Source organism: Lissotriton helveticus, chromosome 1_2 (genome assembly GCF_964261635.1).
Source record: "Lissotriton helveticus chromosome 1_2, aLisHel1.1, whole genome shotgun sequence".
Classification (NCBI taxonomy): Eukaryota; Metazoa; Chordata; class Amphibia; order Caudata; family Salamandridae; genus Lissotriton; species Lissotriton helveticus.
Genome location: NC_136058.1, coordinates 65489660 through 65633838, shown reverse-complemented (window position 1 = coordinate 65633838; position 144179 = coordinate 65489660).

The window sequence follows — 144179 nt, the reverse complement described above, 5'->3', positions numbered from 1 at the left end:
TACCCCTTACCTACTGGAGGTGTATGCTGAGGCACATGATTCTGGTGTGCTACCCCCCTCGCTCTGGCAGGTGCTGATTATAACACTGCTCAAAAAAGATAAGCCCCTAGATCGGTGCGACTCGTACAGGCCGCTATCACTGATCAATTTAGGCGCGAAGATTCTTGCCAAAATTCTAGTCGTTAAATTACAGCCTCTGATGCCAGGGGCCTTCCTCGAGATTTATGGAAGAACTCCTTGAGACATCTCATGCTCTAATTATTGGTTCAGCGAATTTTACCATTTTAGGGGACCTTAATCTCCATCTAGACAATACCACGGATATCAACATCAGCAACTTTTTAGCGGACCTAGCAGCCCTGCAACTGACCCCACTCGTTCAAACTCCTACACATATAGCTGGTCACCTACTTGACCCGGTGTTTACTAACATCTCAGAAGCCAGAGCTGATGAACCCAAACCCATGGTCTGGACAGACCACTCTCTAGTCACGGTCCATATTCCTAACGTCTCCCGTCCAGTTAAAATGACTTCCACCTCATGCATGAAGCGGCCCTGGCACAAACTCCAACACCTCAACCTTGCGGACAGCCTTGGTGAGCTTAACTTGGAGGGCAGTAACGACATTGAAACGTCGTATGCAGCCTTCCAGGACTGGCTCATCAAGGGACTGGACGCGATCATACCGGCTAAGTGGACGAAAGGACGTAACACTCCCTCCAACCCTTGGTACGATGACAATCTGAAAAATCTGAGGAAAGCATGTAAGAGGGCGGAACGTCAATGGAGGAAGGATTACACTTTGGAGGACAAAAATGCTTATTTAGACCAGATCAAATCGTATCATAAAGCCATACGCACAGCCCGCGCAGACTTTTTCGCGAATGAGATCAAAATAAGCCCCAATCCTACAAAAACTATCTTTAAAATCGTAAAAAAATTACAGAATGGAGACAAACCCGCTTCTCACATCACTTCTACTCAATAATGTGAAGAGCTAGCCACCTTTTTCACGGAAAAAGTAAAGAAAATTTATAATTCCTTCAACTACAACCTTCCAGAGGACATTAATGTTCCCAAGGTAATTCTAGACGGCTCTAGGCTCTCCTGCATACCAGCTATCTTTTGCGAGGATCTAACTAAAATATGCAGGAAAGTAAAATCAGGCGCCCCCGCAGATCCTATGAGGCCAGTATACTTTCAGAGAGAACTGGAATTTTTCCTCCCTTATTTAACCTCACTCCTTAATCTCTCTTTTGCCACGGCCACGGTACCCATCTGCTGGAAGCAGGCTTGGATTACTCCGATTATAAAGAAACCCACCCTAGACCCCTCCAAACCGGAGAATTACCGGCCGGTATCATTGATACCATGGGTAGCGAAACTAGCGGAGGCCCATGCAAACAAAGTGCTTAATAACCACATGGCGGCAAACAACATCCTGGACCCTTCCCAACACGGGTTCAGACCGGGTCACAGTACGGAGTCAGCCCTTCTTACCTCTACAGAACACCTGCGGAAAATCATGGATGCCGGTAAAAGTGCCGCGCTGATATTGCTCGACCTCAGCGCGGCCTTTGATACGGTATCCCATGATATCCTACTTCTACGCCTGGAAAACATCGGAATCACAGATTCGGCACTAGAATGGTTCCGGTCGTTTCTCTCGAACAGATCCTTCCAGGTATCTGCCCCCCCATTCATTTCCCAACCCCAAGACATAGGACAAGGGGTGCCACAAGGCTCGGCCCTTAGCCCATCACTTTTTAACTTGTATATGCAACCTCTGGCGGAAGTTGCCAAAAAATGGGACCTCACAATGACATCGTATGCTGATGACACTCAGTTGGTCATCAGCCTTAACGAAGCCCCGTCCCCCGATGCCACTAGATTTAGGGATGGACTGACAGCAGTGGCCAATTGGATGACCGCGAATTGCCTCCAACTTAATGGAGGAAAAACTGAGGTGCTGCTCATGGGTAAAAACACCAACAACTGGAGTGACCTCTGGTGGCCCAGCTCATTGGGTCCGGCCCCCCTCCCTAAAACTTTGGTAAAAAATCTAGGAGTATGGATGGACTCGACACTCAAGTTCCAGGCTCATACTATGAAAGTCGCCGCAACTTGCACTGGATTATTGAGAAGCCTTAATCCCATTTTAGGCTTCTTCGACTCAAAAACGAGGCAATTGATTGTTCAATCGACCATCCTAGCCAGGCTGGACTATGCCAGTGTGCTGCTATTAGGAGCCAATAAAGCTGAAATTAAGAGATTCCAACGGATTCAGAATTCCGCCGCCAGGGCAATAGTTGGCCTACCCAGAAAGTGCTCCGTAAAAGCTACCATCCATAAACTGCATTGGCTGCCTATGGAAGCTCGCATCCAATTCAAGGCCCTCATTTTTGCTTTTAAAATTCTGAATTTTGAAGGACCAGAGCCCCTGCGCCCGCTGCTCACACCCTATAACCTCCAACGCAACCTTCGCTCTAAAGGGCAAGGTTTAGTCGAGGTCCCCTATACCAAGTTCTGTCGCATAGGAGGTCGTTCCTTCAGACTGCTAGGAGCCAAGTTATGGAATTCCCTCCCCCCCCATATCCGCTGCATCGACAACCTCCTAGCTTTCCGCAAAGCTATTAAAACTCATCTTTTCCCCCCCCTGTAGGTCTTCTTCTTCCTCCTAGTTGGTTATGTTGGTTCTAGCGCCGGGACGCCCTGTTGCCTGGGCAGCTGTTGCGCTTTACAAAATGCTTAACATAACATAACATAACATGCTTGGTTCTACTGGACCAGTCGGGATTTATACCCGAACAATCTACATCACACAACCTGCGGACCATCTTCGCAATGCTCCATGTGCTGGAGCCGAGTCTATCAGCGGCGGCAGTGATGTTGGACGCTGCTAAGGCCTTTAACTCGATCAAATGGAAGTACATTTTTTTGTATTAAAGCGTATGGAGTTCCCGTTACTTTTTGTAAAGTGGGTTATGTTACTTTACGCAGATCTATCGGATCGGGTGCGGGTGTGCGGTCTGACGTCAGAACCATTTGTTATTAAGCAAGGCACCAGACAGGGGTGTCCTCTATCCCCACTGCTTTTCACTCTTGAGATAGAACCACTGGCATGTGTTATACGGTAAAGACATAGGGAAACGGCTCTGAATTTTAATTATCGACCAGTCGCCATATCGTTATATGCGGACGACATAGCGCTATTTGTCCGTGAGCCCCCCTGTCATTTGACGCAGATACTACGAGAATATGTGCGATTTGACTTGATGTAGGTACTGACTGTAAATTGGGAAAAATCCACCATTATCCCTCTGACGGAATCCATGACTCAACCTGATGTGGAGTTCCCACTAGTATGGTCTGCAGAACCAGTCAAATACCTTGGGGTGTGGATCCATCGGGATCCAGAAGTGGTTAATCGTGAAAATTACGGCTGGGCCTGAAGCACTTTAGATCAGCAAGTTGATAACTAGGTAACTTTGCCTTTGTCTCTGGCGAATCGTATTGCGCTCGTGGAAATGGTGGTTTTGCAGCGGTTTTTTAATCTGTGTACGAACATTCCGTTCGTCCTGTCAAAGGGATTGCTCGACACCCTCAGCATGACTATACACAGATTGGTCAGGGGGGTAGGCATGCTCGTGTGAGCTGGTCTGTTCTTACCCGAGCTACGATAAGGGGAGGTTTGGGGCTCCAGACCTACATGTCTACTATCTGAGCGCTCAGGCTTAGTATGCGTACTATTGGGTCAGACCGCATGCATTTACCCCTCATGTTGCAGTGGAGGTGGGAGATGCCTTCCCGGTCCCTATACATAGTATGATTACACACACAAAGTGTGGATTCCCTAAAACGGAAATTAACTCAGTAGATACAACAATCGCTGCATGGTAGGCGATAGGAAGACTAGCACACAAGTTACCCATATATGCTCATGCCATGCACATTGAACACCATGCTGCGCTATCAGTGACTAACAAGGCGGTCTCGATGCGTCTCTTGAAAGAGGCAGGCTTACAGTTGATGAAAGATCTGTATCTGGACGGATCGTTCCACACAACAGACACCCTGCAATACATAAGCAACCCCACACTGCTGTTCTGCTTTGCGATACACAGGCTCAGACACCTGTTTAGAACTCACTATATCACCTACCCCCTTGAGCCTCCTACACTATGCTCTTTGCAACTGGTCCTAACTATCCGCACTAATAAGAGATTGATCACTAGGCTATCAAGAACAATACATGATGAGAGCAGGGATGGGCCGGACATAAGCTGGGACAGATGGAATGACTATCTGCCTTCTCCGAGATCAGTTAAAGACTGGGAACATGTATGCGGTTTAACGGGTAAACTTGCTTCGAATAGAAATTTACGTATAATACATTTAAAGTATATACATCTGGTGTACTATATGCAGGTGAGATTACATCAATACGGGCTGCACGACACTAGCTGTTGCATGAGGTATGGACAACATGAAGCAGCCTTCTTATACCTTGCGTGGGAGTATAGGAGGGTGGCCTGTTATTGGAGTGCTGTAGTGCGGGATGTAATGGAAATGTCAGGGTTGGATATACAATGTACCCCGCTTGTATGCCCATTGTACTGCATTCCACATGTGAAGGGAGTGATGGGTCGATTTGTGCGCCTCTCACTGCCCATGGCTAAACGAAGGGTAGCCATTACCTGAGGAGGGAAACGGTCACCAAAAATTGAACACTGGATCAAGGACCTTGTATATCGCCAAGAAAATATGGAGTTATATACAGAGGAATTACCAACAACATCAAAACCGAATGATATATGGGAGTCACTGCGACACTTTCTACATCAAAAGGCAATGGCAGATGCAGTGATGTGGGATAGTTGGGGCATATTTAAACGATAAACATACTAAAGACACAGCATATCTCCACAAGCAATTCTGCACCTTTATCTCCCCGTCCAACAGTATATTACTGATTGCTCAAGTTACGAGCTTCCGCTTTTGTTTGTTATAATTTGTTGATTATTTTTCTCCATTTGTAATGAGGATAATGCTTAAGATCACTTTGTATGATGATGATGTGGAGTATGTATATTTTATTTATATTTTTGAAATGCAATAAAAAAAAAGGAGAGTGGATGAAGCTGAAGGGGGGCGGGGAACACAGGAACAGAGTGTGACGGCGTTAGCATGCAGGAACTTACTTCTTGAGAACATAGGTTGGGTATGGAGGACTGCAAGGGTCCAGGGGGTGGGCAGGAACTGCAGGCAAGCTTAAGGTTTTGTGTAGGCAGTGAAAAAGCGGCAGGTACCTGCAAAATGCTGAGAGTCACAAAAGGATCAGCAAGGATGCCGCAGTGCGCGGGACTGAAAAGAGATGTACTTAATATACAGAAGCCACGGGGGGCCTGAAGGAAGACCCCGGAAGTGGTAGATAAGGTCAGAATCCTGAATTCGGTGTGTCGGGGACACTCTGGTAAGCGTCATTATTCGTACCAATCTGTAACCAAAGGAGCTGCAGTAAGTCAGGAGAGCTAGTGAATGGGGCTTGATCTGTACCAACAACGGCGGGAACACTTACTTGCAGATCCGTATGTAATCGGGTCTGAGGGGAAAATGGCACAAGTCTGCTAGTCTTCTGATAGCTGGAGTGAAGCTGCGAAGTGCAATGAAGGGAAGGCACAATTCTGTTCCCCGTAGCAACTCGTCGGTCTTCAAACTGCTGTAGGTTTGCTTTTATAGCAATCATAAAAGGTTGTACAGCCTTGATTCCATCAAGGATTTTATCCAAAATAGGATATTTGGATGGTGTGATATGAGAAGGTGGCCTCTTATTCTTCACACTAGAAGAAGAGGGTATCATATTAGATAACATTTCTGTATACATTTTTTAAGAGCTACTCTTGGTTTGAGCAAATTTCAAAAGAAATTTTGATCTGCCCATATATAGATGAAGAGTAAGTATGCCTAAATACCCAACTCATGAAAATATTATTATCATTTGAAATGTCTGCATTCAAGTTGCAAAATAATGCCAGTATGTGCTAAGATAGATGCAGGAAGTTGAAATGCAGGCATGATAGGAAGCCCTTATATGTAAATATGAATAGTTCCCATCAGCTGCAGGAAAGTATCATGCAGCATTGACAAACTGATGGTCACAACAAGTATTAAGCAGGTGATATTCTAAGAGTAAATAGAACAGGCATAACCACTGATCAGAAATTAGGCCTGGACAAAGTCTTGTTTACGACCACGTAGTAGGGGACATTTTAGTAATTTTGTGTAAAATAATGTATACAAAATTACCAAGAGTATGCTATTATTGCACATTGAAAATAAATTTGGAGTGAAATCTTAATGTGAGATGTAACATCCAAGTACATTTTCAGCGCTAGTAGTATTTTGGGTAGACTTTTTTATCCAAACAGACCAATCAGGTAATTTTTGAGTGTGAAACTACAAATCTGAGGAGGCTGTATTTTGAACATGTGCGTTAAGAAATGCTAAATGGGGGGCATGTTTAACCGCCGAAGGGAATGGGTGCTCGGTGGCATCGCTCCAGAGCGTCACTCCCAAATTATCAGTATTTCCTGAGTCCCGCTGGCCCGATTCTCGCCCCGGTGCCGTCTTTGATGTGCGGTGGTGTCCGGCGAGGGGTCGACTGAGTTTGGGGCTGATTGGCGGCATAACCCTATGAACGCTGTGCGGGCCGGATCTTTGCTGGCGGTCCTGCCGAAGGAAGTGCGGCGGCACGCCGGAAAAGAGCTACGTGAGGCCGCGGCTGAGGCCTACCCCAAAGAAGCATAGAAGGATTGGTGGTGAGTGCCCGTCTGCGCACAGCACTCCACCGAAGGACAGGCAATTGTAGCGGAGACCTTCTGCGAGGCCCCAAGTGAGACAGGGGTCGGGTGATTGCTGCGGCGGCCCCCCACTGCGAAGATAAGTGCAAGCCTGAACTGCTATGGTGCACGGGACTGGGAGCGGCTCTGAAGCCCCCTAAACTGTACCCGAGGGTGGTTTTTAAAAACAGCCTAACTGATCAGGGGGTGAAAATCGGCGGCCTCAGAACTGATCAGTATATATTGTGACCAACGAGAGGTCCTTGAATCAACCTTGAGTACCCGGAGTGGGCACCCTTGGACAGTTTGTCCTCGCTGGACCACTCGGGCATGGCGATAGCTGGTGGCGGGACCCGGGAGACCTAAATAACAATTGACTGCCTGCAAGGTAGGAGATTTTGACACTGAAGCGCTGTTAAGAAAGTGGCTGCACAGGATCATCACAGTACCCTAAGCACCTTGTGGAGATGAGATAGCACTTAGAGACTTTCGGGACTCCTACCTCCTTCCATTTATTGGCCTGTTCCACGGGAGACACGGTGGATGAGGGGGTGGAGGAGACATCTTGATCGCCAAGGGGGAAGAGACTTAACCCTGCTCCGGTCCTCTATTACTACGAGTCAAGTGTGCGTGGGCTCCACTGAAATAATATTTGTGCAGCGAATCCAGCCACATATCCCTGTGCTTGGGGTGCTTCCTGCAAAAACCGACAGGCCAAGTGGATGACTCCACTGCAGGCAGCGGGGAGAAGCGGTCGCACCCCAACACTGAGTAGTGCCATCTGGACGAGGATCATGGCGTCCAGATGCAACAACTGAATGATGACGCAGGCCAAGCTGATAAGCAGCAGAATGCTGATCAAGTGGGGACGGCAGCCAGAGTGATGCGACGGAGCCCTCGAACAAGGATCTCCTCAAGGCAATCACGGCGATGAGGACCTCCCTCGAGGTGAGGATTGAAACGGTGGCCACAGATGTGGCACTGATCTGGGAAAACCTGAAGAAAATTGTGGAGCGTGTGGGCACAGTAGAGAGCACCACCAAGGAACTGGGCACTGACACTGCCCTTCTCAAGTGACAAATTACCGAATTGTGCTCTTCCCACGAGGCGATTATGAAGGTAGAATGCGGCGAAACAACGTCCGCATTCTAGGTGTGCCGGAATCCGCAGAGGGGCAGGCAAAGGACATTTTTGTTGAGGAACTGGTCCTTAAACACCTACAACCCTGAGGACTCTCCAAATGCTTTTTGATTGAAAGAGCCCACGGTGTGCCGGGAAGCCAACCGTAGCCAGGTGCGCCCCTCTAGGCCGCTCCTTGCTCAGGTTTGTACCTTTTGAGACTGTGATGTCATTCTTCAAATGGCGAGAGCGGCCCCACCGCTGACCTTTGAGAACAGCAAGATCATGTTCTTTCCGGACTTTACTTTGGGAGTGCAGAAACAACCCTGTAGCTTCCTGGAGTTGAAACTGGCCCTCCGAGACCAAGAGGTTAAATATGCAATGATGTTCCCCGCCAAGCTGAGAGTGGAAGTCGCTGATGATGCTGAATACTGGCGCCAGGAGAGACGCTCTACACCACATTCTGGCTCTGACTCCCAGGGACACACAGGGGGGCGCTAACCCTGGAGTCTGGTAAGACTATGTGGTATGAATCAGGACTCTCGAGGCCCTCTAGAGCGCTTCAGGGCATGTGCAAGGAGTCATAGCCTCCTATATGTGGGAATACTGACTACGGATTTGGCCGGTGGGGGGGTATACCGATAGATATGTAACACAACCTGCCGTTATCTAAGGGATTGACCGAGTGCTCGGATGGACTATTCAAGGTTTCAATTTGTATGCTCTTTCATTATTTTCATCTGTTTTATGGGTGGTGTTTCCTATAATGGGGCCGCTGATGAATGTGTTCTTGATCAGGGGTACCGCAGGATGAGAGTCGAGTGCCGCATCGGGCCTCTGTGCTGTGCTTTGTCATGGGTTGGGGGTCAGGCCGGGGGACAAAGCATCTACTGATTGGATGTGGGTAGATTGGGAGTGAGGTAGCTCACTTTCCCTGGAGTTGTTCATGGGTGGGCGACAGGCACTCTGCATGTTGGGGGTGGCAGGCGGTTTTAGTACCATTGAGCAGGGAGGGAGGGAGGGGGGTGAGATCTTAAAGGGATGGACAAGTTTGGGTTTGATTTGTTGGGGAGCTTGTAGTAATTGGTACATCTTAGCAATATCCAGGTCACTGATGTAATGTTTCAAGGCATTCTATTGCGAATTAGCGGCCTAGGGGCCGCCCTGAAGGATTCAGAGGAGGGTTTAGGACACCACATAGTCTCCATGCATACCATTCTACTACTATTTGAGGTCAATGGCGAGAGATCTGGGTCTTAAACTTACCGCATTGCAATATATCCATCGTCAGTGGCTTGATATACCAGTCCCGGAGGAAGCCGGGACTGGTATGCTGTTACTGCAATTTACGCCGCATTTTAAGCAACACTGCATTTTTATTTTGTTTTGCACTTGAATGTGTTTTTAGTCTTGTAATTCACTTCGAAAACAGTTAACTACCCAGCGCTTACCTGGCCCATACCCCTTAGCCCCACCGCAGCCGATTAGACGCTGCCTGGGGTCCTACTCGTTTCCTTAGCGCCCGCCATCTTGGTGGTGAATTGGGCGAGCGGTCTAGTGCTCGGCCCCTCCCGCACCAGCCACTACAAAAGACTTCCCTAACCACGCGCACCACTGATTGAGAGTGTGCGAGTTATTGTCCTGAGGCGGAAGCCGGGACTGGTATGCTGTTACTGCAATTTACGCCGCATTTTAAGCAACACTGCATTTTTATTTTGTTTTGCACTTGAATGTGTTTTTAGTCTTGTAATTCACTTCGAAAACAGTTAACTACCCAGCGCTTACCTGGCCCATGCCCCTTAGCCCCACCGCAGCCGATTAGACGCTGCCTGGGGTCCGACTCGTTTCCTTAGCGCCCGCTATCTTGGTGGTGAATTGGGCGAGCGGTCTAGTGCTCGGCCCCTCCCGCACCATCCACTACAAACGACTTCCCTAACCACGCGCACCACTGATTGAGAGTGTGCGAGTGATTGTCCTGAGGCGGAAGCCGGGACTCGTATGCTGTTACTGCAATTTACGCCGCATTTTAAGCAACACTGCATTTTTATTTTGTTTTGCACTTGAATGTGTTTTTAGTCTTGTAATTCACTTCGAAAACAGTTAACTACCCAGCTCTTACCTGGTCCATGCCCCTTAGCCCCACTGCAGCCGATTAGACGCTGCCTGGGGTCCGACTTGTTTCCTTAGCGCCCGCCATCTTGGTGGTGAATTGGGCGAGCGGTCTAGTACTCGGCCCCTCCCGCACCAGCCACTACAAAAGACTTCCCTAACCACGCGCACCACTGATTGAGAGTGTGCGAGTGATTGTCCTGAGGTGGAAGCCGGGACTGGTATGCTGTTACTGCAATTTACGCCGCATTTTAAGCAACACTGCATTTTTATTTTGTTTTGCACTTGAATGTGTTTTTAGTCTTGTAATTCACTTCGAAAACAGTTAACTACCCAGCGCTTACCTGGCCCATGCCCCTTAGCCCCACCGCAGCCGATTAGACGCTGCCTGGGGTCCGACTCGTTTCCTTAGCGCCCGCCATCTTGGTGGTGAATTGGGCGAGCGGTCTAGTGCTCGGCCCCTCCCGCACCAGCCACTACAAAAGACTTCCCTAACCACGCGCACCACTGATTGAGAGTGTGCGAGTGATTGTCCTGAGGCGGAAGCCGGGACTGGTATGCTGTTACTGCAATTTACGCCGCATTTTAAGCAACACTGCATTTTTATTTTGTTTTGCACTTGAATGTGTTTTTAGTAACCCTGGGCGTAGTGTGCGGAGTGGGGCTCCGCTGAGCTACGCGAAGTGGGCACAAAACTACGCCCACCCGCGCACTACGCGTAGCCCCACTACGCGCCGCCCGCCTCCCTCCCCCGCCCTCCCTAAATACTTAAATAAAAGGATAGAAAGCTTTTAAAAACACTTACCTTGTCCGCCGCGTCCCCGGGGCTCCCTCTCGCCGTCCCTGGATTCGCGCCGCCACCGATTCAGATACTAATGCGCATGCGCGGGCGCCCGCGCATGCGCATTTCTGATGAGAAATGCGCATGCGCGGCTGCCCGCGCATGCGCATTAGTATCCGAAATGGCGGCGCGAATCCAGGGACGGCGAGAGGGAGCCCCGGGGACGCGGCGGACAAGGTAAGTGTTTTTAAAAGCTTTCTATTCTTTTATTTAAGTATTTAGGGAGGGCGGGAGGGAGGCGGGTGGCGGCCGGCTATGCACCGTCTGCGGAGCGCGCGTAGTGCCGCCTGGCTACGCCCGCTACGCAAAATGCGTAGGAGATGGCACTACGCGCACTCCGTGCATGGAGCGTAGCTGGCCGCCCACCCTTAGTTTTTAGTCTTGTAATTTACTTCGAAAACAGTTAACTACCCAGCGCTTACCTGGCCCATGCCCCTTAGCCCCACCGCAGCCGATTAGACACAGCCTGGGGTCCGACTCGTTTCCTTAGCGCCCGCCATCTTGGTGGTGAATTGGGTGAGCGGTCTAGTACTCGGCCCCTCCCACACCAGCCACTACAAAAGACTTCCCTAACCACGCGCACCACTGATTGAGAGTGTGCAAGTGATTGTCCTGAGGCGGAAGCCGGGACTGGTATGCTGTTACTGCAATTTACGCCGCATTTTAAGCAACACTGCATTTTTATTTTGTTTTGCACTTGAATGTGTTTTTAGTCTTGTAATTCACTTCGAAAACAGTTAACTACCCAGCGCCTACCTGGCCCATGCCCCTTAGCCCCACCGCAGCCGATTAGACGCTGCCTGGGGTCCGACTCGTTTCCTTAGCGCCCGCCATCTTGGTGGTGAATTGGGCGAGCGGTCTAGTGCTCGGCCCCTCCCACACCAGCCACTACAAAATGGCCCCCCCCTACAGGGAGCACAGCGAACGGGCGCAGCGGGCGCGCGGGCAACGTGCCGAAGGCGCGCCAAAGGCAAGCCTGTCTGCGCCCGTCCGCGACTGGACGGGACCAGGGGCCACAACCCCTGCCCCTTTTCCAGGTTACCTAAGGGGATACAGCTCCAGCGAGTTACTCAGCCTGCGACCTCCAGCAAAGGTATTATGTAACCACTCTTATCACCCTTTAAACTTGCCACCCCAATGTCAGCATTGTAACACCTATCTTAAAGCTATTTCCACCACTAAGACCCAGCAAAACTATAGGATGTTTCTTCTTAATTGTAGGGCCTTGCCTAAACATCAAACAGAATTATCCTTGTTACTTGACAAGCTAAATCCGGATATATTCTTTCTCACTGAGACATGGTTGACTCCGCATTCAGAACCCGATATAATACAAGCACTGCCACAGGGATATCAAATAGCAAGGATAGACCGCTCACTTGGGAAAGGCGGCGGATTAGCAATAATATTCAAAGACCATTATATCTGCCGCTGCTCCCCCAACCCCTTCTTGGATTGTGAAAGCATGTCCTTTAGTTTGGAGCTTTCGCCAAACATTAGTTTTTCTGGAGCACTGATTTACTGCCCTCCAGGACCGGTTAAACAGTTTTTATGCTCTCTGCCCTCAGTAGTCGCTGATCTTGCTGCCACCTCTGCTAACTTCACACTGTTGGGCGATTAGAATATGCATTTCGACGACACCAGGGACCATATGGCACAAGAGTTAATCGCAGATTTCTCCGCATTACAGTTAACCCAGCTTGTCTCACTACCCACACATATTAAAGGGCACTTGCTGGATCCTGTATTCAGCAACTGCCCCGATTTGAAGGCAGAGCCTCCTACTGCGCTTCCGTGGACTGACCATTGGTTAGTCCCTCTTATTTGGAACACTTACAAACCCCCCGCCTTGATACCAGGGCTACGGGAAGCACAAAACTGGTCCAAACTCTCACTAGACAAGTGGGTCGACGAGCTACAAGCCACAATACCATCTATCAACGCAGATCCCTTGGTAGCTAATGCTGATTTCAACAACTGGATCACTAAATCACTGAACATCATACTCCCCGTTAGGAAAACCCTGGCAAAAAGATCTAGGACCTCGGCTCCCTGATATTCGGAGGAGCTTAGGGACATTGATAGCAAGTGTAAGAGGCTAGAGAGGAAATGGCGTCTGGGTTACACAGACCCGGATAAAACCTTGTACAGGAATTCCATCAGGGACTACAAGAAGGAGATAAAAAAAGCACAAACCCTGTATTATACACAACAAATCTCCGAAGCCAGCTCTAATTCTAAGGAGATCTACCTGATTGTAAAAAGTCTTACTAAACTCCCCCAGCCCCCTGTACATAGTGAAGACTTACAAGCTCGCTGTAATGACCTAGCGGACTTTTTTTTACAACAAAGTGGATCTTATTTACTCATCATTTTCAGCCACCGTACCAAATGCTCCAGTAGATATCTTGGCAAATTCTAAGCAGGATAATTTAGGCAATCTGTCACCTGTGCTGGTTGAGTTCCCTCGGCTACCCCCAGAATTACTTGCTACCTTAATGACGCAGGTAAAATCAGGCTCTCCCGTTGATCCTGCTCCTCCGAGCTCTTTAATGGCCGTCTGCCACACTATCCCTCCTGTTATGCTGGTGGTACTCAATGCCTCAATCTCTACTAACACTGTCCCACCGGCATGGAAAGAGGCTAGGGTGAGGGCACTCGTGAAGAAACCCAACATGGACATTAAGAACTTTCGTAATTATCGTCCCATTTCCCTGCTCCCTTGGGTCAGCAAGATATTAGAGAAATACATCAATAGTCTTTTGACTAATTTTCTAGAAAATATTCAGTTGCTTGACCTCTCACAAACGGGCTTCCGACCCAAACATGGGACGGAATCTGCTTTGCTGGCAGTTTTGGAGGAAACTAGAGGAATCTTAGATCGGGGAGGATCGGTGGCAGTCATCCTCCTCGATCTAAGTGCTGCCTTTGACACGGTAAATCATAATATCTTACTGCAACGTCTCTATGATATTGGGATTCAGGGAGGAGCGTTGAAATGGCTCAGGTCATTCCTGAGTGATAGAACCTTTCAGGTTTTTGAGGGAAATACCATCTCCACCAGCAGACCTCTGGGCTGTGGGGTCCCGCAGGGCTCCTCGCTTAGCCCGACGTTGTTCAACGGTTATATGAGGCCGCTGGCTGGGATCGTCTGTCCATTTGGTATTAAGATCGTTACCTATGCGGACGATACCCAGCTGGTGGTCTCTCTGACGTGGGCCGAGGGCTCTGCGGCTATGGTAGATCTGGCGGGTTGCCTGAGCGAAGTGAACAGCTGGATGACCCTGTCTTGTCTCAAACTTAATGGGGACAAGACAGAGGTCATGCTGTTGGGACGCTCGGCTCCATCTTCGATGGGCTCGATTTGGCCAGCCTGTTTGGGTCCCCCTCCAGCTCCCAAGAATGCCATCAAGAGTCTGGGCATTTGGCTGGATAGGTCCCTAACGTTAGATTACCAGGCCGTCAAGCTATCTGCCACCTGCTTTGGCCTTCTCAGAATGTTAAGGAGGATACTCCCCCTGCTACCATTCAAGGCCAAACAAACTGTCATACAGGGATTGATCCATTCTAGGCTGGATTTTGGAAACGCACTTTATCTTGGAGCCCCTGACTCCACATTGTGGAAACTGCAAGTTATTCAAAACTGTGCGGCCCGCACCTTACTGCAAATCCCCCGTAGGCTTTCTGCCAAACCTGGAGTAATAACATTGCATTGGCTCCCTGTTAGGGACAGGATTAGCTTCAAGTCCGTCTGCATTGCCCACCAGTCATTCTGGGAAACTGGTCCAGCAATCAATCTCCCTTTAATCATCCCTTACCTCCCCAGCAGAGAGCTGCGTTCAGCCAACGCATTTCTTGCTGTCGTACCCAAGGTTAAACGGACTAGAGTGGGAGGCCGTTCTTTCACTCTAAATGTGGCCCCCTCCACCTAAGGTCCAATCCAGACCTAACTTCCTTCAGGAAACAATTGAAAACTTTTTTGTTTAATAAATAGGCCCTCTCCACCCTCGTGTCATCCGCCCAATCGTAAGTACACCTTTCAGTCAGAGCGCTTGGACGCCTCCGGGCAACTATCTGCGCTTTACAAAACGCATTTTCATTTCATTTAATTTCATAGTGTTGTTTCAAGAAACTCATTTGATAGGTAATTCTTGTATGGCCCTCAATAGAAAGGGATATCGCATGGTAGCACACTCAGGCTTTACTACTGGGTCCAGAGGGGAGGGGGTTCTCCTTCGTAAAGGCTGCCCCTACTTGGCACAGAACACTTGGACGGATCCACAGGGTACAACACTAAAAAGTTAAGGCAGTAGGGGAATCATGCGCAGGAAAGTGCAATCCGTCTCTCAATTCAAATTAACAAAGACAAAAGTGCTCAAGGCTAATGAACAACTACTGCCAAAAGTTGTAAAACAGATAGACAAAATCTACCCTGAATACAAATGAACAATTAAAAGCCTGAGCAACAATTGTAAACGTAAAAGCACATATAAATTCCCAACACTCCAATTGATTGAGTTTTTTCTTTTATTCCGTTTTCATAGCATCCTCAGTGATCACAATTCTTGCTGGGTGCTGCTCAAACCACAGGGTAACCACAAGATTGCCAACACGTGTTTCGTCAGGCAAGTCAGCCAAAGACTTCGTCAGGGCTAAAACAAATTCAAGATAGCCTTAGTGTCACATAAATCATCCTACATTCGCATAATATATACAGTACATTTATACAAAATATATGTTCTGTCTAAAAACATTATCCATTAGGGAGAAGTCAGAACTCACTACTGACCTCACCAACCAGTGGTTCAACATTGAGTCATTTGCTTAAGTTGGAATAAATAAATACAGACATGCCCCAAATTATGACTACCTGCTCTCAGTAGGAAAATGTGCACAGAAATAAACAAAAGAAGCTGTGAGCAGAACCAATATTCACCACACCACATTGTGAATAAGCAATAGCCCCATAAACTTACCAAAAAGAACAAGTAAAAGAACCAATACAAGAATCTTCCTGTGGGACACAAATTCAAAGCAAGACTGGTTCCTAAAGAAAAAAAAGAGTTCCAAGACTATCAATCAAGCATATAGATCCACGAAAGAGCTATCTTAATGACAATTTATTAATCCATATTGCATCAATCTAAATTATACACGACGAGAAACAGTTCGATTAATTCAAATGATCGTATGTTCAGATCTACACATAGCACAAGTAGAGTGTGTAAGAAATTGTATCTATCTAAAACAGGACAACTTATAGAAAGGCTAAACAGAAGTTCCCTTATGGATCCTCATATAAGGAGGGTAAGTAAAAAAATAAATATATATATATAAAAAGTTCGGGTGCCATACTAGTATCACAGGGTCATCAACCAATGTCAATAAAGGGATTTAATTATTCCACAATGACTAACATGTATACTAAATTTAATTGTATCATGTTACCTTTAAAACAGCAACGTAGAATGCCATAGATGTTCAGTGTTCATATTCATGATTACTTCAAAATGAATAGCCAAAAGGACTTCTAATGTAAAAGAAGATCACACACAGAAAAAATCATCCACTAGCGGACCCGCTTACTTTACAGGTACTGTGAAGTTAGTAGAGAATTAACAGTTGCGCAAAGAATAAAAAATTGTACTAAGGAAAGGTAACATCGGGCCCTTACCAATCCCCTCTCTTAGGGTAAATTCATCGAAAACTATAATTTAAAACAGCACAGTTAACAGAAAGGTTACAAAAAGTAGTTATTACCTGTAATGAAGATCATCGCATCACGAGTGGTAGTCAAAGTAAATGAAAAGCAAACTCCTAATTCCAGAACTCGATCGTGATAAACCACATCCAATCCTATAACGTAAAAGAATAAAATATTACTAGTCTCTCTAGTCCTAGGACCGATAATAAAAAGCCACAGGGTAGATATGCAGCTTGTACTGGTATGTGGGAGGGCAGAGTTCTTAATGTTCTCTCTGTGTACGCCCCACCAGGTCTACAACGCTTGACATTGACAGATGTAGGGGCGCTATAACTGAACCTCCCTGTGGGAACCCTGGTTATGGGAGGTGACTTTGACGATGGATGGCCTACTGGACCGGTCCCCGCCCAGAAGTGACTTGAAACAGTGGTCACAACTCCGTGATTTTACTAACGCCTTGGGGATGGTGGATATTTGGAGATGGTCGCACCCCCACGACACACACTTTACGTTTCAATCCGGTGTGCATGGCAGTCAATCAAGAACTGACTATCTGTTTACCCATGCACAACATATGCACGATTTTACTGATTCTGCTTGCTTGGTGCAAGGAGATTCAGATCATTACCCTGTTCTGACGGTCCTCGGGGCTCAACGCCCCACACAACCTGGTCTGATCATGATCCAGCCATGGGCACTAAAGATCCCTCACTTTAGAGAAACTCTGCGGCAAGATACTGATTATTATTTTGAGGAGAATATTGGGTCAGTTAAGTCGGCAATTACATTGTGGGGTGCATACAGTGCAGTGATCAAGAAGAGGGCACTGTCACTGATGGCGGGCCATAGGGCCACAGGAGGGTGGTCGAATTGGAAAAGGAGATCTTACTCCTTGAGGGCCTCATCTCCCAGGGCCCTTATCCTGATACTCAGCACTGTCTCGATATAAAAAGGCAGGATTGTAGACAGTTGCTCCTGGAGGACGCCAACAGGCGTTCCCTTGCCACTTGTCACCGGATTTACGAACAGGGCGAGTGTACTGGTAAACTACTGGCATGGCTGGAACATAAGGAACAGTCAGCAAGATGGGTATGTGCAATTAAGGGGCCGAACAATGATCTGATTACTGACCCACAGGGCATTGCTGATCCCTTTGTGACCTATTACAAAAGATTGTACGGAATTCCGCAAACTTCTCAAGCTTCGATGGCGGCAGATCTCCTCCCCACCATCGAGGTAACATGTATCTCCCAACAGGCTTTAGATGAGGACATATCCGTAGACGAGATTCAGAAAGCAATTCAGGACACTTGTGCGGGTAAAGCTCCCTATTGAACTGCTCAAACCCAACGCACTGAAGTTAGCGCCCCATCTGCTCAATCTGTATAATGAAAGCTATAAGAATTGTCCTCCACCAGCTGATATCCGAACAACCACCATCATGATTATCCACAAATCCGGTAAACCGGTGGATGAGTGCACATCGTACCGGCCCATTTCTCTGATCACAGTGGAGGCCAAAATTCTGGCCAAGTTGTTGGCTAATCGTTTGCTCCATTATCTCACCGACATGGTTCACCCGGACCAGTCGGGATTCATGCCGGGTCAGAATATGGCGCGAAATCTGCGTCGAATGCATGGCCCACTGGGCCGTGTAGATACGCTCGAGGAAGAAGGGATTCTGCTGGCGCTCGCCGCCAAAATGGCATTCAACACTATAGCCTGGGAGTATTTGTTTGCAGTTCTTGCCCGCATCGGGTCCCGACCCAAGTTGATTGGGTGGATCAGACTATTATACACACAACCCACAGTGCACGTTTCAGTCGACAATCATCGCTCCACTTCTTTCCCCCTCTGTCGAGGCACGAGGCAAGGATGCCCATTATCGCCGCTCCTTTTTGCCATGGTTCTTGAACCTTTAGCGGTTTGGTTTGGGGGGACCCAGGCATCAGAAGTATTAAATGAGCGAGCGAACATGAAGACCGCATGTCAGGGTGTTATTCCTTGGGACTTGCATGATGATAAAAGGGTCCACCTCCAGGCAGTTCCAGCTCTGAATTGTCGTTATAACACAGAGTAATGGAATGGCCAGGGTGTTAGGAAAGGAACAGCGGGGAAGGAGATCTGTAAAATAAATGCAATAAACGTTACATCTAAACTGACTGAAAAGTATTAATATATATATATATATATATATATATATATATATATATATGTTTCTTATTCTGTAATTTTGTCTATAATCACATGAATCTTCCCTACTGCACGATCAACGTGGTATTTAGTGATTTTCTGGAATAAAACACCTATTACTCTTAATACTTTGAAAACACTCCCCTATTCCACTGATTGATTTGTACCTGTGCAGTATAAGCAATGAAACCCACCTTATAACCTTTCCTTTTGTCCTTTCACAGAGGGTTCTGAAACAGTAAAAGGTTTGTAAGTTCTAAGTAAGTTGCTGGACCTGCCATGCAAAGCAGTTCAAAAGTTCATCTTGTCTTTTGAGTCAAAAGTGTACAAAAATTATTCTATTGTTGTTAAACAACTGTTCAGAATGAATTCCTTGGATTCATTCTCTAATACTGAGGAAAGAGCTCTTTTCCAAAGTCAAACAATTGTAATGAGGCACGTAGGAGGCAAGTAAGAGTGTCCGTTTAGCTAAACTGACTTCAAAGTCTTACCGTGATTCAGAAGAGTTGAAAGATTCTGCCTTTCACCTTTGTGACTCCAAGGATTTGTCTCAGCTTTTCTCTTGACACCGGAGGCACAGAACTCAAATGCAGATAGCCTCCGGGGAAAAGTCCTGCAGCCGGTCCTGAGATGAACCGCCAGTGGGGGAAACGGAAAGGAATAACGAGCACCTGCGTACAGGCGTGGTCTCCCTTTTATAGAAGGACCCGCCCTGACTACTGCAGCAGTTTGTTCTGCTTGCGGGAGTGGAGTGACGTTTAAAGTGTGCGTGGCTCACCGTTGCTTAGTCGCATGTGAGCAATTCTTGCCGTACAGAAGTCGTTAGTAAACCAATGACTAAAAAGGCATGCAAACAGGCGTACTGTGTACTCTTAATAAGGGCATTACATGACTAAAAGTGATCTTATTAAGGGCATGACATGATTAAGGTAATATATGACAATATTGTGATTGTATAACATGGTGACATAATATCAATAATACCAGGACAGTTATTTCCCAGAAACCTTACAGAACCATATCAGGAACGAAAGCAATGCCACCAAAAGCGTGCCATTGTAGTGGCAGGATGCATTTTGCCACAGAGTTTACACGAGCAATTGTCCTTGCCCCTAGAGCTGCAGCCCCTAACCATGACACCGCATATCACTTTATGCGGATGATATTCTGCTTTATCTTGCCTCACCAGCGCGCTCGCTACTCCGCGTTCTACATATTTTTCATATATTTGGGGCGTACCCTGGATACCAGATATACTGTTCCAAATTCCAGATGTATTCTCTCTGGTGAGACCCCCACAAAGTTCTTGAGGATATAATATTCCAGTGGTGACCCAGGGGTTTTGTTATTTAGGCATTTTTGTAACAACTGATGCAACATTATTCCATGAACAAAATCTATTGGGGCCACTACAGAGGTTTAGATCGGATCTCACACATTGGAAGACACTCCCCCTTACTCTTCTGAGACGTCCGTTTTATTCAAAATGCTTGCCCTACCAAGCTTTCTTTATGCCCTACAAAATACACCTACTCCAGTTCCTAACTCTTATTTTGTGCAGATCAAAGCTGCGGTGAGGAACTTACTTTGGGAGAATAGACCGCCTCGGATAGCGATTAATAAGCTCACTATGGGATGGTACGACGGGGGTATTGGGTTGCCGTACATGCGCCTCTACTATCAGGCTTCACAGCTAACGGCCATTAATAGATGGGTGTTTGGGTCACATGACGACCCCAGGTTCCGCACCGACCAATGGCTAATGGGTAAGGGGGCAACAATAGAGCATTATACACAAACCATAGAAAGCTGCGCCTGACTGGCACCACAGCGCGTACATTGGGAGTGTGGCAGGGAGTCCAGCGGCGGATGGGTTGGCAGGGGCGCCTAACAAAGACTACCCTTCAGTGGGGGCCAAACATTTTGGGCCTGTTCGGGGTTCGATAAATGGGACATGATAGGGATTTCCACAGTGGGGGATATGTGGGTTAAAGGTAAGAAAGCATCATTTGCGGACCTCCAAAAAATACCAATTAGCAAATCCTCTTGAGGACATACTTTTGCTGGACCCAATGGACCGTAAGGCCATTTTCCTCAAGTATAAGAAATTGGTCAATAATCGGACTGATCCAATGCTGAAACTACGGTCGAGTTGGGAGGTAGACCTGGGGGAACTGGCCGAAGAGGACTGGAGAGAGGCACTGTCCTCCCCCGAGAAGTTGCCAGTCCGATGCGACTTCGGCTGATCCAGCTAAAGATTCTCCAGCGGGTAAATTTTGATGCCACACTGTTATTCAGGTTAGGTAGGAGACCGGATTCACTCTGCCTCCGACATTGTAATCAGACTGGTACATTCATACACATCATTTGGGACTGCCCCCACATACAACAATACTAGAAGGATGTCACCCAACAATTGATCAGGATGTGTGAGAAACCTATACAGCCATCCCCCGCACTATGTCTCCTTAATATCAGGGAGGCAATGACCTCACACAAGCAGAACAGTCGTGGGCCACTATGGGGTGGAGTATAGCAAAACAGAATATTGCTCAGAAATTGGGGGTGAACACTGTACCACATTTACGGGACTGGGCTAAAGACATGGACCATGCCATGATTGCGGAAAAAACACTGTATAATGGTAAATGTGAAGCTGTTAAAGAATGTAATCCTATGTGATCCTGATGGTAGAGGGTGATAATGCAATGCTGAAATCGTGTATAACTTTGCCAAAGATGTCTACATAATGTCTTTATTGCTGCAGTTTGTTTCTAAAAAAACTGTTTAAAAAAAAGAAATGCTAAATGGCCTTTTCTGATGTACAAAGGGCCAAAATAGGTTGCAATTTGCGATTTCTACTTCATAGAAATCACAAATTGTGACTGCGAATTAGGAATCACAAATAGAGATTACCTATTTGCGATTCCTAAAGCACAGGTACGTAGCATTTCCCAAATATGAATCGGGCATTTAGGCAATGCTATTACCATCCACTTGAAGTCAATAGTAGCCTTGTGCAAAATTAAAAAATGGATTTAAAAATGCATTTTTTAATGTGACATCAAGTGCACATATGCCTCTGGGGCATATGTTTACTTATATGTGCACTAGGAAATTCGGGGTGCCTCCAGGGGGCCTTTTAGCCCGGAGACACCCTTGGCTTTGCATTTCTTATATTGAAATTTCCTCTTAGGAAATTGCAATTTAGGAATTGCAAACCATTCCCTATTTTGCCCATAGGCGAGAATGCACTGGTAATTCCAACTTTGCCTAATAGCTAGTTCTAGTTTGTAGGAATCGCTACTAGGGAATCGCAATTTTAGTACATATCCTTTTGCATTTCCTAAATAGTGATTACTACGGAGTCGATATTTAAGAAATGCTAATGGGAACCTTTGTACATCTGGACCTAACACACCTAAGATAACCCCTGCTCACCTCCTTGGTAGCTTGGCATGAGCAGTCAGGCCTATCTCAGAGTGAATGTGTATGGTATTTATATATAACATACACAGTAACACAGTGAAAACACTGCAAATGGTCACCGCACCAGTTTAAAAAAATAAAGCATCTTTATCGAAACCAAACATGACCAAAACGACAAACATCCACTCACTCCACACAACTCAAAATATTTTAAAAAGGTTTCAAGCAATTCTGTCCATAGGAAAACTATGGATGTGTGATTTTTACACAAAGTACCTCAAATGCATCAAAATCCACAAAGGAAAAAGCCGCAGAGGAGGGAGGGAAGTGTTGGAAGTGTTGGAAAACATAGTGATGCAACAGTTCCTGAGTCTTTGGGGAGGTGATGTGCCACATGTCACCCTCCTGAGACTGGTAAGACATTATCAAACTGTCTCTGAAACTCAACCCACAATTTTCTGGGGTGTGTCCTCTCTTCACGTCAAGGGTTTCTGCCATGGGAGAACACCTCTCCCTGCCCCCTACTTCTAGAGTCAGTAGAGTGTCCCTCCCACCACTAGGAATATGATTCCACAAGCCAGCTCCCCAATCCACCTCAGGGAGCCTGATCACCACTGGAGCTACCTCATAAACCTAAGCACCCTGGTGCATGTCAACCCCCTCCTTCAAGTCAGGCACCAAGTGTCGGGGCATGGCACTTCTTCTGCAGTACTGGACATAACACTTTTGCTGCCACCTTCTGAGCTAGACTCCAACATCATGGCTTTCACCTCCAGCTCTCTCATGCTCAATTCATGAGCTACACACATTTCCTTGACTAAGACTCCCTTGGCCTCACCCCTCTTGAGCTCTTGGTCCAGCTCTCTCCGCCTCCGATCATGAGCTCAGATCCCATTCTTTTCCTTGCAAATTCATCTTTCCCATTCTGTTTCATTCTCAGGGCCATTGGCCTCTTGGTACTCTGGCTGAGTATTCCTCCCCTCAGATTCCTCCTTGGAATCATCTGAGAGTGCTGCTACCCAGCGTGTTTCCTCATAATAAAACAGGGCTGCCTGAAGATTCTGCTTTGTGGATTCCCTCTTACAGGCAACCCCCTCTCCTAGCTAAAGGCCTTTAGCTCCTTCTTATTGTTAATGTAGTTGATGAAGAGCCAAACGTTGATTTCCATTTCGTCAAGGCCTCACAGGAGCAACAACCAACCAAAGTTTAAAGTATCAACAACAACCGGAAGGCAAAACAGAAAACATAAAAAGGAAAAACAGTATCTTGTTGTGTAATGGTCTGCACCCTGTAGAACTGTACACCAATCACTGCATGGGTGTTCCATTTTTGAAGTTCAATGAGTGAGTCTCAACAGAAATTGTGTAGAAAAAGGTAAAAAGAGAGACAATGGAGCTACTTAGACCCAGTATTGACCCATTGGCGGGAGTCTGAAGCCACCTACTAGTAATGACTCTCCATGCAAAGTCTCACATTAAGTAAGTTCTTAGTTCAAAATGTAATGTAGAAAATGATAAACAAGTAGAAAAGTACAGCAAAGGAAAAACCAAAGCCCCAACCATGTGCTTCCATACAATTACATAGCCCATGTGTTGTTTGTACCACCACCATCAAATATTTAAAATGCAGGTCACACACACACTGCAGTCTCAAGCTGTGAGGGCCAAGGTAAGTTTAAAATATTCTATTTCTGATAAATTGTGTACTCCTTAACTCCCCAGAAGCTCATCTAACAGACTGCCATGAATCCTATCGACCCTACTACACAAAGAGAATATACAAACTTGACTCAAGATGATTTTACTTCTAGGCCACTAAACACAGAGATAGACAGCTAGGACTAATAACCTTATATCGTACAATTCCACTGCAACTCTTGAAGTTATTTTTCTTTTATCATATCTTTGAGTCTTGAGTCTTCCGCGCTAGTATTTGCTGAATCTTACTTTGCGAAGGAGAGTCTTACAAACATGGAAGCGGAAAGGAAAGCGTACTATGCCATTGAGCTGAAAAGGTTCAAATGGACATCACCCCAGTTTAGAAAAATCTATTATTTTTATCTAAACCAAACAGGACCAAAGCAAAGAAACAGCAACATACGCAACTCAAAATAGAACTTTTAAAAGATTTCAAGCAATTCTGTCCATAGGAAACTATGGATGTGTGATTTTCAACAAAGTACCTCAAATGCGTCAAAATCCACAAGACAAAACTGCTGCAGAGGAGGGAAGTGTTCAAAAACACAGTGATGAGTCAGTACCTGAGTCCTTGGGGAGTTCTGCTGCATGCAGGAGAAGTGATGCGTCAAATCCGGACTGTAGGTGGAAGTGATGCGTTGATACCAAGACAGTTCTGGAATGCGGGTGTTGGTTTGTAAAAACTCGCTGCACTGGTGAGATGGGGCGGCGGCCGCAAACAGGCACTGCGTCAATTTCTTCAGCTGTGGTACCCCGATGGGTCATTTCCTTTAGTCGCACAGCAGGGCCTTTGTCATAGTCAGTGTGGTAGTCTCCGTCTTCGGAGACCAGTGCACTGAACTCAATGTGTGACGGTTCTTTAGGCCACTGACAGGCATTGCGTTGATTTCTTCAGCCTCACAGGGCTGTCCATTGGGAAATGTTAAACGTCACTTTTGTAGATTTCTTCGGTTCTTGGTAGTTCTTTGCAGCAGGAACAACCTCCAAGGGCACTGAACTGTATTTGGCACCACACGGCGTGTTCGAACTCTCAGAAGTGGAGTTCAAGGATGCTGCAGGTGAAGTCTTTGTGTCCCTGAGGCTTCTTAACAGGAGGCAAGCTCTACTTCAAGTCCTTAGTGAATCTTCTTAAGCAGGATACCACAGCAAGGCAGAAGTCGAGTCTTTTTCAGTGCCCACAGACAGAAGCAGCAACTGCAGGCCAACCCAGCAATGCAACATACAGCAAAGGTGCAGTACTCCTCCTGGCAGCTCTTCAGCTCTTCTTCTTGTCAGTCATCATAGTCCAGAAGTAATCTAAAAGTCTGGGGTTTTAGGTCTAATACTTATACCCATTTTTCCCTTTGAAGCCTTTGTAAGAAAGTCTCTCTTGCTCAGTAAAACCAGTTCTGTCCTCCATGGTCCAGCCACACTACAGGAAGGGGAAACGGCATTGTGAAAGGCAGACACAGCCTATTCAGGTGTTAATGACGATTCCTACCACCACTCTAGCCCAGGAAGACTCATCAGCATACGCAGGGCACACCTCAACTCCCTTTGTGTGAGTGTCTGCACAAATAAGCCTCTGTCAGTCTAAACCAGCCGTTAATTTCACAGTCAGGCAGAGGCATGGGATGGTTGATCAAGAAAATGCCCACTTTCTGTCTTGACACATTCAAAGCTTTGCCAGTGGCGGCTCCTCCGCTATGGCGGAGGATTGTCACCTCCTTCCAGCAATAAAAAATTAAATAAAAATAAAACGATTATAAACCGTGGTTTATTATAATTTTATTTTGTTTTCCAGGGTCTTGGGGGCGGGGCCAGAGGGAATAAAAGGCACCCACGGGAGTGGTGTGCACTGTTTCAGTGTGCATGACTGTTTGGCCGGTTGTCTCCGGCCGGCCAAACAGTCATGCGCACTTTGCATGTTCTCCACCCAAGATGCATTGTAGCCCTGGTGGAGAACTTGAGCAGGCTCCCAGTCCCTGGCTGAGCGCCAAACCACAGCACTCAGACCAATCACAAAGCTGTATTGTAGCATTGTGATTGGCTCAGGGGAGCCAGGGTGCTTACCATTCACAACACTGCATTGCAGTGTTGCGATTGACTATGGGGAGCCTGGGTGCTTCATGACAGCAGAGAGTCGGCGAGGAGGGATGACGAGAAACGTGGCAATAAGGTAAGTTTTCTTTGTTTATTTTACTATTACCCTGCTCCCCTAGCCCCCACCTCCCCACCCCTGATCCGTTCCAGACGTCACTGAGCATTCCACACCAACATATATTGCTGAAGGCAGTGACACAAAACATCCTAGGCATTGTGCCACATAATAGAGCGTAAGCTTTACATCCTCTTATATTCCATTAATATTTACTTAAAAACTAGATAATCTCCATCTGACAACTATTAATTGACTAACCTCCTAGTGCATTCCCCAAAGCTCGACACTTTCAAGGAACTGCACACTAACATCAGTGGAGGAAGGGACACAAAACATCCAGCACAATATCCACAAAGACGTTTGACTCGTTCAGTGTTTCAAGATGAATGAAAATACATTCTCACGGGTAAATTCAAAGTTAATCTCATGTGATTCAATATTATATATAAAGATGTAACATATCTGTAAATAAGTAATATCCTCTCGTTTACATTTTAACAAGCATCTCCAACACAATTAATCATATAACTGTCCCTCTTGTTTATATTTGGGCAGCAAACATCCTGTAATGTATACACACTACTTAAACTAAAAAGATGTACACAGTTGTTATTACAGAACAAAAAACAGCCACATAGTGTTCGTGAACATTCATATTCATTAAAACAAAATAAATATGAATGGGCACAATTTCCAAGAGTTTAATGCAATTACGTTACAGGAAGAGCCAATAGGCAGCTCCCTAAAGGTGTTAAATCCTATCACAACCCAGGATCTGTCCATACGGAGTTCCTTTGTATCCGGGGCCCATTACACGGTTTCGGAAATGGATAAATATAACCTCAAGGGCAATCGGAAACAATCACTGGCAAAACCAACAGATCTCACCCCTAAGACGCCAGGCTATTATCTTTGGCAATGATTATTTAATATTGGCATGGTAAGGAAGCATTATGTTTAAGTCATGTTTGACTCACACTGAACTCTACCACCCAGTAAAAGAGTTGTAATGGGTACTGCTCCACTTACTCAGTTGCAGAGTTGTAGTAGTTAGCTAACAGTTGGACTGTATCAGCTAGCCCTCTTTTTGAGAATTTCCAGTCTTCAAGGTTCCATGTTTTTTTTACCATGAATCTGAATTGCGAGCAGTTAAGTCCAAGACACTATTTCTACCAATTGGGCATCTGACCCCAAAATCTCCATTGAGAACAAATACGCTTGCTTATCTCTAGACATAAACATGGCAATCAGTCAGTGGCAGTTTTCCAATGTGAGCATGGGGTGCCACCCTTTAACAATTTTAGGCCAAATTAAGTTTTGTTTTCATTGGGATTTAAACAGCACTAAGTGATTTTAAAGATTGTTAAATAAAAAGCAGCGTACACACTGACACACACATGATTGCTGACTAGGGCTGAGCTCGCCCCTCTCCGGTTATGCTTGCTGCTTCACGCTTAGGAATGTGTTTATGAGCATGTGCATACTTGCTATCCCCTACAAAGAGCATTTGCCAGGTTGTTGGCCTCACAGCCCAGAGATATGTGAGGTCATCAGCCCAGTAAAGTCATATCCTCCCAGACTGATATCCCCTCCTGATCATGTAGAGGCAAAGTTAACAGCAGCCACCTCAGGCTCAAGCCCTGCTGTGCTGACTCACGGACTCCACCCCACCTTGTGGAGAGTTGCAAAAGGGTTGGTGCAAGAAATAGGGCTATTGATTGAGGGCTCCCTCCACTCAGGCAACAACCACAATCCTTGTCAGGGTGAACCATACCAGTCATTAATTGACCTGCCCTTAACCCTCTCATAGCTTAGCACAAAAACAGGATGAATTTAGGGGCAACATAGTAAGTATTTATGCAGCACATAACCATTAATAAAATGAGAACACAACAGCAAAATCCCAAACAAATTTTAGAAAAGCCGACTACATTTGAATAAACAAAAAAATTAAATGATACCAGAGTGACAAAATCCCATCAGTAGAACTGGAGTTATTGAAGTTTAAAATTGTAATTGAAATTAGCACCAAGAAACTCACAGCTCCAACTGTGGTTAACAACTTGCTCCGGACCAGGACAAAATTACAAGTTCAGTTTGACCGCGATGGAGTGTGGACCAGATGCAGGTACCAAGTTAGTCCCACTGAGCGTTGTACCTTATGTCCTTAAAGCAAGACTTTGCTTTGCTTGATATTGGTTCCGATCAGGAGCTGCACAGTGCTGCGATGTGAAGTCCTGCATCCGATTGTGTCAAGCTGCATCAGTTCTGATCAGGAGCTACGAGGGCTATGATGCGATATCAAGCATTAAGTTGCATCTTACTTTGTCAGTTCTGATGAAAGTGTTGATCAGGAACTGCAACGTGATGTGATGCAAGGCCCTGTGTTAGGCCAGTTGTGGCATGTTTTAGGGAGAGTGCACAAGCAGTTTACTACTGGTTAGCGGAAAAAACATGTGCCTCGATGTCCTAGTATCAACAAAAATGGGTTCGGCACATAGGGCAACAATCTGGGGAGTAGGGTATGGTCCTACAAAAAGGGCCGGTGCAACAGTGGCTGTGAAGGCTTCAAGCAAGAAGTAGAGCAGTATGTCATCCTGAATTTTGATCACGCACTGTGCAGACCAGAATTATTTGCTTCTGGTGCTGGAACAGGCTTGTACATTGCATGACCAACTGCAATGACAGGCGAGTGTCTAAGATCACACATTTTGTCACATGTTCCAGAGTTTGGATCGCAAACCTTACACCCTCTGTTTTCTGCTTTCTATTGCTACAACAGAAAACCACTGTGTTTTAGTGGACCATTTTAAAGTGTCACTGCGAATTTGGAAATGCTGTTTTGAGACAAATAAAAATGTGTTGATTACTCACCAAATATCAATTTCCCTAGATGCGCTATGCAGCTAATTGGAAACCATAGTAAACCACAGTTGGGGACTGGATAGAATGACACTAACACTCAGCTATGCTGGTGTTGCAGCGCTAGCATGGTAAAAACTGTTTATATGCTTACTCTCTTTACTATTCTAACCATACTGGGCTCTTTACGCCTAAACAATCTGCAGCATTTTCATTTACCACAGAGGCAATGATCCTCTGATGAATCCTTCTCCACAGATAAGAGGAGTGGAAATTAGGGTGGCTAAAACACCACATTAGCTGTCCAAAGAGGACCATTAATTTACAGCTAACACACAAATTTGAGATCAGATTTAGGTACACCACTCTCAAGACCATGCTGTAAAAATAAAGAATAGCAACAGGAAGACCCAACCTCCTAAAGAAGTCAAGTCAGGCTAGAATTATGCATGCCAAGAGCTCTGCAAGATTAGATTAGATTAGATTAGATTTTGTTTTTATAAAGCGCGATAGCTACCCGCAGGCTTCCTAGTGGTAGTGATTAACAAGTGGGTGTGAGAAGGAGATTATGTTTATCTGCTGAATAGGAAAGTTTTCAGTTTTTTCCGGAAAGGGAGAAGATTGGGCTCGGAGCGGAGGGAGAGGGGAAGGGAGTTCCAGAGTCTGGCCGAATTCACAGCGAAGGTTTGGCCTTCACATCTCGCTCTTTGAAACCTAGGGTTGCTTGCTCGAAAGGCGTGCGACGACCTAAGCTGTCTGATGGGGTTGTATGGATGGATCAGAGTGTGATTTAAAACTGCTCCTTTTCTCCAGAAAGCGTGATGGGCAATACACAGGCTTTTAAACTCAATTCTTTCTTTAATAGGTAGCCAGTGGAGATTTTGTAATTCAGTTTTCACAGATTTGCGGCGAGGGATGCCCAGTAGGACACGAGCGGCACAGTTTTGAATCACCTGGAGTTTTTTGAGGGTTGATTGAGGTGCACCCAGGTAGAGGGCGTTCCCAAAGTCCAGCCGAGAGAGAATTAGGCCCTGGATCATATTCTGTTTTGCTTTTAGAGGGAGGAGCGGGAGGATTTTATGGATGAGCCTAAGGATACCCAGGCAGGGAGCGGATAGTTTTACTGCCTGATGGTTAAAAGTGAGTGATTTATCTAATCAAATTCCTAGGCTTCTAATGGTGTCTTTAGGTTCGGGGGCAGAGCCCAAAGAGGATGGCCAGATGGAGTCGATGGATTTTGACAGAGAATTACCTAGTATCATTAGCTCCGTCTTGTCTCCATTTAATTTTAAATATGACTGGGACATCCAAGCACAGACGGCTTCCATACAACCCCTTAAATCACTTGGCTGGGTTGAAGGGTGATTCAGTGTTACCACCAGCTGGGTGTCATCAGCGTATGAAATGGTTTGAACACCAAACGGGCGGATGATCTCAGCAAGAGAGCGCATGTAAATATTAAACAGCGTGGGGCTCAGGGAGGAGCCCTGAGGGACCCCACATCTGAGTGGTTTACTGGATGATGTAACGTCACCCTCACAGACTCGGAAGGATCGGTCTGACAGAAAAGATTGAATCCAGGCCTTTGCCCTGGAACTAATTCCTAAACCTGAAATCCTCTGTATAAGGATGTCATGGTTTACGGTGTCGAAGGCGGCACTGAGGTCTAATAAAATAATGGCCGCAGTGCCGCCTTGGTCCGCAATCATTCTAGCTCCTTCTGTCACAGCCAAGAGCGCGGTTTCTGTCCCATGCATGGGACGAAACCCAGTCTGAGATATGTCCAGTAGATTATTGGCTTCTAGGAAATCAGTAAGAATTTTATTTACATGTATCTCCACGATTTTACTTATCCAAGGCAGTAAGGAGATCGGACGATAATTTCCTGGGTTCTTCTGGTCCAGATTGGCTTTTTTTAGAAGGGCTCTTACTGTTGCCTGTTTCCAACTTAGTGGTACAGTGCCTGAGGTTAAAGAGGTGTTGATCAGGTTCAGTATAGTAGGCAGAATGGAGGGAATGACTGAACGTAGGGACTGAGCTGGAGCTGGATCATTAGGGGATCCAGACTTCACCTGGAGCATGATGGCTTCAAGAGTTGTGGGTTCCAGTATTGGAAAAGTCTCCAGGGAGACCAAGGGGAGTGAATCTATCTCCGTTGGGCCTACTTGGGAAGTGGGGATATGTGGAAAAGAGGAGTAGATTGTGGCTATTTTGCTGTGGAAGTATTCTGCCTGCTCATTGCAGCGGGTCAGAGCGCTATGAGGATCTGGTGATTTGTCTGGTAGTTTTAGGAGTGTTTTTGCAATTCAGTAAATCTCCTTGGGTTTTGACACCGCTGCATTTATTTTACTTTCAAAAAAGGTAGATTGAGCACTCTTTAGGGTATTTTTGTAAAGTTTTATCGAGGATCGATATGCTTTTTTATTAGTTGGTGAATAATCAATACGCCATTTCCTCTCAAGTTTTTTACATTCCTTCTTCATGGTACGTAGATCTTTGGAGTACCAAAAGCAGCAGAGAACAAAAGAAGTAACACCCAATGTTTTGTCAGAGCTCGCTGATACTCTCTACAAAAAAAGATTAAAAATCCATGGCAATAAACACTCTTTTGAGAATTTCAGTTAAGAATATCACAGCTTGCAATATAGCACCAAACGTTTAGAAAAGGCTTTATTGGATGGTTATTAAAAAATCTGTTACTGAGTTACAGAGTCCCACTAACATTAAAGCAGAAGGATAGTTTGTTTGTCTAACAGCTCAAATTCTATGAAGAATGGGATATGGTTCAGATTAAAGTCCATTAAGGGCGATTCCATTAGCATAGAACAAAGAAAATAAAGGAAAATGAAAATTAAATGGCTCGGCAGATACAGACTGTAGCATCAACAAAGCAGTCCAAAAGTAAGGGGCTAGTTCTTAGTAATCACCAATACTTGATCAGCATAGCATCCTCTCACAAGGGGAAAAGAAAAAGTATGGCATTTGCCAAGAAGCAAAAATCAATGCTGTTGTCCCTCCTTCGGGGTTTCTTCTTCTTTTATAAAGTCTCTAACAAGGTACCAGTGATGGAGCATCACACCACCATTGAAAGACTGTCATATGATCAGATTCACATAATGTCACCTAAGATACTCGCAACAGCGAAATGCTTCCCTATGCTAGTCATGAGAAACAAAAGATTTGAAAGTGCACATAGACCTAACATCTGCAAAAAACTTAAATACAAAGTAACCAGCTATAGCAACAACTGAAATCCTGTTCCCCCAGGAATATTTCACTGTGAACATTTAAGAAGCATTTAGGAATGTTGAAAGTTATACATGTGTAGAACAATTAAAGCAACATTTGACTAGTTGTAAAAGGTCCATAGTCTTAGGTCAGGAGAAAGGGCAGCATTAGAGAGAACGCCTTTTCGAAAAAGCCTTTACATTGACATTACACATTTTAAATGAAATAAGCTTCAAATCCATATCAAATATAATGCAATAAAGCACTTCAAATTGGGAATATGTAGAACTTTCACCACACATTATTACATGGAAATAGCTAATGCTAGAAATACTCTACTACCACCATTTTCTCAAAATTCATATACGTTGTATAATTTTCAAAGTTCATGCTACAAAATAGTTTTTTCACTTTTCATAAACTATTGAATCTCTAGTATTATTATGCAAAATGTCAGGATTGTACCTAGTCAAGTCAATTCAAGTAAAATTGCTTTAATCAATTAATAGAAATTAATCGTAAAAGTTCATAAGTACATCACAGATATATACAATAAAACACTAAAAAAAACAGTTAAAAACATTTAAAAACAATTAATCTCAACAAGTGTGCAATTTCCTAGTTTTTAACGACAGACATAAAAAGGAGGCAAAAAAGAAGCAGGTTAGAGGGTCAGGCAAAATTCGTAAAAAAATACAGGGTCATACAACATTGTCTGAACTTGTGCTTGCGCATGATTGGAAGTAAAAATCCATTGCGATGTTCACAATACAAATGACAAAAAATGAAAATGTGAAAGTCAGATTTGGACGAGGTACCATCACATGGACAGCACAAGAGATCATGGTTAGAATAGGTGCTAGTGGGGAAACGCAACATGCACAGAATGAGGTTTAGGCGAAACCTAAATAAAATGAATCTAGGGCGGGGTTTGCTACAAATGCCAGATAAGATGGTACCCCCTCACCATGCATTGGGCCCTCAAAGTACTCTTGGCACATTACTTTATTGATCTGGGCAGTGAGTCTACCTAGATTGTACCTAGTCTCTACACATTTTTGCACCAACTTTTCTAAATGGTGCATTCTAATAGAAGCACTAGGGAACTTTATTAACAGCACCATTTCAACAGTAATCGTTATTAAGCAACATGTTCGTAAGAAATCCTCATTAGTGGACCTTAATTGTATGTATAAGTATTGCTTTGTATGTACGTTTTCTTCATCTTGCATTTTAAAGCACGCTTTAATGGTGCTTCTTCACACTTGTCTCAGTTTCATGTGTCAATCTGTATAACGTGTGCAAAGTGCATTTGAGCTTTTCGTGTGTTTAATCAGTAAATGTGTTGTGTATTTTATTTTTTGAAATCTTGCATCATCAGGCCCCCCTCTAATGGCAAATCATGACATCATCTTATTAACCTCATCAGACCTTGTCACTAGGGGTGGGCGGAATTTGCGTAGTCGCGGTACGCAAAGCTCCGCAAAATGGTAGAAAATATCTGTGAGCACGCAAAAGTTCCGCGAACACGCGGAATTGCTTGGTCCGCCCGTTCGCCCGTTCGCGATGCCTTTTTCCTGTTTGCGTGCTCTGGGAGAAATATCTTGCGATTTTGAAAGCGCGAACAAGCAAAAAATTCTGCGAAATTCTGCGAAGCCGCGGATCACGGAATTTTTTGCAATTCCGCGTTCTCGGCAGAACGCAAAATTACCCAAATTTCCCTCTGCTCTCTTCTAAAGTTTTTATTTCATTATAATATTTACCTTCTTCATTCTCCATTTCAAGATCAGTTCTTGCTCTTTTCCCTCCACTATTTGTATTCTTTCCATATCACCACTAAAGGTCTCAAAATAGAAATCACGCATCCATTCGCTAAGTTTCCAAACCATTTGCTAATATTTAACAATTCGTTACCTATGTTTTCCTGTGCATCATCTGCTTTAAAATCTTTCAAGTCCTTATTTAAGTTAGTAAGTTTTAATGTAACCTTCCGAGTGTTTACTTCGTCTGGTATGTAAGTGCAGCACTGTTGGACTTTTAACAATTGGCAGACTCCGCCTTCCTTCGTAAGAAGGATATCAAGGGCAAGTCGATTTTGAATCACCATCGATCCCATCGGTATGGTTTCTTTATCTACAACAGAAAACTCTCAGTTGTACTGGTGGCAAGTTTATCAACAATGGTAGATAGCTTTTTAATTCTGTGCGTTTAATGCTACTCTGAAGGTATTAGATCTCCAAATCTGGCACATAATATTTCACTTGTACACGCACTTCTTTCCATTCTCGCATTTGTATCCACTAATTCTTCTTTAATTTGCTTAGCATGATACATTTTGAGAAAAACTATTCGCAAGTTACAACTTCCATGACATCCTTTCGGCTATTTGTAATAATCACTCTCCACCACAAATATAATACACACCAGGGAAAGTCGGATCTACACCTTCTAAATATCTTCCCCAGTTTTCATACATTTCAAATGTGTGTTCACATTTGCTAAGTCCTACCATAATAGAGATAATATTTGATTTCTTTCTGTATATGCAGTCTACCTTTTATTTGCCAGTCTAAAACTAATGAAACCAATCCCTCTATGATTTTATTTTTTTCTTGCGGTAGGCTCCAAGGAATTAATTTAGGAAACGATTTGTTACATTATCTTGTCTACTTTCCACTAGATTTATAGAGTTTTTTTCCGCTCTCCCTAATTTACATGGTAGGTTATTTATAAGTGCATAAGCCATATCCAAAGATTGAGTTGGTCTAAATATGTAACCAATAGTTTCAGTTGTTGAAGCTTCAGAAAGCTTATTTGAATGTTTGTGCACAGGAAATTCAGAAAATTTCCGATCTTGATTAGAGAAATAATATTGAAATTGATCAGTACCAAAAAATAAGTAAGCTAACTAAGCATGGGCGTAAAATCCGTTCCGCTCGCGGATTTTGCGGATTTTCGGCAAATTCGCAATCCGCGAACTCTTGCGAACTTGCCGAAAATTCGCGGGAGTAAACACTTGCGAACACGTAGATGTGGCGGGCAGCGACAATCTCGCAATTGCGAGATTGCAAATTTGCAATTTCGCACAAGAAATCTACCAGCAGGCAGCATAAACCTTGAAAATTATGATTTTTATCAGAATAACTCCTCAGGTTGACATTTGCCTGCACTTTTTCTTTGCAAGGAGTCCATTTTGGGGGTGGGGTGGGAGGAAGGAAGTGCCCCGCAGTCCCCAACTTCCTGTTCCTGTCCAGCAGGCTCCTCCCAGTGCTTTCTTCATGTGCTGGTCACTTTGATTTGGATCTTGACCTGGAAGGGTTACTTTTTGTGGATGCTGCTGGATATTTGGATTTTTGCAAAACTGAAAGCACTCAGCAGGTGCAAAGGTTCAATCTTATCATTAGTAACCTTTCCCTGTAGTGCTTCCTGAGGGGCTCCTTCAGAGTTCATTTGCCTACTTGCAACTATTCTATGACCCTGCTCTGACCCTCACAGCAGGCTCAGAGAATAGCTACAAGTAGGCCACAAAGGTCCTGTGAAAAAAAAGTGCACTGCAACAGAAAGCAAATTACAGATAAGGAAGCAGGTGCCAGCCAGACTGGAAGTTTAAATTCAGTGACACATTAATCAACCCCAAATTAATTCATGTCAGTTGAAGCAAGGCAGGTGTGCTTGCTTTTTTTCACCCCCATAATCTACAGTGATAAACCAACCAGAGGGTGGCAGTGATGTACCAAAGGGTGGCATGGGTGTACCAGAGGGTGGCAGTGGTGAAACAGAGGGTGCTGTGAACCTGTGATGATCAACCAGACATAGAAACAACATAGTCGCGGCCGTTGCGAGCCGACAAGTAAGTTCGCAATTGCGAACTGGTACACAACCCTCGCGAACTGGCAGAAACCCTTGCGAACACAAAAAAAATCCGCAAATTCGTGAGAGTTCGCGGATTTTGCAGATTGCGAATCCGTAAATACGTAAGTTCGCGGATTGCCAATTCGCAAAATCCTCCCATGCTTAAAGCTAACACATTGCAAACAATTCCATATGTAAAGGGTAAGCTATGGTAAGTTACACACTAGGCAACCGATGAAGGTATTTACATAAAAATCTGGCACTCACCAACATCCATAGTATTTACATATTCGTTAAGCAGATAAGTATAAACATTTGAGCTAAAATGTATTCCCAAAACATTGCTGTGAAAAGAGTTGTCATTCACGTCAATAGATTCAGAATCATATTTTTTTAGTAGTCCTGGAAGGGATAGTAAGCTTAGAATCTTTCACAGAAACATAATGTGGCAGGTTTAAGAAAATAAGCATTATAATTAATATCAAGACAATAATAGAAAGAATCACAGAATATACACATTTGCATTTGGAAGAGATTAGAGTATCAGATCACATGGTTTTTCAAATTTCACACCGTTTAACTAAAGAGAAATAAAAAATATCAGCAGTGGCTTGACCAATGCAACAAAATCGTGACACTAAAATTATGGCAAAGCTCGACATCTTCTCAGATACGGAAAGACTCTCATATCAGCTTCGTTGATGAGTAGATTCAGGAAAAACTGTGTCAGTCCATCAATTGGTACATCCTGAGTGCAATTCAAATCAACAAAATAAGTTTCAAGGAGGTTAAGGAGGGCGCATATTGTTAAGGAAATGTTTATCAAACTCCCTCTCCCACTCATTGGCAGCCAAATAAGTCCATTCAGGAGATTCATACCTTTACCTTGGTACCTTTGTACCTTCGGATCTCCTCATAGCTGTTTGCTCATCATCTGTATCACTATGATCCGATTGTTCAGAACTTTCAGAAATGGTTGGTGGTAGTCGTCCTGCAGTCAAACAGTTTCTCAGAATCTCACCTCTTCTGGAGCAATGGTCTCCAGGTACAACTCCCTTTCTTACTGCACTAGGCCCTTCGTTTGGATCTGTACATCTCGTAGTCGTCTATTTTGGCTGTTACCCTTTGGTACCTACAGTTGACCCTCTCAGACCCCCCACAGGCCAAGCGAGTGCTGTTCCAGCAGCTTGCTGGTCCTCAACAGCTTGAATAAGCTGATCCCTCTGTCTCACTGTTACCACCAACACAATAGGAACAGGTGCTGTTGTATCATCAAGGGGACATGGGACTCTGCATGTTTGGCTTCCACTCTTCACAGCAATATTGGTGACTAGGATCACAAGGAACAGCCTCCTCCAATGAGTTTCCAAACACGTTTTGCGCGCATGTTTCTCCATTATTACCCAGTCACCCGGCCTGAGGTAATGGAATTTCTAAAGTTGGACTGTAGGGGAAGCTTGTCCAACCTGGTGAGAGACAGAATGTACCACATCAGTGAGGCCCTTGCAGACGTCCAAGATCATATCATTGATCTTGTTGACTAGGGCATATGCAGGAACAGCTGGCAGCCTCATCACACGACCCATGATAACCTTGCTGGGTGACAATCCTGTCCTCAACAGTAATATTGCCACCGTCAAACTATCGTTCCTATGAGTAGGATCGGCTTCAACCCATTTAAAAACAAAAAAAGAAATTTGACCAAAACATATCTTAGTCCATTGCAAAAGGGCATTTCTACAAAGCCCATTTGCATCTGGTTGAAAGGATCTGCAGATTTACGAATGTGACTAATGACAACCTGTGTTTTTCTTACTGGGTTTAATTGCTGACACACCACGCAATGATGACATAGCATCTTTGCAGTTACTCTGAATCTGGAATTTAACAGCACCTGTTGGAAAAGATGCATCACTGCATCTCTCTGAACATTTGCAAGACAATAGTAGTGTCTTGCCATTGGTGACTGTATGCTGTCAGGCAACACGGGTGTGCCATCAATTTAAACCCACACATCGTCTTCTAGTTTGGTGCAACCTGCTCATGCCCAACCTGCTGTTCTGATTCTGTCATCTCATCCTGCAAATGCTTCACTTCCTCCCAGGTATCTAAATCTGAAAATAACAATTTACAATCTGTGACGTCGGATGTGTCTTTCAAAATTTCTTCATTAAAAGTATGTGCATTCAAGGCACAATACCTTGCCATTTAGTCAGGATAATGGTTGCAGACTGCTACATAGTAGGTACCTTGCTGATAAGCGACACATTTCACAACCACAATTTCGGCAGTCATTTGTAGGGACTGTGAAAGGATCCTCACACATTTTCTATTTCTAATAGGAGAATCAGAGGACGTCATGAACTCATGCTGTGACTACAATTGCCCAAAGTCATGTACGACTCCAAAGCCATACTGACTAACAGTATAACTTGTAACTCGGAGATGTTCTGAAATAGTACATGCTCGTGTCAGACCTATGACTCTGCATTTTGCACAGTAAGCACTGCTTGCAATCATGAAGCTTCCACAGCACCTCCAACTGTGCACACAACATAAGCAGTTTTCAGATTTCCTTCATTGTCTTCCAAACACAAACCATCAACAAACAAACAACAGATGATCAGATTCAGGCGATGGCTCGTCAGAAATATCAAGTCAAGGTTTAATAAACAATTCAGTCACATCCAAGAAATGTTGCTCAACAACTTCATCAATCACATTCTCATTTCGAGGCAATTGCATCAAAGTAGACTGATTCAACACTATACACCTCGTAAGAGTCACATTATCTTCACCCAGCGAAATTTGCTTATACTTAGTCAAACAACTATTGGTCAGGTACTGTGTTCAGGTAAGAGTCAACAGTATCTCCACTGCATGAGGGATAATACTATCAGTGGATTACCCATGACAATACTTCCACACTGCTCAATACACGTAGATGCAACTGATATAAAAAACCCAGGCAATGCAGGTGCAAAGCGGTCAAGAGGTGCCAAAAAATTGGCGATCGGTCTACGATTGCTTCCATGCATGTGTGTCGACACTGACTGAGCGCAGCCTTCTCATTCATTGCAAAGTAGCCTGAAACATGTGTTATAATCAGCCATTCCCAGAGTTGGTGCCCTGCAAATGCATTCTCGCAACCATATGAAGGCAGTCATCCAACTGTTATCCCAGAGTACCGGATCAAACACATTTTTGTGTGTCAACCTCTAGAGAGGTTTTGCTGTTAACAAAAAATGTGGAATTCACTGTCTGCATTAGCCCACCATTCCTAAAAACATGCAGACTTCCTTTAGGATAGCTGGAGGATTCATGTTGAGAATCGCGGGGAGTCTTTCATGTGACACTTTCCTCGCCCCTTTCTCAATGGGATAACCTAAGTACAAGACTTTTCTGCGAGATGGTTCAACAAAGCAATAGTGTGAATTTTTTGAGCTTCCTTTGTAGTTTATGCCACCAATAGGTTGTCAATATACTGCACTAACACTAAATAATATGGCATTAACAGAGACTTGAGATGAATTTTGAGTATCTGACAAAAAATTGAGGGGCTCACAGTGCACCCTTGTGGGATTCGGCACCTTTCCACCATGCAAAAACACGTCTTCCGAAACGGAAGGCAAATAAAAACTGATTATCTTCGTGCAATGGGTTAGAAAAGAAAGCCTGGCACAGGTCTTTAACTTAAAACTATTCAGCCTCACTTGGAATTCGAAATAAAATCACAGCGGAATTCAGTACCACAGGACAACATGTAACAACAATAGAGTTAAAACTATGCAGATCCCGCATAATACGATACTTGCCATTCGGCTTCTGTAGCCCATAATGGGAGAGTTACATGGATTTCCCATTATCTCCTTCAGGATCCCTTGCTCAATCATGGAGTCATTCACAGGAGTAATTACGACTATAGTATCTGGAAACAAATTGTATTGTGGTGTTCTTGGGAACTCTACATTTGATTTAACTGGAATCCAGACTGGGTCGGCACCTTTATTTAGTCCTGTTATGTTCCCCAATCTCATGTACATAATCGTACTCACAACAAATCGATTGTGGCTGGAAAAACAATCCTATCTTTGTGGTATCAAAGAACCGTACCTTCACTAGGTAACTAGAGGAGGCGCGTCGAAATTGAAATAAGGCACTGAGGTCTCTGCACGCTGAAGCTTCAACATACAGCAGGCTGACATCCCTTGCGAGGTGTCAAACTCGTGGCCAAGACAGGGTCCTTCATTTTCTCCCTTCAGGTAATTTGGTCCGCTCTTTCCTAGGGGATTCTTGGCTTTACACTCACATACATGCTAGGTGCACTTAGGTAGGGTCAGCATTGAAGGAGTACGCTTGATTACTGTGATGTTTATATGCCTGCAACTATTCACTGTTTTAGCACCATGGTAGAATTCTGCCTTCTATTTACTCTGCAGGTGCTTGTAATCTTTTACATTTGCTTCTGTCTAATGATTTCTGCAGCAAACATGTTTTGTACTAGAATGCCACTGGTTTAATAAATGCTATTGAAATGTACCCAATGTTTATCCTGTGTATCTCTCTGAGACTGAGTGAGCACGATTGACTGAGCGAAAGTACTGTACTGTTTCCATGATCCCTGAATGGTCAAGAGTTGTCATGTTCAATGGTTACTAGAAACGATTCGCTCCTTGGTAAGGTTAGGGGGCTTATGGTGGCACTGTGAGCTAGCTGGTCTATAGGCTGACATATCTAATGGGGGTGTCCAAAATCAGTCTAGCACCAATCTGTTAGTTTATGTTATCCAACAAAAATGCAGATTCTAAGTATTTTAGGAACTACCCGACATGGCACCACTAACGTTGGTTTGGACTTCTTTAACGGTCAAATCTGAGTAGTTCATTTGTGCTTTCTCAGAGACCCCTACTCATATATAACCAAGGACATCTAGAGTGGTAAGGAAAATCTGCTGCAGCTGGGAAGGTATATCCTATGTATTGGCTGTAAGTTTTTCAAGCTTGAAGGATTATAGTTCCACACACTGTGCAAAACCTTATCTCTTTTCTTTACTACTTCCTCCCACACTTTTTATCAGTGGAGATGGCCTTACAAATGCAGGGGGAAGAAGATCAGGAAGTTGAGCTTAACATTACAGAAAATTGCAGACATGCAATTTCAGTAAACTTAATGGAATATGGCCTCCCGCCAGCGGGTGGTAGTGTTACCTTTGTGATTGAGGCACACAGGGCATTCAGAACATAGGTATTATATTCTTGGGTCAAATTCCCGCCTGTAAATGCACGCACATATTTGTTTCATACTTACATTGAATATAAGGCCCCTGAAGAATACTTTCCATACGTGGACATAGAAGTCCTGTTAACATACCAAGAGCATATTAATTGGTTTAAAGGCGCCCTCCTCCATGCCACAACAAATGTGAGACTCGGTCTGCTTATCAGAGAAGGAGTGACCTGTCCGGTCCTAGCTGCTTACATACCGCATCCAGAAATTGATACTTTGCCAGAAGCTGAATTACGTACACTTTACAGAGACGTAGTAAATCTATTTAGAAACCTTACACAGTATGTAATGCAAACACTTGCAATTCAACCTGTGAGGATTACTCAAGCTGGTCAACCTCAAATGACTACGAGAAATATCAGCGCACAAATGCTGTATGTGATTATGGGAAGAATGCCCACCACACGTGAGCAAATGCCATTCTGGATAGCACAGAAAATAACACAGAATACTAACAATTTGCTTGCCAATGGGAATAGCTCCTCCGATAGAGGATTGTACCACTTGGGGTACAGTTTTCACTGCTGTTTACACCAGAACTCATGGTACCCCCTCAATAGCTGTTATACCATATGTATTGAAACAAATACAGATTGAGTACGGGGTAGAACCTGCCCTGGACTTAGGCATGAAACTGATAGGCAATTTTGCCCAGATATCAGCAATTATGTTAGGGAACATAAAAGCGGAGGAAACAGCAGTGGCTATACACCAACGTCTGATTGAAGTCACTCTTGCACAACAGGAGCGAGTATTACCAATGATTATCGAAGAAACCTATGCTTCACTGGGTAGGGATAACTTGGAAGCTAGACCTGGAAAAACACAAATAATGGGTAATCCTGAAAAGGATAACTCAAAGCAAGAACCCAATTCTTCAAAAAAGAACTGGGATAACAAACAATCAAAAAATATTAAGCAGAATATGTCAGGATCATGGTGTGGGTCTCCTCAGCATGAGCCCTCTGAAAAAAGATATAATCTTAGAAACCGCGATAGTACTGAAAAACCTGACAGGTATCAGTATACTGATACCTGTTCCTCTTGCTCCTTTCAGAGTTCATCAAGAGACCCAGCGAGGGACAGATGGTCAAAAAACAGATCAGAAGAGCGAATCAAGCCAAAAAAGGAGACACATCACTCTTCAATCTACATTATCAAACAACAAGATACACACAAAATTAAATCTCAATTTAAAAGGAAGAAGGTATCTGGCCTTAAAATAAGAAGTGCCCTTGCTACTGAGGGCTCTGCTATTGAATGGGGAATGGGCTCTAATGATGCTAGACAGCACAGCAAAAGTAACAATAGCTCTCCAAGACCTGATGGAATTTCTGTTGACAGCAGCGTTGAATGAACATATCACGGTGGGGACACTGGATACAAGGGTAAGTGTCCCACATCGTTTATACAAAATTACACTTGAAATGGAGAGGGACATACCAAGGAAAGAGAAAGAGAAAGGTCTCTTTTGGGAGAACCTGACATATGGATATGACATCCTTTTGCCTGAAAGAGAGTGGCCGCCTTCAAGTGGAGTGTCCTAAGAGGGAAGATGTAATGTTACCATTTTTCTCCAACCTCGTTCCAGAATCACTTAAACATTTATACGTGCAGGAGTGGGTGTTAGCACTAGCTCCCTCTCTTTACCGCTATCATGTATGGTGGCATGCTGAGTCACCTCACAATGAAATTCCATGAAAATCTACTCCTGTTCCACAGAGGCAGTAACCAATAAAACATGACACAAAGAAATAAGTCAGAGAGATCTTAGATCAACTTGAATACCAAGGTGTGATTGAATACTGCACCTCTTCCATTAATAATCCTTTGTTTCCCGTAATGAAACGCGATAATTCATACCGTCTAGTTTTAGACTAAAGGCATTTGAACACATTCACACAAACATTTGTAGTACAAAATGCAGACAGTGCCATATGGATGAATAACATTGGGTGGAAAAAATACAAAATAACACTAGATATCTCAAATAGATTCTTCTGCCAAAATATAGCACCTGGAAGTAGATATTTGACAGCATTCTCAGGCTTCGGCGCTCTTAACACCAATTCTGTAGACTGCCCCAAGGGTATAAGAATAGCCCCAGGTTGTTCTCAGCAAGAGTAACAGAATTACTTCAAAATTTTGATGAAGAGGTATTGTCCTACGTAGATGATATTTATCTGACGGACAATGAGTTATTGGAACACTTGAACAGGGTGCCCAACAGAATTCTGGAATTCAACAATTTGGGCTACAAATTTAACTTAAAAAAATCGAAAATTAGCTTTCAAACACTTACACACACATGTGTAAATACACCAATTTAGTGAACCTTGTGGTCATGGGTCAATAAGGGTACACTTACCTCACCTTCAATGAAGGAGAAATCCTACTCATAGCATTCAAATCACATTTGTACACAAAGGCTGAAATGTGTTTTGTATTCACAGAAAAGATGCTGACAGCAGTACAAACTGCTGCAGTGAGAGAAAGAGCACTAGTACAGGGGAAACGAATAATTGTTGTGACTCCAGTACCAACGTTAGAGGCTGTTTCCAGAGCAAGTGTTCCAAATGCGGAAGCTCTGCATCCGTGATGGACCCAATGGGCTAATTCTCTCACTGCAACAGATGTAGACTATAAATTTGATTCTACATTAATAACACATGCTTTCCTGTAGAACAAACAAGAAATAATGCCTTTAGATCTGTATGAATACATCATTTATACCGACGGATCTACCCAGCCTACTGTAGGATGTAAACATCAATACAGCGCAGCATGTGCGATTGTGAAGGGATGTATGCAGGATGGCAAGTTCCATCCTAGCGATACACAGACACAGTCTCTAGGAGATTGCACGACACAGCTGGCAGAACTGAAAGCCCTGGCTCTAAAAAATACGGATTGGGAATTCCCCCCACTCATTGTGTGCGATTCGTTTTATTGTGTCCAGTCATACAATGAATATCTTCACTATTGGGGCAAGACTGGGTTTAGAGATTCCAAAGGTTGCCCAATAAAGCATAAGCTTCTTTGGGAACAGGTGGCAAAGCTGAAAGAATGCTTGCCAAGGGGTCATGTAATTCACACATTCAGTCATGAGCGTGTTGGCGTGCACGTTTAAGGAAATTCATTGGCTAATGAAGCTGCAAAGGTGACAGTGTGAACTGCTGCCATTGCTGCAGTCCCTTATTCCAACATGAGGATAGATGGACAGATAATGATAGCTGTGAAAGCTATGCGCAACAGCTCAGCCTTGACAAAAGGTTTTCCACTCAAGTACTCCTACAAGTAAGATGCGCAAAACATTCTGTATGCACAAATTAAAGGAGCAGGGACTAGAGTAATACCAAACATGGATCACAGATTAGGATTACTTCTAGCTGCACACAAGGGTCTGGGTTCAGCACACCCAGTTATCGCTGCGACTATTTTACTACTAAAGCACCGTTATTGGTGGCCAGGTCTTACTAAACAGACCAAGGGTTTTGCCCCAAGTGCGACATCTGTCAGCAGCTGAAGGGTGCCACCGTAGCACTTCCACCGCAAACACCACTACTGATATCAAACAGACCTCTTGCATGTGTCTATTTGGACCATTATGGCCCCTACAATCTGACGGGGCTTACAAGTACATCTTGGTGGCAGTGGATTCATGCTCTAGATTACTGTAAGTTTGGCCTCAGTGCTTGGCTGACACCCACATTGTTATTAAAGGTTTGAGACTCTTCATTGGGACATACATAATTGGCACATTATTTGCAGTTAACTCATGGGCGTACAAAGAAGCCATGGGAAGTTTAGGTGTAGCATTGTGGTACTCTTCCCCATAGGATCCAGAGGAAAATTTGATTGTGGAGAGGAAGAACCAGGACTTAAAGCAATCCTTAACAGATAGGGTATTAGGCTTGGGTGGCAGTTGGGTCAATCACCTACCTGGGGTCCAGAGGGCACTTAACAACATGCCAAGGAGTTCCCTGGGGGGCCGTACTCCACATGAAGTCCTGTTCAGGATAAGAATGTGGGTACCAGACCCCCAAATGTGGCAGCACAGTAGCAGATGGAAAACCATTTGACATCAATGATTGTTTAGCTGTTCTATAGGAAGTCAGTGAATTCTGTCCATTACAAAGCAACGTCCACGTAAAACGCACCCTGACTGAAGAACTGAATGCTGTTCTGGCAAGACCTTCCTGTGTCCCGAAGATTGCAGACCTGGTCAGAGAAAAGATTGTGGACAAAAAAGAATTTGGGTCATCTTACCTGCCCTGGCTGTCGAAGGAACAAGAACAGTTCTTCTTCTGCCCATTGCCGGCTGAAAAGACGAGATTTGTCTCAATTGATCTGATCAAATCACACTATGTGACCGATACTCAACAGTAGGTCACTTGGGCTCCTGGATAGCCACCGATCTACACTTCCTACCATACAGGAAGTCCGATGAAAAGATTAACTATTTTGAAGACTCCACTTTGCGAAGTGAAGGAGATGCCACCATTCGAATGCAACTTGTATCTGTTGAAATTGAACAACATCGAACTACAAATGACAAGCAGATCTCAATTCGGCCTCACACCAACGTCTATATGAATATGTCTCGAAGGGACGCATCTGCCAGTTCTACAAAACCTGCTGAGCTGCCAAAGATAGATAGATGATGCATTGTATGATGTTACATCTCATTTTGAACTATGTTTTGTTACCAACACCATGGTCACCACTGTTTTCACTTACCATCAATGGGAATATTACCCATATTCGCCGAAAGGTAGTTCAATCACATTTGCACAAACATTTGCCTATTTTTAATGGTTTAACACCATTCCCTAACACTAAGTTGATACACTCTGCTTCCTTCTTTTTCCTAACTGTATTTACAAGATTTTGACTTTTGGAGGGACACTATAGACACAAAATGTGCCCAAGGGAGTAATGTTTGGCAAGTTCGTGGAACTGAGGCCTTATTTAGAGCATGTTTCATACCAGATCCAATGATTTTCCTGATTGAGACAGTGCAACAGCCCTCCTGTCTTGGGCTAGCCAAGATCAAGGACTTGAACACACCTCGGATTCCCTCACTTACACACTTTGAGGGTTGGCAAAATTACACACAACACAGTGAGGATACATTGGATGCCATGATATACAATGGTTCTTACAATTCATCTGACCCCAATTGGAAAAGATCTTTGGTTTGGCCTATAAACACCAATAAGTGTCAGTTTCAGGAGTACCACCCAAGGGATTTAGTATTACTAGGCCGGATCAGCATTATGTTCAATCAGACCACTCTGGGGTGGTAACATCATACAGTGTTGGGAAGTTATGCCTAGAGTGGCTAAAGACCTCGACACTGTCCCAAATGAAACAATACTTAACCCTTCTCTCAGATGACATGGATCTTAGGGATCTTGTGTTAGGTTCCCAGAAGCCATGTCAGAAGCATTTCTTGTATGCTAATTACAATGAGCTATGGAAGATCTCTCAACAGGACATTGCTGAGAGACTACATGAAATTGATAGGGTTAACCTAGAAAAGGCTTTGGCTGTGGTCGGCAATGGCATGACCACACTATCATCTAGAATGTATTCACTGGGCAACATTGTGTCTTCTGCAATAGATATAACGGAACAGGATTTGCCTATTCTACAACATCGACAATCGCAATTGCAATCCATTCTATTATTCAGCTGAACGCTACAATCATTGCGTTCTGGCCACATGGCCTGGAGTTACATCAATAGCACAACTCTGTTCTCTATATGCAATCTAACGGAAAGACGGGTGTTATGGCATGCAGAGATGCAAAATATACCATGTTGCACATTGAAACATTGGAGCAATTACCTTTCACCATTGCTGAGTCACTGTCCACAGAATGGTTAATCCATGGCTATATTACACTGCCAGTCAGGACATTCCAATTTCAATACTGGCTCAAATACCATCAGGTAGGCCGGTATGAAGCACTAATAGAGGGATACATACATGAATACTGGGAATCACCATACAGCTTTAGATGCAGGAATGGGGAAACATACGCTTTTCTCAGCAGTTCAAACTTTGAACTTGCTTTAAGTGGGTCCCTAATTTGCAATGATATTTCGCTTCACACAGCCAGTATTGCTTAGGTTGCTAACTTGTTCTGTCACTTGAACGGTTCCCCATCTGCCGTGATTCATCTGGTGTTCAAGTTGCTCTTGAATTGAAGCTATTTGATGCTGAATGATCAAGGCTGTTTTGGGATGGTACCAGGCATCACATATCTGAGTGAGTTTCAGGGTTACTTGTTGTGTGCATATATTGTTTACACCAACCCACACAGTTAGGGAGGCAGCTCTATGGCCTTCATTGAATGTTTACTTTATACAGTTTGATTCTCTGAGCAGACTGAAAGCCATGCTGTTTCAGAAAGATGTGGCCTTAACCTCAGCCTGAGAGACATTTTATCTCCAGGTTGCATGATCTTCATCTGAGATACAGGCACTAGTCCGTACATAGTTCCTGTTCCATTTCAGGGAAATGGTTCATCGTATCTTTAACATGTCTGATGTGAGTGGGATTGTGCACCTATTCAAATGTATAGGTTGTGATCTATTGAGCACCTTTCAGACAATCCTCAGAGTTATTCCAGTGTTCATACACTTCATATTAGGAAGCGTTTTTGGATGGCTTCTGATCCTACTACTTGTAGTGGGTATTCTAGTTTTCATTTCCCTAATTCGCAATTGGCATCCCAGTTCTACGAGAGATGGAAAAAGCCCTTCTGGTGCGACTTTGTCGTGAACGTATGGTGTTTCATCTAGGCACACCTCGGCTTCGGGATCTAAGCGAGCATTGGTTCCTATCGCTCAGACTAGTCTAGTTTGACTGCATCTTGTCCGTGTTCCGCAGCATATTCTTCAGATACGAATGCGTGTTGGACATGTGTCTGACCATTACAGTAGTCGCGCCACTGGACATAGACGCACTACTGGACCCGTTAAAGGCGCATGTGTATCAGTGTCCTCAGCATATTCCCATGTTGATGATAGTATTCTTAGAGCATGCACGGGATGCTACAATTCCTAGCGGAATGGACAACAGCTCTACAACAGGCTCAGAGGTATCGAGTGTTTCCTCAGCGGCTGCTGTGTGAACTGAAGAAGATCACCTTTGCTCCATATGACCTGATGCAAGAGGTGTTACAAGGAATGTCATCTGCGAATGCGAGCGCCAGTGATGTTGCGTCTTGCACACAAGCAACATAAACATATGGCTCTCCCTGTGCTAGGAAAAATTCAGCCTTTTTTCCCAAAACAGCCAAATTGGAATGAGAAACACCATTTTGTTTTATTTGTTTCTTCTGCTATCACTGAGCACCATGGCTTTTGATGTGCTCAGTCAGTCTTATCATATAATGACTCTTTAGTGGACTTGTAGAGCTTTTGAATTTTATTAACATCCCTTTTTACATATAACATGTTCTTAGACACTGGTTTTATGGTAATGTGTTTATGCTTTTTAGTAGGCTTAATTTAGCATTAGATGACCTTGTCGACCTTCAGATGAAGAGTGGGTGTTATGTTCTCCAATCTGCTTTGGCCCACGCTAAGAGTGAGTACCACCATGCTCGTATGTGTGGTGGGTCTTTTGCCTTCCATTTCTTGGTTAGGAGTCGTTTGGCTACCACCAAACCTAAGTCTAGGAAGCGAGAGGATACCTTCGTAGTCAGAGACCTGCGGAAATGGTGCAATAAATAGATGGACCATTCAAAGGGTATGTCTTGGCCTGTACAGGTGTGTAATGCTGCGCCTGCCAGTAGGTGTGTAGCTTGCGGCAGCCCCATAACATGTGCACTATTTCCACCCCCACTTCCATACACTGGGGGCATAGCGCAACGGTGCGATGAAAGTACCTGTTCATCTTTTCGGGTAGGAGGTATCCCCTTTGGATTACGAATAGCTGTATTTGTCAGAATCTCATGCTCCTGGGGATCCGCAATGGACTTTTCAGTATCCTTTCCCATTCCTTGTCCTCCAATGGCCGCTCCAGGTCTGCCTCCCACTTACGGCGCAACGGGTCTAGGGCTATGGCTGCATGAACATGAAGGGATGCTGCAAACCATCAAATCAAGTGTCTGCCGTGGCCCATTACATGGAGGTATTGGATGCTAAGGTGGTAGGTGGGTTCCTCCTGCATGCCTCCCCATCTTGAGGACAATGTCTCAATGAGTGAGCGGTGCCTTAGAAATTGTCCCGGCGGCAGCTCCATCTCATCAACCAGGGATTCGTATAGTATGAGCTCACCATCCCGATATAGGTCTCCCAATGTCTCTATTCCCGCTTAGTGCCAGTCCGCGAGCTCAAGAGGTGTAAGCACCCCAGGCCCGCTGGGGGAGCCTGCCAGTGGAATGGCTGGTGCATAGGGGACCAGTGTCTTGGTGAGATACAGGCAGCGGCGGAAGCACCCGTAAGCCACCGCTAGTAGGAGAGGGACAGGCATCGGGCCTTGGAGGCTGGGTGGAAAAGCCTGGTGATATACTCAAGAGAGTGGGGGGGAGCCAAGACTGCAGTGTCCTTGCGTCCTTTATCAGCGAGCCAGCGAGCTACCCATTGCAGTTGTGCAAGGGGGACTGGCTACACAGGGTGTAGCCAGTCCCCCTTGATCCGTGGGCAGGTATAATTTTGTAAGCGCCAGCCTGTGACGCATGTTGCCCCATAAGAAGTCCCGGAGCATCTTAGTAAGCTTGGCAAAAAAAGTTTCTGGGATGTAGAATGGCAGATTGGCAAAGTAATACAGGAGTCAAGGTAGGATCACCATCTTTGACAGTGCCACCCTCCTCGTGACTGTCAGTGGTAACATACTCCAGAAGTTCATTTGTGACTTGATTGCAGTCACTGCCCATCCCAGGTTACCGTCAAATAGGTATGCTGGATGACGGTATATCTGGATGCCGTGATAGCAAAAAGTTTCCGCGTTCCACTGCACTCGTGTATCCTCCAAAACGTAGCCTGGATTCTGCGTGCCGCCTCTAAACGGTTAGAGGCAGGACATGTTGACATTCACTCGGAGTCCCAAGAGAGGAGCAAAATCGCACAGCACGAGCTCCAATCGGGCCGGTATGTTTCCTACGTCTCGCACAATTACGAGGAGGTCGTCTGCATATAGTGACACCTGGTGGGTCGCGTCACCTAAAGGTATGCCATCCCCTAGTGTCTCGCACATGGCCGCAGACAGAGGTTCAATCGCTAAAGCGAACAGGAGAGGCGATAGTGGGCACCCCTGTCTTGTGCCTCTACAGATAGGGATGGCATCTGAGATATATGGTCCCAACCGCGCTCTGACTGTAGGGTTTTTATATCGCAGATCGACCATCTGGAGGAACCCCCACCCCAAATCATACCGTAGAAGCACCGCTGCTAGGTAGCTCCAATCCAAGCAGTCAAAGGCTTTCTCGAGGTCAAGAACCAGACATCCCGCCCTAGGCCAGTCCTTCACCCCATCCATAGCCACTCTAAAGAATCTTCGTAGGTTCAGTGATGTGTTGCACTCGGGCGCAAATCCGTTCTGGTCCGTGTGTACCAGCTCGGGGACTACCGACACCAACCGCTCCGCCAGCACTTTGGCAAGGATTTTGTAATCCACATTTAGGAGTGCCAGTTGTCTGTACGACCCTAGGTTTTCAGGGTCTCTGCCCGGTTTTAACAGAGACACTAGGTAGGCCTCTCTCATCAACGAGGGTAACGTGTGTTCCTCCAAGGCCGTGGAGTATAGGGTAGGTGCCTCGTCAGGTGCTCTCGGTAAGCCTTGTAATATTCAGCTGGTAGGCCACCTGTACCTGGCGTTTTCCCGGGGGCCATCGACCCTATTGCTTCGCTAATTTCCTCTATAGTAAGGGGGCCATTGAGCGCCTCTTGATGTGCTCCTGTGGCCATGGGTAATTGAGCAGATTCCAGGAACCTCTCCAGGGTGGGGGTGGAGCATCACACTCTGGATCGGTACAATAATGAATAGTGATCCGTCATTACTTTGTGTATTTCCCTATGTTTGAACACTAGATTTACCTCCGACGTGCATAAGGCTCCTATTGGAGCATGCCTACCTTCCTGCTTTCGTAGCCAGGCCAGCAGGCGACCCGCCCGATCTGCTTTGGCGTGGGTGCAGGCTGTGTGAGCAGCTTAGTTATGACACCTTAGCCTTTCTATGAGCTCTGCATGTTGTGTCCTGAGGCCCTCCAGCTAACTGGTTCGCCCACCCTCTCCTTCCCGCTCATACTGTAGCAGCCGTGACTCAAGGCGAGTAAGCGCCGACGATATTTGTTTGCGGACGTTCCACGTAGCACCCAGGCAGTGGCCCCTAATGGTGACTTTGGGAGCATCTCATTCCACCAATCTGGAGCTCGCCAATTCCTCTTTGAGTTCAAAGTACTCAAGAACCGCCATTTGTAGGGACGCATGGAACTCTGGGTCTTCCAGCGCAGTTGGCTGGAGTCGCCAGGTGGGCACCGGGGGCAGCCAGGCTCCCAGTTTAGGTGAAGTGTCATGGGGTTATGGTCAGAGTGTGTCCGCCCCAAGTATTCTGATACTTTTACTAGGGGGGTAAGTGATTGTGAACTCACCACTCTGTCTAAGCGCACGTGCAAGTCATGTACTGCCGAGTAATATGAGTAGATGCGGTCTGTGGGATGGAGGACATGCCACAGGTCCAGCTGCGCCCACTGCGCCAGCCATTCAGAAAGCGCCCGCGCATTTGATCCAGCTGCCATCATCCGGAGAGGCGGGAAGGATCTGTCTTTGTGTACATCAAGTACCGAGATGAAATCTCCACCTAGCAGCCAGGGGAGGCCAACATAAGGGGCCAGCGCAGCAGACAGTTGTGTCAGAAACAAGGTTTGGTATGTATTGGTGGCGCATATGGACCCTAATGAATCTGTTGGCCATTGAGTGTCCCCTTCACTAGAGTTTATCTGCCTGCAGGATCTACCACAGTGTCCATACAAATGAATGGGGTAACCGCCCTTATCCAGATTAATGTGCCCCTTGCAAGCGCCAAATTTGTCGTGCCATATACATGTCCCCTCCACGGCTTGCGTAGCCTGTCTAGCTCCACCTGGGTCATATGTGTATTCTGCAGCAGGGCGATTGCAGCGGAGTGCCTCTGCAGGTACACAAATATGGAGCAGCGGCGTGCGGGTGTGTACATACCACTTATATTCCATGACTATGTCAGCACGTGTCATTTCTGGTGGAGATTAGGTGAGAGGAACACCAGGGGCCAAGGGCACCATGGGGCATGGAGGGCAGGGGCATGCATGAGTTTGTTGGCGTGCTGCAATAAAATCATCAACATTAAATGCGCTAAAAACCACAATAACAACATAACAGCTGGGGCAGGCATTGGGTGATGTCTGTCCAAACCTCATACAACAAATGAGTGAGATAAACTAGGCCAATGTGTCGCCTATTGGGTTGCGTGTACTAGTGGTATTACACTATGGCCACCCCTTTATTTTGAGTGTGTGCAATGTGCCACTTCTCTAATCCTGCAAATCAGCTCGTAAAGGCATTATGTTGCTGGCTCATTGATATGCGTCGGGTATGAGCATGCTTTCTCATAACGTGAGTGTTACGTGAATGACTGAAGCATTGTTGCTGCATGAGTACAATGCGACGAGTCTGCCCTGGCAAATCAAATGGGCCCAGCTCCGCCCACTCTAGTTAGCAGCGGCAAAGATGACAAAAAACCTAGTTGTATTTGCATGGGCTGTGTACAGCAGTAACTACCACATCAGCCCCTCTTTGTATGCCACCATCCGCAGCTTGCGGGGTTATCTTTGGCAGTCTGAATATGTTATCTGTCTGGGCTTCAAAAATGACTCCTGGGAGTTAACAGTATACCGGCTGACAACCTAAACAGGTCTGTGTGCGTCCTCTAATGTATCCCAGTTTGGCCCAATGCCGGGCGCTCTATTAAGTTGCCTACTCAGATTTAGGGTCACATAATGTGTAATCCAAAGGGCCTCCATCTTCCAACGTGCTATCTAGCAAGATTATAGGTTACAGGAAATAGGTGCCATACATTGTCTCGTTAGTTCTCCCTCTCCCTCCTGCATCGTGAACGAGCCAGACCAGCCCACCACCTGGTACTTGCGTGTGCTGTCTTGTACAATATTTGTGTTGCCTGCCCGCTCATCCCAGGACACCGTCTGCCGTCTGCGGGTAGACCACCTGCATACTGAGTTCTTCGGAGAGTGCAGTCTATGGTGTCGACGACCTGCTCGACACAACTGTGTGTTGCATAAAGGACTCCTGATAGGGTGTTCGGTGTGCCTTGTGTCGTGACCGCTTTGAAGGCATTGCGTCGTTCCATTCTCATCTTCTCTGGGCAACTGCTCTGGCCGCCGCTCCTCGAGGTGCCCTACGGCGGGGTCGGCGTCTATTCCTTCTTCCCGAGGCCTCACTGTCGTCCGGTTCTGATGGCCTCTTACTCGCCCAAAGGCCCGATTTCTCTAGTCAGTCCCATGCGCCTGCCGGCATGTCAAAGAAGTGCATTCTACCTTTCGCCACCACTCTCAGCGTGGCGGGGAACAGCATGGATTATGGGAGCTCCAGTTCCCTGAGTTGACGCTTCACCAATGCATAGTGGTTTCTCTGGCACTGCACCAGGGCGGTATAATCAGGGCAAAGCGTGATGGGACTGCCACCGACTGTGAGTTCTTCCATTTTCCGGGTCTCCCATAGGATTGCGTCCCTGTCTCTGTAGTTGAGTAGTTTAAACAGGAACGGGTGTGGTCTGGCTCGTGGTTGAGGCCTCTGGGTTGGTACTCGATGGGCCTTTTCCACCGCAAACTGTTTCGATAGTGTTCCCTGTGGGATTAGGTCAGGCAGCCAGTTCTCTGTATATTGCTCAGTGTGCTGCCCTTCTTCCCCCTCCGGCAGTGCCACCACCCTAATGTTATTTTGGTGCACGTCCTTCCACGTCTTCCACCCCATCTTCTAGGGCATGAATCTGCTCAATCATGTCTTGCAATGCAGCTGCATGGCTATTAATAACCGGTTGAAGATCCTGGAGCATTTGACCCTGTGTAGTAACCCTGTTGGTTAGGTTGCGGTGGTCCGTATGAAGAAACGTGAAATCTGACGTGACTTGGTATATCCGTGATTCCAAAGATGTTAAGGTGTGCATTAATGCAGCCCCTTTTTTCTCCACTGCCGCTAGGACGGAATCCATTTTGGACTCCGGCTCTATTTCGTTCTCCTCTCTCGTGTGTGGAGGGTCTGGTGCGTCAGCTCGCAACAGTCCCTGTTGTGTTTTGGCTCTCATGCAGCCCATCACGAGTTGTTGCGCCCTGGGCATTCACAGCTGGCACTTGACTTTACTCACAGCAAACAATACTCCTGCTCTGAGTATGTAGTGGGGGACCCAGCCGTCACACGGGGCGTGTCACTGCGGCTATCTGTCCTAATGGTATCGCCGGTCGCAATCACGACTAACAGGGTCTCCGTACTTCATTTCTGCACCATTAACGCGAACAGTTGCACCTGCGTGCTTGTTGTTAGGTCTTCTTGTGGCTCTGCGCCACCCTTCAGCTTAGTCATAAGCGGCTGTGGCGCTCCAGGTCCCAGTCTCTGGGAGGCTGTGTCACTCGCCTGCAGAGGAGCGCCGTCTCCTACGCCTTCCCTGCGGCAGGCCGCCGGGTCCACTGCACTTCCCAACAGGGATGTGCCTGATTGCCACCTCCACCTGTGCACTGCACCCCAGTCTTCTGTTTCAGCCCACAGCCCAGGAAAAGCGGCTTACCGGTGCAATCAGTGCACTGTGGCCTCATCCAGCATAACCCTTGCCAGCGCCATATCCTCTGTCAGCACTGTGCTCCCCCAAGCTCCTAGGCCCGATGACGTCCGAGCGCTGGGCCTGCCAGCACGGCCCTCATTGTGTGCCCCTGTCGTCACCCAGGTCCTCTGGGACGCCATTCTTTGTGGGTGCGGGTGCGTATCTGCATTAGGGCCAATCTGTGGTGCCCCAAGGTATCCCCGCAACTGGCGTCCCAGTGAACCTCCACCAGAGGGTCCAAGCACGGGCCTCCCCCCGTGGCAGTGTGCGGGCCTCCACCGCGCCTGGGGTCTCCTACCTTGGGCTGCCTTTGTCTTTGTGGTGGCACGCTCCCCGGTGGGCCTCCCTTCAGTCCCAGCAACAGTCTGATGGAGCACGGGATCTCCCAGTCCCTCGTCTGGGTCTTCACCCGGGGCAGGTCTGTGTGTCTCCCGGGGGGGACTCTCCCGCTCCGCACTCCCTCTCTGGCAAAGGCGGCGTCCCTCACTCCATACCTCGTCATGGCAAAGGCCCCGGGCCGCGCTCTGGATCTCCTCACCTCCCTTGTCCTTGCGGGTGGCGGTCTCACCACGGGATGCACGACAGGACACAGCAGCAAGCCCGCTGCTGGTACCGATGCAGTAGGTCTTCGGTCTGACGTAGGTGGGGAGGAAGGATGTTCCAGGTCTTGGCGGCGAGGTAGGAGAAGGATCTGCTGCCAGAGGTAGTTCGTTGGATGGGGGGGACGGTGGCGAGGGCGAGGCTCGCGGAGCGGAGCTGGCGGGTGGGGGGGTGAAAGTTGAGTCGGCTATTCAGGTAGGCTGGTCCGGCGTTGCGGAGTGCTTTGTGTGCGTGGGTGAGGAGTTTGAAGGTGATCCTCTTGTCGACGGGGAAAAGAAAAAGTATGGCATTTGTTAAGGAGCAAATATCAATGGCAGTGTCCCTTATTTGTGGTTTCTTCTTTTATAAAGTCTCTGACCATGTCCCAGCGATGTAGCATCACACCACCATCGAAAGACTGTCATATGCTCAGATGAACATGATGTCACCTTGGACACTCATAAGAGTGAGATGCTTTCCCATGCTAGTCATGAGAAACAAAAGATTTGAAAGTCTGCATAGGCCAAAAATAGCTGAAAAAGTAATGCAAAGTAACCATCGATAACAACCGCTGAAATCCTGTTACCATAGGAATATTTCACTGTGAACGTTAAAGAAACCTTTAGGAATGTCAAAAGTTATACACGTATAGAAAAAATAAAGCATTTCACTCTTTGTAAAAGGACAATTGTATTAGGTCAAGGGAGAGGTCAGCATTAGAGAAAAAGCATTTTCGAAAAAACCTTTAAATTGACATTACACATTTGAAACTAAATAAACTTCAAATCAATATCAAATATAACGCAATAAATCATTTCAAGTAGGGAATATGCAGAACTTTCACCAGACATTATTACATGGAAATAGCTAATGTTAGCAATACTCTACTACCACCATTTCTCTCAATATTCATATAAATATATAATTTTCTAAGTTCATGCTACGACATTTGTTTTTCACTTTTCATGAACTATAGAATCTCTAGTATTATTATGCAAAATTTTAAGATCGTACCTAGTTTCTACACATTTTTTCACCAACGTCCCTAAAGGGTGCAGTCTAACAGAATGTATGGCATACGAGGAAATTTTAAACCTCACAGATCTACGGACAGACACCTTTGCATTCGCTACCCATGAAGCCACATGAATCTATGCTCTAGTACACACCCACTGTAACAAAGAACAGAACATTAAATAACCACTCTACTTATCGAAACAAGAGATCAATCAGCGACTACACTCTAGTACACTTATCAAGTATCATTGAGCACAGCGCATACCACGAGGTTTGAGAATAGCACTTAAACCTTCTCTGTGCAAAAATGCTCACAAATTCAACCGTTGCCATCCTGAACAAATGTTCAGTGGACCTAATCCTTTTAATTATAGAGGATCTATCAAATATATTGGAGGAACTCTCCAAAGAAATAGTATTGGTCACAACGGAATTAACCAATTCAATGTCTACAGAGGATTGGTCTAAAGTTCTAGAAGATATCAATGAACAGCTCACCAAACATTCACAAGAAGTAAACGAGAGAAAAATATGTAAATTTCGTCATGATACAGTGGATTACAAGCTGGGTGAAGTATACAGCTGGGCTGAAGTATATGCACATCGCAGGCAAAACAAACCATACACACAACAATCTGAGACTTCATCTTCAGGTAGTGACATGTCTAACCGATTAAGACCACAAAAACTTCCTACACTATCAGCTACTGAACAACCACATGCTTCCAGGGAGAATTTTTTTAGAATAAGGTCCACTAGACAAATAAGACCCTAGCGGGGCCAAAGAAAGAGAAACTCCACACATCAGGAGCATCACCGCAGGCACGAAGAAGGTCAAATGTAATAAAACAACAGCAACTTAAATTTAGTCATCAATATCTCTGACGAACGGTTGGACGAAATTGAATTAAGGACATTACAGAGGGGAACATCATTCGTTCCAACGACATACACAAACAATTTGGAACTTGAAATCAGCTAGTTCAAGCTGATGAGAAATTAAGCCTCAGACACTTTTTTGAAAACGTTCTTCAAGATGGTAGTACCGGGGAGGAAGATCAACTCCACAGACTTACACCTCATAGTTCATACACGCCACCAGCCAGTCACAAGACCTTAGACACATTTGAAAATTTAGTAAAACACGATCTAACTAAATTGAACTACTCGGAAAGAAACAGAAAGAGCACCCTCCCACAAAAAGAATTTGGTATTCATAGAAAATCGCAAATAACCGTAACATTACCTGCCATAAGGCTGATAAGAGTCGTGCAATAGTGGTTCTGAATACCGCACAATATGAAGGTGAAGTTGACAGACATATCTCTGATGAAACTACCTACACCAGCTTTGAAACAAATCCCACCAATGCTTTCACAACATTGTTGAAATCCATCATCAACAAAGCTTGGAAAAACAGTACCATCAATGACAGAACTAAAAGATTTCTCATAAAGGACAACCCAAGAAATTGTTCGATCTACATGGTACCTAAAATACATAAGGACGCAATACATCCACCATTGAGGCCAATAGTGTCCACCCATGGCAGCATACATCAACCCATCAGACATTTTTTGGATCGATACCTCCAACTTAGCGTGATGAAAATGAAAACTTGAATAGAAAACAGAATGGATTTCTTGATGAAATTACAGCAAATCATGTTTAACACAGATGAACCTATTCTATTGTGCACCATGGACGTAAAAGCATTGTATACCTCTATACCACATCATCTGGGGATTGAAGCCATTGAACACACTCTAATAAATACTGCTCTTGATCCTGATATGTAGATATTTTTGACGGAGTTACTACATTTCAACCTTTTCCAAAGCTATTTTAAATGGAAAAAACAATGGTTTCTCCAAGTATCGGGGACTTCCATGGGCAATTGCCCCGTGCCAACGTACACCAATATTTCTATGGAAAGATTTGAATAAGAAAATATCTTAACCAAGTTTCCATGTAATGTATACAGCAAATTATTTCTGAGATACATTGATAACATTTTTATTTTATGGAATGGCTCGAAGGCAGATCTGCTTGACGCACATTATAACCTTAACATCATCAATGAGAGAATTCAGTGTACATTTGAAGTACAAGAGCAATGCATCACATTTTGGATGTACAAATCACCAAGACTGAAAATGGTTTTGAGACAGACTTTTACAGGGAGACCACTGATAGAAATAATACATTGCATTACAGTAGCTTCCATCAAGAAACATTGAAAAGGCACTTAGCATATTCTCAAATGCTTAAAATGAAGAGAATAGTATCTAATCCAACAAAAGTTACTCAACGCATTGAAGAGATGGAACAAAGATTTGCATCAAGAGGTTACCCTACATGAATATTGGAACAAGCTAAACTTTGAAGTCATTAAAAAACTAACCCTGGGCGTAGTTTGCATAGTAGCGCTACGTGTAGCTACGCGAAGTGCTCTTCGCACTACTCGTAGCTACGCGAACTGCGTAGTTCCCTGTGCAAAATGCTGTTCGCACTGATTGCGCAGTGCCTGATGCTTGTCCGCATTGTGCAATCAGTGCAAACTGCATCTTGCACAGTGCAAGCAGTCATTTTCTGCAGCTCGATTAGATTTCTACTCGAGCGGCAGCTTTCTCAAAGCGGTCTGGTAGTTTCTCATCGCGAGCGGTCGCGTATGCAATGAGAACTTGACGTTGAGGACCGCGAGCAAGCAAAAAATCGCCGCTAAGCTACGCGTGTTTGCACTGTTCTACGTGCAATTCGCGTAGTGCGAAGTAGGGCTAGCTTCGCAAATTACACAATCGTAGCGTAGTACTCCGCCCAGGATTATAAAAAACTCGAAATGAATAACTCTCGAAAAGAAAGCAATAGGATTGTTATAGTATCTAAATTTTCCACAATGAGTCAAGCTTATCAACGCATCATTAAACAACATTGGCCTATCTTAACGCAAGAACATGAGTTCAATAATCTATTTAAGGAACCTCCGATATTCGTTTATAAGAAAAGCAAAAACCTGGGAGAAATATTGAAACAACCTAACAAAGATGACCAAACCATTTATAAATGCACAGCTCTGTGTCTTAATTGCAACAATTGTAATAATATTATCCCACGACCAATCATCACACATCCACGTAAAGGTAACAACATCAAGTTGCGCGTCACAGCCACATGTTACACTATGAACGTCATTTACCTTTTAAAATGCCCATGTGGACAAGTATATGTCGGAAAGACTGAATGCAATATAAAAACCAGAATTAACGAACACAAATCCAATGGCCCTTATATTTTTTTTAAAATTAATTTTCAGGATGCAGGTCCCATGACCCTAAGTCATGTATTGTTTGTTACATCAAATGGTTTAGGGTGTGGACAGCTAATCTGGACTGACTAGGCCTCTTTAGGGTATCTATTCAGAGCATATCTGGACACCAACACTCCATATATACCTACTGTTTTAATTACTTTGTCACCAACATGAGCATCTCTTCAAACACAAATTCCTTGCAAATGTCTGAATGAATACCAAATCACAAAAAGCATTCTTTCTACATAAATTACTAACTTTTTGACAAATTTGGTGTAATTATGTTCAGCTGTTTTTTTCTGTAGCTGCAACAGAAATTTCTTTTGGGAATTAACTAAGGAACTCAATGTTTTGGGACCTTTCACCCACCTTCTTTTTATTGGCCCTCACTTCATGGCTCACCCTGAAAGTTTCAAGGAAGGAGCTAAGCTGGATGAACATTTTTTGAAAAGCTTAATGCTGATTGGTCAAACAGCACCAAAGTTATTGGTGAAATAAAAAAATTATCTTCCTATTGAAACTCTGACCTACATCTCACTTCACATTTCCAACTGCTACTATGTACTATAGATATGATTCTCCAGTTGTTGTGTCCCCTGGGAGCCAGTGCTGAAAAGTCCTTTAGGGCTTAGCAGCCACACATAATACCCGGAGGCAGCTGCAGTCAAAGACGGTTTTGATCAGTTCCTTTGAGACAGTTGAATTACAGCAAAAGTAGGTTTATGAAATACAGCATGGCATGGTAATGTGTTTCAGTCAATCTGACCTTTGTCTGACAAATGTTTTTATGCTTTTTTATGGTTATCATTTTCCTTTCAACCAAAAAAATTGATTGATAGTGTAGCTTTTAAGGTGTTAACAGCAGGCACTCAATAAAGACAATAAAATATACAGCAGACCTCATTAGGAAGCACTTTTTGGGGAGGTGCCTCACAATAGAAATGTAATAAAGTCTAAACATGAAAAAGAAAAGCTGCTTTGAACACTGCAAGATTAAATCAATTGTTCTAGCCCTTGGAGTCCCTGTAGTGGCCCTGGGTTTAAGATGCATCGCCAGTCCTTCTTACTTTGAAATCAGGGCAGAAGAGCAGCAGATAGCAGGGTAACAGAGTAGCAGCCTTTTTGGCAGCAGAGCAGCACAGCAGCCCTGAAACTTCCACAGGTCCAGATGGGTACCAGTGGCAGCTGGTATTTGAAGGCAGTGGGGGGATAGATCACGGGGCAGGAGCCAATGAATACAAAATTAAAATACAGGTCATGGGGGAAGAAATTAAAAATTAAAATACTCACCTGTCTGCCACTGCCACCCTCCGTTATCACTGCCTCCTCTGGGTCCTCTTCTGCCAGCTTCCATGGCTGGAAGTAGCAGGAAGCACCCGGCTCACAGCCTCCTCATAGCCAATCACAACATTGCAGTGCAGCATTGCTTTTGGTCTAAGCACTGTGGATCAGTGTTCAGCTTGAGAATGGGAGGCTGGGCATGTTTTCCATGCAGACTGTAATGCAGCCTGCCTGGAGAACATGTAAAGTGAAACCAAAAGGAATGATGGACGGAGTGTTGAACATTGCAAGCAGTCACCCCCAGTCAATTCAATTCAATTCAATTCAAAAATAGCTTTATTCGAATTCATGTAAAATAATCCATAAAAGCACAAATACATATTTCAACAGATAAAAAAGCAATCATTAGAAGATTAAGAGGAGCTAAGATCAGTTCATTGATGCACGATATCTCAACATGTTTTTTAAAAACGTTGATATTGCAAACATAGTAAAATCATCTTCCAAGAATTGCATTCTTAATAAGGCTGGTCTACATTGTTTCACTCCCCATCTTTTAAGTATTGCAACTAAATATTTCTTCCGGATCAAAGAAAAATATTTACAAAACAGAATAGAATGGATATGGGACTGATGCGAAATACCATCACATGGGCATAAAGTTAGTGATCTAGACCACGTATTTACAACGGGGAACGTCACTAGTCTAAATAAAGTTCCCCCTCTGAAGCGCGTCAAAATCATCCGTGTATAGCTATTTTCTATACACGTTAAGTAGAGCTGCATCCCTTGATTTTGTAGCATTAATTGGTTTTATATCACAGAAGTCTTCTTGCCCTCTATTTCCCACCTCTTGTTTTCCAGATGGATGAAACAAATTTCCTTTAACCTTTTTCTTGTAATTTCATTCATTTTTTCAGGTTTCTCAAATAGTTCAAGCTGTCCTATCTCTTTTAAGAAATTTTTAACATACTTAAACCATGCAATTTCTTGGCCTCCCTGGGATTTCAGGCAATCTCGAATAATATCCCTATTTAATGTTGTCTCCTGGGTTACCCATATTTTATGCCATAATAATATTGGGCTGGCTTTGATTATGTCGGTTACATATATCAAGTCTAACTCTTGGTGACAAACATAGGTGGAGGCAGACTTAGGTGAGGCAAGCAAATATCGTGCAAAAGCATTTTCGCACAACTGTATTTCTCTAGTATCCGCAATCCCCCATAACCCTGCCCCGTAGGTGGCAGTGGACACACACTTAGCTCTGTAGATGTCTAATAAGATTTTAACAGGCCGTCCACCTAGCTTAAAAGCAAAATTTCTCAGGGCACCGATTGCACGTGAGAAGGCAAGTCTCCTTGTACTAGCCGCTGCTACCCATGCTCCGGTTCTATCAAATATTATCCCAAGGTAAGAGAAAGTCTTAGTATTTTCAATCCTGGTATTGGCAAGAGAAATACTACACTGGATAGGTTTATTCTTTTTTGTACAGCACATACTATAAGTCTTGCTGCTATTTATTTTCAGACCTCTCTCACTCATAAAATCTGAGAATACTTTTAGTGACCTTTGGAGACCCACTTGTGTCCTTGCCATGATCACGGCATCATCTGCGTACAGCAGGATAGGCACTGGGTTTCTTCCATGTTGTGGGTAATCTTGTCTACAGTTTATTAAGTGCAATGCAATGTTATTAATATATAAATTAAATAAAAAGGGAGCCAAAATGCAACCCTGTCGCACTCCTTTTTTAATGAGAAACTTGGATGTGCACTCCCCTTTACTACCATATCTAACCTAAGCCCCTGCTCCCCTATAGAGTTCTTTAATAAAATTAAGTATACTCGTATCTACTCCCATCATATTCAGTGTTTCCCATAAAATGTTGTGGTTTAAGCAGTCAAACGCTGCACTTAGGTCCACGAACACTAAATATAGCTTATCTCTTTTCGCGACAGTGTATTTTCCGATAATGGTTGCTAGGTTCAATCCCTGCTCAACTGTCCCTAACCCTGTTTTAAAACTATATTGAAATATTGATAAAATTCCTGATTCATTTGCCCATTCCTGTAATCTGTTTAAAATGACCCTACCCGCTACTTTCATTAAGGAGTCTAACAGCGAGATGGGCCTGTAACATTTGGGATCATCTCGGTCCCCCTTTTTAAAAATTGGGATCACTATCGCTTCTTGCCAAGTATTAAAAAACCCTGTTTTATTTGTGCAATTTAAAACATTAGTTAATAATGGGGCCCATAAATTAATATCAGTCTACAGGGACCCCATCTGGTCCAGGTGCTTTGCCCATGGAACTTTCACGAATTGCAACTTCTATCTCTTGCAGTTCGGTTTCATCCACACTATGTGTGGGAGGGTATACTCAGACGTGAGTCCCTTGCTCATTGCACCATCAGGATTCAAGCAAGCCGGGCCGAAGAAGGCTGTGATGCCAGAAACCGGTCCCCGGAAGCTTGTTATCTTCCCAGTATCAGAATTGGCTTGGTAGTTTGGTTTGCCCTGTTCCCATCATGCACTGGGACAGGAACAGACTAATTTGCATATAGCCAGGTTCTGAGCTGGGATGGTGCAGTGAGCTAAAAAACGGTGATGGATTAAAACCATGATCTATTGACTTGGTAAGAGTATTCTGCATCATTCAGAAACTCTGTCCATCACCACCCCCTTTTCCAAAATCGGTTTTATCCACACTATGTGTGGGAGGGTATACTCAGACGTGAGTCCCTTGCTCATTGCACCATCAGGATTCAAGCAAGCCGGGCCGAAGAAGGCTGTGATGCCAGAAACCGGTCCCCGGAAACTTGTTTCCTTCCCAGTATCAGAATTGGCTTGGTAGTTTGGTTTGCCCTGTTCCCATCATGCACTGGGACAGGAACAGACTAATTTGCATATAGCCAGGTTCTGAGCTGGGATGGTGCAGTGAGCTAAAAAACGGTGATGGATTAAAACCATGATCTATTGACTTGGTAAGAGTATTCTGCATCATTCAGAAACTCTGTCCATCACCACCCCCCTTTTCCAAAATCGGTTTTATCCACACTATGTGTGGGAGGGTATACTCAGACGTGAGTCCCTTGCTCATTGCACCATCAGGATTCAAGCAAGCCGGGCCGAAGAAGGCTGTGATGCCAGAAACCGGTCCCCGGAAGCTTGTTTCCTTCCCAGTATCAGAATTGGCTTGGTAGTTTGGTTTGCCCTGCTCCCATCATGCACTGGGACAGGAACAGACTAATTTGCATATAGCCAGGTTCTGAGCTGGGATGGTGCAGTGAGCTAAAAAACGGTGATGGATTAAAACCATGATCTATTGACTTGGTAAGAGTATTCTGCATCATTCAGAAACTCTGTCCATCACCACCCCCCTTTTCCAAAATCGGTTTTATCCACACTATGTGTGGGAGGGTATACTCAGACGTGAGTCCCTTGCTCATTGCACCATCAGGATTCAAGCAAGCCGGGCCGAAAAAGGCTGTGATGCCAGAAACCGGTCCCCGGAAGCTTGTTTCCTTCCCAGTATCAGAATTGGCTTGGTAGTTTGGTTTGCCCTGTTCCCATCATGCACTGGGACAGGAACAGACTAATTTGCATATAGCCAGGTTCTGAGCTGGGATGGTGCAGTGAGCTAAAAAACGGTGATGGATTAAAACCATGATCTATTGACTTGGTAAGAGTATTCTGCATCATTCAGAAACTCTGTCCATCACCACCCCCCTTTTCCAAAATCGGTTTTATCCACACTATGTGTGGGAGGGTATACTCAGACGTGAGTCCCTTGCTCATTGCACCATCAGGATTCAAGCAAGCCGGGCCGAAGAAGGCTGTGATGCCAGAAACCGGTCCCCGGAAGCTTGTTTCCTTCCCAGTATCAGAATTGGCTTGGTAGTTTGGTTTGCCCTGTTCCCATCATGCACTGGGACAGGAACAGACTAATTTGCATATAGCCAGGTTCTGAGCTGGGATGGTGCAGTGAGCTAAAAAACGGTGATGGATTAAAACCATGATCTATTGACTTGGTAAGAGTATTCTGCATCATTCAGAAACTCTGTCCATCACCACCCCCCTTTTCCAAAATCGGTTTTATCCACACTATGTGTGGGAGGGTATACTCAGACGTGAGTCCCTTGCTCATTGCACCATCAGGATTCAAGCAAGCCGGGCCGAAGAAGGCTATGATGCCATAAACCGGACCCGGAAGCTTGTTTCCTTCCCAGTATCAGAATTGGCTTGGTAGTTTGGTTTGCCCTGTTCCCATCATGCACTGGGACAGGAACAGACTAATTTGCATATAGCCAGGTTCTGAGCTGGGATGGTGCAGTGAGCTAAAAAACGGTGATGGATTAAAACCATGATCTATTGACTTGGTAAGAGTATTCTGCATCATTCAGAAATTCTGTCCATCACCACCCCCCTTTTCCAAAATCGGTTTTATCCACACTATGTGTGGGAGGGTATACTCAGACGTGAGTCCCTTGCTCATTGCACCATCAGGATTCAAGCAAGCCGGGCCGAAGAAGGCTGTGATGCCATAAACCAGTCCCCGGAAGCTTGTTTCCTTCCCAGTATCAGAATTGGCTTGGTAGTTTGGTTTGCCCTGTTCCCATCATGCACTGGGACAGGAACAGACTAATTTGCATATAGCCAGGTTCTGAGCTGGGATGGTGCAGTGAGCTAAAAAACGGTGATGGATTAAAACCATGATCTATTGACTTGGTAAGAGTATTCTGCATCATTCAGAAACTCTGTCCATCACCACCCCCTTTTCCAAAATCGGTTTTATCCACACTATGTGTGGGAGGGTATACTAAGACGTGAGTCCCTTGCTCATTGCACCATCAGGATTCAAGCAAGCCGGGCCGAAGAAGGCTGTGATGCCAGAAACCGGTCCCCGGAAGCTTGTTTCCTTCCCAGTATCAGAATTGGCTTGGTAGTTTGGTTTGCCCTGTTCCCATCATGCACTGGGACAGGAACAGACTAATTTGCATATAGCCAGGTTCTGAGCTGGGATGGTGCAGTGAGCTAAAAAACGGTGATGGATTAAAACCATGATCTATTGACTTGGTAAGAGTATTCTGCATCATTCAGAAACTCTGTCCATCACCACCCCCCTTTTCCAAAATCGGTTTTATCCACACTATGTGTGGCAGGGTATACTCAGACGTGAGTCCCTTGCTCATTGCACCATCAGGATTCAAGCAAGCCGGGCCGAAGAAGGCTGTGATGCCAGAAACCGGTCCCCGGAAGCTTGTTTCCTTCCCAGTATCAGAATTGGCTTGGTAGTTTGGTTTGCCCTGTTCCCATCATGCACTGGGACAGGAACAGACTAATTTGCATATAGCCAGGTTCTGAGCTGGGATGGTGCAGTGAGCTAAAAAATGGTGATGGATTAAAACCATGATCTATTGACTTGGTAAGAGTATTCTGCATCATTCAGAAACTCTGTCCATCACCACCCCCTTTTTGAAAATCGGTTTTATCCACACTATGTGTGGGAGGGTATACTCAGACGTGAGTCCCTTGCTCATTGCACCATCAGGATTCAAGCAAGCCGGGCCGAAGAAGGCTGTGATGCCAGAAACCGGTCCCCGGAAGCTTGTTTCCTTCCCAGTATCAGAATTGGCTTGGTAGTTTGGTTTGCCCTGTTCCCATCATGCACTGGGACAGGAACAGACTAATTTGCATATAGCCAGGTTCTGAGCTGGGATGGTGCAGTGAGCTAAAAAACGGTGATGGATTAAAACCATGATCTATTGACTTGGTAAGAGTATTCTGCATCATTCAGAAACTCTGTCCATCACCACCCCCCCCCCTTTTCCAAAATCAGTTCGAAATTAAGCTTACGGAGGTTTTCTCTTCCCCCCCTACATCTTCTACCCCATAAGAGACTGGCTCCATATCTTTAAGTGTGGTATCCATTTTGTAAAGATTAGTAAAATGGGAGATCCAGAGATCTTCCGTAATTGCTAATTCTACAGCATCAATTTTCCTCTCTTTAAAGTAAGGCGCATTCACTGACTTCCAAAAGGCTGAACTATCATTTCGAAGGCTTGCTTGATGGAGAGTATTCCATGCCTTCTTTTTTATTTCCTTTTTCCTTTGTTTAACAGCGTTACGATATGTATGTTTAGCATTTTTAATCATCATGCAAGATCTGGGAACACCTTTGAGAGCTGCTTTCAAAGCAGTGTGTGCTTTAGTACATTCGTGGTTGAACCAACTCTCACCTTTTTCCATGGTTGATTTCTTTTGCACGCCCTCTAGAGATTTCCTAATTTCATCTGAAATCCGAGCATAAGCCAAGGGAACAATATCATCATTACTCGTTTCCGTGAGGCATACCAAAAAGTCGTCCAGCTTTACTTTTACCAAATTTTGAAGAAACTTTGCTGGTTCGATTTTACTCCACTTTAATACATAACCATTTCTTTTTGCCAAGTTTACCTTATGGTGATACAGAGTATCTATAATCCCATTTCCCCCGGCATTTTGTACTATAATGTCTAATGCAAAACTTAGTGGGTAGTGGTAGCTGAGTGCGATTTCTCCAATTTCAAAATTAACAATGTTATCCGAGAGACTATTTGAAACCAGCGCAAAATCTATTAATGAATGACAGCCCCTTCCAATGAACGTAGGTGTAAATTCTACCTGCGGGTTACATACTTCGTTTCCAAAACCCAGGTCCAAACCGTACATTAAATTATTAATACAATTTCCAGTTATAGAGTGGACAAATGCGTGCTAGGCTCCCCCTCTTTATTAACCAGGCCACATATATCTGAGTGAGTGTGTAGACATAAGCAACAATTGTAATCACCCACCCATAATACTTGATTCCCCGTGAAGCCATCTTTGTCCGACTTTAGCATTGTGTGCTCAAGAGACTCAAAGACTTTATCCTGACTTTCTTTTGGAGCATTGTTACAAAAATGTATCAAGTTAATAGTCTCATTACCATCTATATTTAACTCTATATTTTGAAAATATTTCGAGTCCCCATTAAATTTGCCTACGCTAACTTTGGTGGTATTCGAGACATAAATGCAAAGCCCCCCTTTATTCCTGCCTCTTATGGATGGTTCGGCTGCTAGATGGAATGTTCGAAACCCTTCAATATGAATTTCCTCCAGCGCCCAGGTCTCCTGTAGGCAAACAAGATCAAATTTTTTAATAAATGACAAGAATGCTGGTACATCTAACTTGGTCGAGAGCCCGGCTACGTTCCAAGAAACAAAGGTGATTAATTGGTTGGTGTCGCTTCTATTTGGAATGATTGCAGGTGGCAAGAACTCTACTTCGTTTATCACACTCAACTGGTTGCCAATGTTCTTCAGTGGGAATTCCGTTGCATTTACCACAGATTCCCTTACGGTAACTATCTCACTAGTCCGATTACGTCTCTCTATACTTGATTTGGGGGAATCATGGTTATTTCCAGTTATCAGGGGTTGGTCCTCTAGCAACTCTCTGGTTGCCCTCCCCTCGGTTACTTCATGCTGCCAGTCGACCCTCTTCATGTCGAGTCAGTCCACCATTTCCAGTGCGCTGTATCTATTTTGGAGTGTGATTGGGTGATGCCAAAAAGGAGGGCCGCATCCGATGTTTGTAGTCCGACCATAGCTGTTATTTGTTACTTGCGTCCATTGCCCACCCTGATCTAAGTAATTTGGGGGTGGATAAAAAAAGGACAGTGGTCTCGGTACTATCTGGGATTTTGGATAATTATAGTTATTGTTCCAGGAGCAAATATGGTTTACTGTCCGGGGGTCCTTCAAATTTACAACCACGCAGTCCCCTGAAATATTTTTGGGACTATTCCCCAACCATGGCAAACGGCGCACCATCATAATTTCATCCCTTATGTAAGGTGGGAGTGGCCTATTTTTGTTTAGCCAGTCAGCCACCTTGTTTTTTAAACAATAAAAAGTCTCACTGCTACCCTGGTTTAACTCTGGCACCCCCGTTAGAACGATCACATAGGGGCTAGACTGGGGTGGCAGATGAACAATACGTGCCCCCCTTGGTTGATCGCCCTGTTTCCCTACTGCAGTCACTATCTGGGGTTTTACAGTTGGCACTTCCTTTCCAGATGTAGCCAATTTTTCTGACAAGCTTATTGCCCCTTGACTCTCTCTATTCGCCGTGGCAGGTATCGGAGTATGGGGTACTTGTACGTCTTCAACGATAATTTGCTGTGTTTTACCTGACATGCTATTTTTAGTATCCCCTCTGTTTTTAGCAGTTTTCATCGCTCCCTCCAATTTAGTTAACTGCTTCTCAATTCCAGTGAGTCTGGCAAGAAGAGGAGCGAGGCTAATAGTTAGCAACCCTTTCAACTTCTCGACTAGTGAGTCGTCTAAATGATCTTCCTTCGCTAGACTACAGTGATCATTAGATATAAGGGTGCTGGCTAAAGCCCCCACTGCTGATTTACATAATTCGACCTCCTTATGTGGCGAGGCACATCCATTTCGCAGCCCCTGCTGATCTTCCCCACTATGGGTATCTAACTGGTCATGACCTGACTTCTGATTAAGTGTGGTCGCTCTTTTATTTCTTTGCTTATTAGGCTGCCTCTTCTTTGGGATCGCGCCTTCCCGTCTGCCCCTTAGCTGTCTGTTGTATGTTTCCTTAACTGGGCTTTCAACGTCAGTTACCTGTGATATCTGCGAGTCTAATTCTACTAATGAGGGTACAGTGTGTGCGATGGGCGCGGGTAAGTTACTAAAGGAGTCTTCAGAACTAGGTGGACTATGATATAATATCTCAGCGTGTATAGTGCTGTTATTTATGCGCTTTGGTTCAGGGGTACGGGCGTTTGCAAGATGGCCCATTGATGAACGTTTTGCCAGGGCCAAATCTTGCGAAACCCTCCGTTCCATTAATGATATCCCCTCGTCAATAACAGAGTTAGTCCGAATAATAAAATTATCCAGGGTACCCAACAATAAAGACCCCGCCGCCGCCATACTCCTACTTTCTCGAGTAGACATTTATTACATCAACCCTTTGTTTGCAACACTTACAAGTCAGTGTGAAGTCCAAGTGAATGCAAGCTGTATCAGGTGACAATTGGTGGAGGGCTTTGGAGGGGTGGCCCGGTCCGGTCTCGAACGGGCTACAACGGGCTACAACGGGCCCGCCCTTGGCCCGGGCTTCGCCCCGGGCTTGTCCCGCCCGCGTACCGCGATGCGTGGCCAAGTAGTCAGCAATATAGTAGGGGTGGGGGTGGGAAGAGGAACCAGCTGAGGCCGATGTGCTCCCGCACAGACTGCTGGTCCTCGCAGTCCCGCTCCCTTGGCAAATCCCGCTGCAGTGCCTCCGGTCCTCTGTTCCTCAATCGGCAATGGTTCGGCTTGGTTGTATATTTAAAACGGAGTCCCAAACAATTAAAATGATCAGGAATACAGGGTCGCAATCCACCTTTTGCCCACGGCTGCGAGCGGCACCCCGTCTTCAGCCCGGCTTGCTTGAATCCAGTGGCAAAGTGAGCAAGGGACTCACGTCTGAGCATACCCTGCCACACTTATGGCAGCCAAAGCGGTAAAAAAGGGGGTGGTGATGGATGGAGCATCTGAACCAATCAAACGCTCACACCCAGTCAAAAGATCTGGGTTTGATCTATCACCGTTCTTTAGTCCACTCTGCCACCCCAGTTCAGACATGGCTATATGCAAATCAGTCTGACCCTGTGCCTCATGGGAACAGTCCAGCCCGAACTGGCAAGCCATGTCTTCCCTGGACCGGAAACAAGCTTCCAAGGACCGGTTTCTGGCATTCCAGCCGTCTTCAGCCCGGCTTGCTTGAATCCAGTGGCAAAGTGAGCAAGGGACTCACGTCTGAGCATACCCTGCCACACTTATGACGGCCAAAGCGGTACAAAAGGGGGTGGTGATGGACGGAGCATCTGAGCCAATCAAACACTCACCCCCAGTCAATTGATCTGGGTTCAATCCATCATCATTCTTTAGTTCACTCCGCCACCCCAGTTCAGACATGGCCATGTGCAAATCAGTCTGACCCTGTGCCTCATGGGAACAGTCCAGCCCAAACTGCCAAGCCGTGTCTTCCCTGAACCCAAAACAAGCATCCTGGGACCGGTTTCTGGCTAATCAGCCATCATCAGCCAGGCTAGCTTGAATCCAGTGGCAAAGTGAGCAAGGGACCCACGACTGTGCATACCCTGCCAATTCAGGGCGAACAAAGCAAAACCAAAGGGGATGATGGACGGAGTGTTGAACATTGCAAGTACTCACCCCCAGTCAACTGATCTGGGTTTAATCCATCATCATTCTTAAGCTCACTCCACCACCCCAGTTCAGACATGGCCATATGCAAATCAGTCTGACCCTGTGCCGCATGGGAACTGTAAAGTGGACATGATGGGATGACCTGCGCGAGACGGCGGGTCAAAGCGCCCTGCGCACTTATGGTGGACTAACTGATCACAACAATGAGCTATTATCATGTTATTTTTTCCTTTCTCATCCTGCTCAGTTAGCAGAGGAGCCACCACTGATGTGTACTGAAGAGTTGGGTTTGAGGGTCCATTATTTATACCTGGTGATCACTTTAAAGTGGGAGAAACTTCTATAGTCCTCCCCACACAGTAGTGTCTGCAACTTCCTGTCTCCCTGCTCTAGTCCTAACTTGTCCATCATTGTTGTGTTTGCAGGTACCGCTCTAAGTGTACTGGGGATGCTCAGACGTGAGTCCCAGGCACTCCACACCACTGGAATCAAGCTAGCCGGGCTGATGAGAGGTGTTACCTCGAAACCGGGCCGGTCCTCGGATGCTTGTTTCCGTTCTGGGAAGGACATGGCTTTTGTAGTTCGGACTGGACTGTTCCCATGGGGCACAGGGTCAGCGCTGATTTGCATATCGCCATTGTCTAACCCAGGGTGGTGTGGAGTGGAAAAACGATGGATTTGGGCCCAGATCTTTGGACTGGGGTGAATGTGTGACATTGATCCACATTCTGTCCATCATTGTTGTGTTTGCAGGTACCGCTCTAAGTGTACTGGGGATGCTCAGACGTGAGTCCCAGGCACTCCACACCACTGGAATCAAGCTAGCCGGGCTGATGAGAGGTGTTACCTCGAAACCGTGGCAGTCCTCGGATGCTTGTTTCCGTTCTGGGAAGGACATGGCTTTTGTAGTTCGGACTGGACTGTTCCCATGGGGCACAGGGTCAGCGCTGATTTGCATATCGCCATTGTCTAACCCAGGGTGGTGTGGAGTGGAAAAACGATGGATTTGGGCCCAGATCTTTGGACTGGGGTGAATGTGTGACATTGATCCACATTCTGTCCATCATTGTTGTGTTTGCAGGTACCGCTCTAAGTGTACTGGGGATGCTCAGACGTGAGTCCCAGGCACTCCACACCACTGGAATCAAGCTAGCCGGGCTGATGAGAGGTGTTACCTCGAAACCGGGCCGGTCCTCGGATGCTTGTTTCCATTCTGGGAAGGACATGGCTTTTGTAGTTCGGACTGGACTGTTCCCATGGGGCACAGGGTCAGCGCTGATTTGCATATCGCCATTGTCTAACCCAGGGTGGTGTGGAGTGGAAAAACGATGGATTTGGGCCCAGATCTTTGGACTGGGGTGAATGTGTGACATTGATCCACATTCTGTCCATCATTGTTGTGTTTGCAGGTACCGCTCTAAGTGTACTGGGGATGCTCAGACGTGAGTCCCAGGCACTCCACACCACTGGAATCAAGCTAGCCGGGCTGATGAGAGGTGTTACCTCGAAACCGGGCCGGTCCTCGGATGCTTGTTTCCGTTCTGGGAAGGACATGGCTTTTGTAGTTCGGACTGGACTGTTCCCATGGGGCACAGGGTCAGCGCTGATTTGCATATCGCCATTGTCTAACCCAGGGTCGTGTGGAGTGGAAAAACAATGGATTTGGGCCCAGATCTTTGGACTGGGGTGAATGTGTGACATTGATCCACATTCTGTCCATCATTGTTGTGTTTGCAGGTACCGCTCTAAGTGTACTGGGGATGCTCAGACGTGAGTCCCAGGCACTCCACACCACTGGAATCAAGCTAGCCGGGCTGATGAGAGGTGTTACCTCGAAACCGGGCCGGTCCTCGGATGCTTGTTTCCGTTCTGGGAAGGACATGGCTTTTGTAGTTCGGACTGGACTGTTCCCATGGGGCACAGGGTCAGCGCTGATTTGCATATCGCCATTGTCTAACCCAGGGTGGTGTGGAGTGGAAAAACGATGGATTTGGGCCCAGATCTTTGGACTGGGGTGAATGTGTGACATTGATCCACATTCTGTCCATCATTGTTGTGTTTGCAGGTACCGCTCTAAGTGTACTGGGGATGCTCAGACGTGAGTCCCAGGCACTCCACACCACTGGAATCAAGCTAGCCGGGCTGATGAGAGGTGTTACCTCGAAACCGGGCCGGTCCTCGGATGCTTGTTTCCGTTCTGGGAAGGACATGGCTTTTGTAGTTCGGACTGGACTGTTCCCATGGGGCACAGGGTCAGCGCTGATTTGCATATCGCCATTGTCTAACCCAGGGTGGTGTGGAGTGGAAAAACGATGGATTTGGGCCCAGATCTTTGGACTGGGGTGAATGTGTGACATTGATCCACATTCTGTCCATCATTGTTGTGTTTGCAGGTACCGCTCTAAGTGTACTGGGGATGCTCAGACGTGAGTCCCAGGCACTCCACACCACTGGAATCAAGCTAGCCGGGCTGATGAGAGGTGTTACCTCGAAACCGGGCCGGTCCTCGGATGCTTGTTTCCGTTCTGGGAAGGACATGGCTTTTGTAGTTCGGACTGGACTGTTCCCATGGGGCACAGGGTCAGCGCTGATTTGCATATCGCCATTGTCTAACCCAGGGTGGTGTGGAGTGGAAAAACGATGGATTTGGGCCCAGATCTTTGGACTGGGGTGAATGTGTGACATTGATCCACATTCTGTCCATCATTGTTGTGTTTGCAGGTACCGCTCTAAGTGTACTGGGGATGCTCAGACGTGAGTCCCAGGCACTCCACACCACTGGAATCAAGCTAGCCGGGCTGATGAGAGGTGTTACCTCGAAACCGGGCCGGTCCTCGGATGCTTGTTTCCGTTCTGGGAAGGACATGGCTTTTGTAGTTCGGACTGGACTGTTCTCATGGGGCACAGGGTCAGCGCTGATTTGCATATCGCCATTGTCTAACCCAGGGTGGTGTGGAGTGGAAAAACGATGGATTTGGGCCCAGATCTTTGGACTGGGGTGAATGTGTGACATTGATCCACATTCTGTCCATCATTATTGTGTTTGCAGGTACCGCTCTAAGTGTACTGGGGATGCTCAGACGTGAGTCCCAGGCACTCCACACCACTGGAATCAAGCTAGCCGGGCTGATGAGAGGTGTTACCTTGAAACCGGGCCGGTCCTCGGATGCTTGTTTCCGTTCTGGGAAGGACATGGCTTTTGTAGTTCGGACTAGACTGTTCCCATGGGGCACAGGGTCAGCGCTGATTTGCATATCGCCATTGTCTAACCCAGGGTGGTGTGGAGTGGAAAAACGATGGATTTGGGCCCAGATCTTTGGACTGGGGTGAATGTGTGACATTGATCCACATTCTGTCCATCATTGTTGTGTTTGCAGGTACCGCTCTAAGTGTACTGGGGATGCTCAGACGTGAGTCCCAGGCACTCCACACCACTGGAATCAAGCTAGCCGGGCTGATGAGAGGTGTTACCTCGAAACCGGGCCGGTCCTCGGATGCTTGTTTCCGTTCTGGGAAGGACATGGCTTTTGTAGTTCGGACTGGACTGTTCCCATGGGGCACAGGGTCAGCGCTGATTTGCATATCGCCATTGTCTAACCCAGGGTGGTGTGGAGTGGAAAAACGATGGATTTGGGCCCAGATCTTTGGACTGGGGTGAATGTGTGACATTGATCCACATTCTGTCCATCATTGTTGTGTTTGCAGGTACCGCTCTAAGTGTACTGGGGATGCTCAGACGTGAGTCCCAGGCACTCCACACCACTGGAATCAAGCTAGCCGGGCTGATGAGAGGTGTTACCTCGAAACCGGGCCGGTCCTCGGATGCTTGTTTCCGTTCTGGGAAGGACATGGCTTTTGTAGTTCGGACTGGACTGTTCCCATGGGGCACAGGGTCAGCGCTGATTTGCATATCGCCATTGTCTAACCCAGGGTGGTGTGGAGTGGAAAAATGATGGATTTGGGCCCAGATCTTTGGACTGGGGTGAATGTGTGACATTGATCCACATTCTGTCCATCATTGTTGTGTTTGCAGGTACCGCTCTAAGTGTACTGGGGATGCTCAGACGTTAGTCCCAGGCACTCCACACCACTGGAATCAAGCTAGCCGGGCTGATGAGAGGTGTTACCTCGAAACCGGGCCGGTCCTCGGATGCTTGTTTCCGTTCTGGGAAGGACATGGCTTTTGTAGTTCGGACTGGACTGTTCCCATGGGGCACAGGGTCAGCGCTGATTTGCATATCGCCATTGTCTAACCCAGGGTGGTGTGGAGTGGAAAAACGATGGATTTGGGCCCAGATCTTTGGACTGGGGTGAATGTGTGACATTGATCCACATTCTGTCCATCATTGTTGTGTTTGCAGGTACCGCTCTAAGTGTACTGGGGATGCTCAGACGTGAGTCCCAGGCACTCCACACCACTGGAATCAAGCTAGCCGGGCTGATGAGAGGTGTTACCTCGAAACCGGGCCGGTCCTCGGATGCTTGTTTCCGTTCTGGGAAGGACATGGCTTTTGTAGTTCGGACTGGACTGTTCCCATGGGGCACAGGGTCAGCGCTGATTTGCATATCGCCATTGTCTAACCCAGGGTGGTGTGGAGTGGAAAAACGATGGATTTGGGCCCAGATCTTTGGACTGGGGTGAATGTGTGACATTGATCCACATTCTGTCCATCATTGTTGTGTTTGCAGGTACCCAACTTGCCTTGGGGCACAAAAGACAAGTGTCTAACCCTTTGCGAGGGTGCTAGGAAGAATCATTGTGATGTGCAAGTGTAGTAACAAACAGCTCCGCCCCCCCCTTATCAAGTCAAAGAGGGCTCATCCTGCCAACACCTATCCACTTTGTCTCACTGGCTGGGGGCAATACATAAAGACCAACTGCCAGTTACACCTAGTCATGTGACCTAGGATGCAGGCCATAGGCTCCAATTGGTTAGGACACGAAAACACCAACTTTCTAAATGTAGTACTGTGACAAGGTAATCCAATGTTCCCCCAGGGAACTGGATGATTTTATATAAAAAAGAATGTCCCCAAAGGAATTATTTGCGCTCTAATGGGCAAATTATAGGTCAACCAAATGAACCAACAATGGGCTACAACATATATTACATGGAAGGTGTAATGTTTTACCGCAATTATCATTTTTATATTGTATGATTCAAAATATAATCCAAGTAATTCAGAGAATATACAGAAAACATGAATGCAAAAGACACTAAGGCAACACTGATGCCCCCAACAAAATCACAAAAACATTAGTTAAAGACATCTAATCCAAGAATCTTGGGAAGACGTAATGCCTCAGTCCAATTTGATTTCTCCTTGAGATGCATGGATAAAATGGACTGATGCTCAGAATGTTGTAATGGAGGAAGTTAAAGAGAATGAACCGTTGACATTTCGGTCTCTAGAGGCCACAGAGGTCCGCAAGGCCTCAGTGTTGTGGTTACATTGTGTAGGCATTATCCTTTGGACAAAGACATCTCTGGAAAGAAAGAGTTGCTAAATTAACTACACTGGGCGATATGAGTATGTCAAAAGAGTAATACATGTATTTATGCTGTATTGTTGCCATAAACCATACCTAATAAGTGATTTCTATTACAGGATATAAAGGATTCCTTCATACACATGACCTCAGAACTTGGCGACCCAGTATCCAGAGGCAAGAAACCTCACCTTCCTGTTCCCAGAGACCCAGAACCATATGAAGAGCTGTTATTTCTCTTTCCCAACCCCTTTTCCCCTTGGGAACTCATGAGGATTCAGTTTTTCTATTCATTGCTACTGCGTTAAGTCCCACAAGGATTTGTTGAATAACGTTGCCCTATCAGAACCACCTGGAGTTAATGTGAGTGGCTTGCAACACAGAGGCTACCCTTATTGTTTAGTCAAGTGATCCCTCAAACAAGCTTGGTACTATGATTGAGATTCCCAGTTAAAAGCAAAAGAGAGACAAGATCAGACACGGCTGGCTTGAGTGACAACTTTTAGCATGGGTCCCAACAACATCAAAAAGATCATTCTTAAGAACTGGTATTTATTAGATACAATTGACACACAATGGGAGAAACTTTTATTTTCCTTCAAGAGAAGGAGGAACGTTAAAGATTGATTGGTTCAGACTTACAATGAATCAGTACCTCTGACACTGAGCCAAATGTGGAGTTTGACATTGGCCTGAGGACACTACTCCTGTGGAAATCATACAGCATGTTCAACTACGAGTGTTGTAAAAACATGTAAATTGAATGAGAGGTCCTGCAAACTGAAACATATTTTCAAATTGTGGCCAAAAAATGTGGTATATTGCATAGAATGTCCACGTGTACTTTTTTACATTGGCTAATCCACACAAGAAGTGAGAAAATGTATCATACAACATCAGTCACGGAATTGTCACATGCACCTATTGCAATTAAATGGTTTATTCTGGAGGCAGTCAAATGCTCCAGAAGACATCATGGTGTGGATTGTTTGCTCACAATGAAGGAGGAGAGGTGGCTCCGGATCGCTGATACAGTCAAAAAGGGTCTCAATCAACAGACTAATTGGCATGTGATGGCCACCTTGCAGAACTAGATTAGGTTTCACAGGTACTTTCTTGGAACCACTAATATGGAGCTGGAGCAGATTCCAGTAAGTCCCTATGGAACCAATAGGGGCTAGTTGGTCCAGTAGTCTTTCCTCTCCATTTTTACCTTTTCTCCCTTATGTAGCATGATTTTTACTTAATTTCACAAGTCCCAGTCTCTGCATTCATGCACTGGTATTGTGTTACAAATTGTGAGAATTAGGATATGTACTCTTGTTGTTTTACATACACTGGCCCTGAGTCCAGACTTGTGTTTGGGTCACTGGGGACCGGAACTGGGACTAGTTGCTGTAAATTAATTGGACACTTACTAAGTGCCCAATTAATATACAGCAACCAGTCCCGGTCCCCAGTGATCCAGTGGCTATGCTTCAGAGTATGTTTGGTTACAGACGACTATGCTCTTATTAAGAATTATACCATGTTATGGACAACGCCTTTAGCAAGAATTGGTCCGTGTTATAAAAGGATTCACTTTGGATGCGTGCATTTCAATGTTTTGCCCACCTTTGGTTAGCATTTGTTTGGCCCACAATTGATTTGAGCATACCCTGGGTCCACTCCAAGTTGGATTCTCTCTTTCAGAGTGGACCATGTGACTTGCGAGAAGTGCAAGTCTCATTGTTATTGTTAGCAGCTGAGATCCCTGTATATTGTTGAATTCTTGTTGGGCATTCTCACGCGGTGATATAGTAAATCTTTTGTGCTCAATAGTGAGTTTCTTTAGCAATATGCTCAGTTTTTTCATAGATTGGTCCTCCCATGTGCATTTTCAACCCTGGGTAAGATATGGATTGTGTGTTGGACGCGTGTTTGACACTTGGTTTTCGGTGGGTGTTCTGCTGTGATAGAGGTGTTCCTGTGTACCTATTGGATTTTATTGGATTTTGCTTTCTTATAGAGATTGATTCTTGAAAAACAGTACCTTAGTTGTCTCAGTGACAAGGTATTTTCTTTTAATTGATTCATACGATAATCGAGATCATAGTAGGAGTGTCTTTTTGCTCAGACATTTCATGTGGTCTACATTAAATCGACACATATATGGCACATTTTTGCGGGGTATTTTTACTTTGACAAGTCTGTGTAGGAAGCTGGCTCTGTATATATTATACGAAAGTGAGGTATAGTGAGCACAGAGTCCAGTGGGACCCCATAGGTAGGCAGCTGTTAAAGTACATAGCACCTTACTTTCTTTTTGTGGTAGTGTGGTCGAGCAGTAAGGCTGTATCAGAGGGTAGTGGTAAGCATTTGTTGTACACACTCAATCAGCAAATGATGTCACACACTCAAAGACTAAACTTCATATCAATTGGTTTTGTATAGAAATTTTCTATTAGTTATTTTATTTTATAGAACCAAGCAAGCCTGACACATGTAAGCAATAAATATTTTACACTAGTAATACAGTTTGTAAACAGTTTGAATTGCAATTGTATATGCACTTTGATTTTATTATAGTAGAGCTACTAGTAATGCAATGCTTTTGTAATACTGTACATATACTTTGCATGGCTTTTTAGTAGAATGTCCAGTAGATTACCTTACAGATTACTTTTCTTACACAGTGCAGTATACCTAGATACTACACTGGGACATTTCCTGTAAACAGGTAAGTAAAAACGTTTTTGTTATTTAGTTACTGTTTTAAACGTTTTCTTGGATTTTCCAACTCCACACTTAGAAACTTTTCACAGAAAAACAGTCAATGTTATCCTATGGAGGACAATAGGGTTATAGGTTCAAAGGTAAGTATTCGGTTGTGGGAGATGGTATTCTGGGGTTAGACTCAGGGGTCCCCCAGGGTCAAGGATGCAATCTTGCTACAACTTGAGAGGGACTGGGGTGGCCGGGTGCAGAGTGCTGAGGTCCAATGGTATCCAATGGGTGATAGGGGGCCTCGCGTTGGTGGCTGCTTACAAGCAGTCCACAGGTTTGTGGGAGGAAATCTCCTTGACTTAAGCTCAGGGCAAATGGGGGTTCAAACCAACACAAAAGGTGCACCCTCAGCAGCACTGTGACGGGCAGGTGCAGAGTACTGTTTTGGCGTTGGGTACCCTGTAGCTTTCAATTGGGAGTCTCTGGTTTGCAAAAACACTGCAGGCTCAGGGACGAATTTCTTCTGGGCAGGGCCACCAATTGGAGAGGTAACTTGGGGTGCTGGAGGTTGGTTAGACACAGTTAGTTGGGCCACCCAAGGCAGTGGGGCATCGGGTGCAGGGGTGCCGTTTAGGGTCGGATCTTCTTACCAGCTTCTAGTTGCGGTTGGGGGGACCTTACGGTTTGAGGCTGCAGGCGTCGGCTGGAGGCTTGAGGCAGGTCAGGGGTCACTGGATCTTGGGTCAAGATTGCCAAGCAGATCTCCTCTTGGGCCACTCGTACTGAGGCCATGGGCGTCGGGTGCAGAGTGGTGCAGACTTGCGGATCCTGCCGGAGCTCGAGTCTGTTGGTGAACAAATCCGGTGTTCACGGGAGACAGAGTCTTTTCATTTGAAGGCAGAGAAGGTCCTCAGGGTTCTTGAGGCTGCTGGCTGCAGGACACACTGGAGTTTTGCTTCTGCAGATTCGATGTGGGGACAGGCCGGTAGGGCTGGGGCCAAGTCCGTGGGCTCCTCTTGATAGCTTCGGCACTGCTGTTTGGTCCTTCTTCTTCTTTTCTTTTTCTGGTTTCTTGTATGAGGAAGCAAGCTTCAGAGTGCCCCCTAAATACTAGATTTAGGGTGTTACATGTAGGTAAAGTTTGGGACAAAAAGGTCCCTTCTTTGGGGTGGGTTCACCCCCTATCATGCCACCCTCTAGTGGAAGTGGGGAATATGCCTCACTCTGGTTGGCTAGGTCCCCACATCTGCAAGATGGCGGGGACTGAGGGTTGTGCTTCACCTTGCCTCCCCAGCTGAGGGGTGGAGTTGGCAGAGGTAGTCACACCTCTCTTCCTCACTTGTTTTTCCCACCGGTTCTCCTGCCCAAAGTGGAGGTCAGAACCAGTGGGAACTAGTTGCTGAAAGCAGCAAGTGGCCTGGAGAAGCTCACGAAAGCAGCAAGCCTCTGAAGCTTCCCCTTCGTGGAACATGCCCATCTTAGTGGAGGAGGCTTGGCACCTCGTCCCGGGATGTGCATTGTTTAAGGCCCGAGAGCAGCAGGCACTCGGCCCAGGGGTCCAGAAACATGTCAGGTAGTGGCAGCTGAAAGCAGCCACTCAGCCTGGACACTAACGGTAGGTCGTTTTTCAGGTGGAATCTCTAAGATGCCCTCTGTCTGCATTTTACATTAAATCCCACACTGGCATCAGCGTGGGTTTAATGTGTATAGAAATTTGATACCAAACTTCTCAGTTTTCAGTGTAGCCATTATGGTGCTGTAGAGTTTGTAATGACAAACTCCCATCACCATATACTCTTAATGGCAATACTGCACTTACAATGGACTTAGATACTGTAGGGGTAGAGGGCTCATGCACCTGTACCCTCATGAATGGTATAGGGCACCCAGCTAGAGGGGTGACTGATCTATGCCAGGTCACTGGGTTGTAGGCATGCCACACATGTGCCATGTCAACTCTTCACTTGGTTCTGCACCAAGACACACAGCCTGCAAAGGCAGTCTGTGAGTGTAAAGGTGCAGGACCTCTAAGGATGGCTCATTAAGTGCTGCAGCCTTTAGATGCTTTCCCTGGTTAAAGTGCCCTGGGTACCTGTGGTACCATTAACCAGGGGCTGACCTGTGGCCAGAGATACCAATTAGGTTTGGGTTTCAATACATTTTAAGCGAAATAACATAGGCCCTGGGTACTTGATTAGCAGGAGCCCAGGGCACACTCAGTCAAAGCACATCAGCAGTTCAGCAAAAAGTGGGGGCAACAATGCAGAAAGAGGGCACTTTCTCACAGTCTGAGCTTGACCCCATTAGCGGGTGCACACACCCCCATTTTAATTTTGTGTGTGCAGTCTCATTGTGGACAAATGATCAACATGATTCTTTGGCATAGTGTTTTATTGTCTTATTAGTCTTTCTGTTAGTACATCTAGGTTATGTCCTGTTCGGGCATTCACAACAGTAAGTCCTGATGATGGTCTTGCGGACTTCTGTGGCCTCTAGAGACAGAAACATCGATGGTTCGACCTCTTTACCTTCCTCCATACGGAGCATCAGTCCACTTCATCTGTGTAACTGAAGGAGAAATAATATTGGACTTAGAATTCATGAACTTGTATGGTTAAGAGGACATCACATCTCCCTAAGATCCTTGGTTTGGATGCATTTAACTAATTTTGTTGTGATCTTGGGGCCTCAGTGTTGCCTCATTGTCTTTTGCATTTATGTTTTTTATATATTCTCTGAATTATTTGTATTTTGTTTTGAATCATGCAATATAAAAATAATAATTGAGGTAAAACATTAGGGGCCTCATATATGAGACTCCTTGCGCCTCTGTAAAGTCACTAGTTTTGACGTCCCGTGGCGCAGAAGCCTGCGTGATATTTATCAGGTAGCTCTAAGCCACTTTTGTTGGCTTAATGCTGCCTGATAAATATCAGTCCTTTTAACGTAGTGTTCTGCATGAAAGGTGCGTCCAATGGGTGTTGCTGGGCACGATCCCAGCAACATCTATGGCCTTTTGACACTGTCCCAGATTTATGAGAAATCGTAAATCTGAGGCAGCGCCAAAGGTTTACGCCTCCCCAGGTGAGGTGTAAGGGAGGCACAACTCATTTTCCTTCATTTCCTTCCTTTTTGTATGAGTGCTGCATTCTGCAGCACGCATAGAAAGCGGAAAAGCCTCTTGTGATTATTTTTGTACAGAAAGGTTTCCCTTCCTGTACAAAAAAAACTATCCCCGCAACACAGGTACCCTTGCAACATGGAGCAAAAGTGGCTGCGTTGGTGCACGGGAGCCCGTGGTGCCCCGGCGCAGGGGAAAAGGACAGGAATGTGCTGTATCTTATAGATACAGCGCTTTCCTGCCCTTTTCTTTTGCCTTAGGGAAACGCAGCAGAAAGGCTTGCTGCGCTGCCCTACGGCAAAACCTCATAAATGAGGCCCATATCATACATATTGCTGCTCGTTGTTAGTTCATTTGGTTGACCTATATATTCTTCATTAGAATACAAATAATTAATTCGGGAACATCCTTTTTTTATATTAACTTTCTAAAAGTGGCATTTTCAAAATTGGGACTTAAAATCCCACTTTACCATTAAGGAGGTATGGAATTACAATTCCGTAGGAATCAAACTCGACTTTCCCACTTGCTCCCAATTGAAAGTTATCACGTAATAAATGTAATATTGTAACCCAGTGTTATCCTATGGGAGGGTTAAGACCTGCAGTAGCGAAAAATTTATGTAAGAGTTTTTCACTTCCAAGACATGAAAAAGTTACAAGTTCCATTCCAACTTTTTAAATACACTGCACCCTATGCCTTTATAGAGCCTACCCTAATGTTATGTTATGTTATGTTATGTTAACTGTACTTCTATAGCGCACGACTCACCCAGGGGCATCTCGGTGATTGCATAGAGAAAGAGAAGGCTGAAAACTGAAACCGGGGTCAAGCTAACGGCAAAGTTAGAACAAGAAGGCTTTGAATTGTTTCCTAAAGATACTATATGAGGCACATTAACGCATGGCAATAGGTAATTGGTTCCAGTAATGTGGTGCAAGGTACCAAAAAGCTTTGCCCCCAGTACGACTAAGACATATTCGGGAAACCTGCATAAGGGCTTATGCATTAGATCTCAGGTTTCAACAGGGTACAAGTAAGTTTCTTTTGCAAGTAAAGGGGGCTTTTGCCATTTAAGGCAATATTGGTGAGGCAGCAGATTTTAGAGAGAGATCGTTTCCTTACAGGTAAACCAGTGAAGCTCTCTCAGCAAGGGACCTGAGGGAGAGCCTGCTGGACGATTTAAGATCATTCTTGCTGCAGTGTTCTGGATCACTTGCAATTTAGCAAGCGAGGTCTCACCCACTATAGCCATCAAAGCGTTGCCATAGTCAAGTCGACTAATCACCATGCCCTGAACCAGGGTTCTATGATGGTTAGTGGGCAGATAAAGAAGAACCTAACGTAGGAAACATAGGCTAAAATACCAGGAGCTAGTTGTTGCCGCAATGTGATCTTTCATAGATAATGTCTGATCGAGTTTTAATCCAAGATGTTTTACACATTGTTTGGGGGTGGGGGCTACTCCCAGCTGTGAGGGCCACCAATAATCCAACCAGATGGTAGTAACTTTTCCCATTAACATGACCTCCGTCTTACTTGGGTTCAGCTGAAGGCAGTTTTCCGCCATCCAGTTTGAGATAGCAAGCATACCTGCAGAGAACCGGATTTACTCAGCTTCTAGGTTGGGAACCAATTGTGAACATAAGCTGAGTGTCGTCAGCATATGAGATTATCTCAAAACCTAGCTGTTCTACCATTTTTGCCAAAGGGGCCATATAGACATTAAATAATGTCGGGCTCAAGCAAGAACTCTGGGGTACACCCTTGTCCAGCCGAGTTTTCTCTGAAAGGTATGGCCCTAGCATAATGGTTTGTAGTATATCCAACAAGAAATTCTGCAGCCATTTTAAGGCTGTGCCTTGAATACCACAGGAGTGTAGTCTCTTCATGAGCTTTGACTGAGAGATGGTATCAAATGCCGCAGGGAGATCTAATAGGATCAGGACTACTGATCACCCTGCGTCCATTACCTGCCTAAGGGAATCAGTCACTGCCAGAATAGCGGTCTCAGTGCTGAACCCTGGACAGAACCCTGATTGCGAGGGGTCCAGAATTTTGTTTGATTCAAGATATAAGCTAAGCTTCCTATTTGTTGTACTTTCCAATTGTTTTCCCAACAAGGGTAACAAGGAAATAGGCCGAGACTTACTAAGTACCTGGGGATCTGCTGTAGTCTTTTTTAGTATTGGTTGTAAGTACGCTTCTTTCCATATAGTTGGTATAATACCTGATTGAATTGAACAGGTAAAAAAAATTCGGATTTCAGGAGCACATCTGTTGGCTAGAGGGGGCAGGGGTATCGGGCGAGCCGGATTTAGCATTATTTTAGGGGGGCAGGGGTATCGGGCGAGCCGGATTTAGCAGAGGATAATAAATTAAACACCTCATCCAGCGTGATTATTTCTAACCGAACAAGGGTGCTAAATGTCAGCTTTCCCAATTCTCCGGATGTAGTGGAGGTTTCAGAGTTCTGAGACTCCACAGTTGGAAAGTTAGCATAAATACTCACAGTTTTTTCATAAAAATAAGTCGCTAATGAGTTGCAGAGTTCTTGAGATTCCACTGGGGAATGTCTGCAAGCTTGTGGAGACGCAAAGTCCTTAACTATGTTGAACAGGACTTTTGATCAATTGCTGGCATGATTTATTTGATTCATGATGAAGGTTCGTCTGGTTGTTTCTATATTCTGATAGCTGGACAGAGATTGTTTGTATGCTTGTCTGTCTAAGGGATCTTTACTGATTCTCTACCCTCTCTCTAATGTCTTACATTTGGATTTGTTGGTTTTTAGCTCAGAGGTATACCAGGAGACTGATAGCCGCCGCTTAAAGGAGCTACAGTTTTTTTGAGGAATTATTGAGTCAAATGCTGTCACTAAGGCTGAATAGAAACCTTCCAACAACTTAGAGACGTCCGCCTCATTTTCAGACGAGTTAGGACGAAATAGCTCTTTGAAGGCTTCCTGAGATAGATCACACCAAGGTCTATGAGTCTCTTTTTTCTGTCCTTCATTCCCTGCTAGATTCTTACTGGACGGTAGGTGAATAGAAAACATGATCATAGAGTGATCAGTCCATGTTAAAGGGTTGGGAGGGATAGAGGTGAGGTGATCAATATTAGTAAAAAGTAGATCGAAGGAGTGACCTGCCCGGTGTGTAGGGCCTATCAATCTTTGAGAGAGTCCAACTAGGTTTAGGCTAGAAAGAAGCTTATTGACTTCTGGATTAGATTAATCTTCGCCGTGGAATTTAAAATCACACAGTAGAATACATGTATTGGAGGCCAGAACATGCATGGCTATTTGCTCAATCAATTGATTAGTAAAATTAGCTCTAGGCCCCGGGGGATGATAGATCAATGCTCCATTCCAACTATCGGTTGGTGACATAATCATTTTGAAGATTCCCAGTTCCATGCTATCATTACTTAAGGTGGAAATCCATTTCACATTAAGATGGTTTTTAAAGGCTATGGCAATGCCTCCCCATATTTTCTCATCCCTCTGTAGATGTATGAATTTATAGCCATCTGGAATGGCTAGATTGATCAGTGGATAGTTTGAGGGGTTTAGCCAGGTTTCTGTAAAAAAACAGAGTTCTGGGGAGTGTGATGTAATCAAGTCCCATATTTCAATAGTGTGGTTTGCTAGAGATCTTACATTGCACAGGATGTTATTTAGACCAGTTGTAGCCTGGTCCGTTTTCTTACTTTGATTCAGTGGACTAGTCATTATCAGGTCCCTTTGAAAAAAACAGAGCCTGCAAGCCACCGGCCCCTCCAGTACAGTTGGAAACTTACTGGGACAGCATGTATGAGCTAAATATTTCATTTGTTCAAGATTTGTAATGTTAAGCAAGGTTTTGGCCAAGTAGGTTAGTCGACTCGGATTTGGAACGTTTACCTTGTTTTGAGCAGCATTTCCTGCCTCTGGGCTAATTTGGGCCCGGAAAGGCTCAGATGAGCTTGCCTTTGGCACGTCCACTGTGTGCGTCCGCTGCACGCGTCAGCTGCGCGCTCGCGTTATTTTTTGTAATCAGGGGAGAAAGAACTATCCTTCTACCAATTTAATCCCCCCAAGATGGCGGCTAGTTCTGCCGGCAATCTCCGGGACTGCGAAGTTACCTCCCTGCCCAGCACCTAACTCGGCTGTTGCGGTGAGTAGATAAAATGGCAAGTCACAAATTAAAACAGGATTCAACTTTAAAAACAAAGGCAATATGTGCAAAGTGCAAAGCGTTAGGGTTGGTTCTCGGCTTCCCCCTCAGGAGTCTCTATATGTTGCGCGTTCGCGTTATCGTGTTCATTTATGTCATCAGAGGAGAAAGAGCTAACCCGTTACCAATTTGATACCCCCAAGATGGCGGCTAGTTCTGCCGGCAATCTCCTTAAGGGTAACTTATATGTATTAAAAAGGAAGGGTGCATTTTGCCAGGTTGAAATGGAAGTTTAAAACTGCATACACAGGCTGCAACGGCAGGCCTGAGTTGTAAACGAATGGCTACTTATGTGGGTAACACAATAAGTGCTGCAGGTCACTAGGACCATTTAGTGTAAAGGAGCTAGGTACGTGTATTACTCCTTTACTAGGGACTTATAAGTAAATTAAATGTGCCAATTGGGTGTAAGCCAATTCAATTTTGCTATGTTTAATGAAGAGAGCACAAGTACATGAGGTCTGGGTAGCAGTGGTAAGTGTGAAGATTCCTAAAAGTCAACAATAAACGGATTCAGAAAACAGGCAGGTGTATGGAAAACATTTGGGGATGACTCTGCAGAGAGTACCAAGTCCAACACTCTCTATGTGTGCAGTGTTGCCAGCAACTCTGGCAGACAGCTAAAAGTGTCCATAGTTCATTGTAAAAAGGTGACAGGTATCAATCTTGTTTGGAAAAATACAAGATTCAGTATTAAGAGGATGGTCGAGCATGGTAAAGACATTGTAATTGCTGATTTAATACTTGATGGACCTCTTTTTATTGTAGTTATTGTACACTGTTCCAATTAAATCAATCAGGATTTATAAAGTATCCCAGATCACCCATGAGAGTCTCAAGGCACTGAAGTTGCAAGGTTCTTTGTGGAGGAAGCATTGTAAAACAAAGCAAAATCAGGAGAAAGTACTCAGAAAAACAGGGGAGAGGAAGGAGAAAGCAGTTAAAAACGAGGCAAAAGCAGGAGAAAGTACTCAAAAACGGGAGGAAAGTATGGAGTAGTCAGAAAAAAAATTAGGCAAAAGCAGGAGAAAGCATTCAGAAAAAACATAGGGAACAAGAGCAGTGCACCAGCGTGGCAGAGCTGGGCCTAGGGCCTGCTCAATAGGGTCATGCTGTAGCCTCCATTAAGTAGGGGAGGAGGTAGGGGTGCTGGGAGGTTGTGGACGTGGCTAGACAGGAGGTGGGAAAACAGGTGGCAGGCAGGAACGACAAATGAGGAAAAGAACAGAGAGAAGCAGTGAAAAACGAGGGAAAAGCAGGAAAAGGCACTCAGAAAAACAGGGGGAAAGGAAGGAGAAAGCAGTAAAAAAAGAGGGAAAAACAGGAGAAAGCACTCAGGAAAATGGGGAGGATGTAGAGCGGTGCAGCAGCACAGGAGAGCTGGGCCTGGGGCATTTTTCAAATTGGTTTAGGCCATGCTTTGAAGATCTGAGGTATTATAATGTATGATTGCAAGTGTGTGAAACCTGATTTTAAATACCCAGAAAGGCTCAGGTGTATGTCAACGACTGGAAAGACTGAACTCAACTTCTGAAGCCCTTTTCCCAATTTACGATGTTATAGAAATGGATGTCAACCCTCTGAGCATGAACAACATTTTCACTCACGAGTCCATGGTTTATTTTCATGGACAGTCTTCTTTATGCCACCACACCCAACAGTAATAGAAGTAAGTGTAATGGTTAGTGACTTCAGGCCTACTCTGCGTGACCTGACTACTGCTATATTAAATCTGTAATTAAACTTATTACAAGATTCAGCAGTCAATCGATCAACAAATCACATTAAAAATGTGGTTAACATTAAAAGATAAAAAAGAATCAGCATTTTTGAGTATCTCAAGTAAATATATACGATTATTTCAAATAATAATACACATTTAAAATCCTTCAGTAATAAAGTAATTCTGAGGAAATCTAAGAAAGACTTGTACTGGAGCTAATGAATTAATGTTAACAACCTTTCTCAGAAAACGAGCCACAGCGTTTAATATCTGAGGTGTAGGAAACATTTGAAGATATGAAGAAGCTAATCAACACTTATTAAAATTCTCCTTTTTCACACAGAAGTACAAGGCATATCGTTGGTGCGGGTTTGTAATATTAAAAAGACCATACGGTGCATCATAATCTGCTCTGATCACTGCTGTTTAAGTGCGTAATCAATAAAATACCAAAAGATTAGGGAATGGTGTACCAGGAGTGTTCTGGTTTTGCAACTGTACTGTCTGACACAGTGGCAAAGAAAAGTTAAAAACCTGCATACATTATACCTGACGCAGGTTTAATGTAGTGCAGGGGTTTACAAAGTGACGCATCTGCTTACATGTGTCACTTTGTAAATATGGCACAGTGTGGCGCATATTTTACGCTGTTGGTGCCTCACAAAAAGTGATGGACTGGCGGCACAGATGGCTCATTCATAAGCCCCATGTGCTTTTCCAGTGGTGAACTTCATGAAGCCTGAATGTAGCAGAGCATTTCTATGGGCCATATTTACGAAATTTATGGCGCAGGCCAGTACATCAAGAGACCTTGCTTTGCTGCCCTGCGTCACTGGGAAAGTGCAGGAATGTGCTGTAATTATCGGATACAGCAAAATTCCTGTCCTTTTCCCATGCGATGGTGCAGGTTTGGCAGCCTAGCTCCAATGCAGGCTCCCTTGCGCAATGGTGCAAGGGTGTCTGTGTTGTAGGCAGGATTGTTTTTGTGCAGGAAGGGACGCCTTCCTGCACAAAAACAATCCCAAGGGGCTTTTTCCTCAGAATGCAACACACATAGAAAGAAGAAATAAACTCGGAGAAAACAAGATATTTCTCCTCGTTATGCCTCCCTTTGGTAGGTGTATCTTTATGGCGCATTTCCGGGTTTACAAGTTCTCGTAAAAGTGGGACTGCATCAAAAACCATGGGAGTTGTGTGGAAACACCCACTGTAACACCCATGGAACGCCTCCCTCGCACAAAGTTCTCCAGGTTCTTGAAGCCATTCAAAGCCACGGAAAAGTGGCTTTGCGTGGCTTCATAATTCTGTTGTAGAGGTTTGCATCACACATGTACCATGTTGCATGGTGCGAGCATGACACAAAACTCTCATAAATATTCCCCTATATTTTTTCCCTGTTTTCTCGCAAAGATGGCAAATTTTAGGTCTGGTTTGACAGCCCAGCTGGTTCTGGACCTTATGTGATTAACAGAAAAAAAGAGCTTTTAGGAGTACTACAAAGAGAGGGACTGTGGTTACGTGCAATTGTTAGTTACCCTGATCTCAGATTTTGATTGGGATAGAAGTTGTGTGCTTTTTTTTTGCTTTGTGGGAAAGCTTAGGCACAAAACAGCAGGGCTAAGTTGGCTATAGCGACAAGCCATCGATCAAGAAAATACATCCCATCAGTTTATCATAAAACGTTACAAAAAGGCAGCAGGGCTGACTTATTTATAGTGAAAACCAAATATAAAAGCCAATAAGTCTTTAAGTGTGTGTTGTCATTACACTATGTTAAAGCTTTTAGACAGTTATTGTATTACAGGAAATGTTGCAGATTAGATAAGTTTGTTACTGCCTGTGACAAATCCTATGGGTAGAAGATTTGCACTAGAATAATCGCTATGCCACTTTGGGAGGGATCATAAATTATTTTGGCAAATGGAACTGTGTACATATTTGTGAGTGTATGACTTCTGAGAGGGCAGCTTTGTTAGCTCTACCCAAATTTTGATTCCTTGAGTACAGATTTTGATTGGGCAGAATTTGGGTGTTTCCTCTGAAAAAGAGTTGTTGCACTGGACCTTTGCTTTGTGAGAAAACCTGTGATTAATGGAGAAAGAATGAGTTGGTTATAGTGTCAAGGCAATTATCAAGGTTTTAGATCGTATAAGAAAGTGGATTATTATTTGGGATGGGAGGTTGCCCACTGTTGGGATGGTAATGTCCCCTGCATCATGTAGCATTGTGCCCCCTGTCCAGCATGCCAGTACTACATGTAGCTATGATCCTGTTTTTTTTATTTTTGGTCTGGTGTGTGACAATGATAGGGCACCCTCCTACTATCAAATGACATGCTCATGAAGAATCCTGAATGCTAACACTCTGTGCATTGTACACATATGCGTGTGCTAAAATTGATGTGCACAAGTGATACTGGCCTGCAGGCTCCTTTTTAGAAGCCCATGGCCTGGACCAAGATGGAATAGAGGTTGCTTTCGCAGACAGCATATGTGTATTGCTGGCATCTCCTAGATGGAACAGGTAACAACAGATGCTATAATGAGGAAAGCAGAGACAGGATTTTTTTTAAAGTGCCAGACCCCTGCTGATATATTGGGCTGGTAATAACTATAACTACATCTGCAGTTAGATAGATGGCATGGGTTGCAGGGTGAGGCTTACAGTATCGATTGTTAGGAAAATTAGCTCTTTCAAGGGGCACAGATTTGTGTCTCTCTTCCTGATACCTGTGGTGAGGGATTGTAATAGCTGAGTGCAGCCTACTCACATCTCTTTGTATGTCTATGGTGCGAACTCCATCTGGAGGCTGTCCTGATGCGCTGAGAATCATTGCGGACAAAGGCCATGTCTGGAAGGTGGTCCAGACAGGAAACATGAAAAGGGAACTGACCCAAACTGGTTCCACACAAGAGGACCTAAAATACACATCTCAAGATCAACCTCAAGACCCATTGGTTCTTGTTGTTGTGATCTCTTCTACAAAGGAGGGGGTACATCCCGGAGTACTCAGAGACTACTAAGCAGCCAAGGATTGGTGTCCCACTGGCAGCCAATTCCCCAGAGGCAAGGCAACACCACATAGAGTCCCATCTTAAGGAGGAATTACAGGACTGTATCTGATGCCAAGGCATCATGCCTTTAAGCAAGAGAAGGAAGCAACAACCTCGAAGGAGGAAATGATTGTGGAAGCGACCTGGGGACCAGCTGACAGAGACTCACTTAAGAGCTCCACTGAAAGAATGGTGGTTCTGCCAGACGTGGATCGTGATCTTTGTCACTTAGTCCTGTCTTAGCTACGATGACACCAGGAGCTGTGTGCTCGGGAGATAGGCCAAACGAAGATGGGATAAGTGCCTGCTGGTGGGAGGGGTGCCCAACAAGTGGACTGCAGTGTGCCATTGGGTTGGTACCAATTCTGAAGGTCAAGTGATCTGAGAGGTTCCCGTAGGGTGCCTCGTGAAGAATAAAGCTCATGGTTTCGAGGCACTGCATGCCCGGGATAACACCAGGCCACCTGTGTGCTGAGGAATAATCACCTACAGGTGTGTTTTTATACTAAAGAAAAAGCGACAAGCACTCACCAGAGTGAGCCATGAGCAGGGATCTACCTCTTGCTGATCAGAAGAGGGCCACAAACAGAAGCTTCTGACCTCCAAGTGATGTGCAGTGCAGCCAGCTGCCGCAGAGCTCCAAAGAAGACTGCCATGACCCACCTGGAAGCTGCTGTGGAAGGGCCAAATGTGACCCAGAACTTCTTTTACGCACTATTTGAGAGACTAAAAGGGCCTATGTCGAAGAGATTTCATGCTAAAACAAAATGGTTGGATGCACCAGCTGCACCCATAGTCTCTACCTCAAACTCTAGACCTCAGGAGGGGACCCACAGGAAATGGGGGCCCACAAGGTACAGGTGATAGGGGGATGTTGATTACAGAGCCTGAGTACTCACACACTACCCTCCCCGAGAATCCTGTGACTGCTCGCCCTTGCTGCCATGGAGAGTCAAGTGTGGAAAAGGTTGTACTTGGGCCAGTTGGCAGAGCCATAGTAGGGACAGGCCTGAGATAGCAGTGATAAAAGGCCTTGTGACCCAATAGCCCTTGCCTGGCCCTGGCCAGGTGAACAGGGTCTGACACTCACCTGAAGAAAAAAGTAACACTAATTTGTCAAGGTCAACCTCAAAGTCAGCCTTATGGCTAGAGCGGCCGACCTCGAAGCTGGGGAACCGGGTACGGGTCTCAGCAGGGACGCTAAACATCCTGTGATCCTGGGCCAATCCCTTAATCTCCTATGCCTAACAAAAATGAATGTGTCCATCTGTAACAAAACTGGTGCTCATGCAAAGCGCTTAGATACCTGGTATAATCAGGTCGAGTTTGCACTATATAAAACTAAAAAAAAAAAAAAATTATTTGAACTCCATCCCTGGTAAGCACGGCACAGAGAAGATGTTTAACATAAAGCAATGTGTAAAGTATTTATGCAGTACCCAAAGAGTAATAAAGTAAAAACACAAAATAATTTAAATCCTAAAACAAAATTTTAAAATACAGTAAATGATATTCAAAAAGAATAACATCAAAGTAGCAAAAATCCAATAACTGGAACAGAAGATATGAATTTTTTAAGAGTTAAGTTAATAAAAGCCAAAAAGCCCAAGCACCAATGATAGTCTAAGGAAACAGTAGACATGGACCCAGGCTTGATATCAGGCAGACCACGATAGAATGCAGTTCGGTTATACCAAGCATGTTTGTCCTTGTCAAATATTTTACCCTCTGACTTAGTCTTTTTATGGAGCTCAATACCCTCCACCGGAACTAGCCTTAGGCTAGACTCAATGAAGTTGTGTGGAAATTGGACACCCTTCTCATGAGGTCCTGTTGATGGCTTAGGGGGCTTGAAGTCAAAACATGTTGTAAGTTCTACCCTGTCGGGTTTCTGGAGCACCTCCCCCAGGTCCCTTCCAAGGCTACCAGGACCTAAGGAACAGCATTCATGGGACATGCCTCACTCCAGCAGAGCCTCTTAAATCTCCAGTCCAGTTCTAGCTAGGACCAGTCACCCGGTCACTTCATGAAAAAAGTTGCTTGCAGCTTGTGTACCGGTATCCACACAGGAGATCAGCCATCTGACCTCTGAAGGTTAATTCTTTGTGCTTGGTACAAATGAGAGCAGAGACCATCCTTCAGGGCTTCTTTCAGGTCAGATACAGCATGTCTAGTCCTCGTCTGATCTTCTGCAGGTCCGGGAAAACATTTTGAGGAGGGTTTCTTGGGGTGTCACATTTATGGGTGGCTCTAGCAAGTGGGTAGAAATGACTAGTGAACACTCCATTACCAATGGGACAACCATCGCCACTTTTGCAGCAGTACTAATTTGCCCTGCTGCAAACAATCCCACAGTACTCTTTTGTTTCAAAATCCAAGATGGGTAAACCCTTCTTCCCTTTGTGCAGAGCCAGTGTGCACCCCCAGAAGTGTGTCCAGTGTAATGAGAAGCCCTAGATGGACTGTAGGGAAACTGCTGCGACCCAGCTGGTTGTTACCTAACAGTTACCTGTAACAGGGCAGGTCCCTTTGAAGGTAATTAAGTTACAGGGCCCATCTCCAAGTGGTCTACCTGCAAGAGGAATACAAATACTTCCCCAAAACTAGGCCATTGTCCATGCTCCAAGAGCACATTTCACACCACTTTAGGGTCAATCACTGATTAACAGCTGCTGAAGAGCTAATGTAAATTAGCCTCCAGCAGCTTCAGGCCGGGCAAAGGTAAGTGTCTAACAATGATGTGTCCTAAATATTTATTAACTATCCAACAACACCATTGAATTTTACTTTCAATACATAATGAAAAGAGTGATTGAGTTATGTTATAGCTGGTCCCAAACCCAAGATCCAGAATGAATATGTAATCTGTGCTTTTGTTGTCTCACACGACAGGCAACACACTCCACAGTGAAATAGATTTTGGTGGCTTGTCACTTTAGAAACAAAGTAACTTTAACTTTTATACATGCCGCTTGTTTAAATATTATGCACCATTCCTTGTGGTCTACATGGCCTATATATTGACAGCATGGAAAGAGTCCAAAATGTACTTTCCAGTATCAGTTCAAACTGTAATTTAAACAAGCATTGGCATAGCCAATAGGTCTCGCCTTTGGACCTTATATGTGTAAAGCTTGAAGTGTACGATTTCTTACGTAAAATGCCTCACTGTCTTAGTTTAGCAGCACATGTTCCTCTTGCAAAATGCGGCTTTGAAAAACATGCCTTGACGTCAGATCCCCAAATTAATGTTTGCCGCTCACCCACTAGGTGGCAGTATGTCACTGCTGAAGGGAACGAGGGTTAAAAATCAAGTATGCAAGTGATCTAACATAACAAATGTTTCCAGAACTAAGAGAAAGGAACTGTGAAGGGGATTAAAACAAACCCCTTGCTCAATTAAGTGAAAAAACGGGGTGGGAGACACTGAATTCCGCTAGGTTACTTGAGCAAGAAAAAGGGTCCAAATTAGTGATAATATAAACACACTTTGAATCCTACTCTGAGAGTGGAGAAATAAATATGCAGTTTGTTAGGAAAACAAGAGACGGCCTGGCGCCGTCAAAGTGAAAGTACGGCTGGCCGTCGGCAGTGAATAAATTAGGGAGGAGAAATGCCTGAGAGTGCGCAATGATCCCTTTGAAGTGAAGCTGCTGGCGGCAGATGGCTGTCTTTCCTGTGCACGCGCTTTTCTATGTCAATGCGCTTGCGCATTGAGCTCCTTTTCACGGGCACTGCATGGAATCGCCCGATCTCGGTAAGCTCTGTTTAAGCCCCTTTATCTCTCGCTCCGCTCAATGCGCATGCGCATTGAGACAGATCGCTCGACCTAAAAATGGGCTTCAACTCCATGTTGAATCTTCTTCTACTAGGCGACAGATCTTTGCTACTGTTTTTGATTTGAAGCTAAATCAAATCAAGTCAATCAACATCGTAATAAACAGTTTTAAGTTTGGTTAATAAGTAAAGTTTCATAACAAGTTTGAAAACCTTTATTCTCTTGCAGAGATTTGTAAATTATTTTTCTCTTTTAATTCAATTAGGAAGTCAGTTAAATAAGTTTACAGAAATTTCCAAGGAAATTACAGTTAGAGTCATCAATAGTGCAATTTGACAAGCGTGTTGCATAAAGGAATTAGTGCCTATTCTAACTAAATGAAATCAAAAGCTAAAAGAGCCCATAACATGTTTGAGAAAAGAATAAGATCATAGGAGTACTGAGTCCAAAATCAAATTAAGTAGTTGAACAACCCATAAACAGAGTTTGTGAAACGTCGCCAAGTCTCAATCAGCATACGGTTGCAGTAGCAAAGTGTACAAAAATAAGCCTCAACAGAAAAATATGAGCAACAGATGCAGCAGTAGCTACATCCATTTCTGTTTGTTAAAGGGGAAATATGACAGCGGCCTAACAGTGAATATGGCTGAATAGAGTGTTTTTCACATCTCAACTATGTGTCATTTTAAAGTGTGTTTTCATGTTAATACCTAAGGCAAATTATCAGTTTCATTAATGAATTTAAATTTTCAATTTCTTACTCTTTTAATTCCCCTGTTTGCAGACTATCTTAACCATCACTCAAATTTCATTTCACGTGTGAGTTCATCCAGAGAGCACTTTCATCATCCGCTGAGTCTTGCCTTTTTCTTTTCTGACCCTATTACTTTAATGATTTCATGTAATCATCATTTATGAGACAATTGAATCCCAATTCCTTTTCTAATCTCTTATTCAATTATTTTCCCTTCGTTTGAATGAAATATATCTACATCTAAAGAATAAGGTGTAAAGACATAGCAAGCACAGCCCTATAATTACTACGGGCATAAAACAACTTTTAATATATCTCCTCCTGCCGCTGTAAACCAATTTCCAATTTTCTAAGCTCCTTTTCCAAACTTTTCAAAGACACTAGGGGCTCATTATGATGTTGGATTGAATCACTTCCGCCTGACACCACATCGCCCCATTAGGATGCAACCGAGCACTGTTCAGTCACAATAATACTAAAGCAGAAGGATGGTTGGGAAAGGTTTCATGCTGAGTTGCGTCCAGTGGAATTTCTCAATACAGAATGCTCAGAAGGACATAAGTGAAGGCCATCCACCTTCACTACTTGTGTAGAACAAAGATTCTACACTCAATAAACACAATGGGTTAAGGTGCTGAGCAAAAGTCATCCGAATTCTCATGAAAAAGAGATCAACATCAAAGTTCATGACAAGCTTCTTATCTTCTTTATTTTCTCTTGACAAAATTCAACAGACTTCTAGCCAACACATATTTCATCTTTTAATGGTGTCAACAAAAGACTTCTTCAGGGCATAGATGTTACGCCTAGCGCATATAGGACAGATAAGACCCAACCAGCCGAGTAATCTGGGAACGTCAAGTACCACAATAATAAGGAAACAGTGCTGTCAATATAGATGCATATCAACCATATTAGATGCCATTGTGCCGGAGGAGTACTCTCTCTTCATTTGTTTCTTTCTCTCCAGGTGATACTTGCCTACGCCCTATTTGTCACAAGACATGTTGCACACATAAGTTCATCATTTTTTAAAACATTGTTATATTTATCTTTAGTAAGTGTTATGTTTATGTATCTCTCTTCTAAAACCATTATGTAAATCTTCTCTTTAGGTCTCATCAAGCAGGTTAAATTGTTTTAGTAAGTCGAAACATTATTTATAGGTCTATGGGGAAAGAAACAATACCAAACTGTATCCATTTCTTTTGCTTGCGGGTGTAAGTTCATGCTTTCTGTTAAAGGTACTCTTGAAAGTAGAAGATCATAATTAGAATAGAAATATTCAAAGTGTCCTTCCCTTTACATAGGTTAAAGCAAAAAAGGCATGTGATAATATGTGACCTCTTTGGTGTCAGTAAATGGGTGCATATATAGCAATTAGCTTCTATAGCATGAGTGTATTCTAGAAATAATCTAGAGTAAATGTTAGAGGAGAAATAATCTTTCTTGTAGCTAACAAAGGAAGCTCTTAGTTGGTCTTCATCATTAATGTATGCATGTGGATTTGTTGTATTATGTGTTCTATGCTCTACTTCCGCAACACATTTCTCTTGTATCAGTCTAGGTGCAATAAAGCTCAACAGTTCAGAATAGAATTATGTAAGTGGCTTTTCAAGATGATTAGTTTTAGTAGTCCAGATTTCTAATCTTAACCCTATCCTGCTTTCATCTATGTTATTATCCCTCCTCTTCTACAGCACACTCATGCCTAGGTTGACCTTCTGTAAAATAATAAATTAAAATAATAACATTTTAACAGTACAGTTCTTTTTCCTTGATCAGTTATGTTTTCTTTCCTTTAGCTTTTACTAGTCCTCAGTTATTAGTTTCAACTTTTTCAATTTCCTTAAAAAGCTAAATATCATGGAAGTTTATACAGTTCAGAATTCACATCACACAGATCATCTAATGTGACGTTCAGTGCTTTAGCCACATGGTATGTCCATTCAGGTGGTACCCTTGTGCTCTTTGATTTTCTCAGGGATTGTTTTTTTTTTGCTCTATACCTCTTTTATCACTTGAATCAGTTTCTTCAGTTATAGTTGCTGGTACTCAATCAACTGATGTACTCCTTCTCCCGCTTTCTTCTATATTATTATCCCTCCTCTTCTACAGCACACGCATGCCCAGGTTGACCTTCTGTAAAATAATACATTAAAATAATAAATGTTTAACAGGACAGTTCTTTTTCCTTGATCAGTTATTTTTTCTTTCTTTCAACTTTCGATAGTCCTCAGTTATTAGTTTTTCAATTTCCTTTAAAAGCTAAATATCATCGAAGTTTATACAGTTCAGAATTGACATCACACAGATCACCTAATGTGACGTTCAGTGCTTTGACCACATGGTATGTCCATTCAGGTGGTACCCTTGTACTCGAGGGATTGTTTATTTTGCTCTATAGCTCTTTTATCACTTGAATCAGTTTCTTCAGTTAACTTTGCTGGTACTCAATCAACTGATTTACTCCTTCTCATTCTTTCTTGTTCATAGAATTGTGGCAACTCAGCTATATGGGTGACTCTCCTTATTCCAGCATTTGTTCCTTCACCCTGTACTGGTAGATTATCAGTAATATATCTCTATTATTGCCCTAGTGCTCCCCTTTGAGTCACCTGTTTAAGTACAAATGATTGTGGACACTTCTTGTCAGTACTACACCTTTCCTACCATGCTCTCTGCAGGTAGTTATTCCCAGTATTACTAGGTACTAGCGAGGGCATGACTGATTATGCGCTATCTGATTTCCGCTGGATTATTCATGCTCCCACTTGCCCTTCCGAATGATAGTCATCTTGCTAGCTTATTCCCGCACTTCTGAGGCTTCCTTCCCCTACCAGCACTGAATTTATTTCTTTTTCTGTGCTTGTCACTTTGGGCCAGTTGATTCTCCAATGTTCCTTCTTCCTGGCTCACTTAAAGAGGTTTTCCCTTCCCCTTACACCTAATTCAGCTCTTGACATTTACGCTGGTTCTTATGAACCTAGGCAAGTTCCTGCTTTCCCCGTCTATGAGCCTTCCTTTTCCCTTCTTGAGAGCTACTTTCTCAATTATCCTCCATTGTTGCAAAATCCCCTCTGGGTATGATTGTTGCATGCCCTGCTTGGACTCACCCAGATCTGACCTCTTGATAACACACTTCATTCTGGATGTATTTCCGATACTATACCAGGTAGCTTTCCCTTGGTCACCTTCTCCTCTTACCTCCCCACATCCCAGTCCCTCATCCCTGATTCCCTCTTACTTTTTTGTCCTCCTTTTCTGCAGCAATCCCAAATGATGCATGTAATCACGTCCTGATGATGATCTGAAACTAGACATGGCGAAATGCTGTTGCCTAAATGCAGCATATTTACAGATTCCTTGGCTCCTAACATACTCCAAGTTAATTGTAGTATTACTGTTCATCTCATGCACCAATTTTGATTGCACCTTATTCGCTGTCCCCTCTCCACGTGCCTCACTTGCGCCATTCACTCCTTCATGAGCACTATGTGTGCAATTATTTCATTACACCTGCATTAAGGATATTTTGCTGTCTGAAACGTTTTCCTGCCATATGATTAATACAGACCGGAATAATTAGTCATAATGTTGTTTCCCTTTTTTCATTCTTTTCTCGTAATTTATCTATGCTTGATTAATTGTCTTTGAAATATTACCTGACATTGTTTCTTGGTACCTCATTACTTCTTAGACATGAGCCATCTACAAAAAGGACATGGTCGGGCTCAATCAAGGGTTCATCCTTAATATCAGTTCTTGGCTTGGTGCATAAGTCTGTGACATCTAGGCAATCATGTTCAATTTCATCACAAACAACATAATTTATTGGCAAAAGAGTTGATGGGTTAAGTATTTTAAATCTATTTAAAACAACATTATCAGAGCACAGTAGTCTGCTCATATTTTGTCAGGAACTAGTGTGTCATGTATTGCGTCTTTGCTCCAGTTAATAGAAGCTCCACTGAGTGTAGGTCCATTACAGTTAAAGGATGCCCGATCACTTTGTTCTCCCTCTTTTCCAAACTATTGCTCACCATGGCAACCACTTTAAGGCAACTCGAAAGACCTAGGGCTACAGGATCCAGAGTGGCAGAAAAATATGCCACTGGTTTTTGGCCATCACCCTGCATCTGAGTCAGCAATGAGAGAGTCCTCTCTCTCACTGCAAAATAAAGTGAACTCTTCTGTATAATTCGGCATTCCTAGTGCCGGGGCTCAACACAATTTTACTTTCAGCTCTAGGAAGGCTATTATACAGTCATTGTGTCATGGAATTGGATCTTACATATCTCTGTGTGTCAATCTCAGTAAAGTCATTTTCAAAGTTTGGTATCCACTGCCTACAGTAGCCAACCATTCCCAAAAACATCCTGACTTTCTTCTTTAGTTTGAGGTGGATTCATTTTGCAGCATTGAATATACTCTCTCTAGTGATACCTTTCTAGCTTCTTTCTCAATTGTGTGTCCCAGATATTAAACTTCTTTTTGACAGTACTGCAGTTTACATGGAAATACTTTGTATCTGTTTTCAGCCAAATGATTCAATAAGGTTAAAGTATCGTGTTTAAAGCATCTCCTGTTCCTGATGCTACAAGCAGATTATCTATGTACTGTACATGTACTGATCTGTAGGGCATTTGCAATGACTCCTGATTTCTTTTTAGAATCTGGTTGAACATAGAAGAAATCTGTATACCCTTGAGGGACATGCCACCATGCTAATATTCTCCGCTAAAACACAAAGGAAAAAAGGAACGGGCTTTCTTCATGCAAATGCACTTAAAAGAAATTCAATCACTGTATACCACTCTGCAGTACACGGAATGTGAAACAATATTGGGGCTGGATTCAGTTCCAAGGGATAACAAAGTACCACTATTTCATTAATATTTCTAAGATCCTGCACTGTCCTGGATTTTCCATTGACGTTTTGCAAACTCATAATCAGAGAGTTACATGAATTCCCTCAAGATTTCTTTTTGTAACTTGTCCTCTATCATAGACAGTATTCCTGCGATCGTGTTAGGGGGCAAATGGTATAGTGGTGCTATGGGATATGCTACAATTACTTTTACAGTAATCCGGACTGGTTCTATACCTTTAATTAATCCAATATATTTTCCTGTGAGATACCAAACTGTGTGCTCACAGTATTTCTCAAATCAGCAGGAAATTCTTCAAATGTCATTAGAGGAAACATTCCTATAGATGTCTGTTGTCGAATCATTTTAAATTCCACACCCTCATCATTGGTTTGAAAAGCTACACCATCCGGTATGAAGTAAATAGTGCAATTTACCTTGCACAATAATTTTCACCTTAGAAAATTTAAAGGACTTGAATCACAAACAACGAACTGATGTTTTTCATCAAATGATCCTATTTTAAACGGGACCTTCTCTAAAACTGGATTGGTAAACAGTTTTTTCGTTGTTTCAAGAAATTGGATATTTTTCCCCTGAGATAGGTCTGGGACTTCCACTGTTCTAACGGTAGATTGGGTAGCACCTGTATCAATAGGAAATGATGCGGGGTGCCATACACCTTAGCATCTACGTATGGTCCTCTCTGGAGAACGGGAACCATCATTTTGGAAAAAGGGTTACTGCTGTATAGCATTTTGATTTGAATTAGGAATTTGTTGCATTGCATTTTAAAGTGTTACTATACATTTTTGGCATTTGATTTAAATTGAATCTCAAATGTCCCATGATTTGTGGAATCAATTGAGCTGGTGGAACTGGCATCAATGGAACTTGTCCCTGCATAGGCTCTTGCATTTGCTGTACGGGCATGTTTTACATCTGCACTCCTCTTTGCAGTTGTACATTTCCAAGAGCATTGTCAGGATGATATCTTTACTCCCTCTTCCAATGTCTCACTATGGGACAGATGTGACAAGGAGTAACCTTTTTCATAGCAGAAACATCTGCTCCTGACCCTGTATTAACAGGAACGCCTCTAGCTCTACCCTGAGGCATATTGAACCTTCTATAGTTACCCCGGAAACCAACACCTAGCATACATTCTTGATTTTCTGTAAATGCAGGATTCTGAAATCCTTTCTGAGGCCAACCTCGTCTGTGCCTACACAAAATTCTCTTTTATCTTTTTCTGCTTGATCTCCAGCTCGTCGCTGCAATATTTCACATATTTCAGAACTTCAACAAGCGATGTGTTCTGCCAGCAGATCATGCTTTGAGTTATATGTGAACTGATCTCTGGTTTCAGGCCTATGATAAACTGAGACACAAAAATCCACATGTCCTTTTCTCCAGGATATTCTCATCCACTATGCAGTTGAAACACCTGTAACAGTCTTACATAAAATTCATGAACTGATTCCTTTGATTCTTGGGTCATTCGATTAATCTTTACCCAATTCAAATCTTGTGGGGGCACTCGGCCCTTCAGGAAAGGAATCACTGCTTCATATTTCTTCATTACCACAGGAGATGGTGCATTAGTTCTAGCATTTCTCACAGGTTCTTCCTGTGGCCATTGTACAGCAGTCTCACACTCATACAAGCTATTTATTATTATTATTATTATTAATAACATTTATTAAGCGCATGGTTGCACAAAGAACAGTGCGTCCCCGCGCTGAGACTCCCAGTAATCCTCCCACAGCAGACTAGCAGAGGGACAGCCCAAGGCACTGCAGAAAGAAAAACTACACTAATAAGCCTTGGGGAAAAGAAAGGTTTTCAGCCTCTGTCTGAACCTTGCTTCAGATGGTTCCATCCTCCATTCGATGGGCAGGTCATTCCAGTCCTTACTGGCCAAATATCTAAACGACCGACCCCCCATCCTGGCTCTGTGGATCCGAGGGACCACTAGTAACATACAACCCATTGACCTGAGATGGCGCGAGGGACGATAGATGGGAAGCAAATCCTGAAGATACAAAGGTGCCTTTTTATGCGCTATGCGATGAGTGATACACATAGTTTTAAATTTGATGCGCTCCCTAACAGGAAGCCAATGTAGGCTGCGCAGGGCATTCTTCCCAGACGCCCTCCTAGGGAGACTCAGAACCAGCCTAGCAGCAGCGTTCTGAACGCGTTGCAGCTGTATAAGGCCTTTTTGACTGAGTCCACAAAGGAGGGAGTTCCCATAATCCAAATGGGAGGTAACTAATGCGTGGACCATTGTTTTCCTGGAGTTGGGAGGCAATAAGTCGAGGATCTTCCTCAAGACTTTCAGAATGCCATAACATTTGCCAACAACATTGTTAACATGTTTAGTGTAGTCAAGGTTAGAGTCCAGGTGTATCCCCAAGTTTTTAACTGAGTCCACCGGGGCGGGGACGGCGCCCAATTCAGCCGGCCACCAGGCGGAAGTCCAGATAGAGGGGCAGGAACCAACAATAAGAATCTCTGTCTTATTACCATTAAGGCGGAGGTAGTTCTGCTTCATCCACCCATCAAGTGCCACCAAACAGGTCGAACATTTCTCAGCCTCCACAACTGGATCACGGGACAAGTTGATCACCAGTTGGGTATCATCTGCATATGAGACAATATCAATCCCATATGACTCTACCAGTTTGGCAAGGGGTTCCATGTACAGATTGAATAATGTAGGGCTCAAAATCGAGCCCTGAGGAACCCCTTGTTTAAGACATCTTACACTGGACTTACAGGGAGGGCAGAGCACTTGAAATCTTCTGTTCATGAGGAAGGAGACCAGCCACTTATGAGCAGGACCAGTTATTCCCTTCTCGCTTAGGCGGCCTAGTAGTACGGGGTGTGATACGGTGTCAAACGCCGCGCCTAGGTCCAATAGGACCAAGGCGGCCGTGTGACCCTCATCCACCCTGCTCCGCAACAGTTCAGTAGAAAAAAGAAGGGCGGTCTCCGTTGAATGTTTGGCCCTAAATCCCGATTGAGACACGTGGAGGAGTTTATTTTCCTCAACGAAGCCCACCAACTGTTGGTTAACTAGTTTCTCTACTACCTTCGCGCAAAAGGGAAGGAGAGAGATAGGTCTTAAATTATCCAGTTGTGTCATACTAATATGGGCTTTCTTTTTTATAGGGACAACTTGTGCCAGTTTCCAACTGTCTGGAACCAGGCATTCACGGAAGGATAGTGAAGCCATATTACCTATGTGCTCCATTACCTGAGTAAGATGTTTGCGAAGGATCCTCGCAGGGGCCACATCCAGGGGGGAGCCAGAGTGAATATCCAGTAAAGTACTGGTTAGCTCCTCCGCTCTGGGGACCACAAATTCCTCAAGATATTTTTTTGCCTGATTTACATGACAGGGAACTGACGGGATTGTGGATTGTGAGATAGACTGAAACGACGAGTAGATCTTTTCTACCTTCCCCACAAAGAAGTCCGCTATCTCGTTACATGACTCTATCGATGAGGGGGCATCTCCTGAATTCACTAGAGGGGCAGACAATTCCTTCAAGATCATAAAAAGCTCTCTAGAGGTATTCTCTGAACCGTCAATCCTCCTATGATAATAGTCTCTTTTAGATTTCCTAATCTGACAGTGATAGGACTTTAGTTCCTTTTTATAGACTTCACGTAACGAGGGGGCAAATTCCACTCTCCACCTCCGTTCCAAAGTCTTGCATTTAGTTTTAGCGGCACGCAGCTCGGCAGTAAACCATGGGGCGGATTTCGTTCTCCGTGCCATAGCTTTTTGAGTCCAGGGGGCCACTTTATCGAGAGCACTCTCGACCCAATCATCATACCTCCTGCATGCCTCAACCAAATTATCACTGAGCTTAGGGGGATCCTGTTCTAGGGTTAGATTGAAAGCCTCATGGCTAAATTTCCTCCAGTCCCTACGTTTAACTGCAGTGAATTTCTGCAACGGCACCCTTTTGGGCTGCCTTCTAAATGTGAAGGGGATCACATAGTGATCTGACCACAAGATCTTAATCGGGGCCGATACACTAAAATCTTCCCAATTAGCAAAAATTGGGTCCAGCAGGTGCCCAGCTTGATGTGTGGCTCTAATATCCGCCAGACCAAACATCAAAGCTCTGAGAGAATTGATCAGGGACACAGCCTCGCGGCAATTAACATCGTCCAAGTGTATATTGAGGTCTCCGACAATCATAAACTTATTATGACGTAAGGCAGAGAACGTTATAGCCTCGAGGAGACTCTCAATAAACGTGGTGGCCATACCGGGAGGACGATAGATAAGAAAACCCTTAATGGTGCAATTCGGGCCAGCCAAAATAGAGAAGAGCCCGACTTCACAATTGTTAATGGCCGCCGGTTCAAGTGAACATATCAATTCAGTTTTATGGATGATGGCTAACCCCCCCCCCCTCTGGATCCCCCTATTAATTTGGAGAATGTTATATCCAGCGGGGAGGGCCTCAATAATGTCAGGGAGGGATTGCTCGTCCAACCAGGTTTCCGTCAGGAAAACTAGGTCAGGGGCGTCATCCATTAACATATCATAGATGTGCAAGCTGTGACATTTCAACGATCGACAGTTCAATAGAACGGCAGAAATTTCATTACCTTCTCTACCCGACTCAATGTCTCTGTGGATTGTGTAGCCACAACTCTCACACCTAGAGGGCCATACCTCAACATGCAGCGTGTGCAAGCATTCCGGTGGCGGTGCCATGCGCAGATGTAAAAGTGCTTGCCTCATGTAGGTTATTCTCCCACTCTGGTCTATGATGTTCTGACCAGGGGTACTGGCCCCGGGCCGCGTAAGGTCGCGGACGGGCGCAGACGGGCTTGCCTTTGGCGCGCCGCCGGCGCGCCCGCTGCGCCCGTCCGCTGCGCGGCCGAGATGGCTGACTACTTTTATGCATATTGGTGGGGAGATGTGAGGAGGGTGCAGAGCGCCCAACGACTGGAGCGCGTCCGTTTCCTCCCCTCAAGATGGCGTCAGAGGGGTTTGTGATTCCGGTGACAGCCCCTAGATCGGCTGCACCTAGAATATTGTCAAATGCCTCAGGTCGTTGGCGCGAATTAGATCTCACCCAACGTGCATGCAAGTATGTTAAAAACACACCATTCAAATATTTACAATTTTTAAAACCAACATATGCAATGTATTCGTGATCAGACCATAAATTAGGGCGCACTCAAAGTAAGCTGTTTAGCCCCCGGCTTTCCGCCTCAGGGGTAGATTTCTGGGAAAATCACCGGGGAGCTGTTTCCAGTTCCTTAAGTATGCCGGGAGGGCGCAGAGCGTCCAACGACTGGAGCGCGTCCGTTTCCTCCCCTCAAGATGGCGTCAGAGGGGTTTGTGATTCCGGTGACAGCCCCTAGATCGGCTGCACCTAGAATATTGTCAAATGCCTCAGGTCGTTGGCGCGAATTAGATCTCACCCAACGTGCATGCAAGTATGTTAAAAACACACCATTCAAATATTTAAAATTTTTAAAACCAACATATGCAATGTATTCGTGATCAGACCATAAATTAGGGCGCACTCAAAGTAAGCTGTTTAGCCCCCGGCTTTCCGCCTCAGGGGTAGATTTCTGGGAAAATCACCGGGGAGCTGTTTCCAGTTCCTTAAGTATGCCGGGAGGGCGCAGAGCGTCCAACGACTGGAGCGCGTCCGTTTCCTCCCCTCAAGATGGCGTCAGAGGGGTTTGTAATTCCGGTGACAGCCCCTAGATCGGCTGCACCTAGAATATTGTCAAATGCCTCAGGTCGTTGGCGCGAATTAGATCTCACCCAACGTGCATGCAAGTATGTTAAAAACACACCATTCAAATATTTACAATTTTTAAAACCAACATATGCAATGTATTCGTGATCAGACCATAAATTAGGGCGCACTCAAAGTAAGCTGTTTAGCCCCCGGCTTTCCGCCAGACCAAACATTTGGCACTGCAATATCAAAGAACATATCCAAGTCGACCCACAACACCTTTAAAATCTTTATAAACCATTGTACCTGTGAGTACCACTGAACCGGGTTATCTCTCAATTTTGGAAAATTGTTCATAAATGCTGCAAAATCACCTCTACTCCATGGCACATGGTCATACATTCGTCCTGCTATTTTCCCTAAGGGATGTGCTATAGTATCTCTCTCATTTTCCTCATTTTTCTTCACTGCCGCTTCAATTTCTCTCTTTTTCTGTTCATGTTTGTTTCAAGTTTTTCAGTCTCACCCCATTTGTGAAAGCATTTTCCAGTCCCATAATATGCAACTGCATTCCTGTTCCATGCATATTTGCAATTGCTACATCATCCAATTGAACCCTATAACCTTTCTGAAAATATACGTTTTTGGAAAAAAACTATTTCAGATTTTTGGGCTAATTCTGTCAATTTAGCATGTGTAACAGCTACTCGTCTGGTAATTTCTTACACAGATAAATTAGCTCTTTCTTCTGATATTCTAAACAGCATCTTATTATTTCCTCCAATTCCACTTTCAGTTTGGTAATGTTTAAAGGTCTTTCCTTTCTTAAATTAGCTTGTGACTCTCTGCTTTCCATCTTTCTGATCCCAGCTGCTTCTTCCAACCAAGGTAAAATATGTCTATCCTCAGTAGAGTTTATTTCTTCCGGGATCATAGGTGCTGTAAAAATCAGCATTCCTCCATCTATAAGTGCTTGCACTGTCTGTGGTGGTCTCTACATAACAATATGTGAATTTTATGAAGATTAAATAAACCAGTTGCAGGTGGACCTTTTGAAGCTCCTTTAACTTCTGCCATCAAATTTACATTTGTGGGTCATTTGTAACAGGCTTAGGTAAAGTCTGTACATTTACTGGTGGAGTTTGTGCTGTACTATGCACTATGGAAGTCACAGTAGAAATTGCTACTTGAGGTCGAACCCAAACTGGTGAAATGATTTGAAGGTGAAACATCATTTACTCTGTGGCTCGAACCACACTGTGACATTACAACATGGTTAAAACCACAAATGCATCTTTAAAACATGTTAATTTACCCCGCAATTCGTTACAATGACTTGCCTTAACTGAAGCATTGCTGGATTGATGTTGGATTTTAATTCCAACACTTTCCCTACTGTTGCACTGACTGGAGTTGGAATAGTAAAGTATACAACTCCAACTCCAACACTTTCCCTAAGGCAAGTCATTGCAACAACTTGCGGGGTAAAGCAATACTTTGTAAAGACACGTTCGGGGCTCGGACTGCATTAGAGGCGTGTGGGTAAAATGCCTGTGTGGTTCCGACACACATCTATTTGTAGTATCTGCATAGGCCTCTCAATCTGTACTCTACTTGGCTCTACAGGGGCAGAAATCACTCTACTACTCATACGAGCACTTGATTCACTTCACTCAGTAGGTGGTGCATAAGGTGCGGCTCTTCCAGCCAACATTTCTTCTAGAATATTATTCCTGAATAGCTTTCTGTCTCATCATCTATCTCTTTGTTATTTTCACCCTTTTCTATTGATACAATATGATTCCCTCAATCACAGCTTTTCTCCATCTAAGCTGTCCTTCATCCCATTGAGCATCTGCATAAATACGCACTGCTCTCTTTGTCCTCCTCTGATATTTGTCTTTCTCATGGGCAACATTCTCTTATAAATTTAGAGCTTTATATTGAGCGGGCCTAGAAGGTGGCTTTATTGCGTCCTATTTCCCTTTTAAATCAACAAGAATTCTAGTTTAGAAAGTCCATATTTTGGGAAACTCAGTGGACCTTCTTTCTCTGTGATCTTGCACCCTTCATGAGGCCAAAAGCATGCCTGTAACCCTGTTGTCATTGTGTATGCAGACATATCCTCATGAAGTGCCATTTCACCTTTCCGCACTAGAATAGTAACATCCCCTTCGCCAAATTCTTAATTTCTTTATAACATTTCATGTGTGCAATAAATTGTAAGGCAAAAACAACTTCAATTCAATATTTTGATTCTGTTCCGAATATGTCAAATCCTTTTAAGTTTAAGCCAATCCCTACAGCCATTATTTTCCAAAGTTTTGTCAACAAATCTCAATGTGATATTCACTCGACGACTGACCAAACCCAGCGCTACAACTTGACATTACCACCTAATCCCAGTGAGAAATCACACTAACCAACCAATCCCAGCGTGGACCCTATGATGTATGACTTCACTCCTTGCAGCAGTTTACCCTCCATTACAATGTCTTCGTACTTGCACAAACTGCAACAATTTTTTTAATTAACATGACTAACATACATCAAATCTTGTTTGCTCTACTAAAGGAATAGCAGTATTACAATCATTCAAAAATATCCCACAATCACAAGTGAAATCTCAATTTGAGTGAAATAACTCTAATCAATGCCACATCACATTTTTGCAAAATTAGGTTCTGGTAACATCAATCAATGTTAAAAAATCACAATATTTTTAGTATCTCTGTCTACACCTTAAATCCTGCAAACAAGAATACAATACGACAGTGTCTTCTACACTTGCCTCAGTCTATCCTGGAATCTTAGACTACAACTAGTCTGAAACTCTTCAACCTGTTCTCATAGAAACAAATCGAATCTTCATTCATCTATCCATTCACTCCAAATCACAATTTATCACCATATTGAAGATCAAAGGAGCATCAAGTTGAACCCACCCATAGAGAGACGTTTGTGAAACTCAGCCGAGTCTCAATCTCCAAAAAGCATCAGCATACAGCTGCAGTAGCAAACTGTACAAAAATAAGCCTCAATAGACAAATATGGGACAGAGATGCAGAAGTAGCTACACCAGTTAGGATAGGAAAATATAAGGTAGTGTGACTTCCAAAGTGGCTGGCATCATTAATAGCCATCAGCAGAAACACACAGCAGGGAAGTTTATTTCAAAGTCTAGTCTATCATTAATTCAATGTTACATTGAGTAACATTAATGAACTACGCTAAAGACAAACATTTGCTTGCATATTTCTAGTTAAGAAATGCTTTTTGTATTTCGTATAAGTGAGAGTTATTGTTAAAATATGTGATTCTCTATTCAGTATTATGTGAACATGAGATAGATAGGACGTTGAAGGCTTGGTATATCAATATGTAGCTTGAAGAAAAGAATACATTTTTAAACTTGGATTATTCTACAGCTATGACAAAATATAAGCAAGACACATTAAGGTCAAGCTATCAAATACCTTTGTGCTTGGTTCAGCAGTTTCTGAAGCCTCTCTTCTTTAAAGGGCATATCTAACAGTGGCCTACCAGTGAATATGGGTGCCAGGTGTGTTTTGCACATCTCGACTATGTGTCATTTTAAAGTGTGTTTTCCTGTTAATACCTAAGGCAAATTATCAGTTTTGTTAATTAAGTTAAAATTTTCTAACTCTGTCAGTAGTGATGACATCAAAATTTGAAAGGAAGATTTTTCCCTTTCAAAATTGATATTTTATTGTCAGGCTGCAGGTTTAAACTGCAAAGGGAAGGCTATACTGCTAGGCCTAAAGCTGAGTTATATCTGTTTTGTGGATGGCATAGCCAGTGCTGCAGTCCACAGGTGACATTTGACTTTCTATGCCATGGGTGTATTTCCACACCGCAATGGCCTTACACAAGAGTTAAATATGCTAATCATGGATTAGCCATTGTTTACATGTTTTAGGGGTCAGAGCACATACACTGGGCATGTGACAGCAGTGTCCAAATATGCAAAGTGTAACACCAGCTTTAAAAATTCAACATAAAATGGTTATTGTCCTATACATATCCAGTGGAAAAAACAAAGGGTAAAGTGACATTATAGTTAGGTAAGGTGCTAAGACTTAAGTGACATTATAGTTCAGTGTTAGTATGAGACCCAAGCTCATGTTAAAAAAAACTACTGAACTACACCTGTTTTAGTTTAGTGAACTAACTATAATTTTGCCCTCATCAAGCACTGCAAATTGCCTCACATATTACATCGCTTATTTTTTAATGCCACTAAGAATATAACGGTGGATTGTTAGTACACTTTGTGAAAGGTGGTAGCCAGATATTTTGTTACACTGTAAATTGTAGATTATCATAGTAGGTGAGGGGTTTTGGTGTTGGTTACCCGTTCTGCCAAATACTTGTAGTTGAAGATTTACAAAGTCATAGTCTTTGTTAGGCCTTCTCTACAAGGGTCTATTATTTTGCTAACTGTCAGTTTGAATATATATGTAATTTTATGACTTTTCCAGATGGTTTCTAGCTTATGTGGCACACAGGAGGCCTCAGTCTGTTATGTTGACAAGTCAATGGTCATTGGGAAAGGTCAGATGCCATTGGTCTGATCGGTTCATTATTAAAAGGTTTGATAATGATAGTAGGCCTGGATTACTTGTGAAATACATTTATTAAATCCATTATTCCCTTAAGGGTGGGTTGCTATTACACTGTGTGGAAAGCTGTAGACGTATTTTGTTGCATGGAATCTCACAGATTAATTTAGTGAGCATGAAGGTTTGTTACCCATTTGGATAAAGCCTTTGCCATAGAAGGTTAGCACTGTGGTAATCCTTGTTAGATCTTCATAGGTGGGAAACATATATATATATATATATATATATATTTATATATATATATATATATATATATATATGTATATAAATATTACAGCTCCGTGGGGTTGTCCAAGTAGCGGGTTACACTCGAGCCTGCGTGCGCCTTCCCCAAAGCGTTTGTTGGTATGGGCAGTTGCGTGTTTGAAATAGGCCCGACGCGTTTCGGAAATGTATTTTCCTCATCAGGGGCCAGCAGTAAAGTGCACGACGTCTACCATCTCCCTTTATGAAAACACACATTGTGCTTATGGGAGATGTAGTCTATATGTCCTGGATGGATGCACTTTCAAATTACTGCTCGTTCCAAAGTCTCTAACATGAGCCCCAAACAACACTCCTGTCCTTATCCACAAACGCGACTCCTTGAATAGCGAGTCTCGTGGCCCCCGTTTTCCGGGTTGGTGCAACCCAGCGGCAGGACCGCCGCTAATGTATTACAGCTCCGTGGGGTTGTCCAAGTAGCTCTTGAATCACAAGCAATGATTGGTAGATTGAGATAGTTGAAAACTGAAAGTTAGGGTGCATGGTTGTGTTCTGTGTAAGAAGTATTTTGAATGGTTAAAAAAAAGTCATTTAAAGAAACATTGCACCAGATAAGCTGGTGTATTCGCAGGTCAAACATCCTTGCTGAGGTGATTTGCAACATTGTAGAATAAACTTTTAAACCTGAGAGCTCAGTGAGGAGCGAGTTGCTATGGTAACAGGTAGAAAGGGCTGAGGGGGGGAAGGGTGTTGGTTTGAAAATACAGAGGGAAGAGTTTTGAATGGTTACCATGAGCAATATGTGGGTAGAAACAGAGGTTTTCTGTGCCATTAATGGTTGCAGTGCCTGGAGAACATACCTTTTGCTCTGCTAAAGAATTATTGGTGTGTGTATCTGACACTGTTCTGAATCTCCTAGAGCATTTGTAAAGGTGAGTTATGATTCATTTAATATACATAGAGACTTGTATACTCTATGGAGAAGATTTGGAAGCAAATTGTGTTTTTTTAATGTTGCTTTGTGTCATGCTTTTTGATAATGCTTGGTAAAAAGTTTTTACTGCATAGAGGAATTGTATTTTGTAAAATTGTGAAGTTTTAGTAGTGACATGGAATGCTTGTACATAGGACCTGTGCTGTGTTTCTTAAATGTGATGTCAAAAACGATTTTGGGAAAAATGAATGGCTTTTACATTTTTTAGAAGGAAAAAATAATGTGTGCATGTTTAAAGAAATAAATTTGACTCTTTACAATGATGTTACCTGTGTTAACTCAGTGTAGGAAGCACATTGAGTTTCTTTGCATAGAGGAATTGTATTTTGTAAAATTGTGAAGTTTCAGTAGTGACATGGAATGCTTGTACATATGACCTGCGCTTTGTTTCTAAAATGTTATTTAAAAACGATTTTGGGGAAAATGAATGGCTTTTACATTTTTGAGAAGGAATAGAGAGTGTTTGCATGCTTAAAGACATAAATTTGCGTCTTTCACAATGATGTCACCTGTGTTACCTCAGATTAGGAAGTAGATTGTGCAGATGAGGTGAGCATTGTCCAGAGGTACAGAGGAGGTGAGGCCTTTGTTCAAGACTGTAGTGGGAGAGAGGGCTTTCCTGGGGAGCGTAGGTGGTGAGGCTTGTGTCTAAGAGTGCAGTGGACTAGGCTTCATGAAGCCTATCCCCAATTGCACTCTTAGACACAGGCGTCAATTTGACTCTTTACAATGATGTTACCTGTGTTAACTCAGTGTAGGAAGCATATTGAGTTTGTTTGCATAGAGGAATTGTATTTTGTAAAATAGTGAGGTTTCAGTAATGACATGGAATGCTTGTACATAGGACCTGTGCTGTGTTTCCTAAATGTGATGTCAAAAACGATTTTGGGGAAAATGAATGGCTTTTACATTTTTGAGTATAATGTGGCGCAGAGGTTTAAAAAGTGACGCATCTACCTACATGCGTCACTTTTTAAATATGGCGCAAAAAGGTACATGTTTTATGCCGCCGATGCGTCACAAAAAGTGACGCATCAGCAGTGCAAAACTGACGCAGGGCCTCATAAATGAGGTTCTTTTTTTTTTTGCACACTACTCCAGTTTAGTCCTGTCCACTGCACTCTTGGACACAAGCCTCACGTTTTGTGCTCCCCTGGACAGTCTTCATCTCATCTGCACTCCTGCTTAGGTGTGAGAATCGTATCACATGGGGAAAGCCCCATGTGAAAGCGTTTGCCTCAGTCTTATCCCTGCTGTGACGCAGGTGCAAGATTTTGACGTAACAGTGTCTTAAAAGTGACGCAGTGAAATCTCATAGATTTCACTGCGTCATTATTACAAGGGTTTTTCCGGAGAAATGACCTCTCTGTGTACATTACACTTGACAGAGGTATAATGTGGCGCAGAGGTTTAAAAAATGACGCATCTACCTACATGCGTCACTTTTTAAATATGGTGCAACAAGGCACATGTTTTATGCCGCCAATGTGTCACAAAAAGTGACGCATCAGTAGCGCAAAACTGACGCATGGCTTTATAAATGAGGCTCATCTTTTTCTTGCACACTACTCCAGTTTAGTCCTGTCCACTGCACTCTTGGACACAAGCGTCACGTTTTGTGCTCCCCTGGACAGTCTTCATCTCATCTGCACTCCTGCTTAGGTGTGAGAATCGTATCACATGGGGAAAGCCCCATGTGAAAGCGTTTGCCTCAGCCTTATCCCTGCTGTGAGGCAGGTGCAAGATTTTGACGTAACAGTGTGCTAAAAGTGACGCAGTGAAATCTCATAGATTTCACTGTGTCATTATTACGAGGCTTTTTGCGGAGAAATGACCCCTCTGTGTACATTACACTTGACAGAGGTATAATGTGGCGCAAAAGGTTTAAAAAATGACGCATCTACCTACATGCGTCACTTTTTAAATATTGCGCATCAAGGCACATGATTTATGCCGCCAATGCGTCACAAAAAGTGACGCACCAGTAGCGCAAAATTGACGCAGGGCTTTATAAATGAGGCTTATTTTTTTCTTGCACACTACTCCAGTTTAGTCCTGTCCACTACACTCTTGGACACAAGCCTCACGTTTTGTGCTCCCCTGGACAGGCTTCATCACATGAGTATTCCTGCTTAGGCCTTATAATTGTTTTTTTTAATAACATTTGAAAAACAATGAAAAGGTCATATGTATAAGCTTTTCATTACACTACTAAAATATTTTTGCTGCAAATTAATGAGTTTTACATTTTTGAGAAAGTTTAAATAGTAGGACATGCACTGTGTTTCTAAAATGTTATTAAAAAATCGATTTTGGGACTAATCAATGAATTCTACATTTTTGATAAAGAATAAATAGTGTGTGCATGATTACATAAAAAAATTTGACCTTTTCACAATTATGTCACCTGTGTTACCTGAGATTAGGAAGTAGATTGTGCAGATGAGGTGAGACATGTCCAGAGGGACAGAGGAGGTGAGGTTTATGATCAAGACTGTAGTGGGAGAGAGGCCTTTCCCGGGAAGCATAGGTGGTGAAGCCTGTGTATAAGAGTGCAGTGGACTAGACTTCATGAAGTCTATCCCCTACTGGACTCTTAGACACAGGTCTCATCTTCTTTGTACCTGTGGACAGAGCTGTCTTCCACTATACTCTTCAATACAGGCCTCACCTTTTGTGCACGCCTGGAGAATCCTCACCTGATCTGTAACCCTGAATAGATCGTTTGCTTTTTGTCATTGCTTTGTTGTTTGGTAATAGTGGTCTATAATGTGCTATTTTTTTTAAGCAAACATGCCCTCAAGGGAAAGGAGAAGAAAACAACATAACCGCCAAAAAACAAAAACAGCAACTGAATTACAGCACTCTTCCACAACAAATACTTCAAAAAACAGGAACCAAGCTCCTGGTAAGACAACTAAGTTTTTTATACGGAACATATGTACTTAAAAAAAAACTGTTGGACAGCATGTAGAAAAAGAGAATGAGAGAGTACATTTGAAAAGGAAGGAGAGAACCTCAAAGAATCCTACAACTAGAGCAGGAGAGAATAATATGTATAGGAATAGAAGGCAGAATCAGTTTAGAGACATTCGTAAACGAATGTTTCGCAATAGGGTGGTTTTAAATTTGTTAAAAAACATTAGGAAAGGTAAACAGAGAGCTGCTTTTTATAAGAAAAAGAAAAGTGTAGAGAAGATTGTTGATCAGGCTTTAGAAGTTAAGAAAAAATGTTTTATTTTAATAATCAATAGAATTAGGACACTTAACAAGACAATTGATGTTTTCAAATCAAACAGTAGATGGAAAAGAGTAATTAATCGGACTAATTTTTGTAAAGTTTTTTCAGGAGAATGGATGCACAGTTCAAGTTGTGAGCCATTTTTTAATGAGGAGAGTTACTTCCAGGAGAATGATTTAGTGCATGCAGTTGACACCAGTGGTCGAGCGTATGAAGTGAAAGACGGTTGTCCGATTGAAAAAGAGAAACTTGTGCCTAGAGAACCAGAAGAGGTGTTAACTGATGAAGTTTTAGGGAGACGTACTAAGGGTCCAGTGTACACTTGGAAGTGTAGTCGTATTTGTAGTGTGCGACAAGAATCAATTGATTTGTTTTGTAATTTCTTACGTACATATAGTAACAAAAGTCTAAAGCAGAAAGTGAAGTTGTTGCAAGACTTAGATCCTTGCAGAGTGAGAGAAAACACAGGTTTGCAAGGGCATTCACTGGCTTGTCTTTCTAGAAAAGTCTGTCAGAGTGTTTTGCATCATTTTAGGATGTTAGCAGTGCATCATACCAAAATGAGAAAATTAGTGAGAATGTTGTATTATGCAAAAAGTCCAGCACTTAAGCTTAAACAATTAAACAGTGCTCTTTTGCATGGAACTGAATTTGATGTGAAGAAGATTTGTGAAGAAATTGAGATTTGTTATTTTGGTGAAAAAGAGGATAGTGTAGAAATTGACACAGCAATTCAAGGTAATGTGGAAGAGAATGTACAGATTTCAAGTACAGAAAAGTTTGAGCAGGAAATTACCAGGTTTAAGGTGAAATCAAGTGAAAGGCCGAATTTTACTTGTGTGTGTTGTCAACGAAGTCATTATAAGCATCAAACTAGATTAGTTGATTTATACGTAAAAAGTGAAAAGATGAATAATTATGAGTGGAAGGATTTTGCAACTTATTTGTGGGTGGACAATTGTTTTGATTTGAGTTCTGATCAGCGTATTTGTAAATATTGTTATGATAAATTAAATCAAAACAGAATGCCTGCTAGAGCAGTTCATAATAATCTGGAGTTGGTAGACATTCCCCGTGAATTGATGGATGTAAATACATATGAGTCTATTTTGATTTAATGTGTCCACCCTTTTCAGGCAATTGTTCGCATGGAGCCTAAGATAGGGAAATTGCCTCCTAGAGATTTGCAGAGAGGATTAAAGGGAAGATTTGTTTATTTGCCTCTTGATTTAAAAAAAAATATTGATACAATTGGTATAGAAAAAATAGAAGAGGAACCTTTAGTTATTCTAGTTAATGGGGTTCCGACAAAGAGGAAGAAAATCTGGCAAGATTTAGTGGATGTTAGGAAAGTCAAAAAGGCAACGTAGTATTTAGTCAAAAACAATGAGTATTACAAAGATGTATGTGTTGCAGCAGAGGAAACAGCTGCAGATGAAAACAGTGATTGTTCAGGCGGACAAATTGAAAAAGTTGATGTGTCTAGAAGTGAAGAAATATATGAACATTATACTGTTCATCCTTTGCATTCCAAAGAAGTAATGGGGAATGCAATTGAATTGTTTCAAATGAAAGCAGCAAAAGGAAGTCCCATTAGTGTATGGGAAGAAAGTTTGGAAGCTCGTTGTTTTCCACAGCTATTTCCAACAGGTCGAGGTGGACGATATGACGAACTTCCACTTCAAATTCCTGCATCTGAATATCGAACTGTAAGATTATATGCTGAAGATCCAAGGTTTCGTCAATGCATTCCCTATTTGTTTCATCTACTGTATGAAAGTGACTTGTCTGGGCTTTCTTATGCAGTAAACCATATACTGAAAAGTGGAGCACATCTGCAAAATGTTTCGGCGAGGGACTTTATGGAGAAAGTGAATCTGCAAGATAATATTTTGGAATCTCATCTAATCAATCTCATGGCATGTCAGCGTGGTACAAATGAGTATTGGTACCGTCGTCATGGGGAATTGAAATGTATGCTAAGAAACTTAGGAACTCCTACATGGTTCCTCACTCTTAGATGTGCCGAGTATGCATGGGACGACTTACTTCAATTTCTACGAGAGACAAATGCAAATATACAAAATACAGAATTCAAAACAGCTGGAGAACTGTGTTCTTTGGATCCAGTGAATGTATGCAGATATTTCAATCATAGATTTGAAGCTATGATGTCTTTTATTACCAACAAAAAAAATCCTCCCCTTGGAGAGGTTTTGGATTTCTTTTGGAGAAAGGAGTATCAAGCGAGAGGTGCTCCTCACATACATATGTTGTTGTGGATTAAAGATGCACCCAAATTTGGAACAGATTCGGATGAAACAGTGATGAGTTTCATTGAAGAGTATTTAACATGTGCTGTTCCGAAAACTACAGAGGAAAACAGTTTACGGCAACAAGTTTTACGCTTTCAACCCCATCGTTGTGGAAAGTACTGTCGTCGAAAATTCAGAAACAGGGACAAGTTCTACACAAAATGTCGTTTCAGCTTTCCACGACCAGTGATTTCTAAAGGAAGAGTAAATAATTTGATGTCTTCTCTGCGACATACTGTGACGAGGAAATCACCAAAAAATACATACAATTTAAAAAGAAACAAAGAGTCCAAGTACATCAACGACTACAATCCAGTGATTTTGTCCATGTGGAATGCTAACATGGATATTCAGTTTGTTGCTGACAACTCTATTGCTGTGGCTCGATATGTGACGTCTTACATCACAAAAAAAGAAAAGACAGAACTGAAGGAAATGTGGGAGGACATTTCACATGAAAAGAGTCTAAGCAAGAAATTATACAGTTACAGTCTGAAGATGTTGTCGCATCGAGAAATTGGAGCATATGAATGTTCTGATCGATTGTCGTCAGCAAGTCTCTATGCCAAATCTAGAACCATCATTTGGGTGAGTCTACGTCTTGCTGCAACACGAAACCGAGTTTTGAAATCTGTACAAGAAATAGAGTATTTGGTGGAGAAAGAACCAGAAAGGACAGATATTTTGAAGACAAACATGTTGGATACATACTATCCAAATAGAAGTCCTTACCTTGAGAACCCTTGTCTCTATGAAGTTCTGCAAAGATATACTTATAAGAGGAACATCCGAGAAGATATCAATAATGGAATATATGCTGTCATTGGATGTGAAGGATGTCTAGTGAAGCAGAGAAAAGGCCATTTGATTAATCATCGAAAATTGAGTTGCGAAAATCCAGAGAAAAGGGAATTTTACTATTTAGCTCTTTTGCAACTCTTTAAGCCATGGCGTACAGAAGAGGAACTACTTGGAGATTTTCTCTGTTACGAAGATTCTTTTAATGCAACCAAGGATACCATAGAATGTCCTGTTTTTCCAAATTATCTGCAAATGTTGAATGAAGAAATAGAGCAAGAAGCCACAATTGCTGCAGAGATTGCTAGAGACAGTTCTCAAGACAGTCAGAGTTCTGCTTCATTGAGTCAGGATCCACTTGGAGGACCAATTATACAAAATGAAGCTGCCACTGCCATGGATGAGGTGGAAAGAGCTATGGAACAAGCTCAAGATGATGTAGTTAACTTAGAAGATTTGGTGAAACAACTAAACCTTGAGCAGAAACAGATATATGACGAAGTCACAGAACAGGTTGAACATGGATTCAGTCATGAGAAAAAAGAGTGCTCATGTACATCATTTAAGCCTGTCCAACTGTACATGAGTGGAGAAGCGGGAACTGGAAAAAAAATTCTGATTAAAGCAATTGCAACTTATCTGCAGAAAAGGACTGAATCACCGCTGTCTAGTGTTGTTACCGCTCCAACTGGGCTGGCTGCACATAACATTAAAGGGATTACTTTACATCGTTTACTGATGCTGCCAGTGGAGCATGATAACTAAGCATGGGCGGATCTAGCGGATCTCGCGTACGCGAATTTGCGGATTTACGGATTCGCAATCCGCAAAATCCACGAACTCTCGCGGATTAGCGGATTTTTCCGTTTTTTTTGTTGGCGAGCGTTCGCGAGGATTTGTGGACCATTTCGCAATTGCGAACTTACTTTTCGGCTCGCAACGGACGCGACTATGTTGTTTCTACGTCTGGTTTATCATCACAGGTTCACAGCACCCTCTGTTTCACCACTGCCACCCTCTGGTACACCCATGCCACCCTCTGGCACATCCTGACTGCCACCCATTAGGTTTGTTTATCACTGTAGATTATGGGGGTGAAAAAAAGCAAGCACACCGCCCTGCTTCAACTGCCATGACTTAATTTGGGGTTGATTAATGTGTCACTTATTTTTAAACTTCCAGTCTGGCTGGCACCTGCTTCCTTCCTTATCTGTAATTTGCTTTCTGTTGCAGTGAAAGCAAGCACACCTGCCCTTCTTCAACTGCCATGAATTAATTAGGGGGGATTAATGTGTCAGTAATTTTGAAACTTCCAGTCTGGCTGGCACCTGCTTCCTTCCTTATCTGTAATTTGCTTTCTGTTGCAGTGCAATTTTTTTTCACAGGACCTTTATGGTCTACTTGTAGCTATTCTATGAGCCTGCTGTTTGGGTCATAGCAGGGTCATGGAATAGTTGCAAATAGGCAACTGAACTCTGGAGGGGCCCCTCAGGAAGCACTAGAGTGAATGGTTACTAATGTTAAGTTTGAACTTTTGCACCTGCTGATTGCTTTCAGTTTAGCAAAAATAGTTTTTCTGCAATTTCGCGTCATTTGCGGGGCGCGAATCCGTGCGAGATTGATTTCGGAAGCCGCGAATGCGAGCGAATACACTTTTTTTTTTGGGGCGTGTATGTTAGCGTGATTTTTTTCGTGTTCGCAAGGCGCTTGTAGCTATACGTTTGCGAAGTTACCCTAGCGGTCGTACACGGGCGCAGCCATCTTGTTTGCGTGACGTAATTCCGTTTCCGGCCGCTATGTGTAATCTCGCAAAGTGTGCTGCTCGCTAGTACAATTTCGCACGTGCTCGCGAGGTAAATCTCGCGCGAACTTACCCACGCGGTCGTGAATGGGCGCGGCCATCTTGTTTCTCATTCATTGCTATGGTTCTGGGCATGCTTTCTGTATCCTCTCTGAATCTCTGCCATCCTTTGCTTTTTTTGAAGTTTATTTGATCTATTTTACTTATTATCTATCCCTCTATTTTTCTAGCTCTATATTTTTGTGTTTTCTGCTACTTTTTGTTAATTTTAAACTACTTTTTTAAACTCTTTTATTTTCTTCTTCCCTATTCTATTTCTTCTTTATTATTTAACTCATTTCTGCCCAGACCATGGTAAAGGGAGCCGGGAAGCACCCTGAGAAGGGGAAGGGTCCCGCACCCCGTGCCCGGCTCCCGTGCGGGTGTTTGAGGGGGGAGCAAGTGATGCCACGGGAGATCTTTAGCGCGGAGGAAGTGGCCGCACTCATCTTCCACGTCCAGCGCTGCCTCCCCAAGACGATCCTGGGAGGCGGCAAGATCGCAACCGGCTATGGCATCCGGGAGCGCCGGAAGCGGTGGGAGAAGGTGTGCCGGGCCATGTTTAAGCTCTCTGGGGTCCGGCGCACCTATAACCAGGCCACCCACCGCTGGACGGATGTCATGGACCGGGAATGGGACTTGCTGGACGCGCTCGGCGTAGAGGTCCCCGGGCTTGGTGAGTAGTAGTAGCCATTTCTAGCTATTTCATGACTAATCTGTTTTATCCGGCTCTGTTATTTGCAAATGTTTGTTCTTTACCAAGAGCAATAATGCTGCCGATTACATTAGGTAAATTATATTTCAAAATCTTCTATGCATTTCAGGTGCACTGCTCTCCTTCTCAGTAGCCTTGCTTGCTACTATGCCTATTTGTTTTGTATTTTGTGTTCATTTCATTGGCCTGAGAAATTATGTATGAATGTAGTGTAAAGAACTGCGTAATGCTAGACACTAAGGGTCATATTTTCAATTACCGGCGCATCCCTGCAAAGTAGCAGGGATGCGGCAGTAATTGTGCGCCATGTCACCACCACCCATTGGCCCAAAACGTCACAGAAGCCTTACGCATCTGTGGCGTAAAGGCGGCGCATTGCTGGAGTTGCGTGCCAACGATGGCGCAGCTCCAGCAATGCTCTGGGGTGCCCTATCTCCCCAATGCTGCATCAAGCCGTACGTCGGCTTCAAGCAGGCGCAGGGTTTGAGTCACGAATCATTGTCCTAAAAGTGACTGATTGACATCTTGTACATTTCCCTCACCCACTTCTAGGATTCGTTCCTGCGCAGGAACGCCCTCCTTTGCGCCGGAACGCCCCCTGATGGTGCAGGGCTTTACAACGTGATGCATCTCCCATATGCGTTTTTTTTTAATATATACGTCGCACCATGGCGACTCTTTTGTTCTGCCGCTGCGTCACAAAAGTCACGCAACAATGGAGGAAAATGAGCCGCAAGGGACTTCTAAATCAGCCCCAACAGACTGAAGTCCAGTCCTTCCTTTAGACACATGGCTATAAGAAGAAATAGTGGTGGTGGTCGGTGGATTGATAGTTTGAGTATTCACTGATCTGCAAGCAGGATGGACTTTGTCTGTCACTTTGCGTGCTGCGGACTGCTGCCTGCCAGGCCTAGGCAAACCTTTTTAGTAGTCTGTTTATTGAGTTACATAGGAACTTTGAAAGTCAACGGTCCGCAAATCAGGCAATACGATTAACGTAGTATACCACATGAGATAGGTCAATATATCCCGTGGAATAGTTGTCTATCTATTTGCTATTTCTCAAAAATATTTTGTTATAGTTCTTTTGAAATGTTTGATTTGGTTGACAAATCTCATCCATGTTTTCTGGTCTTTCTTTCTTTCATGTTGTACATCAGCTCCCCCCAAGGGCAAGAGGACACAGGAGGAGGGTGCTGTTCAGGAGGATGCAGGCCAGGATCGGGCAGGCGAGGGCTCCTTTGCTGGCCCCAGTAAGTTTTAATTTTAATAAAGAGTACCTATTTTTTCCTAGCGTTCGTCATTCGATTTTTTCTAAATCGTCTTTGATCTTCTTGTAGACTGGATCTAAATTCTTATCCTGCCTCGACTATGACTCCCTGTGGTATTACTAGATTATTCTTATTAGTCTGTGTGTGTAGCTAACTAAGATTGCACATTTGGCAATTCCATTGGACTCCCATTCTAGTCAGCAATAGCTCTATGCACTGAGTGCAGTCCTCTAGGATTGTCCATAATGTCTTTTCAAGTCTTCTAAATGTTTATGCTTTGACAATTGCCAACAATAAAAAGGTGAATGACCACCAAGAAAGAATAAGATACTACTTTACTTTTGTTTTGGATAGGAGGACAATCCATTCTACTACTGTTGCAGGGACAAATCTGCACAAACCGAACTATGAACACTAAATAGTGCATTGTTTATCAATTATAATAGGCGCAGGTAGACTTTCTTTCCACATACCTCAGTGATATCAGACTTTGAAGAACCCCCAATCTCCTTACTGACTAGATAGTGTGGCAGAGTCATTTAGCTCCCTAAGTCACCGATGATTGATCCCCAATGATCATTAGATTATCCTACGCAGGGCAAGAGTACGGAGTCACAGTCAAGAAGTGTCAGAGGCACTCATGCTTGCAAAAATTCCAAAACCTTTAGCTCATCCACTCTAGTCTGGATGACCAAAAACCACAGAGTCTATTTAAGTTTAAAAGCTTTATTAAAACTAAACACATTTATTAAAATCAACTTTGTCATAAAAGTAACCGTTTAACTGAAAATGGAAAAGTGCTTAGTGCTAACGATTAATTTGACACATTTCTTGTGGTCGAGCTGAGCTCTCACCTGGTTTGAACTTGAGCTTGACCCTGATCGTGTTCTTAGAAGTCAAGCTTCTGTTAGGAGAAAAAGTGTTGTGTGTTAAAAATAAAAAGCAAGCATTCATCAGTTGTGCCAAAAAGTGCAGCAAGACAACAGCCTTCCCTGGAAAAAGGGACATTTTTACTGTAGAGTATACAGTTACAAATTATTACATTGTATTTCGTTTTTTTTAACTTTCTTTATTCCTCCTAGACCAAATATTATACAGTAGTGAGTGGTGTATTCTAACATTCTAAAAATTTACTTTGTAGGTGGAACATCTGGTGGCGGGGCCAGCGCGGAGGTGGTGGATGAGGAGGACAACACTTCTGGGGAGGAGGCGGTGCGAGTGCCGGACGACACCGATGTGCCTGTGAGGGTTGACACGGTGGTGGCGGGCACAGGTAAGCTATATATTCGAAAAGCGAAAGAAGGGTGTAAGTAAGTGTGGAAGGACGAGAAATTTTATGATGGCTGGCAAAGAAGAATGATATGTGTTTGCTTGGCCCCCGAGGTCGCTGGGAAGGAAAGAATATGGTATGGTGCATGGCTGGGTCAATGATGAAGCAAGGATGGGTGGAAGGACATCAGCCTGGGTGGGTGAAACAGAAACTGTATGTGTGCGTATACTTTGAATGAATGGATGCCTGGAGCATGGTATTCTCTGACTCTTAGATAGCACATGTGTATCTATAGAGAGTAGATGGTCGCTGGATGAACTAAGTGTTACCTTGAAGAGCATGTACCACCGCACCCGCACGTCCGTTCCAGTGTAGGGAAGGCAAGGAAAAGAAATTGTAAATTTGTCCAATACTACCATGAATAGTAGCAATAGTTTGTATTGCAACTGCAAGCACAGCATATATCCGGTTATTACGGTGGACACTCCGTACCTCTCTTAATAACTTTAGTTTAGTAGTAGTACGTCATTCATGTGTGGGTGTATCACTGTTCACTCAATAATAAGCAAAGCACCTAAAGTCATCCCATATGTCATCAAATACATCCCATGTGAAGTGATAGATAATCTAATTATTTAGCTTCTTCATTTTCCTTTTCTAGTACTCATTTGCACTGTAGGGTGAAAGGTAAATTAATTAAGCAGTAGCCCTTGTAACCGAGTATTCTCAGTGCCACCCGTAATAGAAAAGTAATAGCTTCACCACCTGCATGTACTGGACCGGTACAGTAACGCAAGTCTGTATCACTCATCATGGTGTGCGTCTGTTTTTCTCGGGTGCAAGTTCACTGCGCTGGCATTCTGCCTGCTTGCATAAGATAACGTACCAATTTTCCGAAACAAGAGAGAAGAAGAAGAATAAGACTGGTGTACTGTCATAGTCGACTGTAATGGAAGTCCATAGTGGTCGTAGAATTTGTTCATTAAACTACCACTAATGTTAGAGCAAGGATGCAGAAGTGGGAGGTTAGATAGATACTGTCCTCAATAGTTATGTACTGTGCTTTCAATTTGCTACTTGTACTGTGACACAACTTTCTGCTCAATCACTTTGTGTTATTAATGTTAAGGAGCATTGGTTACAGACTATGTCTTTCTTTCTTCATATAGTTGCTCCTTCCAAATCGACATCACGGAGGGAGCAGGCTCGAATGGCCCGGCAACGGAGGCTGGATGCCACTGTCGCGGAATATTGGCGGCTGGTGGCCCTGGAGGAGTCGGAGGACACGCAGTCGACCGGTGCAACGACAACATCCTCGACTGGGACAGCTGCATCCTCCTCCGTGACCCCACGGGCTGCCAGCCAGCGCAGTGCTCCAGCAGTACGGAGCCGGGCTAACAAAGCCAACCGCCACCGCCAAGCAGCAAAAAGACCAGCTGCCCCCCACAGGAGCTGCAAGGCACGCCAGCGCCGCCTAGGAGTGAGAATGTCCTACCTGGAGCAGGAGGTCCATAGGTACAAGAACTTGGTGGAGGGCCTCCGCTTCGAGCATGCCACCCTCCGCAAGGAGTATGATGCCCTGGCCGCAAAATTCACCAGCACCCTCCAGTAGTGGAGTGTCCCTTGCCCTTTTTTTAGAGACTTTTGGGGGGTGGGATTTGGGAGTTGGGTGCATTTTGGGACTTTTCAAAGACAATCGTTGGGGTTAGGGAGGGTCTTAACCGCTTCAGCGCGGCGCAGATTCCTGCGCTGTGCTGAACGTTCCATTGAGCCAATGGAACGATGACGGAACGGTTCTGTCATGAGCACAGCTCAACCGTCGCTCATGACGGAACCGTTCTGTCATAAGCATGGAAGGGGTTAAGGGAGATTATTTTGTTAGGGCTACATAAATATACTTTTTTAAACTTTATCTGACCATACCTGTTTTTTACTGCTTTTCAGTCTGGTGGGTGGGGGTGTAACAGTAAGTTTGTTTTCCTGAAGAGTCCTAGGACTTTAGTAGTACTACCGTCAATCTCTCGTCTAGTCCTAATACTCCATTATACTACCTCCCACCAAACGCTTATCTTACCTGTAATTTGTGTTAAAAATTAGGGCTAGGCCCAGGGCTGGCTCCACGTGAAATGGGGATTAAGGTTGGCAATCCTGGGCGGATGAAATTTCCTCATTGCGGTGGTACTAGTGGTGTGACACAGTGGCAGTTGCATGCCTATGGAAAAAAAGAAAACGAAACCTGGTTTGTCCTTACTGTAGCATTACAACGGTTACGGTACGCTCGAGAATATAGCAGGTGACAGTACACTAGAACAGTGCCACAATATAGCCTAACAAATGGTAAAGTATTGCAAGTATAACTAGTACTTGCGTTGAATTTATTTGACATTGGCTCCTACTACTACAAGAAATAGTACTGAAGCTGAGTAAGTCTAGAATATATCCTCGTATTCCTTCACCAGCCTGTTGCTATGACCTTATCCTCCCCAGCAAGTGTGTGGAATTATTGATGTCATTTAGTCAGACATCAAGCAAAACTACACAGCCCGGGGGAAGAGGGTTAGGGTTTGGAAAATGGATGGGAATGGGGGTTTCTTTTTGGGTAGGTTTTGTTGAGAGAAGAAAAAAAAAGCACAGCATGGACAAACAATAATTGAAGATAAAGAAATCTTTGGGTACAAACTAAAGCTAACCACATGCAGTCACACTCATAGAAGAAAACAATGGATACTGTATCTGTATTCTGTATGTTGTTGGAGTTGTCCTGTTGAATTTGGTAAGTAAGTTGCATGCAGCAAACAATTCCTCTTATTAGCGGCACTCCTCCATTCCAGCTGACGCTTCGTCCATCAATGTTGGTGACCACTGACAGAAGACACCCTGTCCACTGCCTGCCTGGCGGATGTTGACTGAAACCCGACCTGTAATTATTGAACGGAAAACAGGAAGTGCTATTACAATACCACTGATAAATAAATATAAGGTATGTACGCTGTGTGGTGCAAAAAGTCACACTTTGATTTCCCTAATAGACAGTACAATATTTTTGAAATTGCGTACTCTGTCTGAGTCACCTTTTTAAGGATAAATAAGTATGGCCAAAATATTATAGCGGATCTTTCCCCTCAAGGTAGGTGTACTGTAAACTGTGTTTTAGAACAAAATTTGACCTTCCCAGCAATGCTCCCACCAAGACCCTTACTAAAGCCAGTCGCAAATGTAGAAGACCCCCAATCAGATCTCAAAAAACGAGGCCTAGCAGAAAAATGGTGACAAAACGTACTTTAAAAGTAAAAGTAGGCCCAAATACACCCTTACCCACCGTGGATTGTATTCAAACCACTTGCAAGCAAGCAAAAGTATCCATAGCCAGCATCGCTCCAAGAGTGCTCTAAAACCCCAGAACTGAGTTGCAATAGAACACCCCGAAACACATGCAATCCTGCTGCTAGGGCTAACCCAAGTTTTTGCCTTATGGATTTTGTCCAAAACACTTCTATCCGGTATTAGACCTTCCCAGGAATGCCCCAAGACCCGCCAACCCACCCGCAAAAAAACACGCGACAACACCCCCAAACAGCCAAAAAGCTAAATCTCATACTTACAATATCTCTCGGCCTTCGGTCCAAACGCGCTGTGCAGCTAGGTCATCATCATCATAACTCCTGTTTTCCACCACGGATTTCCTGAAAAGGAAATGCAATCAAGATTAGACTGTCGCAGCAGTGCTTCGACAGAGACCCCGCAACCCACCCACAAACACCAGGAAGCCCCCCAAAACGCTACATTGAGCAAGATGTCAGAAGAAATAGCAAAAAAAAGGCTTTTCCTTATGGATTTTATCCAAAACACTTCTATTCGGTATTAGACCTTCCCAGGAATACCCCAAGACCCGCCAACCCACCCGCAAAAAAGCACGCGACAACACCCCCAAACAGCCAAAAAGCAAAATCTCATACTTACAATATCTCTCGGCCTTCGGTCCAAACGCGCTGTGCAGCTAGGTCATCATCATCATAACTCCTGTTTTCCACCACGGATTTCCTGAAAAGCAAATGCAATCAAGATTAGACTGTCGCAGCAGTGCTCCCAGACCCCAAAACTCACCCACAAACACCCGGAACCCCGCCAAAGAGCACCTCAAAGGCAAGCAAGTCAGCAAAAATGGCAAGAAATTTCCGCCTCATATTTGGTCCTAAACACTTTTATCCGTTATTAGAGCTTCACAGCAATGGGCCCAGAGCCGTCAACTCACCCGCAAAGAAGTAGAACACCCCCACAAGTGCTGAGTCTTTCTTCATTGGGCGTAATCCAGCCCTCTGCTTTGAGGGAAATAGGAGGAGGAGGATTGAGGAGCATGTTCTTCTGAACTTGTGAACCTGAGGAATGTAGACTGCGGCACCTTCAAATCAATAAGCAAACAAGTGAAGACAGTTCTGCTGATGGGCTTGTTTTTGGGATTAGGTGATTAAAGTTTGAATTAAATTAACTGTGCAAAACAAAGAAAGACAGACACACAGGAATAAAAGTGAATAAGGACGAAAAAGAAAGTTATTGATTCATTGTCTCATTTTCAGGGCTCGGTGTCAGGGAATAAGAAGAAGATTTCGTCATCATACTCTGCGAATTCAGGCAGGATGAGGTCAGTGTCACCGAACAGAGAACAAATCCCCTCATCTACGTTGCCGTCCTCCTCGTCTTCATGCGGCGTGCTTTCTCGTACTTTGTAATCTGGTGGTATGAGGTGCTGATTCATCTTGATCATTGTCAGCCGCTCCACATTTTTGGGCGAGAGGCGGCTCCGTTTGGGAGTTACAATGCCACCAGCAGCACTGAAAACACGTTCAGAAGACACACTTGCGAGTGGGCAAGACAAATAGTTTATAGCCAGGTTGGAGATCTGTGGCCACAATTGTTTTTTCCCATGCCAATACTGCAATGGCTCATCATTAAGAAAGACCTCTGTTGAGTCATTCAGATAGTCCTGCACCATCGACTCAAGGTCCCCAACGGTTCCTCCACTTTGCTTACTTTTTGCTGTGCCTGTGACATTTTTTTGAGAACCATACCCAAGCAAAGTTAGCCAATCCTCTACAGCAGCCACTGTTACTGTTGTGTGTGGTGCAGATGATCCGGTTGCCGGTGTCTTTAACGGCTGAGAGGTCACTTGTGCCACAGCCACAGGTGCAGAAGTGGATTCTTTTGACTGGGGATGGCCTGCTGATGCTGATGCTGATGTACTGCCTTCTCCTTCAATATCCTGCCGTTCTTTTTCAAACCTCTTGGCTGACCAGCCTAGCCAACGTTTGTACTTTTTAACATCTTCATCAGCAAAAGGAAAGAATGCTTGGCCTGCCAGCGCCTTTTTGTAGCGTGGATCCAGAATAGTAGCACAAATGTAATGCTGTTCTGAGTTGATCTTTTTAAGACGTTCATCACCACGTAGGCGCTCTAATAATTTCTCCGACAAAAGAAAAGGGTCTTTGTTTTTTTCATCTTTTTCTAACTCAGAAGACACCGTCTTCAGTTGGTGCTCCAGCATGCACAACAATGGGATAGCTTGTCCCATATTACAGTCCTCCTGGCTGACTGCACGCGTGAAGAACTCAAAAGGACGAAGCATGTCTGTCAGGCTTTTAACTATGTCCCATTGCGCCGCACCCATCCGCAGGTCCTTCTGAGCTGTACCCTCTGTTAAGAAATAGTGATCGAGTACCGTATACTGCTCATACAGACGCTCAAGCATGTAGAAGGTTGAGTTCCAACGTGTTGCCACCTCCTGGATGAGTGCTTTCACTGGCATTCGACGTTCAAGTAGCAGCCTCCTCAGATGCTTCCGGGCCTTAAAAGAATGGCTGAAATGGTTGCACATTTTGCGGCAGGTGGCCATTACCTCGAACGCTGTACTGTCTCTATCACTCAAGAATTTTTGAACTACCAGGTTGATACAGTGCGCCAAACACGGCACTCTGAAATATGCACCCATCGCCATGGCCTTAACTACATTGGCGCCATTATCCGTGGAAACATAACCAATCTGGCGTTTTTTGGGGGACAGCCAGTGAAAGACCTTTTTGTTAAACTCGTCCAAAATGTTTTCTGCTGTGTGACTTTTCTCCAAGCCAAACATGGCTAGTGTTGCATGTTTCCGAGCAGCTTTAAAAACTTGGTCCGGGTCAACACCTGCGTTTAGCTTTGCTTTAACACCTGAAAAAGAGACCCAGTGTGCAGTGATGCACATGTAATCAGCGCCTGCGCCACTGGTCCACATGTCTGTTGTCAGATGTATAGTGTGAACAGCACTCTTCTGCAAAGCTGCCCCAATCGCCTCCAGCACATCTTCATGTAGTGCTGGAACCGCAACTCTGGCAAAATAGAACCGGCTAGGAACCTTCCATTTAGGGCAGAGCGTTGCCACTAATTCTAGAAAACCTACCGCTTCTACAAAAGAAAAAGGGAGAAGGTCCACAGCTAGCATTTTAGCCAGCTTAGTGTTATACAGACGCGTCAGTGGGTGGTTGCGTTCATATGGCGCGTCTGAAGAAAACATGGTTCTAATGTTGCCCTGGACCAAGCATTTACGGGATGATAATGACTTCGTTGACCCAATTATGCTCGCTGGTGAACGTTTGCGCGTTGGTGTCTCACTCGCTCCAACACTCTTAGTGTGCCTCACACGGGGTGTGCTGCTGACAGGGGTACTGGGTGTAAGTGAAGTGTTTGACACGTCTTCTTCCTCCTCGTCATCATCAGATGCAACATCAACGTTTTCTTGACTTCCAATTCGGGCTTCCTTGATCGCATCTAGGTGCGCAAACCATTGGACAGTGTGCTGTCTCTCAAGATGACCTCTCTGGCCTCCGGTACCATAGTTGGTACCTGACTTACCACGACTAACTGGAAGCTGACAAAGGGTACAAATGGCGAACTTTTCCCTTTTTGGGTAAAACAGTAAAGAAGTCCCAAACTGGGGACTTGAAGTGTCTGTGGGGCCTGGAGGAGGCGGCGATACTGGTGGTGGTGGTCATGCTGCTAATGCCAGATGAAGTGGAGGATCTGGATTGCCCAACTTTTGTACGTTGTGCACTTTCACCGCCACTAATTAAGGTCGAGGTGGATGGAGGTCCCTTCTTGTGAGAAAGAAATATGGAAGCGGTACGAGTTGGTGTACTTAACTCCAATGATTGTGGTGTCTCCACTGCCTCCTCGTCGACAACATCATCATCATCATGCTCAGCAGCTTTTCGGGCTAGGGTCAAAATGTCTGTTTGCTGCATGCCCGCTGGGGCTGCAGTGACCTTTATGATGACTGGGTCGTCGTTGTCAGAGGCTTCATCAGCAGCAGTATCCGCCACTTCTTGTTGAGCCTCATCATCACACTCCATAACTCTGAGACTTTGGACGAGCTTCCTTTTACGCTTAACTACCTTTGTCAGATCATGTGCCTCACTCTCAGATGGCAGTGGTGCTGGTTCCCAATTTTGATCCGTATCATCAGAAGGAGGTGTGCTTGAAGAAGATGTAGACACCACCCTTGATCTCTTCCTTGCTAGGGGTGTGGACGACAATGAATGATCATCAGGAGGAGTGTCTTCCTCAAATGATACCTCGCCTTGATTGTCGATTTCCTGATGTGCCCCTACTTCGGGAGGAACAACTATTGTGGGCACTTGTGACCCTCCATGCACCTCTGCTTGCGCATCTCCTTGTGCTGCCTCTCCTTCCACATGTACTTGGGCTTGTACTTGCACATGTGGTTTTTGTTGCGGCTGTGGTTGTTCAACACTCGTCAGATGAGTTACAACAACCTGTGTTGATTGAGGGACATTGCTGCTACTTTCTTGCGATGAGCCAACATCACTCGTCGATGGTGATTGAACAACTCTGCAGCACTGAAGGGCTTGGACTTAAGTTGGCGTGGTGGTGGCACTGAGCCCAATGGAGCGGGGGTGCTGCTCCCAGCTTGGTCCCCAGCAGATCCCGCTGCTGCTGCAGGCATACTTTTTTTTTTACTCCCAAAAAAAGGGGCGGCCGGCACACCAGTCTCCTTGGTAACTTGCTTCTTCTGCTCCTTACTGGCAACTTTCTTGCTAGAGGAGCTACGGGTAACTTTTTTTGGGGCCATCTTCTTCAGAACAGCAGGCAGCAGTTGCACGAGTTGCAGAGTTGTCTGTGTCCAGACGTGACGTCGCGTGACGTTATGCTGCACACACACACCGCTGCAGGACTTCTTCCTGGCACTGGTGGTTCTCTAGAGTCTTGTGCACCTAAAAGCAATGGAAGACAGAGGAACATCAGTTCAGTTATACACCCCAAAAAATGGAAAAACACAGAAAAATAAGCACAATCCCAATGCCATCCATGATGTTTACATTCAAGACACCACACAGAAAGACTAGGCCCATGCAACACTGAGTCACTACCCCTGGGGATAATGGATGAAAAGTAGGCTAAATAAGTGCAGGCCTCAGACACTGCCTCTCTTCAAAATGGCCCCTTGCACCCCAAGCACATGTTGCCTGTACCAGCCAGCACTCAAGATGGCCACCACCACCACCCACATGGCCAGTCCACATCAACAGTACACCCCAAAAAAACAGAAAAACACCCAAAAATCACCACAATCCAATGCCATCCAGGATGTTTACATTAAAGAGAGTGAGACCCCACAGGCACACTCAGTCCATGCACCACTACCCCTGGGCAAAAGGCCACACCAGCAGCCCCCAAAAAACGACAAAAACCACAAAAAACAGCACAATCCCAGCCCATCCATGGCCTCAATGGTGTTTAAATTCAAGAAGACACCCCACAGAAAGACTGGGCCCATGCAACACTCACTACCCCTGGGCATAATGGATGAAAAGTAGGCAAAATAAGTGCAGGCCTCAGACACTGCCTCTCTTCAAAATGCCCCCCCCTTACACCCCAAGCCAGTCCACATCAACAGTACACCCCAAAAAAACAGAAAAACACCCACAAATCACCACAATCCAATGCCATCCAGGATGTTTACATTATAGAGAGTGAGACCACACTACAGGCACACTCAGTCCATGCACCACTACCCCTGGGCAAAAGGCCACACCAGCAGCCCCAAAAAAACGACAAAAACCACAAAAAACAGCACAATCCCAGCCCATCCATGGCCTCAATGGTGTTTAAATTCAAGAAGACACCCCACAGAAAGACTAGGCCCATGCAACACTCACTACCCCTGGGCATAATGGATGAAAAGTAGGCAAAATAGGTGCAGGCCTCAGACACTGCCTCTCTTCAAAATGGCCCCCCCTTACACCCCAAGCCAGTCCACATCAACAGTACACCCCAAAAAACAGAAAAACACCCACAAATCACCACAATCCAATGCCATCCAGGATGTTTACATTAAAGAGAGTGAGACCACACTACAGGCACACTCAGTCCATGCACCACTACCCCTGGGCAAAAGGCCACACCAGCAGCCCCCAAAAAAGACAAAAACCACAAAAAACAGCACAATCCCAGCCCATCCATGGCCTCAATGGTGTTTAAATTCAAGAGGACACCCCACAGAAAGACTAGGCCCATGCAACACTCACCACCCCTGGGCAAAGGGCCCCACCAGCAGCCCCAAAAAAACGACAAAAAACAATAAAATCAGCACAATCCCAGCCCATCCATGGCCTCAATGGTGTTTAAATTCAAGAAGACACCCCACAGAAAGACTAGGCCCATGCAACACTCACTACCCCTGGGCATAATGGATGAAAAGTAGGCAAAATAAGTGCAGGCCTCAGGCACTGCCTCTCTTCAAAATGGCCCCCCCTTACACCCCAAGCCAGTCCACATCAACAGTACACCCCAAAAAAACAGAAAAACACCCACAAATCGCCACAATCCAATGCCATCCAGGATGTTTACATTATAGACAGTGAGACCACAATACAGGCACACTCAGTCCATGCACCACTACCCCTGGGCAAAAGGCCACACCAGCAGCCCCAAAAAAACGACAAAAAACACAAAAAACAGCACAATCCCAGCCCATCCATGGCATCAATGGTGTTTAAATTCAAGAGGACACCCCACAGAAAGGCTAGGCCCATGCAACACTCACTACCCCTGGGCAAAGGGCCCCACCAGCAGCCCCAAAAAAACGACAAAAAACAATAAAATCAGCACAATCCCAGCCCATCCATGGCCTCAATGGTGTTTAAATTCAAGAAGACACCCCTCAGAAAGACTAGGCCCATGCAACACTCACTCCCCTCAGAAAGACTAGGCCCATGCAACACTCACTACCCCTGGGCATAATGGATGAAAAGTAGGCAAAATAAGTGCAGGCCTCAGACACTGGCTCTCTTCAAAATGGTCCCTTGCACCCCAAGCACATGTTGCCTGTACCAGCCAGCACTCAAGATGGCCACCACCACCACCCACATGGCCAGTCCACATCAACAGTACACCCCCAAAAAACAGAAAAACAGCCAAAAATCACCACAATCCAATGCCATCCATGATGTTTACATTAAAGAGAGTGAGACCACACCACAGGCACACTCAGTCCATGCACCACCACCCCTGGGCAAAAGGCCCCACCAGCAGCCCCCAAAAAACGACAAAAACAACAAAATTAAGCACAATCCCAGCCCATCCATGGCCTCAATGGTGTTTAAATTCAACAAAACAGTTGTATCATGCACCCATAACCAACCCTGGTCCTACTGGATACTGTGGCTACCCACAATATAATTTATTTAATGTTCTGAAAAAGTTCCAAAATTGTAGTTGCAGCAACTGTAATGCCCCAAACAAACTTACTTGTGAAAGTTGATTTCTAATCCAAAAGTGATCCAAAGAAAGTCAAAAAGGCCTCAAATCTAAATATCCAGCAGCACCCACAAAAAGTAATCCTTCCAGCTCCAGATCCAAATGAAAGTGACCAGGAGATGGACAAAGCACTGGGAGGAGCCTGCTGGACAGGAACAGGAAGTTGGAGACTGTGGGGCACTTCCTTCCCTCCCCCCCCAAAAATGGACTCCTTGCAAAAAAAAGGCCATGCAAATGTCAACCTGAGGAGTGATTCTGATAAAAATCATCATTTTCTGAAGGTTTATCCTGTTTGCTGGTGGATTTCTTGTGCAGAATTGCAAAATCTCTATTTCGCGATTGCGAGATTGTTCCTTTCCGCCGCAACTACGTGTTCGCAATTGCGAACTCTCGCGAGGTGTGCTGTGCAAGGTGGCAAGCCGCGATTACGTATTCGTGGGCGCCAAACTCCCGCGGGATCACGCAGCAAGATCCAAAATGGCGCAGCACTCGCAAAATATGATCGAGAAAAACAACTCGGCAAACCCTAAATGACGGAAAGTGAACGCCGTGCACCACGCCGCGCGCCGCAACCAAGCAAAAAATCCGCCGCGAGCGGATTCACAGACTTTCGACAAATTCGCGAGAGTTCGCGGATTGCGAATTTGCCGAAAATCCAAAAAATCCGCGAGCGGAGCGGATTTTACGCCCATGCTTAATGATAACAAATTGCAATATCACAAGCTATCTGGAGATGCGTGTTCCGAAGTTTCGAGAGTCCTGAAGAAAATGAAACTTCTTATCATTGATGAAGTAAGCATGGTGTCAAATATAATGCTTGCTTTTGTGCATTTGAGAATGCAAGAAATTCTTAGAACAGACTATGATGTCTTATTTGGAGGAAAACACATTATTGTTTTTGGAGATCTACTGCTGTTGACTCCAGTGAAAGGACAACCTGTGTTCAAAATGCTCACGCATGAAGATACCAGGAAGTGCCTAGGAAGCATTGGAAACGTTAATATATGGTTAAACTTCAAATATGCAGAACCGCTTCAAAATATGCGGCAGGCAAAGGATGAAGATTATAAAAATATTTTACAAGATGTAAGAATCGGAAAAGTAAGTCAGCAAGGGAAAAAAGCTTTACATGGACGATTAATTTCAAATTTGAACCCAAATGAAAACATTCTTCCAGAGAATATTTTTAAGAGAATTAACGAGAAGAAATCTGGCATATGTTTGATGCCAACTCTGAAAGAATGTTCCATGTTCAACAACAAAATGTTAAAGTTAGAAAATTAAGAGATAGTGAAACTGGAAGCTACAGATAAAATAGAGCATATGGGAGCAACAATTATTTTGTCTGAAAATTTGAAATCAAAATTGGATTCATTAGAGAAGACTATATCTAAAACTGCTGGTTTTGAAAAGACTCTGAATGTGTGTTTAAATTGTCGTATCATTTTGAGAAGGAATTTAAATGTTGAAAGAGGTTTGGTAAATGGAGCAATGGGTCATGTTGTTGGTTTTGTGAATTACAAAAATAGAGATGGAATTGAAATTTTAAAAATTAAATTTGATGGCATTGATTGAATAGAACAAATTTGTCGTTGTTCAGCTAGATTTTTGCTCGTGAAAGACTTATATGTTCGCCGAAAACAGTTTCCCATTTGTTTGGCCTATGCGGTGACAATTCATAAGTCTCAAGGTTTAAGTGTAGATAGCGCTTTGCTGAACATTGGAAGTTCTGTGTTTAAAGAGGGTATGGCATATGTGGCATTATCACGAGTCAGAACTTTATCAGGATTGTACTTGATTGAGTGTGATGAAATAAAGATTTGTGCAGATCTACACTGTGTTAAAGAATATAATAGGTTAAGAAGAGAATATGCACCACATTTGCCTCAATATCCTCTGATTGAAAAACGTTTGGTAGGCCGAAAAAGAAGAAATGAGAGTAATTGCAGTGAGGTAGTAGCAAAAAGACAAAAAGTAGACGAAACTGTAATTGTAAGCAGAAGGAAAAAGGATTCTGTTGAAGATGTTGTTGGATTTCAGTTTGAAAACAGGTCTGGTGTCAACTGCTATGCTAATGTAGTGGTTAATGTTGTTTTTTTTCTTCAAAATATTCAAGAACAGATTGTTGAAAATCGGGATCAAAGATTCTGTTGTTTGTTGAATTCCGTGTTTGAGAAATGTACCAGTGATAGAGCAAAAATAGAAAGTGTTTCAGAAATTTGAAATCTTCTAGACATATGTACTGGTCAAAATCAATTTTCACAGAATATTCAGCAGGATTGTCAGGAATTTTTAATGTATATGTTTGATGAATTGGAAGATGAAGGTGTAGATATAAAAAATCTTTTTAGCCTTTCTTATCAATGGCAGCATGACTGCGACAACTGTACTTTATCAAGTACTACTAGAATAGACACTGAAAGATTTATATATTTGACTTTACCAGACTGCAAATCAGTGCCTTTTAATAATCTAGTTAAAGCAGCGGATCACAATATGGTGTGTCCCCAATGTAAGTCTACAATGCTGTCCACATAATTTCTAAAAAATTATCGTCAGTATGTCATTTTAATGTTCCAACGATGTAGACCTGATGGAACTAAATTGACAACTTCTATTAAAAATTTTGTGGCTTCACAGTTATCGATATCAGGAAGAACCTTTGCAACGACAGCTCTTATTTTTCATGAAGGTCCTTCTACAACATCAGGGCATTACACATACTATTTAAAAAGTTGTAAAGGTTGGACCCAATGTAACTCATTTGACTTTCAAACAACGTTTGCCTTTTGGCTTAAAAAATTCATACCTAGTGTTTTTACAACCAAAATTTAGGTAAATGTAATTGGCCTATAAAGACGGGAGCAGTTAATAAAGGTTATTTTGCTGTTTAAAAATATATTCTGAGTAAAAGTGATCCAGGTAATATAAAAAATTGACTTGTCATATAGGTACTGTAAGTGGATCTCATAGTAAGTGATATTAGTATTATAGAAAATGATGAACATGAGTGAGTCAGAGAATTGTTTTACAAATAGTTAAATATTGTGAAAATTTTGTAGAGCCTTTCTTTCAGAACGTCGGAAAAAAGGTAATTTCAGAGTTTCTTGGAATTAATTTGAAAACATACTCATACATCTGACACTATTTGGCCAAAAGGAAAGGTACAGGAATGAGTAAAGAGTCATGACTGAAAAAAAGGAATATATGAAAATAATGAAAATATTTAAGATGTTCTTGGAGCTTTTCTTCTAGAAAGTCGATGAAATGGATTTTTTAATGAACAGCAAAGTACTTTGCAACGAGAAAAGGACCTCTATGATATACTATTTGGCCTCAAGGAAAAGTAAGTCAATCAAAGATTAGTGTACATTTGTTATTTGTCAGTTTTTTTTTAGAAACACAATCTTTTAGATTGTGTTTTTTTTCCCGCTGTCATATGATGAGTAATTTGAACTCACTGTTTTAAGTGAAATTCAATATATTCTGAGAACAGCAAAAATAAACTATGTAACATGTTGTACAAGTTATTCTATACTTTGGATTGTGTAAATTAAATTGTATTCCCATTCTCTGACACTCAGTTTCCTTTTTCCATCGTCTTTCAGCTCTTTTTACTCACTTATAATGTCTTTCTCTCACTCTCTGTAACCCCGTTCCTTTACTCCACTTCTTTGACAAGCCCTCATTCTCATTTCAACTGTCTGCATCCCCTCTCTCCCTTGCATAAGTTTTCAGCTTTCAGTCTCTCTGCTTTACTTCCCTTTTCCGTATTTCCTCCTTTGCTCTTTTAGTAATTCCTGTTTACTCACTCAGCAGTATTATCGCACTCTATCACTATAAATCACCTACTCTCCCTCGCTTATCTTTGTTTGCTCCTTACTTATGACCTTTTCTCTCTATTTTTCGTTCACTACTTCTATGTCCTCAGTGCCTCACTCTCCTTGTGTTATGTTCACTTGTGTTTATCTTTTCCGTCTCAGTCATTATCTTTTTACTTACTACTGTTTCCTGATTTAGTTTTGCTAAGTCTCATTGTTTTAGTATCTTTCTTACCTTCAGTTCATTTCTCTGTTCTTCTCTTCCTCTCTGTCAGTGAATCTATATGCCTTACTTTTAGTAATTTGCTCTCATTCTATTTCTTTTTTTCTCTTTTTATCCTTCTACCTTACTTTATTTCCCTTTCTGTGTCCTTCACTCTTACTTTATTTCTAGATACACTGTTATGATTTTTAACCTCTTCATTTGTATATTTTAATTTAAAATACACATTTTACTAATTATAACTCATTTTTTCTTCTCTCTTTCACAGATACAAAGTGCAGTAAAAAAATAATTAAAGTTACATTTATTATATGGTAAGTATGACTAAAAAAATTTACTTTGTCATCACCCTTTGCTTTAAGCTTACTAATATTTTCTCAACCAACCTCACTCCTGTGTCTTTATTCTGCTTACCACACTTATTCTTATTCTCCATGTTTACTCCAATTTCCCTATTTCCCCTCTCATATTCAACTTCTTTCAATCCCTCTTCTTTACTTCATTTACCCTCTGTTCCCTTCCTTTGCTTCTTCACTCATTTTGTTTTTCTTAATTATTTATCTAACTCCTACACACACACCTCGTCCCCCTCTCAACACATACACACACCTCTAACATACACCCCAAACACACACCACACATACACCTCATACACACAAAAAAATCCCCCCACACACACTCTTCACATACACACACACATTCCATACACACACATACATCGCACACATATACACCCCACACCCATACACTCCTCACACATACTTCACACACCCTCACCTCCACCCACACCAAAACACCCCACACACCCACACCCACAGACACTCCTTACACACCCACACCCCGACCTACAGCCACTGACTCCCTATAAGTCACACACCCTGCATTACTTATCTTTCTTTGCTGTTTCACTCAAATCCATTCAGGTACTGTTTTCTTTACTCTCTTTGTCCTTTCTCTTTGTCACCCCCCATGTCGTATCCTAATTCAATTTTTCACCCTCTTTCACCCCTCTTTACTTACACTAACTGGTCTTTTCTTACCCTCACTCACCGTTCTTCATTTATCCCGGTTACGCCACTACCCTTCATTCTCAATTTTTTACTGTCCTTTCTTTTTCTTTCAACACCCACTCACATTCTCCCACTATCTCTACTTTAGTCTTCTTCCTCTCTCTTTTCCCTTCTTTCGTTCCTTTAGTCATTTTACTTTTCTCACTTTCACCCTATTACACCGTCTCTGTTTTTTACTATGTAATAAACAATCCCTCTGTGTTCATCCTGTAGCTCTCTTTCTCTTAACATTACTCTCTTTGTGTTCTTCCCTCATGGTAACTCCTTCATTAATTTTTTTTTTCTATTTTTTTGGGGGGCGCGCCCCGGTACGCGTACCCTAAGAAAAAAAAATTGACAGTGATTCATTAAAAATATAGGTTTATTTTTATAAATGAAAGGTAGTTCTAAAAAGAACTGTTTTTTTTCTTCTTTTTGTTGTTTTATATTTTTTTTTATGTTTTTTTGAACATTTTGTACTTTTTTTGGCTTTTCAAAACAGTTTTATATTTTTTTTGTATTTTTTATGGGGAGAAAAAAAAACAGGGAATTGTAAATGGCTCAACAGGAGCAAAAAACAAGGAACAGAAAAAATTACCGTTTTTTGGGGCATTTGTGATTGTCACCAGCAAGGACGACGAGCTTCATGCTCTGTTCACCATAGGCGATGAGCTTGCCACATGCAATACATGTGATTCTAAAATCTGCAAATCGTGGCTGAATACAAGGCATCGTCTCCGTTGTATCTGGTCCCGATGGAGTGGGTTGCTTTCTTTTGGAGCTGGTCCTTGAACACTGGGGGAGGTGACTGGCCAGTTCCCTGATCTCTGCTTGAGAATAGTTGTTAGGATGCTTCCGGGTCATATGTCAAATCATGGTATTATTACCAAATGAATATTTTTTGTCTGGATTGCCCCTTGAGAGTTGTTCGCCACAGATTAGGCAAGTTACCTTGGCCGCATTCACTTTTTTCTTGCCCTCTGGGAGTGAAAAAAACTCCCATACAATGTGCTCTTTTGGCTTGTATGGGGTATTTTGTTCAGGCAGCCATCTTCTCCCCTCCTCCTCCTCCTCTTCTTCACCAGCAATGTATTGTTGTGGTGGTCCTCTTGTTGATGGTGGTGGTGGTGGTGGTGGTGGTGCAGATGCTCCAGCTGTTGCTGCTACAGTAGCCATTTCAAAGTACAAAAGAATTGTCTCTATAGATGAAACAGGTCTTCCTCAGTCAAAGGACAAAGTCAGAATAAGGAAGAAAGGTGGGGTTTTTCATCATTTGGGAAAAAAAACTGTCCTGAACCAATCAGAAGTGTTATTTTCAGGTCACAAGACCTAGGCTTTACTCATTTGGGAAAAACAACTGTCCTGAACCAATCAGAAGTGTTATTTTCAGGTCACAAGACCCAGGCTTTACTCATTTGGAAACCAAAACTGTTCTGCACCAATAGAAAGTGTTATTTTCTGGTCACATGACCCGACGCGCTTACGCTACGCGCCCGGGGCGCGCCCGTAGTCGCGCTCCAGGGCGCGCCCAGGGGCGCGCGGCGTAAGCGTGTCGAGACGTTCCGCGATCGTATGCGCACGCGTGCTTCCAGGTGCGCTTACGCTGTGCGTCATATGACGCATCACGCGTCTACGCAATACGTCACGATGTTGTTTTCGTTCGCGAGAATAGCGCTAACGGGACGCTCCCCGGTACGCGCCCCAGGGCGCGCCGCGATCATATGCGCACGCGTGCTTCCGGGAAGCGCTTACACTGTGCGTCATATGACGCATCACGCATCTATGCGAAATGTCACGATGTTGTTTTCGTTCGCAAGAATTGCGCTAACGGGACGCTCCCCGGTACGCGCCCCAGGGCGCGCCCCAAGTTAAAAATAAAAAAATTAAAAATACAAATTGACATAATTATACAATATAAAATTTGTTTTAAAATGTATTATTTTTTAGACCTATAAAGATTTGCTATTAAAAAACCATTGAAATTCACTGAAAAAAACATAGGTTTTACACCAGTTATAGTTAGCTGGAAGTTTTACTCGCATAAAACCATTGAAATTCCCACGTTATAGTTAGTTGGACTCACTATAACTTGCGCGTGCAATGCACTGCTGATGACATCACATATTACATCACTCATGACATGGTCAGTGACATCACTCATGACATCACTGATGACACCATCCTTGTGACAGAGTGACAGACCTCCTTTCACTGTAATGTAACCCTTGAAACACATATTCAAAAATAGAAACTAAAATTTTCAAAAAAATGGAGATACCCATACCACTTACAACAACCAATTCAATAATTCCACCATATATATACACATCCACACATTCACCAACAGTTCTATATAGTCACTCATACATATACTCACTCATCATATGTAGTGATACACCTATACATCCTGTTACACACCGACAGTCATCCAAAAGATACTCTCACACATACTCACACAGGCAAATAAACTATTGAACATCCATTTATTTGCATATACAGCTATACACACACTACCATCTTACTTCTAAGGTAATTTACACATATTTATTCTCTTAAACAATCACTTATAGAAACACATACTTATTTAAACTGGAAATCTTACAATCTCTTACTCTCACATATACTCACTTATATACATCAATATTCACATATACTAGATTAAAACATATGTAGTTACTGATAAAGACATTAGTGAGACAGTCATTCACTCACTAACACACACATATAAACACTCATCCACCCATACAGTCCTGCACATATGCTGTCTTCAAAGCACATACAAAGAGAGAGTCAGTCATTCATGCATCTATGTGCTAAGTAATACCCCCACCAAACCATACAAACACTCATACTGATACTAAGAAAAACATCTATTAACCCATATACATACACATTTAGCTACTCACCAACCCATGCAGCCACTTATACACAAAGTGAAACACTAATACATATATTTAAATATTTAAACATTACTCTCTAATATATGTATTCACTAAGATAAACTTAATAAACCAGTTAACCAATAAAAAATTTTTTTTAAATCCATGTAAACACTTATTTAAACATTTATTCTTCCATCAACTTTTAAATATACATATATAACACATATTTATTTTTCAGAAAGACACACATTCACTGGATGGTGTCATCAGTGATGTCATGAGTGATGTCACTGACCATGTCATGAGTGATGTAATATGTGACGTCATCAGCAGTGCATTGCACGCGCAAGTTATAGTGAGTCCAACTAACTATAACGTGGGAATTTCAATGGTTTTATGCGAGTAAAACTTCCAGCTAACTATAACTGGTGTAAAACCTATGGTTTTTTCAGTGAATATATATATATATATATATATATATATATATATTACCTACTGGCGGTCGCCAGTAGGTATATATAGTTAGGATCGATTTCCATAGGGAAATCGCAACATTCTATTTGGAATAACTTTGGCGCCGGTTGATCAATCAGGCTGAATCTTTCAGAAACTTTGCCTCGCGGCTCTCCGCTCCTTCCCTGAAAGTGTGGGGGGGATTCATCAAGCGGGGGCTGAGATAAAATGGGGGTCCCAAAACGTGTTTTCCCCATGTTAACTTCCATAGGGCGGTCTGTCGCAGTTTTAGCTCGAACGGCAGAATGGATTTTCACCAAACTTGGCAAAATTGTAGGGACTGGTAGCTTGATGTGCCTTTGCTATATCTCAAGATATGTGCTCCAGTGGATTTTGAGTAATTTAGGTTTAAAAAAATGTATATATCTGTAAGCGCGCCCCGGTACGCGTACCGGGGAGCGCTCCGGGCGCGCCACGCGACTTGCGCACGGCAAGCTGCTTGGTTCTCGGGTGTCTGTAAACATTTGAAACAGTCAGCAGCGGCCGCCATCTTGTGTCTCGGTAGGATTGAGATACAAGAGGTGGCAAAAATCAAAGGAGGAAATGAGCAAAAGGGGGCAGGGTAGACCCC